This window comes from Leucopleurus acutus (assembly GCF_964270905.1).
Source record: "Leucopleurus acutus genome assembly, chromosome: 3".
Lineage (NCBI taxonomy): Eukaryota > Metazoa > Chordata > Mammalia > Artiodactyla > Delphinidae > Leucopleurus > Leucopleurus acutus.
Window position 1 is genome coordinate 120,598,439 of NC_139145.1, and position 120,147 is coordinate 120,718,585.

General features: G+C 38.3%; 2 protein-coding genes across 7 annotated transcripts; one reads left to right on the forward strand and one right to left on the reverse strand.

The window, feature by feature from the left end:
- Positions 1 to 1,216: 1,216 nt before the first annotated feature.
- Positions 1,217 to 47,099, forward strand: LOC309959107 (survival motor neuron protein-like). 4 transcript variants are annotated; one of them, XM_082835252.1, is made up of 10 exons: positions 1,217 to 1,334; positions 15,483 to 15,554; positions 17,253 to 17,372; positions 18,227 to 18,427; positions 18,577 to 18,732; positions 20,215 to 20,295; positions 21,380 to 21,490; positions 33,276 to 33,326; positions 41,162 to 41,187; positions 46,788 to 47,099. In XM_082835252.1, exons 1-8 carry the CDS (start codon positions 1,248 to 1,250, stop codon positions 33,321 to 33,323), a joined length of 876 nt encoding a protein of 291 aa, XP_082691378.1. In that variant the 5' UTR covers positions 1,217 to 1,247; the 3' UTR covers positions 33,324 to 33,326; positions 41,162 to 41,187; positions 46,788 to 47,099. The 4 variants fall into 4 exon arrangements, with proteins under 4 accessions (XP_082691378.1, XP_082691376.1, XP_082691379.1 ...); XM_082835250.1 differs by lacking the exon at positions 33,276 to 33,326; XM_082835253.1 differs by lacking the exons at positions 41,162 to 41,187; positions 46,788 to 47,099 and adding an exon at positions 35,766 to 35,867.
- A 3,285-nt stretch (positions 47,100 to 50,384) lies between these two features.
- LOC309959103 (general transcription factor IIH subunit 2) lies at positions 50,385 to 116,600 on the reverse strand. 3 transcript variants are annotated; one of them, XM_082835240.1, is made up of 29 exons: positions 116,524 to 116,600; positions 113,811 to 113,898; positions 113,099 to 113,176; positions 112,739 to 112,775; positions 112,427 to 112,513; positions 111,344 to 111,394; positions 110,972 to 111,026; positions 107,266 to 107,371; positions 105,941 to 106,031; positions 105,688 to 105,775; positions 105,076 to 105,183; positions 103,238 to 103,301; positions 101,433 to 101,536; positions 100,762 to 100,864; positions 98,535 to 98,574; positions 83,585 to 84,158; positions 81,752 to 81,851; positions 77,323 to 77,404; positions 76,170 to 76,221; positions 74,278 to 74,397; positions 72,330 to 72,429; positions 66,092 to 66,173; positions 64,835 to 64,889; positions 62,617 to 64,725; positions 58,274 to 58,441; positions 56,975 to 57,127; positions 56,538 to 56,624; positions 54,896 to 55,060; positions 50,385 to 52,925 (listed from the first exon to the last, which is right to left on the reverse strand). In XM_082835240.1, exons 2-29 carry the CDS (start codon positions 113,864 to 113,866, stop codon positions 52,561 to 52,563), a joined length of 5,280 nt encoding a protein of 1,759 aa, XP_082691366.1. In that variant the 5' UTR covers positions 113,867 to 113,898; positions 116,524 to 116,600; the 3' UTR covers positions 50,385 to 52,560. The 3 variants fall into 3 exon arrangements, with proteins under 3 accessions (XP_082691366.1, XP_082691368.1, XP_082691367.1); XM_082835241.1 differs by lacking the exons at positions 50,385 to 52,925; positions 54,896 to 55,060; positions 56,538 to 56,624; ... (10 more) ...; positions 83,585 to 84,158; positions 116,524 to 116,600 and adding an exon at positions 96,024 to 96,737 and having other exon boundaries at positions 113,811 to 114,194; XM_082835242.1 differs by lacking the exons at positions 50,385 to 52,925; positions 54,896 to 55,060; positions 56,538 to 56,624; ... (11 more) ...; positions 98,535 to 98,574; positions 116,524 to 116,600 and adding an exon at positions 96,023 to 96,737 and having other exon boundaries at positions 113,811 to 114,194.
- Positions 116,601 to 120,147: the final 3,547 nt, after the last annotated feature.

Genomic DNA, 120,147 nt, shown 5'->3' on the forward strand with positions numbered 1-120,147 from the left:
TCCTTGAAAACATTATACTAAGTGAAAAAAGACACAAAAGGTCACGTTATATGACTCCATTTCTATGAAATATCCAGAGCAACTAAATCTATAGAGACAGTGGTTGTGAGAGGCTGGAAGGAGGAGAGACTGTGGAGTTACTTCTAATGGATACAAGGTTTCTTTTGGGGGTGATGAAAATGTTTTGGAGTCAGATAGTGGTGGTAGCTGCACAATCTTGTGACCATACCAAAACCCACTAAATTGCATGCTTTAAAATGATGAATTTATGGTATGTAAATTCCATTTAAAAAATAAATAAATAAAAAGAAACCTGGTTCCAAATTGTTTAAATTTCTGCATCATATGCCATTGTGAGAATTATGATTGAAGAAATCTAAGTGAGCTTTTAAAAAATACATCTATTTCTGGTATCTACAGAAGCCAAAGGAAGCCATCAAAGTTCCCCGGGTGACCTTTAAAAAAAAAGAACAAATGACAATAGGTACTTGGAAGCCATTTAGCAATCCTAAATGTTTAATAAAGAATACTGGAAAAATAGAGGGTAAGCTCCTACTAAGAACTAAAAGCCCCCTTGACCCATGTAAAGACAAACATGAAAAAACGAGCAAACAAAAAGCACATTCTTAAACAGAATACAACAATTCATCTCATGTTTTTAAATTCAAAAAGTTACTAGAGAAGATTTGGGAGAAGAGATATTAAACTAAATGCTAAGGCTGGGTAATGTTACAGACATGCTGGATTCCAGGCATTTGTGTAAACGCTCTGTGCCTCAGTTTCCCATCTTTAAATGAGAAAATAGCCCCTAATTCATAGAGTTGTGAAAATAAAATTAAAATAAGTATATAAAACTCTTAAAAGCACTTTTTAAAAATGGTACCTATATTTTTATTGGTTACCAAGGGACTGCTTTTTATTTTACTGCTTGCTTATTTTCTAAGTGACCTGCAACGAACGCTATTTTCCTAAGAGGATTTATTGTTTAAAACAAACAAAAACTCTGGTCGAATCACTCTCGGAACAGACGAAAAAGTGAAATCAAAGAATTGAGAGGATACGGAGAAGAAACACCTATGCGGCCGACAGGGGTAGGCGGCGCCTGAGGGCAGAAAGCGCGGGGCCTCCTCCCCGCCGGCCGGCGGCCCTGAGGCCGCCATGCTCTTCCGCTCCCGGAGGCCGGGCGGCGGAAGTCGTCACTCGCCGAGGGACCTAGTCCACGCCGCGTACCCGGCAGCAGGTTAGCCATGGCGATGGGCGGCGGCGGCGGCGGCAGTAGCAGCGGCGTCCCAGAGCCGGAAGACACGGTGCTGTTCCGGCGCGGCACAGGCCAGGTGAGGTCGCAGCCGGCGCTGTCCCCGACCCTGCGCTCTTTCCCCGGCCAGTCGGCTCAGTGCGAGGTCCGCATGTTTCTACATCCCCACTTGGGAGCCTCAGCCGCAAGCTCGTTCCTCGCCCAGTTTGGGCTCCCGATGACTTTGAGCCTAGGCCCTACTGCTACTCGATTGTGCCTTGGTCGTCCACCTCTCTCTCCGACTGTGAGGTGTGCGGGGTCAGGCCAGGGCGAAGCAGGGAAACCAGTTAGGAGTCTATTGGAATAATCCCGCTGTTAGCAGTGGACAGCCGGTTACTTGGCTTCTGGATATAGTTTGAAATCAGAGGCAACAGGTTGTGCACGGGTATACGATAATAGAGGCTTGAGAGAGGAAAGTCAAGGATAATTCCAAGATTGCTCTGAACAGCTGAAAAGAAGAAGTTGCCTTTTCCTGAGATGGGGAAGACTGCAAGTAAGGCAGGTTTATAAGGGGGTAAGATTAGAACTCATTCTTGGGTGAAATGTGATTGGAGCGAGTTCGAGAGTCGGAGAGGAGAAATTCAAGGCAACATATGTGAGCAAATATTTCAAGTTTTATTGTGGGTACTGGAAGATAGAGAAATTGACCAATGGATGGAGAAGGAAGTGAGATGAAGAGGATTCTTAATTGTGTTTTTGTTTTTAAGATGGGAGAAATGTTTCAGGGCTGATAGGAAAGATCCAGTAAGGACGGTATAATTGACGTTGCAGGAGAGAAGAGAATTGCGCAAGCAACATTCTAGCGTAGTAAGAGGGAATGGATTTGGTCTTTGTTAGAAATATTGACAGTTCATGTGGTGACAGTTATAGGAGTACAGATTTGTGTGGATGGGCAGATATAGTGGCAGGAGATTATGAAAATTCTGTTTTGATTGTTGCTGTTCTCTCAGTAAAAGAAGCAAGGTCATCAGCCTACTGGTGAGGAGGGGTAGGGGGCAGGTGTTGGAGGTTAGAGAAGAGAGAAGGTAGGAAGTAAACGTCTAGGAGAGTGGATGAGTGTTACATTAGGGAAATCTAGGCAACATTAAAGGCCTACTTCAGATTTGTGGTTATGAGTTTAAAGGAGACTAGTTAGGACTTCCCTGGTGGCACAGTGGTTAAGAATCCGCTGCCAATGCAGGGGACACGGGTTCGAGCCCTGGTCCAGGAAGATTCCCACACGCCGCGGAGCAACTAAGCCTGTGCTCCACAACTGCTGAGGCTGCATGCCTAGAGCCTGTGCTCTGCAACAAGAGAAGCCACCACAATGAGAAGCCCTCGCACCACAACGAAGAGTAGTCCCTGCTCGCCACAGCTAGAGAAGACCCGTGCACAGCAACGAAGACCCAATGCAGAAATAAATAAATAAATAAATAAATTTATTTTAAAAAGAAAAGGAGACTAGGCAGCATGATTGTATTTTTTGCTAGCTAAATTCAAATTCAGGTGTGTGAGGGCAGACACAAAGTAAATGAATAGTTGAAATTAATAGGGTTGTAGTTTTACCTAGTATGAAGTGAGAAGGGGGCGGTACAGGGAGTTGTCTTAATGATCGATGGTGCAATTAAAGCTGGCTAAGAAAGGAAGTGAGGACATTACCATGGTGAGAAGCAGTTTAAGAAGTGTGAGGATCATTGTTTTACCAGTCCCAGTGAAGTGGAATGACTGTCATCATCAACCTACTAGAAGGAATAAGTTGCAGAGCCTAGAAGGTGGTAGTTGGAGAGTAGGATTCTTGCAGTTGAGTTTTTGGGGAGGTTATATATAATGGTTATAATAAAGACCATAGAAGTGAGTAGCTGAGCTTGGGTACTATAAAAGGTCATTGGTAGCGAAGCATTTAAAGATGTAGCAGGGCTTCCCTGGTGGCGTAGTGGTTAAGAGTCTGCCTGCCAATGCGGGGGACACGGGTTTGTGCCCCGGTCTGGGAAGATCCCACATGCCGCGGAGCAGCTGGGCCCGTGAGCCATGGCCGCTGAGCCTGCGTGTCCGGAGCCTGTGCTCCGCAACGGGAGAGGCCACAACAGTGAGAGGCCCGCGTACCACACACAAAAAAAAAGATGTAGCAAGGGTAGGGTATTGGAAGGATCACGGACGTGGGTTTTTTTTTTTAATTATTTCTTACTTTATTTGGTTTATTTTTGAGTAACACTTTTTTATCGTTATTTATTTAATTATTTTTTTGCCTGCATTGGGTCTTTGTTGCTGTGCACGGGCTTTCTCTAGTTGCAACGAGTGGGGGCTGCTCTTCGTTGTGGTGCGAGGGCTTCTCATTGCGGTGGCTTGTCTTGTTGCAGAGCACGGGCTGTAGGTGCGCGGGCTTCAGTAGTTGTGGCGCACAGCCTCAGTAGTTGTGGCTCACAGGCTCTAGAACTCAGGCTCAGTAGTGGTGCATGGGCTTAGTTGCTCCACGGCATGTAGGATCTTCTCACACCAGGGCTCGAACCCATGTATCCTGCATTAGCAGGCGGATTCTTCACCACTGCGCCGCCAGGGAAGTCCCTGTACATGGGTTTTTAAATAACCAAAAATAATGACAGGATTAGTGTTGGAAGGAATACTGGGATATAAACCTCAAGGAATGAGGAAGAGTGACCCAGGAAGATATAGATGATTGCAATGAGGAGGGATAGTGGACAGTGGAGTTTGGTGACGGGATTTTCAAACCTGGGAGTTTTTAGGGAGGAAGAATAATCTGGAAGTGGAAGTGAGGAACAAGGAAGATTACTTTCCCACCTCTGGTACAGTAATTTGAGGGATATGGGGAAGAAAACATTTCATTTTTAAATGCCTGCAAGGAAAGAGGTGGGCTTCTCTTGGTGACTGAGAAACAGATATAAAGGCAGTCCTGATGGTCTGTTCTCTTTGCTATTGCTGTGTAACAAATCACCCAAAACTTAGTGGCTTGAAACAATAATCATGTTTTATTCTCTCATAGTTTCTGTGGGTCAGGAATTTGTGAAGGCCTTGGTGGGCAGTTCTCCTTCAGACATTTCGTGTAGTTGCATCCACGTAGTAATCGGAGCTACAATAGCTGGGGACTGAGCTGCTAGGGATTGACAGGCCATCTCTTTTCTTCATGTTGTCTCGGCTTCTCCATGTGGTCCCGGTGTGTGGGATGGTTTGATTTCCTTATACCCCTTTGTAATCCTTCCCTTTCATCCCTCCTCATCTCCTGTCCCCAGACAACTGCTGATCCATTTTCTGTCACCATCGATTAGTCTGCATTTTCTAGAATTTTACAAATACGGAGTCTTTTTTTATCTGGCTTCTTTTACTCAGCATAGTTATTTTGAGTTTCATCCATTTTCTTGTGTATGTCAGTCATTCATTCCTTTTCATTGCTGTAGGATCCTGTTGCATGAATATACTACAATTTGTTTATCCATTCACTTGTTCATGAACATTTGGGTTGCTTTCAGTTTGGGGCTGTTACAAATAGAACCACCATGAGTATTAGTGCAGAAGACTTTGTATGGGCATATGCTTTCATTCCTCTTTGGCAAACACCTAGATCATGGAGTAGATATATTTTAATTTTTTTTCTTTTTTCTTTTTTTCCCATGCCTTGTGGGATCTTAGTTCCCTGACCAGAGAGTGAACCCAGGCCCACAGCAGTGAGAGCACAGAGTCCTAACCACTGGACCACCTGGGAACTCCCTATTTTAATTCTTCTGGTTTTTTTTTTTAAGTTGAATTTTATTGATTTTATTTATTTATTTATTTTTGGCTGTGTTGGGTCTTTGTTGCTGCACATGGGCTTTTTCTAGTTGTGGTGAGTGGGGGCTACTCTTCGTTGCAGTGCGCGGGTTTCTCATTGCGGTAGCTTCCTTTGTTGCGGAGCACAGGCTCTAGGTGCGTCGGCTTCAGCAGTTGCAGCATGCAGGCTCAGTAGTTGTGGCACACGGGCCCTAGAGTGTGCGGGCTTCAGTAGTTGCGGTGGCCTGTGGGGTCAGTAGTTGTGGCTCGTGGGCTCTAGAGGGCAGGCTCAGTAGTTGTGGCGCAGGCTCACGGGCTTAGTTACTCTGAGGCATGTGGGATCTTACTGGACCAGGGATCGAACCCCTGTCCCCTGCATTGGCAGGCACATTCTTAGCCACTGCACCACCAGGGAAGTCCACTATTTTGATTCTTTAAGAAGCTGCCAAACTTTTCTTCAAAGTGATTGCACCATTTTACGTTTCAACCAGCAATGTATGAAAAGTTCCGTTTGTTCCATATCCTTGCTAACACTTGATATGGTCAGTCTTGTTAATTTTAGACATTCTAATGTGTAGTGGTGTCTTGTTGTGGTGGTTTTAATTAGCATTTCCCTAATGACTGATGATGTTGATTGTCATTTCATGTGCTTATTTGCCATCCATGTATCTTCTTAGGCAAAGTGTCTGTTCAAATCTTTTGCCTATTTTTAAATTGACTTATTTTTTGTTGAGATTTGAGAGTTTTTTGTGTATGCTAGATACAAAACCTTTATCAGATAGGTAATTTGCAAATATTTTCTCCCAGTTTGTGAGTTCATTCATTTTTTCATTCTCTTAACAGTATCTTTTTGAGAATTCCCTGGCAGTCCAGTGGGTAAGACTCCACGCTCTCACTGCCAAGGGCCCGGGTTCAATCCCTGGTCAGGCAACTGAGATCCCATAAGCCGTGCAGTGCAGCCAAAAAAAAGAAACACAACAACTAAGTCTTGCTGCTCCTAGAAGGACAGCTAGGGTGTATATAAAATCCTTGGCTCATACTTTTTTCCCATAAATTTCTATGAGGAAGTCTAATACTAACTAGCTTTCTGTATTTTGTAAATGACTTGATCTTTTTTGCTTAGAGGCTCTGAGAATTCCTTTTAGAGACTTTTGTTTATTTGTTTAGCTTTTAGTCTTCAGGGACCCCATTTATACATATGTTAAATATTCTTTGCCAGTCCCCACTTCACTTATTTTCTTTTTCTTTTTTCATGACTTTTCCTTGGTACCCATTAGATTTTCAGTCAACTGTATTCTTCTTTGGATACCTTGCAGTCAGTACTACTTTTTCTTCCATTTCCTTCTTGATTTTGTTTAACTCCTCATTTGACTGTTACCCTTTTGCCTTCTTTTCTCATCTGAATTTTTAGAAATTTTGATTCAAGGTGTTTTTTCCCATATTGCGAATGCTAGTTTAAGACAATTTAATTTCTGATGGTTATTGTATTTTCTTCTGTTTGTGATTGTCAATTGAGAAATTTTATCACCTAAAATGTTTCTTCTCATAATAGCTTTGTATGGATGTCTTTGTTTGCTGTTCATGTAGAAATGTCTTATAACAGTTGTAATGTGATGAGTTTGGGTTCCTATGTATTTGTATCTTACTTTTAAGAGTGCCCATCAGTGATTCTGTTGATACAGTGGAGTACACTTTCCTTTATTAGTAGTAAGAGTACTTTTAAGAGTGCCCAACAGTGATTCTGTTGATACAGTGGAGTACACCTTCCTTTATTAGTAGTACCTTTTCCATTTGCAGAATTGATATATCTTCTGCTTTTAGAAACATCTCCTATTCCAAGGGGCAGCATAACCTTGAACAAGTCAATTACCTGTTTGTGATTACTTTCCTTATCTGCAAAATGACTTAATGATTTTTAAGTACTTTTTATCATATAGCAAGATTAACAGTTTTATATCAGAACATATTTCTCTATGTATAATAGATATTAACAAGAAAATGACAAAAATTCACTTTACAACTAAATGAGTTTTATAGCAAACTTCTTCGGAGCTCATTGATTGACTAATATTGTACAAACTCCAGCATACTAACTGATGGTGTTTTATAACCTGTCTTCCCATCACCAACATTATGTATCCAAACTTACCTTCAACTACTCTATAGAGTGAGAATGAGTCTAGTTGGACTTGTTGCTTCACTGATCTGTCAAATACAAAAAAAAAACCCATGAAATTTATCATCTTAACCACTTTTAAGTGTACACTTCAGTAGTGTTAAGTATATTCACACTGTTGTACAATAGATATCCAGGACTTTTTAACCTTGCAAAACCAAAACTCTACCCATTGAGCAGTTCCCTATTTCCTGCTCTCCCACAGCCCCTGCTAACTGCTGTTCTACTTTGTTGCTGTGAATTTGACTACTTAGGAGCCTCATATGAGTGGAATCATACAGTCAGTGTGTTTATTTTTGCTTACATGCTCTTTTTGGCTCATGGTTGTCCTTGGAGTGCTTTCAATTTTCTTTTCTATCTATCCAGATCCTTTTAGTTTTTATTTCCTAGCCTGTTTCCTCCATGATCATCCACCATACATTCCTTTCCCTTTTTTTTCCTTTTTTTTATTGAGGTATAATTGACATATAACATTACATTAATTTTAGTTGTACGACATAATGATTTGCTATTTATACATATTGCAGAATGATCACAGTAAGTCTAGTTAATATCTGCCACCATACATAGTTATAATATTTTTTTCCTTGTGTTGAGAATTTTATGTCTTTGCAACTTTCAGATATGCAATACAGTGTTACTAACTATAGGCACTGTGTTGCACATTACATTCCCGTGACTTATTTACCTGATAACTGGAAGTTGGTACTTTTTGACCCCCTTTGCCTGTTTCAATCCCCTCCCCCATCCCCTCTACCCCCACTTCTGGAAACCACCAATCTGTTCTTTGTATTTATGAGGTTGGGCTTTTTTTGTTTGTTCTGTTTTTTGTTCTTAAATTCCACAGATAAGTAAGATCACATGGTATTCGTCTCTCTGTCTTCACTTAGTGTGATGACCTCAAGATCCATTCATGTTGTCTCAAATGACAAGATTTCTTTTTTATGGCTGAATAATATTCTATTGTATATGAACAGTTATCCCCTGCTTTTTAAAAGTTTGCTTTATACCACTTCACTTTTATAAAACACCTACATTAGTAACTATTTTCACTAACTGAAGGAAATCCAAAGAGGATTTTTGCTTTTATGAAAAAAAAAAAAAAGGTGAAAAGCAAAAATAACATTCAGTGTTTTGTTTTGCAGCAAGCCATTATAGAGGCAGCAGGCAACCCAAGCAGTGAGAGTGGCACCACCAAGCTCCTTCCCCACTCAACATCTCAGCATCAAGCCACCATAGCTTTGAACTGTGCCTGTGAGCATCTGTACTTTATCCTGATTTATTCTGTTTATCCATTAGCAAGTTGTGTTCTCTTATAATTGAGTCTTTGCTTTACTCCATTTCCATTTACAAAAGCTTTCATAGGAACACTCTACTTTCATATAGTGGGGAAAACCTGTATACATTTTCTTTTTTAAAGATTTATTTATTATTTATTTATTTAATTAATTTATTTTCAGCTGTGTAGGGTCTTAGTTGTGGCACGCAGGATCTTCGTTGAGGCATTGCTGCACACAGGCTTCTCTCTAGTTGTGACGTGCGGGTTTCTCTTCTCTAGTTGTGGCACATGGGCCTAGTTGCCTGGACATGTGGGATCTTAGTTCCCTGACCAGGGATTGAACCCGCGTCCCCTGCATTGTAAGGCGGATTCTTTACCACTGGACGGCCAGGGAAGTCCCTGTATACATTTTCTTTATCCATTCACCCATTGTTGGACACTTAGGTTGTTTCCATATCTTATCTATTGTAAAATTTTTAATTTTTTGAGGAAGCTTCATACTATTTTCCATAGTGGCTGCACCAGTTTACATTCCTACCAATAGCGTACTAGTGTCCCTTTTCTCTACATCCTCATCAACACTTGTTATTGTCTTTTTGATAATAGCCATTTTAACAGGTGTGAGGTGATATATCACTGTGGTTTTAATTTGCATTTCCCTAATGATTGGTGACGTTGAGCATCTTTTCACGTACCTGTTAGCCATCTGTATGTCTTCTTTGGAAAAATGTCTATTCAGATCTTCTGTCCTTTTTCTAAAATAAATTTATTTTATTTTATTTATTTGTGGCTGTGTTGGGTCTTCTTTGCTGCACGTGGGCTTTCTCTAGTTGTGGCGAGTGGGGGCTACTCTTCATTGTGGTGCACGTGCTTCTCATTCTGATGGTTTCTCTTGTAGCAGAGCATGGGCTCTAGGTGCACAGTCTTCAGTATTTGTGGCACGTGGGCTTCAGTAGTTATGGTGCACAGGCTCAGTAGTTGTGGTGCACAGTCTTAGTTGCTCCACAGCATGTGGGATCTTCTGGACCAGGGATTGAACCGTGTCGGCACATTCTTAACCACTGCGCCACCAGGGAAGTCCCTTTTGCCTATTTTTAGCTGAATTGTTTGGGGTTTTGCTCGAGTTGCATGAGTTCTTTACATATCTTAGATATTAACCCCTTATCAGATAAGTGATTTGCAAATATTTTCTCCCATTGAGTTTTTTGCCTTTTCATTTTGTTTATTTATTTATTTATTTATTTATTTATTGCTATGCAGAAGCTTTTAAGTTTGGTGTATTCCCACTTGTTAGTTTTTGCTTCTGTTGCTTTTGCTTTGGTGTCAAATCCAAAAAAATCATTGCCGAGACTGATATCGAGGAGCTTACTGCCTATGTTTTCTTCTAGGAGTTTTATGATTTTAGGCCTTACGTTTAAGTTTTTAATCCATTTTTAGTTAATTCTTTTTTTTATTTATTTTATTGAAATATAATTGGTTTACAATGTTGTATTGATTTATACTGTACAACAAAGTGATTCAGTTATACATATATATATACATTCTTTTTCATATTCTTTTCCATTGTGTTTTATCACAGCATATTGAATAGTTTCCTGTCCTTTACAGTAGCGTTTTGAGTTAATTCTTATATGTGGTATAAGACAATGGCCCAGTTTCATTCTTTTGCATGTGGCTCCAGGTTTTTTTTTTTTTTTTTGCATCATTTATTGAAGAGACTATCTTTTCCCCATTATATATTGGCTCTTTTGTCATATATTAATTGACCATATATGTGTGGCTTTATTTCTGGGCACTCTATTCTGTACCACTGATTTGTCTGTCTTTATACCAGTACCATACTATTTTGATTACTGTGGCTTTGTAATATAGTTTGAAATCAGGGAGCATGGTGCCTCCAGCTTTGTTGTTCTTTCTCAAGATTGCTTTGGCTATTTGGGGTCTTTTGTGGTTCCATACAAATTTTGGGATTTTGCTAGGGGTTGCATTGAATCTGTAGGTTGCTTTAGGTAATATGGACATTTTAACAATATTAATATTTCCAGTCCATGAGTACAGCAAATCCTTCCATTTATTTCTGTTTTCTTCAGTTACTTTAATAATATCTTATAGTTATCAGTGTACAAGTCTTTGTTTTCCTTGATTAGGTTTATTCCTAGGTATTTTATTCTTTTTGATGCAGTTGTAAATGAGACTGTATTAATTTCTCTTTCTGATAGTTTGTTTTTATGGTATAGAAATTCAGCACTTTTTATATATTGATTTTGTGTCCTGCAACTTTACTAAATTTGTTTATTCTAACAGTGTTTTGGTGGGGTCTTTAAGGCTTTCTATGTATAATGTTGCATTATCTGCAAATAGTGACATTTTTATTTCTTCCTTTACAAATTGGATGCCTTTTATTTATTTCTCTTGCCTAATTGCTCTGGCTAGGATTTCTAATGCTTTGTTGAATAAAGGTGGTAAGAGTGGACATCTTGTGCCTGATGTTAGAGGAAAAGCTTTCAGCTTTTCATCATTTAGGATGATGTTAGCTGTTTGTCATGTATAGCCTTTATGATGTTGAGGTATGTTCCCTCTATACCCACTTTGTTGAGAGTTTTTATCATAAATGGATATTGAATTTTGTCAAATGCTTTTTCTGCATCTATTGAGATGATCATATGATTTTCTTCCTTCTTTTTGTTAATGTGATGTATCACGTAGATTAATTTGTGAATGTTGAACCGTCCTTGCATCCCTGTGATAAATCCCACTTGATCATGGTATAAGATTCTTTTAAATATGTTGTTGAATTCGGATTGCTAATATTTTGTTGAGGATTTTTACATCTGTGTTAATCAGGGATGTTGGCCTATAGTTTTCTTTTTTTGTGTTGTCCTTGTTTGGTTTTGATATTAGGGCAATGTTGGCCTCATGAAATGAGTTTGGAAGTGTTCCTTCCTCTTCTATTTTTTTTGGAAAAGTTTGAGAAGGATTAGTATTAATTCTTATTTGAATGTTTGAAAGAATTGACCTGTGAAGCTCTCTGGTCTTGAACTTTTGTTTGAATTAATAGTCAAAAGCCTCTAACAATCTTACTACTAATTGGTCTATTGAGATTTTCTGTTTCTTCATGATTCACTCTTGGTAAGGTGTATGTTTCTTTGAATTTTGTCCATTTCTTCTAGGCTGTCAGATTTGTTGGCATATAATTGTTCATAGTACAGTCAGCCTTTCATATCCTAAGGTTCCACATTTGCACATTAAACCAACTTCAGATCAATCATATTTGGGTAAAAAAAAATATTTCCAGAAGGTTCCAAAAAACAAAACTTGAATTTGCTGCATGCCAGCAACTATTTACATAGCATTTACATTATATTAGGTGTTACTAACAATAAAGTATGCAGGATTGTATGCAAATACTATGCCATTTTATATAAAGGACTTGAGCAAGCGTCAGTTTTGGTATCCGTGGTGGGTCCTGGAACCAGTACCCTGCAGATATTGAGGGATGACTGCAGTTACTTAAGATCCTTTGTATTTTCTGTGGTATCAGTTGTAATGTCTCCACTTCCATTTCCGATTATATTTATTTGAGTCCTATGTTTTTTTCTTTGTGAGTCCATCTAGAGGTTTGTCAGTTTTATCTTTTTAAAGAAACTACTGTTAGTTTCATTGATCTTTTTCACTGTCTTTTAGTTTCTGTTTCATTTCTTTTCACTCTGATCTTTGTTAATTCCTTCCTTTTACCAACTTTGAGTTTCATTGGGTTCCTCTTTTCCTAATACTTAGGTGAAACTTAGGTTGTTTGAGATTTTTTTCTTCTTTCTTTTTGGCTGCGTTGGGTCTTCATTGTTGCACGCAGGCTTTCTCTAGTTGCAACGAGCAGGGGCTGCTCTTTGTTGTGCACAGCCTTCTCATTGCGGTGGCTTCTCTTTGTTGTGCACAGCCTTCTCATTGCAGTGCCTTCTCTTGTTGTGGAGCACAGGCTCTAGGCACACGGGCTTCCCTAGTTGTGGCACATGGGCTCAGTATTTGGTGGCTCGAGGGCTCCAGAGCACAGGCTCAGTAGTTGTGGCGCACGGGCTTAGTTGCTCCGCGGCATGTGGGATCTTCCCGGACCAGAGCTCGAACCTGTTGGCAGGCGGATTCTTAACCACTGTGCCGCCAGGGAAGTCCTCTTGTTTCTTGATATTGGCATTTATCTATGAACTTGCTGCTTAGAACTGCTTTTGCTAAGTTTGGTACATTATATTTCTATTTTCATTTGTATCAGGTATTTTTTATTTCTCTTTTGATTCCTTCTTTAACCCGTTGGTTGTTCAGTAGCATGTTGTTTAATCTCCATGTATTTGTGAATTTTCCAGTTTTTTTCTTATAATTGGTTTCTGCTTTCATACATTGTGGTCAGACAAGATGCTTGATATGATTTCCATTTTCTTAAATTTATTAAGACTTCTGTCCTGACATGTGATCTATCCTGGAGAATGTTCTTTCACACCTGAGAAGACTGTGTATTTCTGTTGCTCTGTATTTTTCCATTAAGTTAATCTGATTTGACATATCTTTCAAGGCAGATGGTTCCTTATTGATTTTTTAATTTTTTTTTGGCGGTACGTGGGCCTCTCACTGTTGTGGCCTCTGGAGAGCCACAGGCTCTTTGCAGAGCACAGGCTCTGGACGCGCAGGCTCAGTGGCCATGGCTCACAGGCCCAGCCGCTCTGCGGCATGTGAGATCTTCCCAAACTGGGGCACGAGCCCGCATCCCCTGCATTGGCAGGCGGACCCTCAACCACTGCACCACCAGGGAAGCCCGTTCCTTATTGATTTTTTTATCTGAATGATATATCTGTTGCTGAGGTGTTAAAGTTCCCTACCGTTATTGTATTGTCTGTCTCTCCCTTTAGGTCTGTTAATATTTGCTTTATATATTTAGGGGCACCTGTGTTGGGTGCATTAGTATGTTTGAATGTTGTATCCTTTTCATGGATTGACACCTTTATTACTATGTAGTGCTCTTCTTTACCTTTTATTACAGTCTTTGTTTTAAAGTCTACTTGTCTTACGAGTATTGCTACCCCAGCCTTCTTTTCATTTCCGTTTGCATGGAACATCTTTTTCCACCTCTTCACTTTGAGTCTATGTGTGTTCTTACATCTGAAGTGAGTCTCCGGTAGGCAGCATATAGGTGAGTTTTAGTTTGTTATCCATTCAACCACTCTGTGTCTTTTGATTGGAGAATTTAAATTTAGTCCATTTATATTTTAAGTAATTATTGATAGGTATGTACTTATTGCCATTTTGTTAAATTTCTTCTGGAGGTTTTGTAGTTCTTCTGTTTCCTTCTTTCCTCTCTCTTCGTTTGTGGTTTGATCATTTTCTCTAATGGTATGCTTAGATACTTTTCTCTTTATCTTTTGTGTATTTCCAATAGATTTTTGCCTTGTGGTTACCATGAGTCTTTTACATATAAAAACTTATATTTATTGCCATCTATTTTAAGTTGATAATAAGTTAAATTTGAACTCATTCTAAAACTCTACATTTTTACTCCCCTCCACATTTTGTCTTTGATGTCACATTTTACATTAAGCGCCTTTCTGGGAGATACAGTGAGCTTGAGCCAGGCAGAGAGAGAGTGCAGATGTTGCATCCAGTAGCCTCTGAGCATCTTTGTAGATCCCTAGCTATGCACCAAACTAGAAGCCTCCTCCTCAAGACTCATTTCCTTTATAAGCAAATAGGCCTTTTTCACAGAAAGAATGGTGTGTGTTTCAGTCTGCTGTCTGTGCAGTTTCCTGGGGGTGGTAGCCTGCCAAGGACTGTCTCTTTGGTTGTTACAGCCCCATGGGACCCAAGGACACAGTAAGCCCCACCCTGGGCTGCAGCTGTAAAAACCAAGCCACCAGACATAAAAACTGGGACTGTGTCTTTGATTGTTAACAGTCCCAGGGGACCCAAGAAAACAGTAAGCCCCACCCTGGGCTGCAGCTGTAAAAACCAGGACACCAGACATAAAAACTGGGACATCAGATGTGCGTAAAAGCTCCCCTCTGGGAGTTACTGCTGCTGTTGAGAGCAGCAGAGGGCAAAGATGGCCCTTGCTGGCTGGAGTGAGGCAGATGGCATAAAGATGGTGCTGCTAGCCTCCGTCCTTAGTGTCCCAGCAGGTCCCTAGATGTATGTTAAATTAAATGCCTACTCTGCAGGTCAGCACTTTACGATAAGTGAGCCTCTTTGACAGAAAGTCTGGGTGCCTCTCAGTCAGCTGCTTCTGCGCTGGGTTGTTGCAGGGGAGGAGTGGTTCCAAGCATGGGAACCCTTTCAGTTCCTGTTCCCTCGTGGGTTTCGCGGACGTGAATCCCCTTGGTTTTTAAAGTTAGATGTTTTGGGGACTCATCTCTCAGGTGCTGCTCTTAAAACCTAGGGTGCCCAATTTGGAGTTCAGACCCGTTGCTCCTCAGGGAAAAGCTCCAGGTTGTGAGTTCACTCCTGACTGTGGGTCTCTACACCGGGAGAGGGGTTTATGGCAAGAGTGTTTCTCAGCCTCTCCTTCCCACTTCTGAATTTGTACTTTTTGTTTGTACTTCATGTTTTAATATTTTATCATATTCATTTTATATTATTCTTTTGTGTGACAGTATGTCTTAAATCCCTGGTGGCTGGTTGTTTTCCCGCTCTGCCAAACTAAACCCTTTATCTGCTCTTAGAAAAAAGTGAAACATGGATTACCCTTGAGCAGATCCACTTATGGTTGGTGGATAGGAATTAAATTGTGGAGCGTTTACTTCATGGCACTCTTAGAACATTTACGTATGTCTAGTTTTGGGGGTAATGTCCCATAATCTCTAAGCAGGTAGGCTTCTTGTGGTTTATTTAGGATTTAAAATACCCATTTTTAATGTAATTTCATTATGTCTGAATTAAGATAGCTCTTATTACTTGTTACTAACACATTTTTGATGAAATCCAACCAAACATGAATTGTTTTTATTCTTTACCCTTCCCAGAGTGACGATTCTGACATTTGGGATGATACAGCATTGATAAAAGCTTATGATAAAGCTGTGGCTTCATTTAAGGTATGAAATGCTTATTTATTCTTTTCCTTATTTCCTCATGTGTAATACTCATTCAGGGAAAAAGATGATAGAATACTTACAGTAAAGTGTTGAAGTACATATTATTCAGTCTAATTTTGAAGATTAAAAGATAACAGGTTAGGGCTTCCCTGGTGGCGCAGTGGTTGAGAGTCCGCCTGCCGATTCAGGGGACACGGGTTCGTGCCCCGGTCCGGGAGGATCCCACATACCGCGGAGCAGCTGGGCCCATGAGCCATGGCCGCTGAGCCTGCACATCCGGAGCCTGTGCTCCACAACGGGAGAGGCCACAACAGTGAGAGGCCCGCGTACCGCAGGGAAAAAAAAAAAAAAGATAACAGGTTAGATAAATTAGTTATCTTCCTTTAGAAGTTAGTAACCAGTCTATATGTCATCCCTTTAACAGAGGCAATTTAAGCAGAGTTTTAAACATTTATAATTTTTAATGTATTTAGACTGTATCAAACTATCAAAGTCTTCTAATTCAGATTAGTGGAAGGACAATCTGAATTATACTTTTGAAACATTTAACAAGCCTTTATTGAAATAATATTGAGGATAAATAGCCTAGTGCAGTAATGAATACTTACAGAGTGTTTACAGTGTTCTAGGCACTGTTCCATGTGCTTTACGTACATTAAATTAATGTAATCCTCCCCAGATCCTATGAGGTATCAAGTCAAGTGTTCCTGATGGTGATGAATGTCAAGGAATATACATTTCTTTTGCAGGGCGAAGTCTATTTTTTTGTGGCTCAAACAAGACATTTACACAGTTGTCCAATATCATCATTTTCCCCACTGTCTAAGGTGCTTAGTCTTATTGAGCATCATACATGGGCCATCAGTAGTCCAGGCACGGAGCATACACTCATACAGAGCACCAAGCATGGAGTCCACTTCCATCCCTAGTCCCTCCTGTAGCATGAGGTAAAGGTCAGATCTGTATGTCATCCTTGAAGCTGAACTCTGAATTTGTCAATAACATGCTTTCCAACATACATTTAGACTAGAAATAACACTAATGCAGAGTTACCAAGAGTTCTATAAAACGCAGATGGGGCTCAGTGTGGGACGGGGTTGGTGATATTGCATGGGGAGGTAGACTGAGCAGAGAAAAAGAACTGATTTGGGCAAGAGATAGTTTACTTTTAATTGTGTTGCATTTGAGGTAAATGTGAAGATATGAAATTGGTAATTGGAAATGTTGAACTAAGGAGAAAATTCAGAGCTGGATAATAGCTTTGGAAGTTTGTTTGCATAGAAAGTATAATTGAAGTAATAGGAATAGGTGATCATAAGCTGGTAAAGAAGGATGGCCAGTTCTTGTTGGGAATGCCCAAGTTTTAGACTTGATCAGAGAAATAATAAAAGAATTAGGGCCCAACATTGCTATGTCATCAAAAATGTTGTGACTATCAAAAAGAAAAATGATTGACAGAGTCTAATGTTATGGAAAGGTTGAGAGTGAGGAGACTTGCTTATAAGGGTCCTTAGAGCTGATTATCAGATATATGATACCTTCAAGAGCAGTTTCTTAGCATGTGGGATGGTGAAGAGAGGAAATAGAAGCTATCTGAGACAGTGGGGCCTGGAGACCAGTTTATAGTGACTGAGTTATATTGTGACTTTCTTAATATATCACCCTGTAACATGTACGTTTCTATTGATGTTTTCATAGCACGCTCTAAAGAACGGTGACATTCCCGAAGTTTCAGAAAAACCAAAAGGCGCACCTAAAAGAAAACCTGCTAAGAAGAACAAAAGCCAAAGAAAGAATACCACAACTCCCTTGAAGCAGGTTATTTTAAAACCTTGAGATTTAACTTCAAAGAATTTCTTGTTACTGTCCTTATTAAATAGTATAAAGTACCTTTAAATTATTAGGACAGTATTTTCTATTGACATAAAATTTCTAAAGCACCTATTAAACTTTCTATTGTTTAGGAACATGCATGTTAATATAAAGAATTAGGAGGAAATGATAAATACTAAATTCAGGACAGTGTTTATGTTGGCGGTAGAGGGGAGGAAGGCAGTGCAACTTGCAAGAAGTACCTGAAGGCTTAAACTGAATTGGCAGTGTTTGACTTTTCTAAATCTGAGAGAGGTATCCTTTTTTTTTCCTTCAAAAATCCTAAAACTGTTAATACCTGGGGACCAGATACTCTGGGTAGAGTCATTTCTGCTATTTAAAACAGTCCACATAGAAGCTAATTATTTTGGTGTCTCATTAGTTGCTTTAGTTTCATCATTACCAAGGGGGAAGAGAGCTGATGTTTGATAAGCACGTGCTATGTGTTGGGCTAGCGTACTGGACACTTTACATGCTTCCCCTCTTTTCTGTTCTTCACAACAAATATGTGAGGCAGATTATACTACACCCACTTAACAGATGAGGAAAATAAGACTCAAGGAGATTAAGAAACTGGTCCATGATTATATAAATGGCAGGACTATGTCATGTTATATTTATATTAGAATTCAGATTTCTGTGGTTTTGGCCCCAAGTTTTTTCACTATAACATTCTGCCTCCCAGAACAGTTAACCAGAGACTGTCCCCTCCACCCCCAACCCCGCTCCACCCAAACAAGATTATAGTTTACCCTCTTTTAAAGAAATGTGCATGTGTCTATCTTTGGTTTCTCTTATAGTGGAAAGTTGGTGACAAATGTGCTGCCATTTGGTCAGAAGATGGCTGTGTTTACCCAGCTACCATTGCTTCGATTGACTTTAAGAGAGAAACCTGTGTTGTCATTTACACTGGATATGGAAATAGAGAGGAGCAAAATCTGTCTGATCTACTTTCCACAACCTCTGAAGTAGCTAATAATATAGAACAGAATGCTCAGGAGGTAAGGATAAAAAAATGGAATTCTTGGAAGCAGAAACTAGATGAGAAATTAAGCAGTATAACTGGTTGTCAGTTTGATCCCCTGAAGCATTATATTTTTCTTAATGATGCCTTTATAACAAAAGTACATGTATTTCTTTCTCTTAAAAGAATGAAAATGAAAGTCAAATTTCAACAGATGAAAGCGAGAACTCCTCCAGGTCTCCTGTAAATAAACCAAATAGCATCAAGTCAAAAGCTGCTCCATGGAACTCTTTTCTCCCTCCACCACCCCATATGCCAGGACCAGGTCTGGGACCAGGAAAGGTAAACTACCCAGAAAAGGTTTTCCAGGAGATAGTTCATATAGTATTGGAACATTCAGCCCCTCCATGAAGTGACTCGTAGCTTTTCTCACGAAACTTTTTTTTTTGGCTGCGCCCTGCGGCTTGCAGGATCTTAGTTCCCGGACCAGGGATTGAACCCGGGCCACCTGGACTGCTAGGGATTTCCCTCATGAAACTTTAGTAGCTTTCCATAGATGTTGTAAATACATACCTGAGAATTCTTTGTAAAGGAAATAAGATAGTAATGCAGAATAGTTTATAATGAAAGCCTTTCCTAACAATTTTTATAGAGTATTAGGTATATTAGAGTAATAGCAAACTTTTGGAGATTGATATATATACTCTACTATGTGTAAAATAGATAACTAATAAGAACCTACTGTATAGCACAGGGAACCCTACTCAATGCTCTGTGGTGACCTAAATGGGAAGGAAATCGAAAAAAGAGGGGATATATGTATATATGTATAACTGATTCACTTTGCTGTACAGCAGAAACTAACACAACATTGTAAAGCAACTATTCTCCAATAAAAATTAATAAAAAAAATAGTTTAGCAAACTTAAGTTTGAAAGTATAATATTTTATCATCAGCTGGATGTTGTGCTGTAGTTCTCTGTGTCACTTGTATAAGGTATGTAAAAATTGGAAGAGAACACAGTATTTACATCTGATACAGGTGAAATCCAAAGAAGCTCCCAGACTGTTTTGTAGAGCGAAATGTAAATGCTGTTTTTATTCATGGTTCTTTTGGTTATCAGTAGCAAATCAACTTAAACAAAAAGTATTTTTACTTTAGGTTATATCATGGAATCAAAGTCCCCGTCCAGTAGTTTTGTATAAAGCATTGATTTCTTCAGGCAGTGATAATAATAAAGATTTTTAAAATCAAGCATGACATTAAAACTTTTCCTTAGGATTCCCTGTTGAAAGCTTCCTTATTGAGGTTTATATTCTATTACATTTTTCAGAATGGTAAGACCTCTTAATTTATATACATAATAAACATGCTTCATTGGTCTCAGGGGGCTGATTTTTCTTGTTAAGTGAGAGACACTAATTTTTATAATATATGCTCTAAATTAGCATATGTAATTGAAAGGACATCCAATAGATTATGCAATTTAATTAATGAAATTGTGGGAGATATGGTCTTTTGGTCTTTTATGATGGAAATGTCTTGCTGAGTATACGGTCTCTGATTTATTAGGTAATTTTAAATTTTTCTTACTTTGGCTTTACTGCCTGAATGTCTACATAGAAAGGAAATGAGAAAAACCTAAATTTATGAGTATATATGACTTCAGCATTTGGTACGTGAAATTCTATTTAACCGTTTTGATATGAATAGTATAGATATTATTCTGGACAATTATTTCGATTCTTTTGACATTGAATTCTTTTTTGCTCTTTACATATTGAAACTGTTAAATTGGTCTTTCTTTGAAATGTTCTTTACAGCCAGGTCTAAAATTCAGTGGCCCGCCACCGCCGCCACCCTTCCCGTCATCCTGGCTGCCTCCATTTCCTTCTGGACCACCAGTAAGTGCAAAAGAATTCAGATTAAACTTTGCTTTCATACACAGTTTGGGATTTAGCAGAACATAGTTAGTTCAGAAATGTCACAGCCAGGTTCTGATGGGTAAAAATTCGGACTAAACTTCAGGGTTTTTTTGCTTTTGTTTTTTATTTTTGGCTGCGTTGGGTCTTCGTTGCTGTGCGCGGCTTTCTCTAGTTGTGGTGAGCGGGGGCTACTCTTCATTGCGGTGCCCAGGTTTCTCACTGCGGTGGCTTCTCTTGTTGCGGAGCACGGGCTCTAGGCGCGCGGGCTCAGTAGTTGTGGCTCGCGGGCTCTAGAGCGCAGGAGCAGTTGTGGCACACGGGCTTAGTTGCTCTGCAGCGTGTGGGATCTTCCCCGACCAGGGCTTCAACCCATGTCCCCTGCATTGGCAGGCAGATTCTTAACTACTGCGCCACCAGGGAAGTCCCAGGGTTTTTGTTTTTAATGACCTTCTGCTACCCAGACTCAGTTCTCTTATAGCCCATATTATTCATGCTTCCTTCCCGGCAGCAGTATCTCATTCTAAGGGAGATAGCGCCTATCCAAAAGGATTTATTTACACCATACCTTAGGATTAATGTTTTACCCTTCCAGGCATGGTCTGATCACGTAGACTGTCCAGGTATCAACAATAGGCAAAATACAAACACACTTTTTGGCAGACTGCATTGGGGTGGGGGCCGTGCAGATGTTCTAGCCAGAACTTTTACTTGAAAACGCTGTGTGGGTGTTTTTTGAGGAAAACCATAGAAGTATTTATCCTTTGTCTTTTACCTATAGCTTCATAATGGAACAGAAAAATAGGTCTAATGAAAGCAAAATGTTTAAATATTTTATGTGACCTGTTGCCTTTTGATTCTTATTCAATTTAATTTTATTGGTCTCTTGTTGTTGTTACTGGTTGGCTTTCTCCAAATCCCAGATTTTTAAAAAAATTTTAACTAGGAGATGACATGGAATGTAGGGAAAGATACAACTAACATCCAGCATTCTGTACGTAAAATAGGTTTCCAGACCTTATGTTTTTGTCTACTGATTTTAAAGTGTATCTTTTTCCATTTCCAGATAATTCCCCCACCACCTCCTATGTGTCCAGATTCTCTGGATGATGCTGATGCTTTGGGAAGTATGTTAATCTCTTGGTACATGAGTGGTTATCATACTGGTTACTATATGGTAAGTGATCACTCAGCATCTTTCCTGACAGTCACTTTGTGGTTTTGTGACTTTGTTTCGTTTGTGACTAAAAAGTGGTTTCTTATGTTAGGTAGATCCTGAGAGTTGAAAACTATAGGCAGGTTCAGTTCCAGACCACTGCAATGAAGTGAGCATCACAATTAAGCGAGTCATGAATTTTTTGGTTTCCTAGTACGTATAAATGTTATATTTACACTATACTGTATTCTAGTACGTATGTAATAGCATTATGTCTTAAAAGCAGTGTACATACCTTAATTTTAAAATATTTTATTGCCGAGAAAAGCTAGCTACTATCTGACAACACAGGGTTGCCCCAGCCTTCAATTTGTGCAGAATACAGTATCTGCAAAGTACAATAAAGCAAGGTATGTCTGTACCTTACAGTTTTAAACAATACAGCTATCTAAGGCTAAAATTACTGTTGTATTGTCCCCACTAAGTATAGTTGTAGTGCATTTAAAAATCTTTCATATCATTAGGTTATTTTTATTACAGTTGGCCCTCTGTATCCATGGGTTCCGCATCCATGCATTCAACCAACTGTGAATGTTCGAAGAAAAAAAATTCCAGAAAGTTCCAAAAAAGCAAAACTTGAATTTACTGCATGCTGACAACTATTTACATAGCATTAGATATTATAAGTAACCTAGAGATGATTTAAAGTATATGAGAGGATGTGCATAGGTTACATGCAAGTACTGTGCCATTTTATATAAGGGACTGGAGCATCCGCAGATTATGGTGTTCAGTGGCAGGGCAGGATGGGGGTGTATCCTGGAACTCATTCCCCCCCCATGGCTATCAAGGGACGAATGTGTACATTTTCTAATTTAGTGAAACTTTTTCTAAATTATTTTCTAATCTCATTAGTCTTTCTATTTTGATTTGAAATAAAATGGGTTGTAGGAGAGGGAAAAAGGAAGGATAATACCCCCAACTCCCCCACCCCCCCTCCAAGTAAAAGGAAAAGAAAGACAAAAAAATAAGTTATTTTTGTGCACAGTGAAAGTCTGGTGTGATAAATGCCAAACTGGACCTTAGGGACTGAGGCTCCAAACTTCTCGTTTTATGCATCTATCTGTTGCAGACATGTTCTATTGTAATTTAGCAGGAAATTTTAAAGTTTTTAAAAAAATGAAACTAATATGGCATGCTAAGATTATGATGTGATACTTGAATTTTTAGTTAACTAATATATAAAAGAAACTAAACAACTGACTTGAAGATGTAATTTTATAAGTATATCATCTGTACATTCCTCCACCAATATTCTTACTTTAAAGCTACTCTTCAGCTGTTGTATAACCCTGATATATTTGTACGGTATGATGAAGTTGCACTTTTAATGACCGAAATGTTAATGGAAACTAAATTAATAGTTTGTAATGTGTTTTGAGACCAGTCATCTGATAACTTTCGAAGCTTCCCCCTTCTGCACTTCAAATTTCTCTGCATGTTTTCTGTAAATTATGAAATATAGTTGTTTCTCGGTATCTGCAGGCGATTGGCTCCAGGATCCCTGCAGGTACCAAAATTCGGGGATGCTCACGTCCCTTATAGAAAATGGCATACTACTTGCATATAACCTACACACATCCTCCTGTGTACTTTGAATCATCTTTAGATTACTTATAATACCTAATACAATGTAAATGATATGTAGGTAGTTGCTGGTATGTAGCAAATTAAAGTTTTGCTTTTTGGAACTTTCTGGAATTCCTTTTTTCTAATACTTTTGATCTGCAGTTGGTTGAATCTGCAGATGTGGAATCTGTGGATACAGAAGGCCAACTGTATTTTGAAAAATAATTATATATAAAGTATTGGCATAAGTTATGTTTATTTATTATTATTATTTTTTTTTGTGGTACGCGGGCCTCTCACTGCTGTGGCCTCTCCCATTGCGGAGCACAGGCTCCAGACGCGCAGGCCCAGCGGCCATGGCTCACGGGCCCAGCCGCTCCGCGGCATGTGGGATCTTCCCGGACCGGGGCACGAACCTGTGTCCCCTACATCGGCAGGCGGAGTCTCAACCACTGCGCCACCAGAGAAGCCCAAGTTATGTTTATTTTAAAATTTTTTAGACAGGAAAGATAGAGGGGGCAAAATTCATCCATAGTTCTAGTACCCAGATGTACCATATTTTGCCTTGTTTTCAGGTTCATATCATGCAAAGGTTCATGGCTTTGTTTGGTGGTTGTTGTTAGTGTAAACTTTTTATTGAAATATGCAGGCAGAAGAGTACACATATTAGAAGTCCACAGATTGATGAATTTTCACAAAGTGATCACATTTGTGTAATCAGCGCTAATATAAAGAAAAAGACCATAATCCTAAAGTTTCCTTTTATCCCCTTCTAGTCATTACCAATCCCTTTCCTAAGGGTAACCCTTTTCCTGACTTATAATGTCATCAAATTTTTTAATTTTGTGAATAGAATCACACATATACTCCTTTATGGCTGGCTTATTTTGCTCAACACTTTGTGAGATTAATCTACATTGTTGTGTGTGGTTGTAGCTGTATTTCATTCCATTGTATACATATACCATAATCTGTTTATTCATTTTAACCGTTGACGGACATTTGGTTTGTTTCCAATTTGGGGCTATTAAATATTTTTAATAATTAAGCTTTATTAAGATACAATTTACATGGTATACAGGTCACCCATTTAAAGTGCACAGGTCAGTGGTTTTAGTTTTTATTATATTCACAATTATGTAGCCATCACTATAATCAATTTTATTTTATTTCATTTCATTTTGTTTCATTTCATTTTATTTGTTTTTGGTCACACTGCACAGCATGTGGGATCTTAGTTCCCTGACCAGGGATTGAACCTGCGCCCCCTGCATTGGAAGTGCAGAGTCTTAACCACTGGACCGCCAGGGAAGTCCCTACAATCAATTTTAGAATAATTTCATTATCTACCCCCCAACCCCAAGAAAATCACATACCCTCATTTTCCCCAACCTCCCAGCAGTAGGCAATGACTAAACTACTTTCTGTCTTCTTTTGGATTTGCCTATTCTGGGCATTTTGAATAAATAGAATCATACTGTATGTGATCTTTTGTGTGTATCCTTTTTCACTCAGCCTAATGTTTTCTAGATCCATCTGTGTTGTAGCATGTATCAGTACTTCATTTTTTATTGCCGAATAATACTCCGTTGTGTATACCACATTTTATCCATTTGGGTTGTTTCCACTTTCTGGCTGTAATGAATAATGCTGCTATGTACATTCATGTACAAGTTTTTGTGAGGATGTACGTTTTCATTTCTCTTGGGTATATACCTAGGAGTGGAATTGCTGGATCACATGGTATGTGAAGGTTCAGCTTTGGTAGGTAACCAAACCAGAATACAAGTGTGGTGTTGTTGTTTTAATAATTTCAGACTTACAGAAAAGTTGCAAAAGTAGTACAAGAATTGCCATGTGTAGGTTCCCCAAATGTCAACTTTTTACCCCTTTAGCTTTCTCATTCATTTCATTTTTCCTTCTCTCTCCTCTCTCTTTCTCTGTATCTATCTATATTTTCCCCCCCGAAGCTATTCAGAATCAGTTGCAGATACAGTGCCCCTAGCATTTAAATACACTATGTATTTCCTGAAAGGAAGAACATTCTTTTGTATAATCACCATATAGTTATCAAATCAGGAACTTAAATCGATTAATACTGATACTATGATCTTATCTACTGGCCTTATTCAAATTTTGCCAGTTGTCTTATGAGTGTCCTTTACAACAAAAGAAAGTTGTTTTTTAATCTAGAATTCAGTCCAGGGCCACGTGTTACCTTTTGTTGTCATATCTCTTTAGTCTTATGTGATTCACTTTTTAAATATAGTTTTGTGTCCTCATACCATTTACATTGTTTTGTATCCTTTAAAAATATATATTTGTTAATTACACGTGATAAATGTAAAACCTTGTAAAATTTTCAAAAATTAAAGATGAGACAAAAATCCTGTTGGTGATCAAAGCCATGCCCGTAAATTGGGAGACTGAGATTGACATATGCACACTACTATATATAAAATAGATAACTAATAAGAACCTACTATACAGCACAGGGAACTCTTATTCAATACTCTGTAATGACCTATATAGGAATAGAATCTTAAAAAGAGTGGATATATGTATAACTGATTCACTTTGCTCTAGAGCAGAAACTAACACAACATTGTAAATCAACTGTACTCCAATAAAAATTAATTAAAAAAAAAAAAAGCCAGGCCCAGTTTCTACCCTTCTCCAGAGGTCACCACTGATATTAGTTTGCCGTATAGCCTATCAAAATCTCTTTCTCTGTGTTCAGGTATATATGAGTGCTCATAAGAAATGTATTGTTTTTATGTTCATCTTTCTATATATAAAGTAAAGACATTCTGTAAGAGTTTAGTTCAGGATTTCCCTGGCAGTCCAGTGGTTAGGACTCCGTGCTTCCATTGCAGGGAGCACAGGTTCGATCCCTGGTTGGGGAACTAAGATCCCGCATGCCACGTTGTGCAGCCAAAAAAAAAAAAAAAGAAGTTGGCTTTTCTTACTCGTCATTCTGTTGGTGACCAATTTCACTAAATTTACTGACCATTTACTTCAAATATATTCTTTCTAACTTCCCTGGTGATCACATCATTTCTCTCCTCCGCTTCATAGATGAACTTCTTCAAAAAATTATCTCTAGGGGCTTCCCTGATAGCACAGTGGTTGGGAGTCTGCCTGCCGATGCAGGGGACACGGGTTTGTGCCCCAGTCCGGGAAGATCCCACATGCCGCGGAGCGGCTAGGCCCATGAGCCATGGCTGCTGAGCCTGTGCGTCCGGAGCCTGTGCTCCGCGACGGGAGAGGCCACAACAGTGAGAGGCCCGCGTACCACCAAAAAAAAAAAATATCTCTAGTTGTCCTCTTTACTTCCTTATCTCACATTCTCTTCAGGCCTGTCAGGTAGACTTCTGTCTTTCCTACTGTATTGAGATTTTTTTGTTTTTAAAGATTGTTTTTAATTAATTAATGAATTTATTTTGGGCTATGTTGGGTCTTCGTTGCTGCGTGTGGGCTTTCTCTAGTTGCAGTGAGCGGGGTCTACTCTTCGTTGTGGTGCGTGGCTTCCCATTGCGGTGGCTTCTCTTGTTGCGGAGCCCAGGCTCTAGGCACGCGGGCTTCAGTAGTTGTGGTGGGCGGGCTTAGTTGCTCCACAACATGTGGGATCTTCCCAGACCAGGGCTCGAACCCATGTCCCCTGCACTGGCAGGTGGATTCTTAACCACTGTGCCACCAGGGAAGCCCTGTATTGAGATTTTACCTCCAGATTGCTGACTCAGCAGTCAGTTCTCTGCTTTATGTCTCTTACCTCTCAGCAACATTTTAATATATTTGACTACACTTCTGAAAGACTTCTTTCTCCTGCCTTTGGTAACACGTTTTAATCTACTAGTCATTACCTTCTTCCTTGGCTGCTCCTTTTAGACTCCTTTAACAGCTTTTCCTCCTCTACCCAATATCTTTGTGGGATTCCTTATGCGTAACCCATAGCCCCCTTCTCTTCTCTGACTATAAACTCTCACTAGGTGACCTCATCTGCTCTAGGACTTAAAATGGCATGTCTGTACTGGAAGTTCTCAGATGTCTAGCTCTGAATTTGAGACTTGTTTATCCAACTGCCTATTTTCCCTAACCACATGGATGTCTGTTAGGTACATCTCAAACCAATATAGCCAAAACTGAACTGTTAGTGTTATTTCATACACCTCTATTCCCACAGCCTTTCCATCTCAGTAAGCAGTAACATTGATGCACTAGCAACACCAGTTTCTCAAGCCACAAATGCGGAGTTAGCGTTGATTGGTTCCTCACTTTCCTTCACTTTTTTTTTTTTTAACATCTTTATTGGGGTATAATTGCTTTACAGTGGTGTGTTAGTTTCTGCTTTATAACAAAGTGAATCAGTTATACATATACATATGTTCCCATATCTCTTCCCTCTTGCGTCTCCCTCCCTCCCACCCTCCCTCTCCCACCCCTCCAGGCGGTCACAAAGCACCGAGCCGATATCCCTGTGCCATGCGGCTGCTTCCCACTAGCTATCTACCTTACGTTTGTTAGTGTGTATAGGTCCATGACTCTCTCTCGCCCTATCACAGCTCACCCTTCCCCCTCCCCATATCCTCAAGTCAGTTCTCCAGTAGGTCTGTGTCTTTATTCCTGTCTTACCCTTAGGTTCTTCATGACATTTTTTTTCTTAAATTCCATATGTATGTGGTAGCATACGGTATTTGTCTTTTTCTTTCTGACTTACTTCACTCTGTATGACAGACTCTAGGTCTATCCACCTCATTACAAATAGCTCAATTTCGTTTCTTTTTATGGCTGAGTAATATTCCATTGTATATATGTGCCACATCTTCTTTATCCATTCATCCGATGATGGGCACTTAGGTTGTTTCCATCTCCAGGCTATTATGAATAGAGCTGCAATGAACATTTTGGTACATGACTCTTTTTGAATTATGGTTTTCTCAGGGTATATGCCCAGTAATGGGATTGCTGGGTCATATGGTAGTTCTATCTGTAGTTTTTTAAGGAACCTCTGTACTGTTCTCCATAGTGGCTGAACCAATTCACATTCCCACCAGCAGTGCAAGAGTGTTCCCTTTTCTCCACACCCTCTCCAGCATTTATTATTTCTAGATTTTTTGATGATGGCCATTCTGACTGGTGTGAGATGATATCTCATTGTAGTTTTGATTTGCATTTCTCTAATGATTAGTGATGTTGAGCATCCTTTTATGTGTTTGTTGGCAGTCTGTATATCTTCTTTGGAGAAATGTCTATTTAGGTCTTCTGCCCATTTTTGGATTGGGTTGTTTGTTTTTTTGTTATTGAGCTGCATGAGCTGCTTGTAAATTTTGGAGATTAATCCTTTGTCAGTTGCTTCATTTGCAAATATTTTCTCCAATTCTGAGGGTTGTCTTTTGGTCTTGTTTATGGTTTCCTTTGCTGTGCAAAAGCTTTGAAGTTTCATTAGGTCCCATTTGTTTATTTTTGTTTTTATTTCCATTTCTCTAGGAGGTGGGTCAGAAAGGATCTTGCTGTGATTTATGTCATAGAGTGTTCTGCCTATGTTTTCCTCTAAGAGTTTGATAGTTTCTGGCCTTACATTTAGGTCTTTAATCCATTTTGAGCTTATTTTTGTGTATGGTGTTAGGGAGTGATCTAATCTCATACTTTTACATGTATCTGTCCAGTTTTCCCAGCACCACTTATTGAAGAGGCTGTCCTTTCTCCACTGTACATTCCTGCCACCTTTATCAAAGATAAGGTGTCCATATGTGCGTGGGTTTATCTCTGGGCTTTCTATCCTGTTTCATTGATCTTTCTGTTTTTGTGCCAGTACCATACTGTCTTGATTACTGTAGCTTTGTAGTATAGTCTGAAGTCAGGGAGCCTGATTCCTCCCACTCCATTTTTCGTTCTCAAGATTGCTTTGGCTATTCGGGGTCTTTTGTGTTTCCATGCAAATTGGGAAATTTTTTGTTCTAGTTCTGTGAAAAATGCCAGTGGTAGTTTGATAGGGATTGCATTGAATCTATTCCTTTACTTTTTATAACCAATTTGTAAGAAAGTTCTGTTGACTGTTTCCATACAGATCCTGAATCAATGCACTTTGATTTCTCTCCACTAATACCCATTCAAGATACTATCATCTCTTGTTTTAACCGAGATATATTAGCTAAAAGTTCGTTCAGGTCCCCATTTCTTTTAATTGCATGGATGTACCACATTGTGCTTATCCATTCATCAGTTGATGGACATTTGGGTTGTCTCATCTTTTTGGCTACAATGAATAATTCTGTTATCACCATTTGTGTATAAAATTTTGTATGGATGTATATTTTCAGTTTTCTTGGATATATATTTAGGTGTAGAATTGCTGGCTCAAAAGATCGCTGTAGCGGAACCATGGTCAGGGAGCTAAGATCCCACATGCCTCTCGGCTAAAAAAACAAAACATAAAACAGAAGCGATATTGTAACAAATTCAATAAAGACTTTAAAAAAATGGTACACATAAAAAAAAAGTCTTTAAAGAAAAAATAAGTAAATAAATAAAGTGACTGCACCATTTTATTATAACCACCAGCAATGTGTGAGGGTTCCTATTTCTCCACATCGTCACCAACACTTACTATTGTCTCCTTGTTTGATTATAGCCATCCTAGTGGGTATGAAGTGATACGTTATAATGGTTTTGGTTTGCATTTCCCTAATGACTAAACGATGTTGAGCATCTTTTCATGTGCTTGTTGGCCATTTATATATCTTTTTTGGAGAACTGTCTATTCACATCCTTTGCCTATTTTTTGAATAGGTTGTTTGTCTTTTTGTTGATGAGTTGTAATAGCTCTTTATATATTCTGGATAAGACATCATTATCTCTTACCTTACTGCAGCAGATCCCAAGTATTCTTTTTCTTACGAAATTTCATGTCCCATCCTGGCAAATCCATTCTGAATACAGCAGCTAGAGTGATATTTTATTTTTTCAAATATTTATTTATTTATTTGCATGGGGTCTTAGTTGCACCATGTGAGATATTTAGTTACACCATGCAGACTTCTTAGTTGTGGCATGTGGACTCTTAATTGCAGCATGCATGCAGGATCTAGTTCCCCAACCAGGGATCGAACCCGGGCATTGGGTGCATAGAGTCTTACACACTGGACCACCAGGGAAGTTCCTCCACACTCTTCTTACTCAGTACACTCCTGCAACACTGGCCTCTTTTCTTGCTCATGTCCAGATTTATACCTTCTTCTGGGCCTTTGCACTCATTATTCTTTAGTCTGGAAAGCTGTTATCCTGTATTTCACTTGTCTGGCTTGTTGCTCAGATCTCAACTGAAATTTCCTCTTCCTGATTGAACTAGAAGTGATCCGCCCTCATTCTCTATTATATCACCCCACTTAGATTCTCTGTGTGGCATTTATCGTTCTTGGTATGATTTTCTTTACCTGTTTATCTGTCTCCTTCCAGTAGAATGTTGAGCTCCACGGGAGCAGGGACCTTGTCTGTCTTATAACCTTGGATCTTTAGCATCTGGAATAGTGCCTGGTTCATAGGAAGTCTGGTTCAGAATAAGTTCATCGTTTGCTAAATGTTGAACATTAGCAAGTTTTTCCTCTGGTAATTAGATAACCATTCTTATATATAAAGCTTCTTGCAGATTATTTCCTTATGACATCTGGAAGTATCATTATTGGGTCAAAAAGTATAAACATTTTATTTTAGTATAGTTTTTAAACATTTTAGTAGCTTTTGATACTATTGACTGCCTTTCCACAATTCTTTCCACGTGTATTGCCACTGGCGCAACTTGAAAATGTTTGTTTTACCACAGCCTTAAATAGTTATACACCTTATTGCTTTCTTCTTTGATAACTCTAGCAGCAGTTTAAAAATATGAATGTTCTAACGTGTCAGAATATATTTGATTTGAAGGATGACCTGGATGAAAATAAAAGTTGGTTAATTGTACTCATAAACATTCATATTTCACATACTTGATTGTACTGTTATTAAAACCTAGCAGATTTTCAACAGACTTTGAACTCTGGTCCTAACCAACAAAATGCAGATGTTTCTGTTTCTTTTGTGAGTTCAAGCACCAGTTCCTAGGAAAGCAGCCTTGTCCAGTATATATGCCACAAATTCAGGGCTAAGCTATGATTAACTTGTTCCAGAGAAATGATCTTTACTTTTTGCAGTATTATTTGTATATCTGCATAAATTAAAATATAAACCTATGTTCATATTCAGAAGTGTAAGCAAATTGCCATTTCCTAGATCTTGCATTTTTGTCTCTTGGAAATTTTTACCATTAAAAAGAAGCAGCTACTGTTCATTGTCATGTTTTCCAATAGCTTATGTGGGTTTTAGAGAGCGTTGCCTTCAGGTAGCGATTCTTAGCCATTGCTCCACAGAAGCATACATGATTGACAACTTTTCCATTACTAACCTGTTCCCATAAGAGCAGCCAGACAGGATTTGGGTCTAGCTCTTAACCTATACATTTTTCTTTTTCTAGAAATCCTAACAGAATGCAGATGAATGAGAGTAATGTTATTGAAATAACATAGCACAGGCTCTAACTTTGGTACTTATTAGTAACAAATCCCCTTTAATATATCTTGTGGCCTCAAAGATATAGATTAATGGTGAAGTCGAAAGCTAGTATATATGTAGGGAAAGATAGAAGGTATTGAGGCCAGAAGGGAGAAGAGAGGAGTAGGACATTTGTGCTAAGTATGACCAGGAAAAACAGTAAATATTTGAGTCTTGATTTTTTTTTTGAACTTCTAAAATATTTTTGTCTAGTGAGTACTGGTTTTTAATGGTTTTATTTTAATAAATGAGTGTGACACATTATATATTTTATTTGACAGAAAATAAGATATAAGTTGGCTCAGGAACATCTTCAGACTTAGTGAAAGAAGAAGACTTTCTTAATTGCAGCCTAATAATTGTTTACTTTGGAGTCACTTTTAAAGTACATTTGAAGGCTGTAAACTTATTTTCTGATGATATTTTGTTAAAGAGAATTAATGAAATGTCTTATGTGAAACAAAATGTTCACTTCTGTATAAAATGTGTGTTCTTTTTTTTTTAACATCTTTATTGGAATATAATTGCTTTACAATGTTGTGTTAGTTTCTGCTGTATAACAAAGTGAATCAGCTATATGTATAATGTATTCCCATATCCCCTCCCTCTTGCGTCTCCCTCCCACCCTCCCTATCCCTTAGGTTGTCACAAAGCACCAAGCTGATCTCCCTGTGCGATGCAGCTGCTTCCCACTAGCTAGCTGTTTTACACTTGGTAGTGTATATATGTCAATGCTACTCTCTCACTTTGTCCCAGCTTACCCTTCCCCCTCCCCGTGTCTTCAAGTCCATTCTCTGTGTCTGCGTCTTTATTCCTGTCCTGCCCTTAAGTTCATCAGAACCACTTTTTCTTTTTTTTTTTAGATTCCTCATATATGTGTTAGCATACGGTATTTGTTTTTCTCTTTCTGACTTACTTCACTCTGTATGACAGACTCTGGGTCCATCCACCTCACTACAAATAACTCAATTTCTTTTTATGGCTGAGTAATATTACACTGTATATATGTGCCACATCTTCTTTATCCATTCATCTGTCGATGGACACTTAGGTTGCTTCCATGTCCTGGCTATTGTAAATAGTGCTGCAATGAACATTGTGGTACATGACTCTTTTTGAATTATGGTTTTCTCAGGGTGGGATTGCTGGGTCATATGGTAATTCTATTTTTAGTTTTTTAAGGAACCTCCATACTGTTCTCCATAGTGGCTGTATCAATTTACATTCCCACCAACACTACAAGAGGGTTCCCTTTTCTCCACACCCTCTCCAGCATTTACTGTTTGTAGATTTTTTGATGATGGACATTATGACCTATGTGAGGTGATACCTCATTGTAGTTTTGATTTGCATTTCTCTAATGATTAGTGATGTTGAACATCCTTTCATGTGTTTATTGGCAATCTATATATCTTCTTTGGAGAAATGTCTATTTAGATCTTCTGCCCATTTTTGGATTGGGTTGTTTGTTTTTTTGATATTGAGCTGCATGAGCTGCTTGTATATTTTGGAGATTAATCCTTTGTCAGTTGCTTCATTTGCAAATATTTTCTCCCGTGTTCTATGCTTCTAAATGCCTTTATTTTCCTTACAGGGTTTCAAACAAAGTCATAAAGAAAGAAGGCACTCACATTTCAATTAAGGAGTAAGTCTACCATCATTATAAAAGAGAATGTTACTTTTTTATAAATTTTGTAGTTTGTAGAAAATATATGTTTAAAAATTAAAATATTGAAAAGTAGAAAAGTTAATGTAAAACAATATTAAAGACATTTTGATGCAAAAACTATTTGATAAAAGATTGATCTAAATCCCCTCTAGAATTCTTATGATGTCAAAGTATCATCTCAGCAAATACTTGTTGGTTGGTTGTATTGAAAGGAAAACATACCTTTATAATAAAGAGATCCTTAGAATCAGAGATGAAATTTTGCGTCACTGTAATCAGACAGTCAGACTTGCTTTTTCATTTGAGATGCAGTATGAAATACACTGTATTACCTATGAAGTGTTATGGTCAAAAAAGTTTAAGTGGAATTTAAACAAACCTTTAGGATCTACTTTCCCATTTATCAGAAATACTGGGGATAGAGCAACAAGTTAAATGACACCACAAAAGAAATGATCAGACAGGTCCAGAACGTGGCATGTTGTAGAAGATAACTGGCCTCCTTTCTTCAAAAATTCAGTGTCATGAAAGAAAAAATGACATGGAGTAGGTAACTATTCCAGATTAAAAGTGACTTGAGATATAACAGCCAAATACAATGTGGCATCCTTTATTATTCATTAGACCCTGGTTTTGAAAAGCTATTTGTAAGAGACTTGGGGGTTGAGGAAATTTGAATATAGACTGGATTTTAAATGAGATTAGATAACTATTGCTAATTTTATGAGCTGTGATAAGGGTGTTGTAGTTTCTGGAAGAAGGTCTTTAAATTTGCATACTGTAGTATTTAGAAGTGAAGTGTTACAGTGTTTGTAATACATTTCTAAATGATTTAGCAAAATGTATATATGTGTGTGCATGAAGCATATATGGCTGTTATTGAATCTAAGTGGTGTTCATATGGATGTTCATTGTACTGTTTTTTTCTATTTTCTGTGTGTTTGAAAAGTACATAAGAAAAGTGTTCAATATTTTTAACTAAATTAGTAAAATCTATGTGTCTATTGTATTCCCTTTTTACATATTATTTTACACTTTTGGTCCATATTCATCCATATTTTGATGTTTGTCATCAGTATTTTGTGCATATGTGTGTGTATATATATCCCCACTTAATATCACATTTTTAATATTTTTACGTATTCTTTCTATCAGCTTGTTTGCCTGTATGTTATGCCACTCTTCCTTTAGTTCAGTAGCTTTTGGCATTCTCAATAACATTAGTAACTACCTTCTTATATGTAGTACTCGGTTCTATTCTGTCACAGCGTTAGGGTAACTTTCTGTGTTGTGACTATTTAATAAAAGGTTGTGGACATTATGATTCTTAGTGGATGTTTCCATGTTGCCTTGAAAAGCAAATTTCGAAAAACATCTTTTCAAAATCTATGCATTCCTGAGAGGGACATTTTTTAAATTATATAAATCCTCACATTTAAAAGTACAGTTACCTGTATTTCATTCTTCGATTAAAGTCAGTTTTATTCAATTGAAGTTCTTCAGCTAGGTTATTCAGCAAAGTCTAAAGAGATGAATAGAAAAACTAGGCAGGGGATGAAGTGGGCTGAAGTATTCCAGGCAGAGAATGCACCAGCTAGAAGCATTAGGGCAGTGTGTTTCAAGGCCTAAGGCTGGCCCAAATGTCATACCACTGTTATCCATTCTCCATCCATGTAAGTTCCCCTCTTTGCATCTGTTCTCTGCTTATTTCTATTACATAGCTTTTCACAGTATAATATCTTTATTGTTTATATATCTGTCTTTCCTCTGTCATTAGAGGCAAGGCACTACATCTCATTCTTCATCATGTCTACAGTATCTGGCATGGTTTTTTGAAGTCTAGAATGGGCTTAGAGCACAGATTGGAGGGAATGTCAAAGAAGAGAGAAAATGAAGTCAAAACAGCTTGTTTTCTGGCTTTCACTATAGTAATTGTCCTTGTGGTTATGAAGAATCCTAGATGGAAAATTCCATGGTCTGTACCTATATTCAGAAGATAGGCAAATAGAAGGTGAGATGCCATAATTGAAGAGTACCTTCATTAAGGGATCAGCCAGAGATTACTTTATCTGAGTCATGTTGTAAGTTTAGCTTTTCTGTATGGTTGCCATTAACAGAAATAAACTACAGGGTTAATGGTTATGAACGTAAGTTATGTGTTGTTTGAAGCTCTTGGTGAATGGAAAACTATGAATTCAATTCAGAAATAAAATTCTGAAAGTTTAACCAGAGCAACTCCTGCTTCTGCAGAAATCCATGTTTATGTACAGCAATCAGTAGAAGACATTCAGTATTCAGGTATTTCACAAAATACTTGGTGTTTTATCATTTTTGTGTATGAATTGTGTCCTTGCAAGAGGATTCAAGAACATTTTTACATCGCTCTCATTTTTTTTTCCAAATACTTTTTTTGAGGTTAATTTATATACAGTAAAATACACAGATGGGGACTTCCCTGGTGGCGCAGTGGTTAAGAATCTGCCAGCCAATGCAGGGGACACGGGTTCAAGCCCTGGTTGGGGAAGATCCCACATACTGCGGAGCAGCTAAGCCCGTGCGCCACAACTACTGAGCCTGCGCTCTAGAGCCTGCATGCCACAACTACTGAAGCCCGCGCTCCTAGAGCCTGTGCTCCACAAGAGAAGACACCGCAATGAGAAGCCCGCGCACCGCAATGAAGAGTAGCCCCAGCTCACCTCAACTAGAGAAAAGCCTGCACGCAGCAATGAAGACCCAATGCAGCCAAAAATTAAATAAATAAATAAACTTTTTAAAAAAATGCACAGAGTTAAAGTGAAGAGTTTGATCAGTTTTGAGAAGGTATACCATTGTTACTACATCAAGATAAAAGAACATTTCCCTCAGTCCAGAAGTTCCTTTGTACCCCTTTCTAGTCATTCACCACACTTACCTATCCTGGCAATCACCATTCTGACCTCTATGAACAAAGATTAGTTTTACTTAGTTTAGAACTGCAATCATACAGTATGTTCTCTTTTGCACAGGATTATTTTAAATTATTATTACTTGTGGGTTCAGCTATTGTCCTGAGATTATATATGTAACATATTTTGAAGACACCAAGTAATATAGTTGGAGAAGCTTTTGGAGAAACTAATTTCTTTTCTTTCTTTTTTTTTTTTAATTTTTTTTAATGGAAGTATAGTTGGATTTACAGTGTTTTAGGTGTACAGCAAAGTGATTTCAGTTATACATATACATGTATATATACCCATTCTTTTTCAGATTCTTTTCCATTATATATTATTATAAGATATTGAATATAGTTCCCAGTGCTATACAGTAGGTCCTTGTTGTTTATCTATTTTATATGTAATAGTGTGTATCTGTTAATCCCAAATTCCAAACTTATCCCTGTTTCCCCTTTCCTTTTTGGTAACCATGTTTGTTTTCTATGTGAGTCTATTTCTATTTTGTAAATAAGTTCATTTTTTTAGATTCCACATCTAAGTGATATCATATGATGTTTGTCTTTCTCTGTCTGACTTACTTCACTCAGTATGATAATCTCTAGGTCCACCCATGTTGCTGCAAATGGCATTACTTCATTCTTTTTAATGCCTGAGTAATATTCCATTGTATATGTATATACCACATCTTCTCTATCCATTCATCTTTCAATAGACATTTAGGTTGCTTCCATGTCTTGGCTATTGTAAATAGTGCTGCTGTGAACATTGGGGTGCATGTATCTTTTCAAATTAGAGTTTTCTCTAGATATATGCCCAGGAGTGGGATTACTGGATCATATGGTAGCTCTATTTTTAGTTTTTTAAGGAACCTTCATACTGTAGGAGAAAGTAATTTTCTGAGCTTCGAAGTTCTGATCCTTTCATTACTAGTTATTGTGACACATAAATTGACCTTTTATATTTTAAAATGGCATATAATTTAGGGTTGAGCTGCATTCTACTTTAAATAAAACTTGGGTTCTAGGCAGAAGAAGAAAGATGTGAAGCAGTGTACCTGAATATTAATGAGTCTTTGTGTTTAGATAAATACTTCTGGTTAATCTTATTTTATATATATATATATATATATATATATATATATATATATATATATATATATAAAAGATAGCATAGCTACCTTGTTTGATACCAGTCAGTTGTTAGTTAGGGGAGCAGGGATTTGATTTGAAATTTGTTTGCTTACAAACTTCATGTTTTTTCCAGTTAAGCTGCTGATCTGGAAAGTTGTACATTGTTTGGTAAAATTTGGACTCTGTAGTTTCCCTACTCTTGCCATTACCTGTAGGTAGAATTTTGACTTCTAGGATATGGTTCATTTTACTTTTACTGTAAAATTTATAATAAATATTTAAATTAAATTTGTAAAAAAAAAGTCTTACTTTATAGAACCTGGTTTCAGTAGACTCTTAGCTCTGTGTTAGTTGGGTTTTTATTGTAAAGGAAACTAGAAACTGTCACATCATATTTTTCTTCCTTTACAAGTAATAATAGCTATATTTTTTGAATGATTACTGTGTGTTGCTAGACATTATTATTTCATTGAATCTTTTTTTTTTTAAATAAATTTATTTATTTATTTATGGCTGTGTTGGGTCTTTGTTGCTGCTCACGGACTTTCTCTAGTTGCAGAGAGCAGGGGCCACTCTTCGTTGCAGTGCGTGGGCTTCTCATTTCAGTGGCTTCTCTTGTTGCAGAGCACGGGCTCTAGGTGTGCAGGCTTCAGTAGTTGTGGCACGTGGACTCAGTCACCCCGCGGCATGTAGGATCTTCCCGGGTCAGGGATCAAGCCCATGTCCCCTGAATTGACAGGCGGATTCTTAACCACTGCACCACCAGGGCAGTCCCTCATTGAATCTTAATAGCACTCTCAAGTTAGTTACTATTATTATTCCCAAATGACTTGCTTTGGACCACATAGTAAGTGGTAGAACTCTGTGTGACTTCAGAACTCTCTCCAGCCCTCAGCCCCCCAGCAACTGCTTCTGCCCGGCTCTGTGGAGTCTTGTCCTACACGTGCATAATTTAGGATTTGGGCAAGGACCTAAGTGGGAATCCTACACAGATTTTTGGGGCTCCTTCTCTTTAAGTCCCTCCTCTCTAGACCTTACCTCCTCAAATTCCATCTGCCTTATTCCAGAGCCTAGACTCCAATCCCTGTTTCTTCCCCCCACCCAGGAAGAACAGTACTCTCTACTCAGGCTCCACCTTTCATGCTGCAGTTTGGAAATTGTGTCCAGCCAAAGAGGGTGAATGCAAAGCTCACCTGTTTCCCTTTCTCAAGAATCTCACCCTGTGCTCTCTGTTGCCCAGTGCCTGGAAACAGTTGCATCATAAATTGTGCCCAGTTTTATAACCTATCACAGGAAAACAAGTACACTACCAACTATTCCTCCTATTTTTAAACAGACATTTTATCATTTTTTTGAATACTTGGTTGGATGGCACAATTCATTGCATCGCCTTTTCATTTTGGAACAATTAATTTTCGGTTGTTGGATGATTTCTGAAAGATTAATCTGTTGTGATGGTAAAAACAAAATGTGCTAAACAATGATATTACACTCTATCTCTCAAGTACATAAGGTTCATATGTCAGATTTGAGGTTATTGGTATGTGTGTGTGTGTGTGTGTGTGTGTGTATATATATATATATATACACTTCTCTATGACAGTAGTAGGTCTGTTTTGGGCTTTTTTTGTTAAACTGTAGTTCCATAGAATTATTTTTGTGAATTGTTGATTAGTTTCATGTATTGGGCCTCAGAATCTAATTAGTGCTGTAGATCATCATGTGTTGTCATATTGCTTCCCCAAAAGAATAAATAGTTACTAAAGCCCTCATCCTTTACACTTATCGTAATTAGAGTATCTACTTGTTATAGTTTATTTAAATTATTTATTTCTCCATTGTTATTCATGTTATAAAATAAAAGTTCTAAAATAGTTTGAATCAGTTTTTGAACATTATTCAGTTTATTCTTTTAATTCTTTTTTTGTGTGTGTTTTTCTTAAACTACATTGTTGTTTGTTATGTATAGCAATCTGATAGGAAAATATATTTAAATGAAAAAGTAAGATGCAGAACTGTGTGTATTTTGCTTCCTGCCATTTGTGTAAATATACATTTACATATATGCATGTGTGTGCATTGATTATCATCTCATGGCAATAGTCTAGTTACTACTGAAGAGGGACTAGAAGACACAGGGATGTGAGGGAAACTTCACAGTATACCTTTTTGTATTTTTTCTTCTTTTGTGCTGTGTACATTTACTGACAGTAAAAAAATAAATATGTAATTAAGTTAAACTTGGTAAGATATTGATATATCATCTTACTCCTTAAAATTTTTTTCTTAATTTTTTTTATTGAAGTATAGTTGATTTGCAGTGTTGTGTTAATTTCTGCTATACAGCAAAGTTATACATATACATACAGTCTTTTTCTTTTATTTTCCATTATGATCTATCATAGGATACTGAATATAGTTCCCTGTGCTATACAGTAGGACCTTGTTGTGTATCCATTCTATATATAAAAGCTTACATCTGTTAACCCCAACCTCCCACTCCATCCCTCCCCCAGCCCCTTCCCCCTTGGCAACCACCAGTCTGTTTCTATATCCGTGATTCTGTTTCTGTTTCATAGATAGGTTCATTTGTGTCATACAGTAAGTCCCCTACATATGAACCTTCAAGTTGCAAACTTTCAAAGATGTGAATGTGCCCCTCTATGCCAGCTGCTGTACTGTACTACTGTGCTTTTCAAGGTACTATACTGTAAGATTAAAAATGTTTTATTTGGGGGGACTTCCCTGGTGGCGCAGTGGTTAAGCATCTGCCTGCCAATGCACGGGACATGGGTTCTAGCCCTGGTCCAGGAAGATCCCACATGCCGCGGAGCAACTAAGCCCATGCGCCACAACTACTGAGCCTGTGCTCTAGAGCCTGCGAGCCACAACTACTAAGCCTGCGCACCACAACTGTTGAGCCCACGTGCCACAACTACTGAAGCCTGTGTGCCTAGAGCCTGTGCTCCACAGCAAGAGAAGCCACCGCAATGAGAAGCCCGCACACCACAATGAAGAGTAGCCCCCGCTTGCTGCAACTAGAGAAAGCCCGCATGCAGCAACGAAGACCCAACACAGCCATACATACATACATACATACATACATACATACATAAAAATATTTTTTTAAGTTTTATTTTTTGTTCCTGTTTGTTTTTTATGTATAATTTGTGTGAAAAGTATTATAAACCTATTACAGTACAGTACTATGTAGCCAATTGTGTTAGTTGGGTACCTAGGCTAACTTTGTTGGACTTACAAACAAATTGGACTTACGAACGCGCTCTTGGAACAGAGCTCATTTGTTATGCAGGGAGGGGGCTTACTGTATTTTAGATTCCACATATAAGTAATATCATATGGTATTTGTCTTTCTCTGTCTGACTTACTTCACTCAGTATGGTACTCTCTAGCTCCTTACATGTTGCTGCAAATGGCATGATTTCATTCTTTTTAATGGCTGAGTAATATTCCATTGTATTTGTGTACCACATCATCTTTATCCATTCATCTGTCGATGGACATTTAGGTTGTTTCCATGTCTTGGCTATTGTGAATAGTGCTGCTGTGAGCATAGGGGTACACGTATCTTTTTGAATTATGAACTTCACGGTATACCCTTTTGTATTCTATTTTTGTGCTGTGTACATTTACTGACGATAAAAAATAAATAATATGTAGTGAAGGTATACTTGGTAAGCTATATCATCTAACTCCTTTAAACTTTTTTATTTTTCCATTTTTATAGGTAATTCGTATAGTGTTTTATAATAGGTAAGTACTCTTTCCTCAGTATTTCTTGGAGAACGCTTCATATCAATATGTAAAACTGTCTTGTTTTAAACATATGCAAGATATTCTTATATACAGATGTGTACCATACTTATTTGATTGAGCTCTTACGGATGGAAGTTTAGGTTGCTTCCAGTTGTTTGCTATTTAATACTATAGTCAGTGTTGTTTTACATAATTCTTTTTGTAGATGTCTGAATACATCCTTAAGATTATCTAAATAGATTGCATTAGAATCAAGAATTAGATTATAGAATTAGAACTCCTGGATTGAAGAAGATACACATTTATAATTTTAAAAGATTTTTGCCAAATTGCTCTCAGTAGAGATTGTATTAATTTCCATTTCCACCAACATTGTATGAGAGTCTCTGTTTCCCACCGTCTAGCCAATAATTTTTTTTTTTTTTTTTTTTTGCGGTACGCGGGCCTCTCACTGTTGTGGCCTCTCCTGTTGCGGAGCACAGGCTCTGGACGCGCAGGCTCAGCAGCCATGGCTCAGGGGCCTAGCCGCTCTGCGGCATGTGGGATCTTCCCGGACCGGGGCACGAACCCATGTCCCCTGCATCGGCAGGCGGACTCTCAACCACTGCGCCACCAGGGAAGCCCTAGCCAATAATTTATCAGACCTTTGGATATTTCTCAGTCTAGTAGTTGGAAATGATTATCTCATTGTATTTATAATTTATTTATCTTATTATTGTGAAGTTCAGCACCTTTTCTTGTGTTTAAGAGAACTGTGTATCTTTTCTTATCTGAAAACTTTAGAAACATCACCGTTGCCTACTTTTCAGCTGGGATGTGTGCTTTTCCTTTTTGATTTGCAAGAATTCTTTGTGCTGTGAGTTACAAATACTTTTTTCCTAGCTTGTCATTTCTTTTGACCTTGCTTATGGTTGTAGTGGTTGTTGTCATTTTGACAGAAATATTTGCTTTTTATGTAGTCATAGTGTTTAATTTTCATATAGTCAGAATCATCCTGCCTTTTCAGGCTTTTCTTCTAATGCTTCTACTGTTTAATTTTTTTCCTGTATCTATATGGTAATTTTTCCATTATCATTTTAGATATTTGTGCTTACTTTCTCTTTTCAACTTTTGCTTATAAAATTTTATCTACAGATGTCCTCATTATTCATAGATTCTATATTTGCAAATTTGCTAGCTTGCTAAAATTTATCTGTAATCCCGAAGTCATTATTTGTGGAGCCTTCACCATCATTCATGGACACATGCAGAGGGTGAAAAATTTGAGTCACCTGACAGACATTTTCAGCTGAGATAAAGCTGAAAATGTAGTGCTCTGTTTTCTTTTTTCAGCTTTCGTACTATAAACAAAGGTCATTTTCACAATCTATTTAGTTCTACATTTTTCTGTCTTTTGTGCCTTTTGACTTCACTCTTTAAAATAGCCCCCAAGTATTGTGCTGTAGTGATATCTAATGTTCCCAAGTGCAAGAAGGCTGTGATGTGCCTTACAAGGAGAATACATGTGTTAGATGTGTTCAGGCATGAGTTGTAGTGCTGTTGGCCATGACTTAAGTGTTGTTGAATCAACAATATATATGAAATAGTATGTCTTGCAACAGAAACACGCATAATGTTATGTACTGATCAGCTGGTAATGTGACCAGAGGTTTGCAGGAACCTAGCCCTGTGTTTCTTCTAGGAGTAATGGCTCAGTATTCACAAATTCATTGTTTGTAGTGACTTTTAAAAACATAACTGCCATGAATAATGAGAATTGACTCTGTGTAATTTCAAGTCATTTTACAGTTTACAGAGTAAAGAGATAGTGAAAATAACTTTGTTAGCAATTTCAATTTAAATACAGCAAACCCCAATTTTTTTTTAACATCTTTATTGGAGAATAATTGCTTTACAATGGTGTGTTAGTTTCTGCTTTATAACAAAGTGAATCAGTTATACATATACATGTGTTCCCCTATCTCTTCCCTCTTGTGTCTCCCTCCCTCCCACCCTCCCTATCCCACCCCTCTAGGTGGTCACAAAGCATCGAACTGATCTCCCTGTGCTATGCGGATGTTTCCCACTAGCTATCTATTTTACATTTGGTAGTGTGTAAATGTCCATACCACTCTCTCACTTTGTCACAGCTTACCTTTCCCCCTCCCCATATCCTCAAGTCCATTCTCTAGTAGGTCTCTAAGGAAAAAAAAAAATGTCATGAAGAACCTAGGGGTAAGATGGGAATAAAGAAACCCCAATTTTTATTATGTATTTTCCTAGTATTGAATGTTTATATATATCTCCAAATCAGATAATATTCTTTGAATGCAACTAACTGTTCATTGGCTGTTATGCATGAACCTGAAATATATTTATCTTATAAATACTGACTCTGATAAATTTTTTTTTTGAAATTTTGAATTTTATTTTATTTATTTTTTATACAGCAGGTTCTTATTAGTCATCCATTTTATACACATCAGTGTATACATGTCCCAATCGCCCAATTCATCACACACACACACCCCCCGTGGCTTTTCCCCCATGGTGTCCATACGTTTGTTCTCTACATCTGTGTCTCTATTTCTGCCCTGCAAACTGGTTCATCTGTACCATTTTTCTAGGTTCCATATATATGCGTTAATATACGGTATTTGTTTTTCTCTTTCTGACTTACTTCATTCTATATGACAGTCTCTACATCCATCCACGACTGACTCTAAATTTTAAATGCACCTCTGCTATGTTCTAGCTTATTACCTTGATTCTTCATGCACTTGGTTCGTCAAAACAGTACTTCTGAAAGCTTCTATTTGTTGGATAGACAGATGATAGCTATCCTCTGTGTTGCCTAATAGCAAAACATTTCTTTTTTTTAATAGATACCAGTTAGAATGATCTTATTGTTTTTCATTTCTACATATTTATTACCTTCCAATTACTTTGTATACACATCTGTCTTCCATATCTGTCCACAAACTGTAAGTAAATTTTAGTGTACAAGCATTATAAAAGTTGAAAGAATATTGTCACATGTCCTTTTAGCAAAATGGGATGGTTCAGGTTTTTAATCATAAAATATTATATAGTGAAGTCCTTCCTGTTGAAGGACTAACTAAATGATACTACCATATTTTCTTTTTTGTCCTGAGAAATATATCAGTTCCTTTATTTACAAAACAGAAGCAGACTCACAGACTTAGAGAATGAACTTATGGTTACCAGGTGGGGAGGGTGGGGGAAACAGATAGTTAGGGAGCTTGGGATTGACATGTACACACTGCTGTATTTAAAATAGATAACCAACAAGGACTTACTGTGTAGCATAGGGAACTCTGCTCAGTATTATGTAACAACCTAGATGGGAAAAGAATTTGAAAAAGAGTAGATACATGTATATGTATAACTGAGTCACTTTGCTGTACACCTGAAACTATCACAACATTATTAATCAACTATACTCCAATATAAAATTAAAAGTTTAAAAAAAAAGTATATCATTTCTTGAGTTTGGGAAAATTCACCTAAGTAGAATATGTCATCTGAAGACTCATCATCTGAGACTTTACTTATATGAACAATTTCACCATTATTAGTCCAGAATAAAGATCAAAATTTTTTTCTTAAAGGGTTAGATAGTAAATATGTTAGGCCATAGTTTTCCAGCCGCTGGCCTAGATGTTACTCTCTATCCCTTTACATTCATCTTCTAATTGCTTTAATAATTTTGAAATGACTTTCTCTGTCAATTTTGTTCTCTTTGCTATTATGGACAGAAAATGAAAAAGTCTGAATTCTCAACTGTGTTCAGGGAAAGCTTTAAAAAAAAAAAAGACTACAAGGATTGTATCTCCATACTTCCATTAAAACTTCTTGAAAGATAATCCAGTACTTTGGACAACAGAATAAGAAAACTGAAGGATGGTGTAATAGTGATGCTTTATTTCACTACTGATGATTTATTTCATCATCATTTTAGGTGATTCCATCCTTTCACGTCCTTATTTTAGTCTTTTTTTTTTCTTATGCATAGCTAGAGGTCGCTGGTGAATGTATTATCTACTGCTACGTAACAATTACCCTAAAATTTAGCACCTTAAAACAGCAAATATTTATTTATCTTTAGTTTCTGTGGGTCAGGAATGCAGGGCAGCTGAGGTGGGTGGTTCTCCTAAGGCTGCAAATCAGGTCATCAGTCTCAAGGCAATAGTCATCTCACAGTTCTACTGGGGCTGGAGGATCTGCTTCAGGCTCACCCAGATGGTTGTTAAGAGGCTCTCTTGCTACCTGGCGTTCTCCATAGGCAGCCTGAGAGTCCTCACAAACTGATAGCTGGCTTCTCCAAAGTGGGCGATCCAGTACAGAATGAGCAACACCACACGTACTTTTATAACTTAGTCTCTGAATCACACACCATCACTTCCACCTTTTTCTATCCTTTTGACGTAAGTGCAACCCACGGCCAACTGGAGGGGATTAGACAAGGGCAGGAATCACTGGGGACCATCTTGAAGACTGGCTACCACAATGAGTTAAAATAAAATATATCCTGGGATGAAGAATAACAAAATGTTTCAAGATAAGTAAAAGTAAAGTGATAGTAAAAGTGATAGTAAAAGTAAGTGATAGTAAAATCACTAAGATTCTGTATTGTAGATTTATAAAAGAGTCCAGTAGAGTTACAGCATAATTGCAAGATAGGAGTTTTGTTTATTTTTTTTAATAAATAAATTTTCTCTTTGTTCTTTGGCAGACCTCTAAGAGTGAGTCGTGAATGTAAGGACAAATAGTTAGAACTGATCGAATAAGAAACTCAAAAATTGGGAATTCCCTGGTGGTCCAGTGGTTAGGACTCGGTGCTTTCACTTCCATGGCCCAGGTTCAATCCCTGGTTGGGGAACTAAGATCCAAAAAAAAAAAAAAACAAACTCAAAAATTAAAATTGGGTTCATTGGGCCCAGATGATATACTCGGGATTAATTTCCACTTTCTGCTTTCCTTAGAAGTTTTTAAAAATTTTCTTCCTATCTGTTGTTTATTAAAATGGATATTTCAGGACCATAAATTTTTCTCTGACAATTTAGTTGTATTCTGTAGAATTCTTATTTTCTAGATATTCCAAATTTCAAAATTTTGTTTTTAACTCTAGAAATGTTTTAATTTCAGGTTAATTTCAATTAATTTCAGTTAATTAATTTTTAGGTTAATTTTACTTTCAGTTAGGTTTAATTTCTAGTTTTATTGTATTGTAGTTATAGAATGTTGTTTTGTATTGTTCTAATTACTATTTTTTAAACACATAATTTTGATCATTGTTTTTAATATGTTTTAAATTCTGTTAGGACAGATCAAATACCAGTGCTCCTTAAGAATTTTTTAAAAAACTACTCTTGCCCATTTATTCCTTCAAATGAATTTCACAATTAATTTGTTTAAATATCTAACTATCCCATAAAGATTGAAATTAGTATTGTTTTTTACACTAGCATATTTTTATTCTAATTTTATTTACCATGATGCATGTGTTGCTTTATGTTTTCTTTTTTATGATTTTATAAGAAAATAGATTTTTAAATTTCATAATTGTATGTAGACTTTTTATCTTTCGGATTCAGGTGCAGCTCTCTCCCAAGGAGGATGGTATATTGATGTGCCCTGGTCGATGTGAACAGAAGTTTCATCATTTTCTTCATGAACACTTGGATGGGTGCATGTCATCATTTCCCCTTGTTGCATGTGACTCATGCTTAAATAACCAGTTAGCTATTTTGAGGCAATAATCAGTTTGAATAACTGAACAATGGAAATATGAGGGATTAAAAGAAATTCAAGGTCACACACAGTGCAGAAAGTCAATCTGTCAAAATCACAACTGAACGCATTTGTATATTGTAACTTTCTTAGTAAGTATGTTAAGATTTTTATCAATGCCTTTAAAAATAAATAACTTCTTTTTTTTTTTAAACCTTGACTATCCGAATATTTTTCTTTGGAATATATATGGTAGGTTGGAGTCTGTCTAAAGATGTAGAGAAAACTACTCAGGCTTATTCGGGTAAAGGGTAATATTGTAAAGATACAACCAATTGTAAAACAATGTTGCTGGTGATCCAAGGTTAGGGAACAAAGGCTAGCTGAAGCTGAATGTCAGAGGACTGGACCTGGCCAGTCAGGGACCAAGGCTGTGTTCTGTTGCTTGGATGTCATATTGTCATTCTCCTCCTGCACCTTTTCTTATCTGTCTGCCTCTCTTCTAGCCTCCTCCACACCCTCCTCGTGCACACTGCCTAACAGGATTGCCCAGGCCATTCTCTCTTCATCATTACCTTGCAGTTCCATCTACCATCCATTTGACTATATCTGTGTCTCTCGGTTCAGATTCTCTGGAGAGGTAGAACATAGTACTGTTTTAGTTTAGTCTAAAGGATTGGTGTTCACATGCCTGAGATTCTCCCTAGTCCATTTAGCTGTGGGAGAAGATGCTAATATGTAAGTGTTATTTCTTTCAGAGGTTTTGCTTGGGTAAACTGCATGTGCCTAGCATATTAGTAGCTGCCCAGTATTTTTTGAGTAAATAAGTGAATATTCAAGTGCCTGGTAAGTAAGCTTCGCAGAATGGAATGTTCTATGGATTAAGCTTTTTTGTACAGGTAAGTAGAGTTTTATCATTTTTCATGACAATTAGCTAATATTTTATATTAATTGCCTAAAATATGCCAGGTTAAATTTAGTTATGAAGGTAGCTTATTTGCTTTCTAAGGTTTTTGGATGTTACCTCCCTTAATATTTTACCTAATACAGTTGGAGAGTAGTTGTAGGTTCAGGAAAGTCATTCATTTCAGCAAATATTTATTCACCTTTGTGTTAGGCACTGTTCTAGGTGCTTGGGAACAAAACAGATGAAAGTTCCTGCCTAGAGTGGTGGGAACTAGCTAGTAAACAAGTGAAATTTATAAGGTGGCATGTAGTGATTCATGTCGCAGAGAAAAGGGAAACAGGAAAGGGAGCTGGCAGAGTGGGATTGGAAGCAGGGATGCTTTTTAAAAAAAGAACAGGGAACTCCTAATTGAGGTGACATTTGAGCAGAGATCTGCAGAAAATGAGAGCCATTCACATAAGTGAAGAACCTCCCAAGCAAAGAAAATGACAGGTGCAAAGGTCCTAAGACAAGAGTGTGTTTAGCATGTTCAGGGAGAAGCAAAGAAACCAGCTTGGCTGGAGTGGAAGTGAGCAAGGAGGAGAGATTAAGGTCATATGTAGGCCATTGCAAGGTCTTCAGCGTTTCTTGGGAATCCATTGGAAGGTTTTGAACCAAAGGTGTTGCATGATCGGATGCATAAAAAGAGGCTTCTGGGGGGAATTCCCTGGGGGTCCAGTGGTTAGGACTCTGGGTTTCCACTGCAGGGAGCACGGGTTTGATCCCTAGTCGGGGAACTAAGATCCCACATGCCGAGCAGCGTGGCCCCCCAAAATAATAATTTAAACAAAAAAGAGGCTTCTGACTGCTTTGTTGAAAATAAACCATAAGTTTCAAGGGAGAGAGAGCAGGCCGAGTAGCGCTTGGATCTGAGTGTATTTTCCAAGTGGAGCTCAGGATTTGCCAGTAGGTTCCATGTGGAGTATGAAAGAAAGGAGTCAAGAATGACCCCCAAGGTTTTTGGCCTGAGCAAGTGGGAGAATAAAGTAATGAGATGGGGCCTTCCCTGGTGGCGCAGTAGTTAAGAATCCACCTGCCAATGCAGGGGACACAGGTTCGAGCCCTGGTCCGGGAAGATCCCACATGCCATGGAGCCACTAAGCCCGTGAGCCACAACTACTAAGCCTGCATGCCTAGAGCCTGTGCTCCGCAACAAGAGAGGCCACCACAATGAGAAGCCCACACACTGCAATGAAGACCCAACACAGCCAAACATAAATATGCTTATATAAAGTAATGAGATGGAGAAGTCTGCATAAAGAGTACTTGTGTAGAAAGGAAGGAGGAGTTGGATTTGGACCTGTGTAGTCTGAGGAGTTGGATATGAGTAAAGTGTTCAAAGGAGAGACCTGGGATAAAGATGAAATTTTAGAAGTTAGCATAGACCTAGAATTTAAAGCCGTTCATCAGGATGAGATAGCCGAGGAAGTGCATATAAATAGAGATGTTAGAGGAGAACTCTGGGGTACTCCCAATGTTTAGAGAGCTGATGCGAGAAGCAGTAAAAGAGACTGAGATGAGCTCTCAATTAGGAGGAAACCCAGAGTGATGCCCTGGAAGCCAAATGGAGAAAGTGTTTCGAGGAGTGATGGGCCATATCAGAGCTACCAATAGGTCAGATGCTGCTAGCAAGTCACATAGGATGAGGACAAAGAAGTATTTGTTGAATTTAGCAGTGACCCTCATAAGGGCTGTTTTGGTGCAATGGAGGAGGTGGTAGAGAATGGAAAAGAACAGATGAAGACAGCACATGTAAACAACTCTTTCAAGAATCTTTGTATTTCTGAATTTTTGTTATATTTGGGTATTAGTGAAATTATATTTGACATAACTTTAGAATTTTTTGTGAATCTTGGTTGTATATATGTGTATGTGTGTAAATTTTTTAATGTAAGATTTCTTACTGTGGGTCATGGTGGAAAAAGGGTTTAAAAAATATGGGATTAGAACAAGAAGGTGAAGAGAATGTTTAGAAAAGAGGTAAAGGATATGGGAGATGTTACTCATGTGAGCACAGGGGAAGGATTTAGGGAGTTGGAGAAGGTTGGGATATATGATCAGAAAGGGAGAAGTTTTGAAACATAAGGATGAGTGTCAGGGCAATGAGGGATGACCTAGGAGTCCTGTGGAAATTGATGTATACTGGAATAAAGGGCATAGTGACCTTATGATCCAGAAATAATCCATTCTCTGTAAAGGGCCAGGGTAAATTAGTTCAGCTTTGTGGGCCTCTAAAAATGTAAAAAAAAACATGCTTAGCTTATAGGCTGTGGTCATACTTTGCTGCCCCCTGCTTTTTTTTGCGGGGGGGGGGGGGGGCATGCCACATGGCTTATGGGATCTTAGTTCCCAGACCAGGGATTGAACCCAGGCCCTCAGCAGTGAAAGTGCAGAGACCTAAACTCTGGACCACCAGGGAATTCCCACTGCCCCCTGCTTTATACTAGAAGCCCTTGGCAGAAGCTCTGGACAAATAATTTGCATGGAGTTCTGTTATTTTTTTAAGTATTTTTAATAGTACATGTATACGGTACAGAATTCAGATGATTATATGCAGGATAAAGTAAACCTCCCTACCGTGTCCACTAGCTATCCTGCTCCCCTCCCTGGAATCTATCATCATTTACAGTTTCTTAGTTAAGAAGTTTTCTATGTATGAACATGCATGTACATATATGCTCTCAGTCAATCTTAAATTTAACTAGATTCATTTTCCTTGAGGTTTGAACTATGAAATGTAATACTTGTACCACTTATGACGTTATTGCCTTCATATCCAAATCCAGCCTTCACTGCCTACTCTGCAGTAATGAATCTGGACCCTGTAACTACCCCTCCCTTGTCAGCAGGTACAGTGTAAAGCTTCGTCAGTAGAGGGCGCTGGTGAGACACAGGAGGGGCAAGGGACTACTTCTCTTGTGTCCAGTGTGCCTCTCTAGCAGACACCTGCAGCACATGGTTTCTGCAGCCTTGTGCAGTGCCTGCCTTCAGCAGTGGCCAGCAGCACTCAGCAGCCCCACGTGGATGGCTTTCCCTGGCACCCCCAAAACACTTTCTAAGCAAAGTGCTCCAAGCTTATACCTTCTTGGGCTGCACCTCTTTAATTAAGCCAACCTCTCTGTTGTCCATGGCTGTGCCTTCTCTGTCAAAGTCTAGATCTCAGCCCTGGGGTACTTTCTTTGGGTGCTGTCTCTCAGCCTAGCATGAAGAGCCATAAGCTCTTTCCTGTACCTGCTTAGAGTTCTCAGTTTCATAATCAATCCTCATTACTCCAGTTTCCTGTTACAGTGAATAACTCTTTATAGTAAACTTTCCCCAAATTACTGTGTGGTTTCTATCTCCTGATTGGACTCTGATACAAAACGTAAAACCTTTCTGATTAGAAAAGCATTAGATACAAAATCAGACAAGACGATAATCCATCTCCTAGATTACCTTCTAGTAATCTCACCCTCCAGAGCAACTATTAATGTTGTAATGCTAAACTAGTTTTATGCTTTATTTTAAATATAAAAATAAAAACAGCTACTTGTAAAACAGAAAGCAGTACAAAAAGGACGAAAGTAAAAAATAATACCTTCCTGTCCCCTTTCTACCCGCTTAAAATAGTTACCACTATTAACATTTCCTTGTGTATTCTTCCAGAAATTCTTAATGCATCTAGAAACATGAGTATAGTTTTTAAACAAATGGAATCATACCATATATACCGTCCCTGTGTTTCATGGTAAAAATGAAAATTAAGGTAAAAGAATGGTTGTTTTCCAACTTATACTAGCATTATGAATTTGGATAGGCCTTCTAACCATTCAGGAAACTCCGTTGATTAACTGGTAGGAATGAAATTTTGGACACAGGCACAGATGTAGACAGTCACATCAAATGTAATACCTTGAACATTATGAAGTCACTGACAAAATATGTTCTCCCTGAGCAAAGTGGATTCATAAGGAAATTTTAAGGCCATTATAAATGCATATGTTGGACTCTTAAACATGTGGTTATCTAAAAAAACACTGATACTCAAGATTCTTGAAAACACAGATTTAGCTAATTTCCAATAATGCTAAATTCTATTCTACACCTTTTCGCTGTTACAATAAGCATTGAATCAAAAGCCTCTAGAATACAAGCATTTTCCCTAAATCCTATTTCTTCATATCCAACACAGTTGGTAAAGGGAAGGTATAAGTAAACCTTACTATACCAAAGTTAATTAAATGTACAAAACAGACCCTACAAGGATTAAGGAATATCTCTTGTTTCACCTATGTGTGAAAGTGATTCAGTCCTTAAGTTAGCCATTTTCTAATAACTTGAATACTCCTTTCATATTGTGGCTTTAAGATAGATTGGTACACCTCTCCCTACCCCCTTCTCTGTGGCTTTGTTACTGTTTACCACAGCTAGCCTGAAAGCCTGACGCTGACCCTGGGTAATGAAGAGTTAGATGCGTAAACTTGATTAAAGGTCTGATCTTCGGTTGGGGAGGATCATTAGGGACATCAAAGTTACTGGTCATAATCTGTTTCTTAAGCTCAGTAATGGGTAAGCAGGTGTTTGGTTTTTTTATTACATGCCATGCATTTTATTCTTTTGTATGCAGTATTTAATAACAAGTTTTTGGATAATTAGGTTTTTTAAATTGTTGACAAAAATTTTCTTGATTTAGCAGTTTTTAGCTAACTCTTCTATTTCTGAATGATTGGAGAGAATGGCAGTACCCATTTCCAGTGAAGGGTGAAGTGTTTAGATAGAGGATGCCTTTCTATCACGGCATTAAGCAGTGTGATGTCTTCTGCATCCAGGAGCCAACTTAACATGTTAAGTCTAGTGAGTCTTGGCAGTCGTAACACACATTGACTCAAAGACTTGACTGTTATGGCCTGAGCTTTGATACATTCTTTGAAATGCCTGGAAATTGTTAACTCTTGCAAGTTGGGCATGTTGTCCAGTGTTTGAAAGAAGTTTCTGTATCCTTCCTCTGTAATCTTGTGGTTGATTGAAAGATTAAGATTCTTGAGTTTCTGGAAACCTCCATTGATTGCTACCTTGGCTATAAATATAAAAGCAAAATATTTATGAAAACAGAATCATAAGGACTTCTATTTCAATACTGGTAGACTAGGTTATTTGAACCAACCTCTTCTACCACCATCACTTAAAGTAGAAAATGCCCAATTTTAATAAAGATATATAAATTTAACAATAAGTATATTAGATAGATTTACTTCTAATTGGAGTATTAAAGATTAATAAATTACATTTAAAAAAACCAAACTGGGGCTTCCCTGGTGGCGCAGTGGTTGAGAGTCCGCCTGCCGATGCAGGGGACACGGGTTCGTGCCCTGGTCCGGGAAGATCCCACGTGCCGCGGAGCGGCTGGGCCCGTGAGCCATGGCCGCTGGGCCTGCGCATCCGGAGCCTGTGCTCCGCAGCAGGAGAAGCCACAACAGTGAGAGGCCCGCATACCACAAAAAAAACAAAAAACAAAAAACTATATTTTTACAACAGACACACTTTAAATATAAGGACATAGAAAGATTAAAAGTAAAAGGGAAAAAAAAGGAGAAAGTAAAAGGGATACATCTCTAAATAACTGGTGTGGCAAAAAAATGACAACTGAAGTTAGAAAATATTTTGAACTGAATGAGAATAAAAATATGACACTAAAACTTGTGAGAGGGAGCTAAAGCCAAAGTTAGTGCTCTAACTATCCATCTCAGAGAATTAGGATATCAAAAAAAAAAAAAGAAAGAAAGAAAGTAGGACAAGAAAAGCAAATTATATCCAAAGAAAGTAGCAGGGGATAATAGAGGTAAAAGCAGAATAAATGAAAAACGTGTAGAGAAAAAAAAATTCAATACAATTGAAAAACCAACCAGGGAAAAAAAAAAAGTATTGAATATATCAGGAATGAAAAGGGGACTATCACCATAGGTCATACAGATATTTTTAAAATTATAAATATTATGAGCAATTTTAGAAAAGTTTTTAAATCCTTAGAAAAATGTAACTTGCCCAAACTGCACCAATGATAACACAAACGTATACCAATAGAAAACCCACAATGAGGTATCGCAACAGATTCATCAGAATGGCTAAAGTTTAAAGGTCTGACAATACCAAGCAGTAGCCAGAATGTGAAACAACTGCTGGTAGGAATGTAAGTTGGTACAACTATGGAAAACAGAATATTTACCAAATGACGCAAAGTCCGCCCTAGAAATACCTCCATATATGCATCGTCATGTACAAAATGTTCATAGCAGCATTATTCATAGTAGCCAACTCATATCCAGTTGAATGGATAAATAAATTGGCGTGTGTATAGTCATACATGGGACAATATACAGCAGTGAAAATCAGTGAACTCTATAGTCACACGCATCAGTATGAATCAGTATCACAAGTATGTTGAGCCCGAAGAGGCAGGCACAATAGTACATGCTGTGGAGGATTCCATGACATATATTTTTAACACAGGTAAAACTATGGTGAAAGAAAGCAGTATGGTGGTCACCTTTGGGAAGGAGGGGAATGCAGTGTCAGAAGGGACACAAAGGAGGCTTCTGGGATGTAATATTCTATATTGTAACCTAATGAGTAATTGTTACACAAGTATGAGTAACAAGATTTAAGTATGTTCACTTGAAAACTCATTGAGCTGTACACTTAACGATTTTGTACTTTTCTTTACGTGTATTAATTTTCTATTTTAAAAAAAGTACTATAAAAAGGAGTACATGGTGGGTATGTGGCCAGGTGTCTGAGACACTAGGTGTTAAGAATGGACTTGAGGGCTTGTGTAGTCTCAAGTGGGAGGCTATCTTTTACTTCTAAATCTGACCAGAATGAACCAAAATCCATAGAACATTAGAGGGAACAGGATGATAGCAAAAATGAGGAAGCGGGATGAACATTTTTAGGGGGACGAATGTTTTTGTAGACATTTTGCAGCAGAAAGCTTGAGTAATACCACTGGCTTTCATGTGAGCTGAAAGAGTTTATCTGAGGGTATCTCACCAATTTCCACCACGCTGTCATCATCCAAAGTCTGGAAAAATGAGAGAATGCGGAGACATTGAAGATGCTGACATTGCTGGATGATCAGTTTGGCCACTTGATGAATCCCATCCCCAGTAGGAAGGATCAATTCTTCCAGGTTCTTTAGAGAACCTAAAGTGTAGGCTATCAGAAGATATTAAAGCTATTCTCTGTACTGTGTTCCCAAACAATTGTAATTGAAAGTCTCAAAATCATGCACATTCTACGAGTCCCCATGTAGCATAGAGGCTATTCCTCTTTCTCTCCAAGAAAGGGGTCAGCCTACACCTTGACCTTCATTGCTACCTCTAGACAACCATTCCTCCACCCTTCCCCAACCAGTCTCTCCTGTACTGAAGTCCAAAAGGCCTATCACATCTCCATTTCCTTTTTTGTTGGCTGCACCACACAGCTTGCAGTTCCCCAACCTGGGATTGAACCTGGGCCTGCGGCTGTGAAAGAGTGGAGTCCTAACCACTGGACCACCAGGGAATTCCCATCCATTTCCTCTTTTATTTAGACTGAAGCTTCTACTGGCTCCAGGAAACTCTTCCTAGCTCCTCAATGCCTTCAGCCCCCTTCCTTTCTGTCCTGGTATCATCCTTAGTGAGTTCTGCCTCTTCCTCCTAGAACTAAATCCTCACAATCCACCACTCTCATAACTTAACTTTTCACTTTGATCCCTCCTTAGCATGGCTTCGCTTGTTGCAGAGCATGGGCTCTTGTAGCACGGGCTTCAGTAGTTGTGGCTCGCGGGCTCTAGAGCACAGGCTCAGTAGTTGTGGTGCACGGGCTTAGTTGCTCCGCGGCATGTGGGATCTTCCCGGACCAGGGCTCGAACCTGTGTCCCCTGAATTGGCAGGCAGATTCTTAAGCACTGCGCCTCCAGGGAAGTCCCCATTTTTGTTGAAATAAATTCTTAATTTTTAATATGCTTCAGTTTATCTTTTAAGACCTGTTAGAATTTTTTTCCAGAGCATACATTGCTTTTGTAATCATAAAAAAATAAGTTGAAAAAGTAATCTCTATAGTTATCATTTTGTTAAATCTAGGTTTTCATATACTGAGTTTTCATAACCTTAAAAGATAGTTTCACCTATATTCTAGAAACCTTTGAAACAACAGGTATTTAACTTGTCTGGAATGGATAGCTGGCAATGAAATTGCATGGTGCTGGGACTTCTCTGGTGACCCAGTGGCTAAGACTCTGTGCTCCCAATGCAGGGCACCCAGGTTCGATCCCTGGTCAGGGAACTAGATCCCAATGCCGCAACTAAAGATCCCACATGCTGCAACTAAAAGATCCAATCCCGCACGTGGCAACGAAGATCCCACATGCCATAACTAAGACCCAGTGCAGACAAATAAATAAATAAGAAATTGCATAGTGCTGTAACAAACAAATCTGTATTCAAAGAAATGAGTCACTCTGATAACATTTCTTTGAAAGACATCAAGTGAGATCAAGGCATTTGGAGGGTAAAAGCTGAGCAGCACTGTCCCTCCTAATGAGCAAGTGCAGCTAATACATGTTGTCATTTGTTATAGCTAATGCAGAATAGGAGGATTTTATGGGGGAAAGAATAAAGAGCAAGCTTTAGGCACTGTTTTATAAACATACCAAATTTTTCAGCTGTTTCCTTATCAGGAATATATTGGTGCTCAAGATTTAATATCTTCAGAGAAATAAAATTTGGTAAAACAATGACTATAAAAGGGAAAAGAAAAATTTAGTTACGTCAGCTACATTTCTTACACCAAAAAATAATGTGTTTAGAGAGTATTTTAAAGTGATAGAAATTAATATAATAATTCAGATTGAATTAATTAGTATGACAAGTAGATAACACAAATCTTTGCTCAGGAAACAATTCTCATAACTAGAAATGTTTAAACATCTAGAAACAAATATACCTTACTTGAAAATTCATTTAAGATCAGATATTTATTGCAATAGTTTTGTTCTTTGACATCAATTGCATTTTTAAAATCTGGCTGTTAAAAAATGACTGTCCACAGAAGCATCTTAAACCAAAATTTTACAATTTTAGCTCTTACCAAATGGGGCGGCTTTAAAAAATGGTCCAGTAAGCTTAATTTCTTCAAGTTTCTTGCAGGAAGCAAGTACAGTCATGAGAGACTCAAGATCCGAAAAGAAATTACATTGCAGATGGAAAACACGAAGGTTTGGAGAATTCTGAATTAATTTGACTGTAAAATATCAAATTTAAGGCATCAGAGATTGGAAATTTCTATCAGAATTAGTCATTTAATTTATTAACTTGTTTCAACAATAGTGAATTAAAATAAAGCATCATGATGTAATGAATTGGGCTTAGGTTCAGGGTCTGTGACTAACTGATGAGCTACGTGAACCGTCGTTACTGACCCTCTCTGGGGAATCAGTTTTCTCCTCTATATAGTAATGGCATTGACTCAGCTAAAACCTTCAGCTTTAACATCCTAATGTCTCTAAGTTTGCACATGATGTTTACACTATAGAAACACTATGCAAAGAAACATAAAGGCAGTGACAACTCTGAAGCAAAACTTAAATTTGAAAAAATTGCTGAACAATATAAGAAAACTACTACTTCCAGCTTCAGCTACAATTTTTTTTGCACGCAGCTCTGCATGTCAGTTCAGTAGAGATTTACCTTTTTTTAGTCTTTAGTCTTTACTAAACTAAGGAATTGATGATACCTAAGTCATTTTGCTAAATGATATATTTAAGAACGATAGCTGTACAGGTTGTTCATCAACCATGAGAATGGTTGATGAAATATATTTATAAAGGCTGATGAGAAACAGGGAAAGGCTTCTGATTACTACCAATCATCAGATTTCCTTCCTTCTTATCTGGCAGATCTCTAAGTTGCAACGTAAGAGCAACTTAAACAAAAACAAAATAAAAGAACTCTACAAACTATTTTTGGAGAGGCAGTACATTCCACTGGTTAAGAGCTCAGACTTAAAAGTCAGAATTCCTGTGTTTAATTGCAAATTTACTATTTCCTTATCTGGGTGACCTTGAGCAAATTATCAATACTTAACCTCTATAACTCCATTTCCCCAACTGTAAAAATTAGAATACAATAGTATTTACCTTGTAGAATGGGTGTGAAGGTTAAATGAGTTAAGATTTATAAAGTGCTTAGAACAATTCCTACCATGTAGTAACAGCTCAATAATTACAAATAGCTGTCATTTTTTAATGACAACAAGTGCTATTCCAACAATTTACCTTGGATACAGGCTACACCCTCAGATCCACAGAAGCTTTAACTTAAATAAATTATTGGCCAAGTAGGTTTTCCAAGTGATACAAAAACAAGTAAATCAAAGTGCCACACTTACCTAGTTTGGAAGGACCGTATTCAGCTAAAATTTGGATCAATAATTTCTCCATATGGTGGAGATTTAGGAATTCTTCAGGAATGACTGAAAAAACATCTCGTTTATCATCCAGATTCACAGACAGTTCTTTCAAGCACAAGAACTTGTCCAAACTAAGAAAGAGTTGATCTAGAAAGTAGCACACAGTTTCCCATTATTAATCTAAAGAGTTCCAAATGCAAAATTTCAAACTGTCATTTGATTCATCAAACTATTTTCATATTTCAAATGAAAACCTTTCACATACCATAAGACTTCCTTTTTTAGAAAGCACATATATGAAGATAATGCTTTCTGCAGCATTTACGGATTATGTCAACTAAAAAAAGTATATGCACAACCTGAAAGTTTTGAGTTATGTTTTATTCAGTGGACATTCTTAGGACTTCAAGTCCGGGAGGCAGCATCTCAAGTAATCCTGAGAAAACTGCTCCAAGGAGGTGAGGCGGGGAGCTAGGATATATAGGAGTTTTGCAACAAAGGCAGGTAGTCAGAACAAAAGATTACTGTTAATAAAAGAAAACTAGATATCTCAGGTTAAGGAATTTAGCACTTTTCTATGTATGGGAAGATGCAAGAGTCTGGGGTCACTAAAATCATTCTTTTGATATGCACCTCAGCTATCTGGGGCCAGTATCCTGTGTTTTCACATCCTGAGTTTCTTCAAGCTGCACCCTTTGGGGTGGCTGCAGTCTGATGACTGCTAGATGGCAGGTATTCTTTGTTTCCTTCCTGAGTTTCCTCCGGGCTCACTATCAGGGGTGGCTGCAATTGCTGATAGCTACAACATCCTTTGTTTACTGATATGGCAGGCAATATTTTACTTCTCATCTACTATATGAGAAGCCCTGTATTACACTCTGGATTCACAAAGACATCTCAGCAAATGGGGCTGGGACAACTGAATTTCTCCATGCAAAGAAGTTGGACCCTTACCTCCCACCACCATATACAGAATTGGCTCAAAATGAATCAACAACCTAAATATAAGAGCTAAAACCATACAACTCTTAGAAGAAAACAGAAATAAATCTTCATAACCTTGGATTTGAGAATAGATTCTTAGATATGCTACCAAGAGCACTAGCACAAAAGAAAAACAGACAAATTGGACTTCACTGAAATTTGAAACTTTACAGATTGAAGTACATTATTGAGACAGTGAAAAGGGCAATCTATCGGAGAAAATATTTTAAAACCAAGTGTCCAATAAAGATTTAATTACACAAAGAACTCCTATAACTCAAAACAAAAAGACAACACAATTTTAAAAATGGACAAAGGAACAAACAACCCAATCACAAAATGGGCAGGAGACCTAAAGGGACATTTCTCCAAAGAAGACATACAGATGGCTAACAAGCACATAAGATGCTCAACATTGCTAATTATTAGAGAAATGCAAATCAAAACTACGAGGTATCACCTGACAATGGTCAAAATGGCTATCATCAAAAAGTCTACAAATAGGGACTTCCCTGGTGGCGCAATGGTTAAGACTCCGCCTGCCAATGCAGGGGACACGGGTTCGAGCCTTGGTCCAGGAAGATCCCACATGCCACAGAGCAACTAAGCCCGTGCACCACAACTACTGAGCCTGTGCTCTAGAGCCCACGAGCCACAACTACTGAACCTGCGAGCCAGAACTACTGAAGCCACTGCAACGAGAAGACCACGCACCGCAATGAAGAGCAGCCTGCGCGCAGCAATGAAGACCCAACGCAGCCAAAAATAAATAAATAAATAAAATTTTTTACAAGTCTCCAAAAATAAATGGTGGAGAGTATGTGGAAAAGGGAAACCCTACTACACTGTTGGTGGGAATGTAAACTGGTGCAGCCACTATGGAAAACGGTAAAGAGGTTCTTTAAAAAAACTAAAAATAGGGACTTCCCTGGTGGCGCAGTGGTTAAGAATCCGCCTGTCAATGCAGGGGGCACGGGTTCAATCCCTGGTCCAGGAAGATCCCACATGCCGTGGAGCAACTAAGCCCATGCACCACAACTACTGAGCCTGCACTCTAGAGCCCGTGAGCCACAACTACTGAGCCCACATGCCACAACTACTGAAGCCCGTGCTCCTAGATTCCATGCTCCACAAGAGAAGCCACCACAATGAGAGGCCCGCATACTGCAACTAGAGAAAGGCTGCACACAACAATGAAGACCCAACGCAGCCAAAAAAGAAAAAAAACTAAACTAAAAATAGAGTTACCATATAATCCAGCGATCCCACTCCTGGGCATGTATCAGGAGAAAACCATGGTTTGAAAGGGTACATGCACCACAGTGTTCACAGCAGTACTATTTACAATAGCCAAGACATGGAAGCAACCTAAATGTCCATCAACAGATGACTAGATAAAGAGGATGTGATGCACACACACAACGGAGTATTAGCCATAAAAAAGAATGAAATAATGCCATTTGCAGCTACATGGATGGACCTAGAGATTATCATACTAAATGAAGTAAGTCAGACAGAAAGACAAATATCATATGATATCACTTCTATGTGGAATCTAAAAAAGTGATACAGATGAACTTATTTACAAAACAGAAATAGACTCACAGACATAGAAAAAAAACTTATGGTTACCAAAGGGGAAAGGGGAGGGAGGGAGGGATAAATTAGAAGTTTGAGATTAACAGATACAGACTACTATGTATAAAATAAACAAGGACCTACAGTATAGCACAGGGAACTATATTCAATATCTCGTAATGATCTATAATGGAAAAGAATCTGAAAAAGTTTATATACACACACACACACACAATCTGAATCACTTTGCTGTATACCAGAAACTAACACAAAATTGTAAATAAACTACACTTCAGTTTTTTTAAATGGGCAAAAGGATTTAATAGACTGTCTCCAAAAAAGACACACTAACAGCCAATAAGCACATGAAAAGATGCTCAACAGCATTAGTCATTATGAAAATGCAAATCAAAACCAACGTGAGATACAATTTCACACCTATTAGGATGTCTCTGATTTAAAAAAAACAAAAAAGCATTGAGGATGTGAAGAAACTGGAGCCCTTGTACATTGCTTGTAGGAATGTAAAATGCTGCAGCCAGCATGGAAAACAGTTTGGAGTTTCCTTGAAAATCAAAATAGAATTACTATCATTAATAGCCAATAATTCCACTTCCGGGTATATATCCAAAAGAATTGAAAATAGGGTCTCCAAGTAATATCTGTGCACCCATGTTCATGGCAACTTTAGCCAGAATAAACAGTGCAAGTGTCCATCAACAGATGAATTGATTAATAAAATGTGATATATACATACAATGAAATATTATTCAGCTATAAAAGTAGTGAAGTTCTGACGCATACCACAACACGGATGAACCTTAAAAACGTGAAAGAAGCCAGACACAAAAGGACAAAATATTGTATGGATTCACTTATGTGAAATAGAATAGACAAATTCATAGAGACATCAGCATCTGGGGAGAAGGAGGTGGTATTGTTTAATAGGTAGAGTTTGGGATGATGGAAAGGTTCTGGAAGTGGATAGTGGTGATGGTTGCACAACACTGTAATTGTACTTAATGCCACTGAATTGTATACTGAAAAATGATTTTAAGGTTTCATGTATGTTTTACCATGATAAATATTTGAAAAAACAAAATTTTTCTAAATTTGATGATAAATATCAACCCACAGATCCAAAAAAATGTTCAGTGACCCTCAAGTAAGATAGATACAAAGCAAAGCACACCTAGGCATTTAACAAACTGCTGAAAATCAAACCCATACTAGCAACAATCCGAAAATGAAAAAATTTAAATACCATTTACAGGAGTATCAAAAATACAAGTACCTAGGAATAAATTTAATGAAAGATGATAAAGTCTATACTGAAAACTCTCAAACACTGCTTAGACAAGTGAAAAGAGACACAAATAACTGGGAGATACTACTTCCCACTTGTTTATTTCCCAGAGTACAAGCCCTTTCTTCCATGAAGCAGGTGGGGTGAGGGTAATTCTCAAGCATCATTTACATATAGATCATTCTTTGACTAATAACAAGTCATTTGTTTATTAAGAGACCTCATTAGTCATTGTATTATTTTTATCAGAGTTTGAAAGCCATTCTGTTATTTGGAAGCCTTTCACTAATTCATATTACTGACAGAAATAAGTTAGTAAAGATTTATTTTATATCTGTTCAATCAGCAAGGATTTATGGTCTCACACTTTCAAAAGTTTTCATCCACCTAAAACTAAGAGTGAGAAGATAAGAGTACACATCCTAACAGTCATCTAAAACAGATGCAGGTTTACCTTGTAGATGGGTTGTCTTTGAGACTTCAAGAGATTCTAGGGAAGGCAGAGTGAGAAGCAATTCCTGTTCTACTGCACTGAGCTCAGATTGGCTTACGGAGCACTTGGTGAACGAGGCCTTATACTGCTCAAGAGCTGGGCTGATGCTTTCAATAAAACCCGTGCTCCTGGTCAAGTGGAGTTCAATGTGCTGTGAAGCTGAGAAAACTTTCGTTAGAAACCTTAGCATCTCCTGATCCACAGCATCAGTACCAGTCACATGAACTTCCAGAAGGGGAATCTTGTACTGCTTTGGAGAAAGGTTCCAATAGCCAGTGCTGATATCTGCTGGTGCCTTGAGTTGCATGTTCAGAAAACTGTTCACGGTTTCCTCTTTTTCAACTAAATTCTGCTTCCATTCACTCTCAAGTTCAAAGGCAGAAGCATAGTCCTGATCTATGGTTGGTGCCTGGGATTTGTCGAAAATTTTTTCCAGTAATGAAAAATCTGTTTTGCGTAACCTATTTCCTCCTATGGAGACCTGGACTCTCCCCAACAATAACAGGCTTTCTGGGTGGTCAAAAAAATACTGTAACTTAAGTACACTCAAAGACAGGGTTCTCCCTTGAAGGAACTGCAAAATGAATGGAGAACAGGCAGCAACACTGTTGCTTCGATAAGCAGTTTTTACAGCCAGAGCCAGTAAATGTCTTGAAACCAGTGAAAGGTAATTTTCTGGAGAGTATTGCCACAACAACCGGAGACACTGCATTTTCTCTGAAATCTCTGGATGACGCTTCAGGTAGTCATCATTTTCAGATATATTCTCCAGTGTCTCTTGATTATCCACCAAAAGAAGCAATTGGGATACAATTGTTGGCCCTGCCTTTGTTGAAGAGTGGCAAGAGACATAGTTCAAAAAATTTGCATAGGGACCTATAGCCATCATGGCTGAGTTAATTTGTTTCAAATAATGAAGTCCCGAATCTTGATCCTCTTGCCTATCTGAATCCAGGAGTTCAGTCAGCCTCATCCCAGCAAGAAATTCTTGGAATGAAGCATTCAAAAACTGATAGACTGGCCTCAGTCTCTGGGCTGTGAATTTGCTCATCAGGTACATGGCTAGATCTTCATCTTCACCAATCCCTACTTCTAGGAGATCATCATCACTAAACTCAAAGCAAGATGAAAAAAAACCTTTCAAGGCCAGCTCACCACAGGAGGATACAGTTGCTTTGAGAAGGTCAGCTGCAGTTTTGTGCCTTAAGAAAAGGCATTCTATATAGGACTTGAAAACAGCCACATCATCAAAGGACTGACAAAAAGGATACCGAAGCCAATTAGCACAGACTGCTGCTACGAAGAAGGGAGTTTTCTGAATTCCCAGCCATGTTTCATTAATTCTAAAGTCAACCATAAACTTTCGCAGACGGGTCAAATCATCTGGAAAGAGCTTCCGTAATATATAGAGGGTATTACAGAAGGGAAACGCTTTGATCTCTAGAATTGTATCTAGGTGTCGGCGGATGTCCTTAGCCCTGTTTGTATGGACAGCAATCAATAAGCAGGTCCTTGACAAATGGTTTCTTTGAATCATCCTCTCTATGCTTTGAGGGATTGAGCACATCTCTTTGTAGTCATCCAAAAGGAATAACACCTGGTTCTTTAACTGCTGGATGATGTTCCACAGGCCCATTTCAGTAACAGATCCTTCTGTCTCTAGGAGTTGGTCACAAATGACATTGGCCAGCCCCTGGTCCAGTCTGGCAGAGCCAAGAGAGACGTAGAAAACCAACTGGAACCTGTGTAACAAGGGACAGCATCCTGATGCCCATAGAAGAGCTACTGTCTTCAGGAGGACCGTCTTTCCACTACCAGCTTCACCCTCCACACACATGACGGAGTTCAAGTTAGCAAAGACCTCAGGCAACACCACAGGCTCCTGCACAGTATTGGTGATGTGTTTTGAAGCAAGGGACAGATCACAATTCAGCAGCTGATCGGTGGCTAAACAGGAAGAGACCTCAAGCAAAGACATGTGGCAGAAAGGGGCACTGGTGTAGGCTTTTCTCAGGCGCTCACTCAGACTTTTTGCCTCCTGAAGCCACTGGGCTTCACCATGGGCCACCTCTGTGGAGAAAAGCAAGGAGGCACAGTTATAAATACTTTTTTAAAATCCCCTATGTAGAAATATATGTACACATTCATCTAATCCCATGTGCTACTTCCAGATCCTTACCTGGCACTGCAGAACTCACTGCTGACTCTTCAAGATTGCTTTCACTTGTAGTTTCCTTTGAAAAGAAAATCCTCTATTAAATCAGCATTTGCATAAGAGGGTGGGGCTTTGAATTACAATTAGGGACCAGACATTTTCTAAACCCAACCCATCCTCAAGTATTTACGCCAGTTGCAGGGAGGAGTGCTACAAATATGAGACAATAAGTGATCTGCAAACACACGCAAGCGTGTGCTCCTGGGTGATATCCAAACAGTGCATTTCATGGGTGACTTGAGCTGTGATTACTGCCCAGATGATTAGAATCACAGTGTCTAGAGCAAGATGGACCCTCCAGAAATCATTAGGTGCAACTTCTGATCTTAGTTATCAACAGTTTTTTAAATATTACATACCTGGGATATAGGAAGGTTATGTTTCTTCCTTTAAAAATAAGCTATTTAAGGGGTTCCCCTGGTGGTCCAGTGGGTAAGACTCCAGCTTCCGGTGCAGGGGGCCCGGGTTCCATCCCTGGTCGGGGAACTAGATCCTGTATGCATGCTGCAACTAAGAGTCCACATGCCACAACTATGAGCCTCCATGCCACAACTAAAAGATCCCACAGGCCACAACTAAGATCCAGCACAGACATAATAAATAAAAAATAAATAAATATTTTTTAAAAATAAGCTAGTTAAGGGAGGTGGGGGGATGAGCAAAGATGAATCAAGTGAACGACAAATTACCTTGTTTTCTTTTTGGGGGATGACAAACATAATACACCTAACATACAGCCTCAAATAAGGGGTGTGTGTGTATTAAATTGGCAGTGGCTAATCTCCTAGAGAACTATGTAGAATTTCTCAGTTTAAAAAGGGGTCAACCTATTAATCTGTATTTTTGATTTGGTTGGTTGGTTGCTGTTGTAAAAGAAACATATCTTCCCAGCTTTGAGAAAAGCCAACTACCAAGTCAGACCTTACTGTCCTCCAAATGATGATCACAGATGGAATCCAGGTAGCCTGGATGCTAATCAACTTTTAGGTCCAAACGAGTCTGGGCCTCACAGTAGAAGGGATTGACTCTACATTTCATGAAACTAGGTATTATGTTTTGTTTATTGTAGCATCCCCATCTGCAACTGGCGCATGATCGGTGCTTAACAGATATTTGTAGAATTCATTTATTTATTTTTTTTATGATGAGCAGTTCCTGTTCAAAAACAGTTTTTAATCACATGATCACACACTCTGAAAATAAACAAGGCGGTGTTCATACCGTTAAGTCAGAAAGTTCACCATGGCTCTGAAGGTCTGGAATCACTTCTGCAGAGCACTTCATATTGTGGAGAAACTGACAACTAAGCACAAAAGTTAAAAGTTATAAAAATAATTGTATGGGACTTCCCTGGTGGCGCAGTGTTTAAGAATCTGCCTGCCGATGCAGGGGACACGGGTTTGAGCCCTGGTCCGGGAAGATCCCACATGCTGAGGAGCAACTAAGCCCATGCCCCACAACTACTGAGCCTGTGAGCCCTAGAGCCCATGAGCCACAACTACTGAGCCCACATGCCACAACTACTGAAACCCGTGCACCTAAAGCCCGTGCTCCGCAACAAGAGAAGCCACCGCAATGAGAAGCCTGCACGCAGCAACGAAGATCCAAAGCAGCCAAAAATAAATAATTAATTAATTTTTAAAAATAGTTGTATGCAATTAAGCATTTGCATTAGGTTTTCAAAAACACTGTGAGAGTTTTACTGGCAAAAATTAAGTATAAAATTAACATTTCCAGTGATTCTGTCAGTGTCTTTATCAAACAAGACATGTAGACTATAAATCTCAGCAGTAGAGATATAAATGGTTCATAAAGTAGTGGTGGGGATAACCAGCCAATTTGGTGGAATGGGAGCATATTTAACACTCATCCATGAGACCAACTAAAATGAACCTAAAGAAAAAAAAAATAGAGAAGACAGCTCTATCTATGGATTCTGGAATAATGACAACAAAAAGGACATTAGTAGAAAAAATGGTGAAATACGTATAACATCTGGAGTTGATAGCAATGTACCAGTGTTGGTTTTTAAATTTTAATAAATGTACCAGGATAATATAAGGTGTTAGTATTAGAGGAAACTGGGTGTGGGAATATAGGAACTCTCTGTATTATCTTTTCACCTTTTCTCTAAGTCGAAAATTTTTTCCAAATAAAAGGTTTATTTTAGAAAAAAAACTCCATCAATATGAAGACTAAAGAATGGCCACAAACATACTCTCTAAAAACAATTTGCCAGACATCATGAAACTGGAACATAAAATACCACCTAAATTCAGGTTATGATGTCTGCCTGAAGAACCAAGGAAGAAAATTCTAAAGAGCTCTACCCACAATCATTAACTTGGATAGATGAGAACTATAAATGTCAGTAGGTAAATGATAAAACTAGAAACAATTATCTTGGTTTATTTTTATGCTGCTGAATTACAGGAAAGCAGGAGATAAAGCAAGAGGACACATCATTTTTATTTTCCTACTTGAAGATGAGCCCAGGAATAGAAGGGTAGCTACAGGAAGATAGCTAGTAGGACTTCAAATGCTTCTGTCCAAGGTCACTATGCAGATAGACCCATCAAGGAAAAGGACTCTGAAGGAAGGTAACATACAAGCATTTTCATACAAGTAAAGGCAAGCAGACCAGCACTACAAGAAAAGTTAAAGGAAGTTCTTCAGTTAAAAGGAAAATGATAACAGATGCAAACTTGGTTCTACCCAAAGGAATGAAGTGTGCCAGGGATGGTAACTCAATGGGTAAACAAGAAATACATTTTTTCTCTTTTTAAAATGTATTTAAAAGATAAATTTTAGAGCAAAGATATAATACTATATTGTGAGATTTAGAATATATGTGATGTAAAAATGTATGAAAACAAAATCGCAAACAATAGGAGGGGGAAAATAGAAGTATACTGTTATATGGTTCATACATTATATGTCAACTGTGATAATATTATTTGAACATGACTGTGATATGTTAAACATGCATTATGTAGATTCTAGAGCAGGTACTAAAAAGATAAAGATGTACATCTAAAAAGCCAACAATAGAGATTAGTATGATTAGATTAGATAAAATGGAACACTAAAAAATACTCAAATGCAAGTCAGGAAAAGAAGAAGAAACAAAGAGCAGATGGGATAAATAGAAACAAATAGCAAAATAGTAGATTTAAATCCAACCATATTAATAATTATATTAAATGTAAATGTTCTAAACACTCCCATTAGAAAGCAGATATTAGGGAATTTGTTGGGGGTCCAGTGGTTAGGACTCTGAGCTCTCACGGCCAGGGGCCCAGGTTAGATCCCTGGTCAGGGAACTAAGATCCCACGAGCTGACAATATGGCCAAAAAAACTCAAACAAACAAACAACAACAACAAAAGAGAAAGCAGATATTGTCAGACTGTTAAAAAAAAGCAAGACCCAACTATGTTGCCTACAAGAAACTCACTTTAAATATAAAGTCATAGATTAAAAGTAAAATGATTTCGGGAATTCCATGGTAGTCCAGTGGTTAGGACTTGATGCTCTCTGGGTTCAATCCCTGGTTGGGGAACTAAGATCCCTCAAGCCACGCAGCGTGGCCAAAAAAAAAAAGTAGAATGATTTCAAAAAAGGTAGTATCATGTAAAAACTATACAAAAGCTGGAGTGGCTACATATATTAATATCAGATAAAGACTTAAGAATAAGGAGTACTATGAGAGATAAAGAGAGACATTTCATATACTCTCTGAATATGAAAGAGGAAAGGGCAAAGAATAGCCAAGATATGGTCCTGAAGAAAAAGAACAAGGAAACTGTATGGGAAAATATGAAAATATGCTCAACATTATTAGTAATTAGATTGACAAAAATTAAAATTTGGGCAATACTAAATTAGTGAGGAAGCAGACAGAATGGAAACATCTATGCTAGTGAGAATATAAATCAGTACAACCACTTCAAAAAAAGTTTTGCATAATCTAATAAAGTTGAGTATGTGCAAACCCTATTACTCTGCAATTCCACGGTTGGTTATGCATCCTGGAGAAACACATGTGAGCACTGGGAATTATGTACAAGAGGGTTCATAGTGGCATTATTTGAATTGCAACACTCTGTAAAACAACCCAGATGTTGAATCTAGAATAGAATGGATAAATTACATATTCATAAAACAATATGCTATATAGCAATGAGAACAAGTGAACTACAACTCTATACATAATTATGAATGAGTCTCAAACTTTGTGTAAAGTTTGAGTAAAATAAGTCAGTCATCACAGAAGAACCATGCAGTATGCTTCCATTGATTTGAACTTCAAGAATAAGCAAAGTTAAATGTGTTTAATAATACACATGTAGTTGGTGAAACCATTAGGAGAAGAAGGAACAATTAACCCAAATTTCAGGATCACGTTTACCTCTGAATTGGAGGGACAAGGATATAATCAGAATTGGGAAGGAGGGCACACAGTAGCATTCTAAGGACTTGATAATATTCAATTTCTTAACTTTAGTGCTGGGTTCATTTGTTTCTTTGTTAATCGTCCTTTAAATCATACATAAACATTTTAGGTACTCCTTTAAATGCATCCTAGTTTGTGATTTTAAAAAAGAGGCAGGGGCTTCCCTGGTGGCGCAGTGGTTGAGAGTCCGCCTGCTGATGCAGGGGACGCGGGTTCGTGCCCCAGTCCGGGAAGATTCCACATGGCGCGGGGCGGCTGGGCCCGTGAGCCATGGCTACTGAGCCTGTGTGTCCGGAGCCTCTGCTCCGCAACGGGAGAGGCCACAACAGTGAGAGGCCTGCATACCGAAAAAAAAAAAAAAAAAAAAAGAGGCAGAAGGGGCTTCCCTGGTGGCACAGTGGTTGGGAGTCCGCCTGCCGATGCAGGGGACATGGGTTCGTGCCCCGGTCCGGGAGGATCCCACATGCCGCGGAGCGGCTGGGACCATGAGCCATGGCCGCTGAGCCTGTGTATCCGGAGCCTGTGGTCCGCAACGGGAGAGGCCACAACAGTGAGAGGCCCGCGTACAGCAAAAAAAAAAAAAAAAAAAAAGAGGCAGAAGATTTGTGCCTCACATGGAGCACCAAAAAACAAAAACAACAACAACAAAAACCACAAAACAAACAAAGCAAACAAACAAAAAAGGCAGAGGAAAAATAAAAATGCCACACAAAAAGGGAGTTGATAGAGTCCAGGAGAGGTTCTAAATAAAATTAGACTGCATCCTAGCTTATTTTTCCAAGAATTAAGAAGAATATCCCCACTGTTTAAAAATTTACAAAATATTAAATCCAAATAAGAAAGAAAAAAACACAACTACTTCTGTCAAAACACCTTCAAAACTGTATCCTCTTTAGAATCTTAGAATTAGATGGAAGTATTTAAGACCTGTTTATATTAATATTTATTTCTGGAAGAGCACTTACTAATTACAAAGTGAAAACAAAAAAATGTTCTCTTACAGTTGAACATTTTTGAAGAGTTTGGTGAGTGAAAAATAAGCCAAAAAAAAAAAAAAGGTTAAAGAGCTACAGAAAATAAATATTAAAAAGTAGCCATTTATTCATGAAATTTTAGAACACTGGAAACAAACAGAAAATCCTAAATGCATCCAGGATGGAAAAAGTAGTTTGCAATGAAAGGATTAAGAATCAGAAAGACATGGAATTTCAACAGCAGTATTGGAAGCTATTAGAAAATATAGCAATGCCTGTTCAACTTAGAATGACTTCCAACCTGGAACTCTACACCTAGCTAAACTACCAAATGAGTGTGAGAAAATATATACAAATATTCAGATATACGCATTAAATGGAAGCTAAAAACACGTATCGCTTCTGCAATCTTTCCCAGGGAACTGTGGAGGAGTGTTCCAAAGTGAATGAATAGAGTGAAGTAAGTCAGAAAGAGAGAAACAAGTATCATGTATTAACACATATATGTGGAATCCAGAAAAATGGTATAGATGATTTTATTTGCAAAGCAGAAAAAGACATAGAGAACAAATGTATGGATACCAAGGGCGAATGGGGGTGGTGGGAGGAATTGGGAGATTGGGATTGACACACATACACTATTGACACTATGTATAAAATAGGTAACTAATGAGAACATACTGTGTAGCACAAGGAACTCTATCTAATGCACTGTGGTGACCTAAATGGGAAGGAAATCCAAAAAAGGGGATATATATATATATATATATATATATATATATATATATATATATATATATATAGCTGATTCATTTTGCTGTACAGCAGAAACTAACACAATATTGTAAAGCAACTATACTCTGATAAAAATTAATTAAAAAAATAAAAAGACATAATCCAATTCCACAATTAAACAAAACAAAACAATAACACAGTGAGTGAATAAACCAAGAAGAGGGTGACAGTAGATCCAGGAAACAGGAGCTACAACACAGGAGAAAGGCAATAGGAATCCCTAGGATGACCGTGAAGAACGATCTCAGGATCCTAGGGTGACTACAGGACAAATAGTTCATATTGAAGCAGGTCAGAGACTTCACAATAGACTCCTTTAAGAAAATGAAAATGGTACGCTATCTTACAAGTTTGAATGACCGGACAGCAAGTTTTAAACATTTGGGAGAATTTGAAGATGAACTGGTACTAAATACATTTTAAAACTAAGAAAATGGGTATATTTTTTAAAAAGGAAAATAACAAGTGTTGGCGAGGAGATGGAGAAACTGAAATACATACATATATATCCATATACACATATATCTCAGCCATAAAAAAGAATGAAGTACTGATACATTCTACAAGATGGATGAACCTCAAAACATGGTGCTAAGTGAAGTCAAATACAAAAGATCATATTACATGCTTCCATTTACATGAAGTACCCAGAACAGTAAGTCTATAGAGACAGAAAGCTGACTGGTAGCTCTAAGGAGCTAGGGTGCACTGGGGAGATAGGGAATGACTGCTTAATGGGTACAGAGTTCTCTTTTGGGATAATGAAAATGTTTTGGAATTAGACAGCAGGGGGTGGTTGCATAACATTGTGCATGTACTAAATGCCACTGGACTGTACACTTTAAAATAGTTTATGTGTGAATTTCACCTCAAAAACCAAAAAACTAAGCAAACATACTAATAAGACAATTGTTACTTACTACAAAAATTGGAAGTGGTACAGGGAGGGAAGGTAAATTATTTATTACTAGGCTCTGCCTTTATGAAGTCATGCTAATGTAAACACGTAATGTGAAAATAATGATTGAACCAAAACTGTGCTGTGACTATAGTGAGAGGAAGGCTAGATGGGAAAGGGGTCATGAAAGCAAGGGCATGAAAGAGAGAAAGACTCATCCTTCATCGTAAGAATCACAGAGGTGGGCAAAGACTTAATCAGAATATAAAATGAGGGGAAAATTGCTAAAGTATCAATACATCCAGATTCCTAGACACTAAACATTCATTCTACTCACTTGGGAAAATATTTGGTATGTTCTTCTAATGGGTCATCACCTTCCTCAAACTTATACAAATATCCTCCACAGGAAAAACACTGGACGAAGTCGCTTTTACCTAGAAGTAAGGAAATTTGATCAGTGCCACTGGCCAGTGTATTTGTTGAGTGACACACATAATAACTACCAGGCCTTTATTAGCAAAACCCTACTTGCACTTTCATTCAGATTTTGTGACAAAGTCACAAATCGGGTCACCAGTGAGGAAATATTCTATTTAGGGCTCTTCTCTCACCAATGGGGTCATGAACAAGTAACATTCAATGTTCCTATGTACCATGCACTGATTAACACCCTCTCCCTGTCCCCTCCTCATTCTATGGAGCAAGAGATTTGCAAATCAGAATGTGGAATTGAAGTTCCATGAAGGAAGAGATTTTTTCCTGTTTTGCTCCCTAATGAATCTCATGGACCTAGAAGAGTGCCTAGGACTTACTAGGCACTCAGTAAGGTATTTATTTAATGAATAAATCAGAAAGAAAATATTTGGAGCTCAGGAAAATATATATGATCAAATATAGCAACTCTCATGTAAGTAAGTTCGTGAAGAAGCAAATGCCTCTTACTACATTATTGCTAGGTTTATTCCACTAGAAGTAGGATCAAGTCTTCATGTGAGACTCTATTTCTTTGGAAGGCAATTAGCATTTGGATCTACCAAAAGATTGAACTAGAAATGGAGCATCCATCATCTTCCTTCTCTTCTTGGACTCCTGTAGGCATCGTAAAGCCAGAGCAGAGGAAAACCTCCTTTTGTGTCTAGATAAAAATAGGAGGTCCTAGAGCTTGCAAGACCCCAAAAGGGTGAGATGCCTAGGATTTGTGGGGAGAGGAGGAGGTTCAAAAGGAAGAGGGTGAGGACACTGGACAGAGGGTCCTAGAGGAAGGCTGGCAAGAGGAAGACAGAATGGAGAGAGCAGGAAGAAAGGGTGGAACACCGCCTTTCCAAATGCTTAAGCCTGTGAGGCATTAAGATTTTTTGTACCAGTGGAACATGTCAGTTCGAGTGAACACTACATTCCTCTACTCTGTACTGCTCTGTGGTATTCTTGACTTGACCCCTCTGTAAAAGGTCCATATGGACCTCCACTGTAACTTAGCATGTGTGTTTGGTCTGAAGAAGGCCAGCAAGGTTCCCAGGAAGGACACAATATCCTTTCACCTTATTGTACCTCAGGCAGAGGTTTAGCTGAGGGGAACCTGCCCGCTCTTTGTGCATTACAGAGTGGAACTCCCTGATGACCAGCAGCTCAAGAGAGAATACTATGAACCGATGGAAGATTCTACATGCTTAGGAATCATTAAAAGCAATTTCCTTACTTTCTCTTCCAAGGAGTGTGTGGCAAAAACTGCTATCCACACTCCTAGTTATCTCTCATTCTTCCATAGTAACAGAAACCCCAATTTTCAGCTGGGCACATTGCTACCCAGAAAAAAATTAAACGTCCCAGCTCCTCTTATAGGTAGGTATGGCCATCTGACACAGAAAGGAAAAGGAATATATAAGGAATAATGAGGGAATTCCCTGGTGGTCCAGTGGGTAAGACTCGGCGCTCCCAATGCAGGGGGCCCGGGTTCAATCCCTGGTACGGGAACTAGATCCCACACGCATGCCACAACTAAGAGTTCACATGCCACAACTAAGAAGTCCACATGCCGCAACTAGGAGCCCACCTGCTGTAACTAAAAAGAAAGATCCCGCACACCACAATGAAGATCCCATGCGCTGCAACTAAGACCCGGCACAGCCTAAATAAATAAATAAATATTTTTTTTAAAAGAAAAAGGAATAATGAAAAGAAGTAGGGATTGTTGAGCTTAGTTAAATACGAGCCCAGGATCATGAAGTGTATGTGGGGTTTAAATGGGCAGCAAGGCAAGAGCCTGGGGCAAACTGCTGACTCACCCATGTAGAAAAAACCTGCTTTGGCCAGAGCTGCAGCTCCCACAGGGGATGCCTGGGGCCAGTTCTTGAAAGAGTCCAGTCGGAGTTCTTCATTAGCAAAGATGCTGCCATTGCAACACACTTGAATAAAAAGCGTATGGTGAGACCAGCAAGCTTTGATATTGCAAGTATCAGTGTTTGAATTATCCTTTCATATTTACAGACAGAATAATATGTTTGGCATTTGCTTCAATATAATTGAAGGAGGGGATTAAAAAAGAAGAAACAGGCAAGGCCAGACTGACCACATGTTGAAGCAGAGTGGTAGATGCATGGTGGGGATTTACTATTGTCTTATTTCTATATAGATTTAAATTTTTTTATAATAAAATATTTTCTAATTATCTTTTCACCATATAGCATCAGGATAAAGCAAGAAAAAGCTAGAGGAGCTTCCCTTCCACCCCAAGTTAGTATCAGATTTGAGAAAGGCAAATTTTCCTTGCAGCTCCCTTAAGAGCAGGCACATTTGTTTCTTGTCCTTTGGGTATCCGCTCTATGCAGTGGTTTCTATTAGACTTTCCACACTGGGCTGGCCCTGGGGTTTGGTTCCTGTCTTCTGCACCCTTTGAAGATCTGAAAACCAACTTATGTTTATTAAATATGTTAATAAAATTAGATACTGCAAAATCCCTTAAGATGAAAGCTTGCTTCATTATTCCACTTAGCCGCAGGATTCCTGCTGTCACTTGAGTTTTAACTGGAATATGACTTAATGTACTGGAAAAACCTCAGTCTTTTCCTCCTGTGTGTCTCCTTTACTCTCACACTACCATCACATTCATGATACTTTTGATACAAGGTGTATGGGGGTTTTCTTCCAGTAAACAATTCTCTGCAACACCAGCCGGGTGTCCTACAATTTAACTCTGTTCCAACACTGTCTACTTAGTAGTGTCAGATCCTACAGGTTAAAGGCTCAATCCCATAACACTGCTCCTACCCCATTTCATTTGTTAGAGTGGATCACAGAACTCAGAGAAACACTTATGTTTGTTTAGTAAAGGATATAATCAAGGGTACAGATAACAGCCAGATGAACTGGCTAGTAGAGTGAGATCTGGGAGCTTCTATCCTCATGGAGTTGGAATGTGTCACATTCCCAGTGTGGATGTGTTCACATACCTGAAGGCTCCTGGAAACCTGTACTACTGGGATTTTTATGGAGGCTTCCTCACACAGGCATGATCGATCATTAACTCCATTTATACCCCTCTTCCTGCTCTGAAGAATAGGGGGTGGGGCTGAAAATTCAAACTTCTAATCATGGCTTGCTCTTTCCAGTGACCAGCTCCCATCCAGAAGCCATCCAGGAGCTCACCCAGAATCACCTCATTGGAAACCAAAGACGCTCCCAGCGTTCTTATCACGTAGGAGTTTACAAGGTTTTAGGAGCCCTGTGTCAGGGACAGCGTCAAAGATCCAATATTAGAACAAGAGATGCACCTCGTGATGTTATCACTTAGGAAATTACATGGATTTTAGGAGCTCTCTGCCAGGAACTAGGGGCAGAGACCAATATTTATTTTCTATTATTTCACATTTAATTTCTTAACAGACACTGATCCATTTAAGAATGTTTTCGAAACCATTTAATCCAGAAACCTTAATTGTTTTAAAGGAAATTCAGTCAAGGACCCAACCCTGACATATTTCCCTATGCTCATTTATGTTAAAAAACTAAGTCAATCCAGGAGACCAGAAACTCTAATGAAATGTTTTAAAAAATTACTATGGCACCATAAAATGAGGAGGAAAATGGAGGGGTTAAAAAAAAAAAATTAGGCTGAAAAAGAAAAAGCAAAAGAAGAAATAAACAAGCAAAGCTTTTTGAAATACGTCTGAATCTTTACCTGAAGCCATAGGTAAATCTCTCCTGACCCACGAATTCACAAAATGTTCTCCCTGGAGAAAATTAAAACTCAAGTTATCCTACAAACGACTATGTATAAAACAAATAAGCTACAAGTATCTAATGTACAGCACAGGGAACATATTCAATATTTTATAGTAATTATAAATGGAGTATAACCTTTAAAAATTGTGAATCATTGTGTTGTACACCTGAAACAAATATCGTGCATCAATACCTCAATTTTAAAAAATTCAAGTTATCGACTTGGAGCATACAACTATCTATGAATAAAAATTAAAAGAACTCCCTCCTCCAACCCTGCCCCCAAATGAAGTTTCATTGGATTGAGTGTCAGTGTTGTTAGAGAATTATTCCTTTAATTAGTATTTCTATTAATGTTGTAATTTTTTATGCAGCGTAAAGGGATGAAAAAAGTACTGTGAATGTTTATTTATACTCAACAGGAAGCCGTCTCCGGGTCGGTTTTTCCAGAGATCCAACTCAAAAGCTAAGTTACAACAAGATATCACAGAGGTCCTTTGACTAATGAGAAGTATGAGATATAGGAAGGAAACTGGATTCAGAAGGGTGGTTAGGTATTGAGTAACTGATTCTTCTCTGAAAACTGCACCCAGATTGCTAACTGAAGAAACTCTCCTCCCCCACTTTCAGGCCATGTTTTCTGCAGGGTTCTCATCTGAGTCGTGTTAGCCAATAAATTCGCTCTTTTTGCATAAGCAATTTAAGCTGGGTTTTCCCATCACCTGTCACTAGGGAAGCCTTCACGATAGAGCATAAAGTAACGAGCTCTGAGGCCCACTGTGGGTAGTGTGCAGTGGTCTGAATGTCTTATGCGGGCACTCAGATGGGGGTGGCCAAGGGAAGCTAGGGGAGGTGACCTCAGTCAAAGAGGGTAAGACTACCAGGAAGGCAGACAGACCAATCAAAAGGTAGCCTTGAAAAAAAATTCTAAGGGCTCTAGTTGACCAAGTGAACATGCTTTTCTTCAATCTGCCCAATGGGAGGTAGGAGAATGAAATAAGGGAAGAAAGAAGGAGAGCCCATGACAAAAGAGTGATGCCGCCCCCTTCTCATTCAGATAATAGGTACTCAAAAGCCAACTTGAGAAAGAATGTGCTGTTGTAAATTACCGTGACGCCAACAAATCCCTTGTAGCTTTGAATGTACCGGGTAATTTCCTCTGAGGATTTCTTACTTTGAAGAAATTCACATCTATAATTAATAAACAGAATTAAAATTTACCCTGATACTGTAATGGAGATGTCCTGTATCTTTATATAACTGCAGTGACACAATGGACATTTGTTAAAACTTACTGCATTGTGTGCTTTAAATTGCTCAATTTTATTTTACTTTGATAAAACTGTCAAAAAATTTACCCCAAAACTTATGACAATTATCATTATTCTCATATAATTATTATTTCCATTAACAACATGTGTAATAATTTAAAACTAAATCTTCAGATTATCTTCTCTCTTGAAACAAAATATAATTCAATCAAAGAGACAGATTTACAGGAATATATAGACTGGAGGGGGTTTTCTTTGTTAAATTAAACTATGGTGACTATATCTAGTTCCTGTGGTTAAATAAAAGTTACTGGCAGCAAGGATAACAATAATAAATTTCATCCACTGAAAAACATATATCACTACTCTGTAAAAAAAAATACAATGGAAATTAATAAATTGAATTTTTTTAAAAGAGTATATGGAATACATTTTGAAAACACATTCCTGGGCTTCCTGGTGGTGCAGTGGTTGAGAATCTGCCTGCTAATGCAGGGGAGCAGGGGACACAGGTTCGAGCCCTGGTCTGGGAGGATCCCACATGCCACGGAGCAACTAGGCCCGTGAGCCACAACTACTGAGCCTGCGTGTCTGGAGCATGTGCTCCGCAACAAGAGAGGCTGCGATAGTGAGAGGCCTGCGCACCGCGATGAAGAGTGGCCCCGGCTTGCCACAACTAGAGAAAGCCCTCGCACAGAAACGAAGACCCAACATGGCAAAAATAAATAAATAAATTTTAAAAAACAAAATAAAACATTCCTTTCCACAAAACAGAAGCAATTTTTTTTTTTTTTTTTTTTTTTTTTTGCGGTACGCGGGCCTCTCACTGTTGTGGCCTCTCCTGTTGCCGAGCACAGGCTCCGGAGGCGCAGGCTCAGTGGCCATGGCTCATGGGCCCAGCCGCTCCACGGCATGTGGGATCTTCCTGGACCAGGACACGAACCCGTGTCCCCTGCATCGGCAGGCAGACTCTCAACCACTGCACCACCAGGGAAGCCCCAGAAGCAATTTTTAAGTTAACTTTAAAAAAATCTCTCTCATTCAAATTTAAGGTTCCTTTCTAGTGATTTTATAGTAACATGAGGGCTGAGAGTCAGGAGGCCAGAATGTTAGTCCCAGTTCTGCCACTAACGGGAAGTGATCAATCTTGCCACTGTTCTCTTACACAGACATGAGAAAGTGAACTCCACTAGGTGAGTCATATATTGTTCTAGGGCCACCACTCTGGGTAGCTAAGGTCCCCAGGTTTTAGATATACAGATCCTTCCGAGGAGTGCCCCAAACCTGTACGCAACCCAAATTCGTACACGATCCGCATAGCACATGATGGACAGGGCCCTCCCCACATGCTTAGTGTGGATTGAGAAGGTGCTCGATAGACACTACTTCTTTAAAAAAAGACAACAAAGGGCTTCCCTGGTGGCGCAGTGGTTAAGAATCCGCCTACCAATGCAGGGGACACGGGTCCGAGCCCTGATCCGCGAAGATCCCACATGCCGTGGAGCAACTAAGCCCGGAAGCCACGACTACTGAGCCCATGTGCCACAACTACTAAAGCCTGTGCTCTAGAGCCCGCGAGCTACAACTAATGAATCTGTGCTCTAGAGCCCGTGCTCCGCAGCAAGAGAAGTCACTGCAATGAGAAGCCCGTGCACCGCAACAAAGACCCAACACAGCCAAAAATAAAATAAATAACAAATAAATTACAAATATATATATAATGTTTAAAAAAATACAATAAAGATCAGCTTATTTTATTGATTTACAATTATTTAGTACACTGAGTACTACGTTTTAATGAGTAGGAGTAGACTCAGACATTGTGTCCATAGTTTATAAAAGCAGCAAACAAAGCCAAAATTGATGCCCAAACTGCTAAGGTTAGAGCACAACCAACAAGAAACTGGGGAATTCTTAGTTCTAATTCCAGCTCTGAAATGTAGTGGTTAAGCATATGCTCATGACGACAAATAGGTGGAAGGTCAAATGGTCATGGAATACACAGGAGTTTTTACAAGGCATTTGCGCCATATACTTTACTCATCACCCTTATAACAACCCTACCAGCTGTGGATTATCATTTTCATTTTTACACACGAGACTCAGAGGGTCAGTAATGGGGGTCACAAGTGGCCGGCTCTGTGTATCTGCGAGCCTCTGCACTCTGCCCTGCCCTTTGTATTGATAGCAGCAGACCTTAGCTCCTTCCACCTCTGGAGCTGAGTGCTGGACTCACATCTTCTCCCTATGCTTCTCACCTTTCCCTCAGTCCTACGTCAGAGAAGGTGGACCAGGGCCACCCAAGACAGGATGTGCAACTCTTGTTGGTGTTAGACCATCACATGATGGTTGATGTGAATGGTGCTGCTGGGAGTTGTCCAGTGTATAACCCAGTGACACTAAGCATTGTGGCCATGAGACTAAGTGAAGCATTGGCTGAGGCTACAGCTACGACAGGTGCCCAAGAGCCAGGGCTGATATTCACTCGGTACACACCCATGTGGTTCACTGCCAACACTCAGTATGATTGGCTGGGTATCTATTCTTGACTGGTCAAGGAACCAGAATGACATTCAAAGTATTTAACCATCTGGCTTCCTGTATCCCTATAACTGTCTCATCTGCTTGTCAGGAAGTGCTCCCCTCCCTTTCCAATCTCCCTCTCCATCTCTCTCTCTTCCCCTCTTTCTTCTCTCCTTTGTTCCCTTCCTCCCTCCCACCCCCTCACTTTCTTTTCAACCATAAAAGAAATACACATTTGTTTCCCAGAATTTAAACAAGATAGAACTGAACAAAGTAAAATATGAAAATCCCTCTCCACCTCATCTCCTGACAAACCCAAACCTCAAGAGTTCGATTGTTTGGTCTGTATATTTTCTTAACTTTTTCTATATATATTTCAAACAAGTCCATATATAGGCTGAATGGTTTTAAAGGCTTATACTACACATTATTTTGCATACTGCTTTTTTCACTTAACATATCAGACATACTTCCATTTTTGTGAGCATGGCTGTCCATGTGAAAGATGACTTATTGTAGGTCTGGTTGGACCTACGATCCAACCAGAAACTTCTCTGCATGTATGTGGTAGATGTATGACAAATATGTTAAAGAAATAAACTATGAGCCGAAGCACACTGCTAGATCCAATTATTAGATTATAGGAAATACAGGAAGTAGAGAAACATGTTAAATGACACCACAGAAACATTCAGCCAAACACAGAGTGTAGGCAATTTTACAGGACAGACTACGTGGCTCCTTTCATGAGTAAGTGACAAGAAAAAGTCAGGGAGGAGGAAATCTGTAAATTAAAAATCTTGAGATATATCAACTAAATGTCATGTATGGACCTTGTTTGGATCCTGATTCAAATCAACCAATGGCAAAGAGAAAGTGAGGTGGGGGGATGTGGACATTTGAACACTGTCTCAGGTATTTGATGTTATTGAGGAATTACTGTTAATCCTCTTTAGAAGACAGAATGATACTGTGGTTATGTTTCTTTAAAATATTTTTATATTTTAGAGTTATATACTAAAATACCAACAAGTGACATTATATGATGTCTGGGATTTGCTTTAAAATAATTTGGTTATTTTTATTTCTGGGGAAGGAGTGGGTGAGAGATGGATAACATATGATTTGGCCATGTGTCGATAAGTGTTCTCTCTACTTGTATATGAAATTTTCCAAAATGAAAGTTTTAAAAATTGTTAAGGGAATGAATCTGTATTTGGTAGATACAGAGCCATGTAGAAAATACTAGTAAACATAACATTAGAAATAATTTTTAAAAGCACTTCATTTTCTAAGCAGAGAACTCAAGACCATTGTAATAATCAAAACTCTTACTGAGTTTTTGAAATACAATGTTTTCATTTGGTATATATTCGGCAGTGCATGAAACCATTTGTAATAATGTTTTAAACATTGTCTTACTTTCCAACTTCCTTTATGTACCATTTTACATCATCCCTATGCAAATTATTCCTGTTTATTAAGGCAGATCCTGAAACTTATACTTGGCAAAACATATCTTAGTATTTTGGATAATAAAACAGTAAGAAACTATTTTGAAATTATATAATTAAAAATTTTCACGATATCATCAGGGCTTTCTTGCTTGAATAAATCCTGGAGTGTTCCAATTTAGGAGAAAGAAAGATCAAAACTGAAGGTTCTACTCTGGGAAGGTGACTCTTGCCTTTAGTTTTGTTTTGTCTTAAAAAAAATTACAAGCAAAAAATATTTATCTACTTACTTGGGGAACCACTTGGCATGTTCCTTCCAGGGGTCATCATCATCTTCCCAATTTCCTAAACAGCCACCACAGGAAAAGCACTGTACAGTGTCACGTTTACCTGCATATGAAGGAAGACACTTAGATTGCCCAGCAACAGCACCATGAAATGGTCCAGAAGGGGTGTCTCCAGAAGTTGACTGCTCTGTGCATGAATGAGACACGCTCCATCCCATCTGCCCACTCACACTCTCATCTGGCTGAATCCTCATCCACAGCCCCACTGCCCTAAGTGACCATTTCCGAAGCCTGGGACCCCACCTCTCAGATGAGGCACACACAGAACTCTAAGCTGTTGGACTCAGTATGCTCACTGAAGTAGTGGGGAAGCAGAGGAATCCCCCGCACTCATGAAGTAAAGCGCGGTTAGAAGACCTAAGCTGTAGCTTTGCTATGAAATTTCAGTGGAAACTTAGGCACATTTCTTTTTTTTTTCTTCACATTTGACATTTGTATTTGACAAGTATATTTTTCTTTTCTGACAACTGTTTTTAGGGGAACTACAAAGGGATCAACACACTAGCTTTCAAAACTAAGAAGAAAACTTACTTGAGGTTTAAGGCATTTTGAGATGTAAATGGTACACAAACTGGTAGGCAAATTACAATCAAACTACAGACTCCAACTTTTTTGAACACGACAGAAAGATCCGTTTTTTCTGCTTTTTACTCTGCTTCAGTCTCTATGTCAATTAGGACATTAACTATAACATCTTGAAGAAATAAGTGATAAGCACACTGTGACATCTGGGGAATTCTATACCAGAAATCTCTTAAATTTTCTTCTTGGGTCCAACTTGGGTAACACCATCAAGGTGAATTTCTTCAGCTTCTGCTATTAATTAATTAACAAGAGTAACAATTAACATTTGATATATCCAACATACACTGTGTGCCAAGCACTATGCAGTGTACCTGAGATGAATTGAAATATTTTGTCTTTTTTTTAACTTTTTATTTTATATTGGAGTACAGCCGATTAACAATGTTTGATAGTTTCAGGTGCACAGTAAAGCTACTCAGCCATACATATGCATGTATCCTTTGTCCCCCAAACTCCCCTCCCATCCAGCCTGCCACATAACATTGAGCAGAGTTCCCTGTGCTATACAGTAGGTCCATGTTCGTTGTCCTTAGGCACATTTCTTAAACTCTTTGAGCCTCAATGAAGTCAACTGTGAAATGGAGGGAAAGGGCAAGTTTGTCAGATTAGTATTAGTGCTTAATCCATGCCTAGCATCAAGTAGGTACTCAGTAAATGATAGCTGTTTTTGTTATCACAATTCTCACTCAGATCCGTCATAACATTTATGGCGTGGCTAGGATAATTCAAACAAAGTATCATTTTCTGAAATGCAACTTGCCCTATATGTTAGAGTTAGCTTTAAGGTTAAAACAAAAACAAAAACAAAAACCCTACAATACTGCTGCAATTAAAAGAATCAAAGAAAGATCATTTCAGAGCAGCAAAAGGAGGATGGGTGAGAAGGAGACTGGGGTCAGGCTGACCTCACAGCTTATTTTCAGGGCCTTAGAAATCCAGTCAAGTATTGTCTAAGGTCCAAAGTTTTAGTAAAAGTCACTATCTTATTTTTTATATATTTTTGGTAAATTGACATGTACTACACATAAAATAAAGCTAAAGTGAAATTACTGAAGTTGAATTTTAATAAAAGAGACCTTATACCTAATATAACACATTGACCAAGTGAGGAAAGATTTACAATATTGCAACTGAAACATGGAACCTAAACTTAATTCCAGCAAAATATTTCAGAAAATGACTTCAAACTACCTGTAAAGACAAAGCCAGCAGCTGAGAGCTCCCTTGGGGCTGTCCCTTGGGCATAAAATGGCCATTTCTGGTAGGACTTGAGTCTGGCCTTCTCTTCTTGGTATCTTGCTTTGTCTTCCCTCCTCAACTTGTTCTCTGGATTCTTTACTCTTATATCATATTTGGCAATGTTACCAACATCTTTGCCCAAAAGGAACTCACAATCTGGATGGAACTTCTTATGGTCTTCCATGGGGAGTCTCTGGAGGCTGGTACCAAAGAGGATTAAGCTACAGCAGAAGCACTGAACCCCAGATTTTATGTCAGTGAAATAAAACCCAGCCGCTGCCATCTCCTGGGGTGTCCATGCACTGTAGTCGTCATAGGTCACAAAAGTCTTTAACCTTTTTGCTTCACTACGCATTTGAGAATTAAAGCCTTTTTGCATTTTTTCTCGTTCTTTCTGCTCCTCTTTTTCTATTTCCTTTACATATTGAAGCATATCTATGCCTAGAAGACCAGACAGCTCCGGGAGCAAAGCATAATCAAACTGGGAAATCCTCTCGTCAGGGGCTTTCTCCTGGGCGGCCATTTTCTGAAAAGGGGAAGAAAATGTTCGTGAACATCGCCACCTGGTTTACTAGTCCTGAGGTTTGTTTCAACCCTTTATTCTTTCTGTTTTTTCTTCTGAATAACACTGATCTTCTGCTCATCATTTAGCCCAATTCAGAGCAAATATGCAAGTAGGTCTGTGACAGCAGACCTTTATCCTGCCCTCAACAGTAAGGTCACCTATGGAGCCCAAACAGTTGGAGGCCCCCTTATCAGAGCCTCAATTGTCACTTAAGTTAAAGGCATAAAATAGGGGATACCCATATCATCATATAACAACTTCAAAGATGTGTGCTTGCATTCTCAACATTTCAAGAATCAACAAGGTATTCCATTTAATACCTACAGGTGGAGTTGAATATTTCCACTCTACCAGCTTTGCTCTATGTGCCCCGCCTTAATCCAGCTCAGCTGATTTAGAATTTGCCCATCTACCCACATTTCTGCAACAGTTGCAGCTAATTGAAGATCTTGATTAAGCCCAAGCATGCCTTTCATTTGGCAGTACCTAATGCAAGGAAAAGAGCTCCTTTGTCACTAATATGTTCAGTACATTTCAGCAATGGTTCCTCAGGAAGCTCTATCGGTGCACAAGGTTACTTGGCTTTTTGACTGAAGAGCTCCTTCATTTCAGTTGTCTCTTCATGCCCTCTCCCATAGAGTCCCTTTAGTGGATATCAGATGAGGGTCACATTCCAAACAAAAGAAATATCTGCCCAATTCTCCCTCTGGTATCATGTTCCTTCCCTTTACAGAAGGAACCGGCCAAAGCTTGGTGGACTTGGCAGCCTAGGGCTCTTTCTTAGTACTTTCATTTTTGCCAAAACAGCCCAAACCATGAAAAGTGGGAAAGAGATTTAGAACCAGGGATGCCAGGCTGGCTGCTGAGGCCTTCCTTATTTGCCTCACTATTCTTGGCTGACTTTCCCTCTGTCCTTATTTCTGTTTTAACCTATTTAGCTGGTTCTTCTGGCTCTGGGTCTATCACCTTTAAATTCCATTGCTGGGGGCGGGGGAGGGATAAATTGGGAATTTGGGATTAACAGATACCCATTACTACATATAAAATAGATAAACAACAAGGATCTACTATATAGCACAGGAAACTATATTCAATATCTTGTAATAACCTATAATGGGAAAGGATCTTAAAAAAAGATATATATATATATAAGTGAATCACTGTGCTGTACACCTGAAACATTGTGAATCAACTATACTTCAATAAAGTTTTAAAAAATAGCAAAAAAAAATATTCCATTGCTGTGCTTTTCTTCCCATGAATAATTATAGTACTGGGGCAAATTCAAACCAGGATGGCCTCAGCAGCCAACCTGGCATCAGTGGTTCTACGTCTTTCTCCCACTTTTCATCTTTTTTTCTCCTAAACAAAGCCGGAGCCAGCATTTAAATTAAGTCAAAAACTGTTCCCAGGACTTCCCTGGTAGTCCAGTGGGTGAGACTCCACGCTCCCAATGCAGGGGGCCCAGGTTCCATCCCTGTTCGGGGAACTAGATCCCTCATGCATGCTCCAACTAAGTCCGCATGCCACAATTAAAAAAAAAAAAAAAAAAAAGGATCCCGCATGCTGCAACTAAGACCCGGTACAGCCAAAATAAGTAAATAAATAATACACAAATTAAAAAAAAATTGTTCCCATTATCCCATTCACACTGCCAACTTCAGCAAGTACACAGGGTCAGATAACTGAAAAAACTCACAAGCCCCTACACAGCATACTTACTTCAGAATTTAATAAAGGTAGAGGATAAGGTACAAAAATACAGGCAAACATCAGAGAGGCCTCAGACTCTAGCCCCAGTTTCTAGGACCCTTTCTCCGTTGTTCAGGACATGCTTCATTTTAGGTAATGAACCACCTAGATATGTGCAAGGTACCTTGGTCTCAGGGAAACCACACTGTCACCTGAGGAGGGGTCTTTTATGCCACTCCAGTCACGTGGCCCGAAGTAGGCTGCCTGACCAGTCTCAAACAAGCTGGTACGGGCTGCCCCCTGGTCTCTCAGATCCTAGCACAGGGCTACATTCATCGCTAGTTAGTATATTTCATTTAGGTTTGGCCAACAGACAACACCATGGCTCCAGGCCTCCCTGGAGGTAAATAAGCACAGGGTGGCAACAAACCAGCTGGAATCAATCCTGCACTTCTACAGCAAAGTTCAGTGGTCAGTTTTGCTGGTATCCAGGCCATTTCCAGGAGGAGAGAAGATCTCCAAGGCCCTCTCCAGGTTTCATGCTCATTAATTACAAGTGCTATGAGTGCCAGTGATGCTGCTGTGTTGTGCAAAGGATTTAAATCCACACCTGTATGACTCCAGTGCCTGTCCTCTTGCCTCCAAAGAGAGAAACAAGAGTAAGAGAAATAAGAGGGTCATAAGTTTAGGTGTGGAAGAAAAGCACTTTTGCCAGAGATGGTAATTTACTTACCTAGAGGTTTATCCAGAGCCCCGGTCAAATGGAAGGAGAATGCATAGTGTAAATACGAAGGCTCTCTGTCTTTTAGTGGGAAGCAGTGAGAACATATTTGAGGAACTGAAACTCAAAACAAGTTGCAGTTTTCTGAGAAATCACCAGTAAATGGTCTAGGGTGGTGAGTCAGCAGGGCTTAGTCAGGAACCAAAAGGTCTCACAAAACCTACCAAGTCCCACAGCGGAAGTGTTTTATTCTAAATAATTTAAGATTGGTTAACGTTTCTGGTGCTAGTATAAGTCTTATTTCTTTGACGGCAGTTTCCATCTTTCTGGTATCTTTTAGGGTTTTCTCTTTTATCTGTGGGTTATAAAATTTCAAAGTTATTGTGCCTCAGTGTGGGTCTTTCTACATTCATTGGACCCAGTGGACTTGTTTCAAGCTGAACGTGTGGGCCTCCCATCAGCCCTGGGAAATTATCTTCTATAATTTCTTTGGTAATTCCCTACTGCCTACTATCCTCTTTTCCCTCTTTCTGGTATTCCCATTATTCAGATGGGAATTTATCACTGAAGTTCGTATCTTTTTTTTTTTTTTGCTCACATATTCTTTCGTGCTTTGCCTTTACTTTCTGGGAGGTTTCCTCTTCATTATCTTCCAACTTTACAATAAAAATTCTTTTTTTAATATTTATTTATTTGGCTGCACCGGGTCTTAGTTGCGGCACGCGGGATCTTTCAGTTGGGGCACGTGGGATCTTAGTTGCGGCATGCAGGATCTAGTTTCCTGACCATGGATGGAACCTGGACACCCTGCATTGGGAGCTCGGAGTCTTAACTACCGGACCACCGGGGAAGTCCCACCAACAGTAATTATTAAGTTCAGCAATTATATTTTCAATTTCCCACAGCTCTTTCTTGTTGTCTCTCTCTTATTTTCACACAATCTGATTTTTTTAGCCAATGCAATCTTTTATGAACCTCTCCTATGCTGTCAAATGACAAAATTAAAACAACTTAATAATGAGTTTGTTGTCCTTCAGTCAAGGGAAAGCAATCCATAGACTGGGGGGAGCACAGTGTCTCACAGCGCTGCTCCAGAGGGATGGGGGGAAAGAGTGGGTTTTATAGAGAAGAGGCATGATTGGCTAAGAGGTCAGGGATTCATTATACGTCTAGCAGGTCAGGCAAACTAGGTAAAGCTGAGTTGGGGGATTGAGATTGGTTTATATTAGGTTTCCTTGACAGGTGTTTCCTCTAAGTGCAGGCTGACTTGGGTTTAGATTTGTGACTTGGGTTGGGCCACTGAGGCAGCCCCCATTTTGTGGGTCCCGATATACAAATTATCTTTATCAGTACTAATACAAATAAAGTTCACCTGCCTCCTGAATGATCTGTTTCCTCCAAGGCTAATTACCATTTACCTTTTTGTTCATTTTTCACATTACCAGCTTTCCTCAAATGTATACTGATCCTTGGTTTTCAATTCATGTTTGAAAATTAGGTGATTTCAAGGCCGACTGATCAAAATTATGGCCAAAAATTCTGATGAAAAGCCACATGAGTGTGACCTGAACCTAAGCCCTTTACTTTATGGAGAACAGATTGGGGAGCCAAGATTTACCCTGGAGAAGCCCTCAATGTCAGAGAAACACCTCAGAAAATGATTTCAAGTTAGCTGTAAAGTCAGAGCTAGTAGCTGAAAGCTCACTTGGTGTGTTCCTTGAGCACAGAATGGCCAGTTCTTGAAGTATTCTTCTTTTTGGGATGCCCAGGGCCCACCCTAGCTCCTCTAAGTCAGCTGAAACAGTTTATTCCATTTTTTTAGAAGAGAAGAGTCCACTAATTTTTTGCCTCAGTGTTAATAACACCTGCATATTAAATAGTCTGATGGTGGGGTGGATGGAGTCAACTGTCTCATGCAGAGACTTTAATTTAGTCTCTTGATTTTCAGCCCTTCCCATCATTCCTGTCCGCCTTCAACCTGGCATTCTGGGCCCCCAGCTGCTCCAGGGTTCTGTACAAGGTACAGAGTCTCCCAGGGGTTACATGTGTATTCAGGCTGTGGGCTCCTTTGGTCTGTTTCACTGGTTACTACCATTCCATTTGAGTTTCCACCTTCCAAAAATTTGTTAAAATATTCTGTATGCTGATGGTCCCCTCCTGCTTTCTTAATTTTTCTGGGTTTATAGTTTTAAAAATCATTTCAATAATATTGTGTAATTATTACCAATAATAACTAAAATTTGCTTAGAGCCTACTACTTGCCAGGCACAGTTCTAAAAACCTTAGATATGTCCATTTAATCCCTTTAACAGTCCAAATGAAGTAGCTATTTTTATTACCTACAATTTACAGATGAGAAAACCCAGGCACAAAGGGGTTCAGATTAACCAGACAGTCTGGCAACAGAGTCTGCACTTTTAACCACTGTGTTTGGCTGCTATAAAGGCTAGATATTAAGGAAAGGCAAACCCAGGTGTCCCAGAAAGCTCATGCTCTCTCCATTTTGGTAGTTTAGCCAATTGCTGAGTTACCAAGTCTTCAAGCTGTTACCAGCCTCATCGGCATGTGAACTCCTCTAGCCAAGCTCTGGTCCAACAGGGCCTTTTACCCAGCCAAGAAGCAACCATTGTTAAATAGCTGACCCTTCCTAACTTTTGTATTAACACATATAACAAGGACAGTGTTTTTTTGAAACACTTTCCCCGGTACATCCAGCTGCTCCTAGACCAGCAATTCTTTTTACAGGAAGTTTAGAGGTCAAGGGAACCTCTCTGCACTGCTGATTGTTCTGCCTGTAAAATTTTGCCCAATCAACCTTACTTTTCATCTATAATGTTATGTACATCTGTGTCCAATGCACATTACAGTTACTGTAGCACCCTGTTGCCGTTGTGAAATTTTTTTTTTTTACTATTCTATTTTCTAAATGTTTATTGATGATGTATAGGACTCTTTCTGATCTACTTTTTAAAATATAAATGTATTTTATTTCTTTATTTTTGGCTGCATTGTGTCTTCGTTGCTGCATACGGGCTTTCTCTAGTTGTGACGAGCAGCTCCTACTCTGTGTTGTGGTGCACGTGCTTCTCATTGCGGTGGCTTCTGTTGTTGCAGAGCACAGGCTCTAGGCACGCCGGCTCAGTAGTTGTGGTGCATGGGCTCAGTTGCTGTGCGGCACGTGGGATCCTCCTGGCAGGGCTCGAACCCGTGTCCCCTACATTGGCAGGGGATTCTCAATCACTGCACCACCAGGGAAGTCCCTGGTCTACTTTTAATATATGATTGTAAATCCTCTTGAATTTTCTAAGTAGATATTTGTATTATCTGAATATTTTGAGGGGCTTCCCTGGTGGCGCAGTGGTTGCGAGTCCGCCTGCCGATGCAGGGAACACGGGTTCGTGCCCCGGTCTGGGAGGATCCCACATGCCGCGGAGCGGCTGGGCCCGTGAGCCATGGCCGCTGAGCCTGCGCGTCCGGAGCCTGTGCTCCGCAACGGCAGAGGCCACAACAGTGAGAGGCCCGCGTACTGAAAAAATAAAAATAAAAAAAAAATTCTAATACAAATAACTTCTTAAGGAGAATCTAAAGAAATGAAAAATCAATTCCAGGTTTGGGATTTGGTTTCTGTAAAGCTACCTGAGTTAATTTTTTTTTTAAGTTCAGAAGAATTCTATGACCAGGAACCTGTTTTTTAAGTTATCTATGTATCTCTGTAATATGATTAGAGGCAGTGCTTCTCCTACTTTAGCATTTATTACAGTCACCTGGAGGACTTGTTAAAACACAGGTTGCTAAGCCTACTCCCAGAGTCTCTGATTCAATAGGCCTGTGATGGGGCCCAAGAATATGCATTTCTAAGAGGTTCCCGATGCTGCTGCTGCTGCTACTGATCCAGACACCACCCTTAGAATCACCGATCAGAGATCCTTAAAAGTTCCCTCTTCCTCTAAAGAATCGATTCTAAATACCTAAAATCCAAATTGAATTATCCCCTAAAACGGGTATATCCCAGAAAAGCCTGACACCTAAAAGTTAAAAGATTCTGCCCTAATAAGGGACAGAGAAGAGACTGGCCAGGCCAAAGTGCGTTAACTGGCGGCCTGCAAGCAAGTTTTATTTAGCCCGTGTGGTTTTAAAAAATTAGACGTCAACATTTAAAACTTAGGAGAATTCACTTAAAAATCCAGTTTTTCAGTTTCTGTTTAAATATCAAAATATACTGCCCGAGGGAAACTACATTCCCAGAAAGAAAAAATAGGCTGTGGCTGAGTAATAGTTACCTCCTTTGAAAAAACGTTTTTCTTTTGGACTAGGTAACAAATGCACATGTGCACATGTACACAAATGCACATGTATAAAATTCAAAAGGTACAAAGAAAGGTGTATGGTGAAATCGACATCTCTCTTCTACCCGAGCCCAGCATCTAGAGGCTGCCTCCTTTACATGGAACCAGTGCTTTCCAGATGCTACCACTTTGCATTTACCTGGCCCCTTTTCAAATATTTGCATTATGTGCCTGGTCCCCTCAGGCACCTGAATTTGCATCTGAGCCCATTTTACAGCCCCTCTTCTGCATTCCCAGGCACTTGGTTTATCATGAGCACTTTCACACTTGTTTAATTAATTAATTAATTTTTTATTTTTATTTTTTAGCTGCGCCACGCGGCATGTGGGATCTTAGTGCCCCAACCAGGAATCGAACCCATGGCCCCTGCAGTGGAAGTGCAGAGTCTTAACCACTGGACTGCCAGGGAAGTCCCCACGCTGACATCTTTAAAGGTCTGCCTCTTAGACTGGGAGGGTCACAGAGCCACAGGTTAGGGTTTGTGTCTTCTTCTTGGTGTCTATATCCTGACGGCTAGGGTCTCATCAGACAGACAGCAGGTGTACAAGGCTTGTTGAGTGAATTAATGAATAAATGAACAAACTGTGCATTACTTCCAGGGCTCTGGCCTGAGGTGTGACTCAAATAACAATTTAGTCACATGAAATCAAGAATTTAAATCCCATAAGAACCCCATCAGTCTCCCAAGAAGAGAATTACAAAATGTGGAAAGAGGGCTTCCCTGGTAGCGCAGTGGTTGAGAGTCCGCCTGCCGATGCAGGGGACACGGGTTCGTGCCCCGGTCCGGGAAGATCCCACATGCCGCAGAGCGGCTGGGCCCATGAGCCATGGCCGCGGAGCCTGCGCGTCCGGAGCCTGTGCTCCGCAGAACTGGACCCAAAAGGGGTATTAGGACACTCCCGAGGCTACTTCCCAGAAACGTGACAATCTCCTGTGCCCTTTTCTTCCTTACTATAGGCCTCAGGGACTCAAACTTCTTGCCCTTTCACCTAAACTCTATCACCTACTAAAGATCATGGGAGTCCACCACCCCACTTCCCAAGGGCTGGTTGTACCCTTTCTTTCTCACCACTCAAGAAATTATTTCATGTTATAAATTTGCCGATCACTACAGAGATACAGACAGCTGAACACAGGACCACAAACATGAGGAATTTCACAAAGTATTGAGAAATCTTACAAAATGTTTACAGTTCTTCCCTACTGCCATTCCGAGCAGCAGAAGCCCTGTTGTTCCCGCACTGTTTCACCATACGTTAGTGTTTGATTACGGCATGTACTCAGATATACAGTGGGTTACCTGTGCTTCTTAAATACAGGACTTACATGCTTTTAATCTACTTATCTCTCTTCTTCAGCCTCCAAATACTACTGCAATCTTCACCTTGCAATTATTCTCAAGGGCAAACAAGGTCACAACAAACAGAAACAGTGCACATATTGCCACATATAGGTGGAAATGTATTGTTTGCACTATGACCCAAATAAATGAAAAAGAAATTGTATTACAGTTCCCCTCCAACCTCCAGTTCCATACCTATTACCTTATTTGATGAACATGATTGCTTTCAGGCCCTCAACTAACAGCTAACATTTAGTTACCTTACTTTCATCTCCCTCACCACAACTTCCCAGGATTCCATAAGTTTTATTATTTTTGAATACTTAATTCATTTACAGGGCTTAAAATTGTTAACTATATAAAAATATTTAAAAATAATTCTTACTCTCCGCTGTGCTACACCACCACCCCAGGCAACCATTTTTATTAGTTCCCTATTTATTCTTCCAGTGTTTCTTTTTATTTAAAAAAAAAATTTTTTTTTTCAGCCACGTGGTGCGGCTTGTGGGATCTTAGTTCCCCGACCAGGGATCGAACCCGTACCCCCTGCAATGGAAGCGCAGAGTTTTAACCACTGGACCGCTAGAGAATTCCCTCATTTTTTTAAAAGACAGCTTTCTTGAGATATACTTCACGTACATGTAACGTAACTTATTCAAAGTGCATAATTCAGTGGTTTTTAGTATGTTCACAGAGTTGAACAGCCATCACCACAATCAATCTTAGAACATTTTCATCACTCGAAGAAGAAACTCTATACCCATTAAAATTCACTCTTTTCCCCAGCTGTTTGTAGTATTCCCCTACAATCTTTATTTTTGTAAGGTCCGTAGTGATGTCTCCTCTTTCACTCGATCTTCGTAATTTGAGTCTTCTTTTTTTTTCTCTTGGTCAACTTAGCAAAATATTTGTCAATTGGTTGAACCAACTTCTGGTTTCACAGACTTTCTCTATTGTTTTCCACTGTTTCTTTTTGCTAAGACAAATATATATTCTTATTTTTCCTTCTTCCTTACATAACAGGTAGCATACTATATATTCTGAACACTAGTATATTCTGAAGAATGTACTTCAGGTTGAAGGAAAATGATCCTCAACAGATCTGAGATGTAAGAATAAATCAAGAGCCATGAAAGTGGTAAATATGTGATTAAATCTTAATAAATACTAACTGATTAAAACAAATATAAATGTCTAGTGAAACACCAAAAGAATTAAATGTACAACAATAATAATAAATAAGTGAGGAAGGAGGAAAGTGAGGTTAAATGTGTTATCCATGGGGAGGGTAAAGGTACAAGTTAACTTTAGGTTTTGATGTTATGAAGGAGTACTGGAAGCAGCGCTTCCTCAGATTCTCTTGGCCACGCCCTTCTTTCCAAGATGCTGCCCGCCTCCTCCTCTGCACTGCTGCTGCCTTTGCCCAGCTTCCTGAGCGGGCTGGAGTCCAAACTGAACTACACCAAGCCTATCTGACCTTCCAGAGTTGGCTGCAACGCCACACCACTGAGCCTGACAGCTGGCTCCCTTAGCAGTTACCAAAGGACCAGATGACACAGCCCTGTGTGGCAAGCCTTGGCTAGTGGGAAATGGAAGAAGTTAGGAAATTGCATTACCCTCCCCTCCTCCCTTCGACAGACTGTGCAGAGGGGCAGCTTCTCTTTATAAACCTTCTGGAGAAGTCCCAAACTCTAAGTGAACACACTTGCTGGGAGACTCCTATGACTCTTCACAGTTTGTTATCAAGCCTGGCCACTGTGATAACATATTGTTTCTCCTTGTCTCACTTTCCCTTTTTTTCCTTAACCATACTTCCCTAGATCTGCATCTCCCAAATAAAGCAACAATACTTTCACCTTTGCCTGAGGCTCTACTTTCTAGAGGACCCAAGTTAAGGAATTACGTGTACTGTAATTTCTAGAATAACCTCTAAAAGAATAAAAATAGAGTATACAATTTCCAAACTAGTTTAGGAAAACAAAGAATGGTGGGAAACAAGCAATCCAAAGAAGGGCAAGAGGGACTTCCCTGGTGGCACAGTGGTTAAGAATCCTCCTGCCAATGCAGGGGACACAGGTTTGATCCATGGTCCAGGAAGATTCCACATGCCACAGAGCAACTAAGCCCATGTGCCACAACTACTAAGCCTGCACTCTAGAGCCCGTGTGCCACAACTACTAAAGTCTATGCGCCTAGAGCCCGTGCTCCACAACGAGAAGCAACCGCAATGAGAAGCCTGTGCACCGCAATAAAGACTAGCCCCCACTTACCGCAACTAGAGAAAGCCCACACGCAGCAACCAAGACCCAACGTAGCCCAAAATAAATAAAATAAATTTAAAAACAAAAACAAAAAAAGGCAAGAAAGAAGAGAAAAATGAAGATGGAGTAGTTGAAACAAATAGCACAAAGTAAGATGGTAGATTTAAACCAAAATGTATCAGTAGGCACATTAAATATAAATGGACTAAATGCTTCAGTTAAAACAAAACGACTTTCAGGAAAATAAAAAAGAATATGAAGTGAAATGTATACATTCAAAAGTATTTAAAATGAATCTAATTTTCATAATGACTTTTAAGCTTTAAGGAGTTTTCTAATCAAACAGAACTCAGAAAGACATACTATTCAGAAATGTTCCTAATGTTAAAAAGTTTCCTTCATTATTGTAGTATACTGTGGAGTTCCATGAGGGAAACTAAGGCCAGAACTTACAGTATTATTAGATCACCATTTTTATTTCTATAATCTAAAACAAACCAGGATTTTCTCTATAATTTTTTTAAATTAATTAATTTATTTTTGGCTTCATTGGGTCTTCGTTGCTGCACGCAGGCTTTCTCTAGTTGTGCTGGCGGTGGGGGGCTACTCTTTGTTGCAGTGTGCTGGCTTCTCATTGTGGTGGCTTCTCTTGTTGCGGAGCACAGGCCCTAGGCATATGGGCTTCAGTAGTTGCGGCACACGGACTCAGCAGTTGTGGCTCGTGGGTTCTAGAGCGCAGGCTCAGTAGCTGTGGTTCACAGGCTTAGTTGCTCCGCGGCATGTGGGATCTTCCCGGACCAGGGCTCAAACCTGTGTCCCCTGCATTGGCAGGCAGATTCTTAACTACTATGCCACCAGAGAAGCCCTCTCTATAATTTTGAGACTAGAAATTCCTCCTTATGTCTAACTAAAATATTCACCTTAACCTTATCAAGTATACAAATAAACCCCAAAATTGTAGAAAGAGATAAAGCAGCCCCCAAAAAGGCACTCAATGTCCCTTTTATATACAGTACTGTGAGTGTGTGTCTAATATATTTCTAAGTAACTCTTCAAGAGGTGCCTACTCATGGCCTTTCTTTTACTTCAAGTAGGGGGAGATAAAATATTCTGACTATGTTAAAGGCATCTCCTTCAAGCCACTGATACCTCTTGTGGACAGAGCAAAAGGAAAGAAGACAGCAGTTAATTTGGTTACCTAGAGCCGAAGTCTGTTTACTTGTAAAGAACCATTTGGGTCTAGGCGCAAAGAGTATGACTCTTGGGAGAAAGATCTGTACTTTGGTCAAATTATGTCTTAGTGTGTGTGTGCACACATGTGTTGCTAAAAATACATAATTCTTTCTAATAACCTATAAGGGAAAATAATCTGAAAAAGAATATGTATGTGTATATATATATATATATATATATATATATATATATATAAAACTGAAAGTAATGCATATTCCTGGGCTTCCTCCAAGATTTATTGAATAGACTCTCCAGGGTGGGATTACATTTTCTTTACTGATAACATTCTTCACTAAGAATTGTTATTTATAAAATCATGAATATCATAGTTAAACTCAATCTAGAGTGACTAAAGTTCATAGATTTAAAATAAACATACCTTTGCTATGGAAACCTGATTCACTCTCAGAAGGGTATATCCTAGAGAGAGTCCTGCCTATAACAGTATATCTTCATTGAACCTGAAACATGGACCTCATCATACATTCTCACCTACATTTTTCTGATGACCCAGGGTAGGAAAGTTGAGGGGGATTAAGTTAAACAGTCCCTGGGTATGAACCCGAGTGAGGCTAACAAGGATAGTTCATTAACCTGAACTATAAAAGGTAAGCCAGTCTCAGATAACAAACCACCAAAATGGTGGTATTAGATATACACCATTAAGTAAATACTTTACCAATCATTACAGAGGAAGCTTTAAAGTAATAGGTTTCTTAGACTTTCCTTTCGAACTGTTCTTCACTGGAGTTTCTTCTAAAGAATCATTTTATTTACAGTCGCAAATGTCTTTTTAACACATTCAATGTGTATTATATGCTGGAATCAAATAGCTGAAGGAGCTGGAATCTTATGAATACAGCCAGGACAACAATGGAGAGAGTCATGAACAAAAATATCACAGTCCACACAAAAAACATTTTGGCACACAGTGCAAACATAGACCTGCAGTGAAAAGAAGAAAACTAAATTTAAAAAGTAGTTTCCAAAAGTTAGGTACAGCATAGTTAGAAGACATTCAAGTTGCTTTGCTCTTTTATATCTCTATCACTTTTTCCCTACTCACCTACCAACTTTATTAGTTCCAATGTACTATATATTCTCAAATAGAAGGCAATTAATTTCTTCCAAAAAAGTACTCCTTAGAAATGAGGGAAGGGGCTTCTCTGGTGGCTCAGTGGTTAAGAATCCGCCTGCCAATGCAGGGGGCATGGGTTCGATCCCTGGTCCATGCAAGATCCCACATGCTGCGAGCAACTAAGCCCGTGTGCCACAGTTACTGAGCCTGCACTCTGGAGCCCACGAGACACAACTACTGAAGCCCATGCGCCTAGAACCCGTGCTCTGCAACAAGAGAAGACACCACAATGAGAAGCCCGTGCACCGCAACGAAGAGTAGCCCCTGCTCGTTGCAACTAGAGAAAGCCTGCGCACAGCAACAAAGACCCAATGCAGCCAAAAATAAATAAATGAGATAAATAAATTTATAAAAGAAAAAAAAAGAAATGAGGGAATAACTTCGTTTTTGAGTCCTTAAAGTCCCCTGGGGACTTCCCTGGTGGCGCAGTGGTTAAGAATCTGCCTGCCAGTGCAGGGGACACTGGTTCAAGCCCTGGTCTGGTAAGATCCCACATGCCGCAGAGCAACTAAGCCCGTGTGCCACAACCACTGAGCCTGCGCTCTAGAGCCCGCGAACCACAACTACTGAGCCCGTGCACCACAACGACTGAAGCCCGCACGCCTAGAGCCCGTGCTCTGCAACAAGAGAAGACACCGCAATGAGAAGCCCTCGCACTGCAACAAAGAACAGCCCCCACTCATCACAACTAGAGAAAGCCCACGCACAGCAGCAAAGACCCAATGCAGCCAAAAATAAATAAAAATAAGATAAATTTATTAAAAAAAAGATGGTGTCTTCTTAAAAACTTTCAAATGAGTCAAATAGTGGTTCTAGTGAGGATGCAGCTACTGATGTCAAAGAGGCATGTAAAACTTAATAAAATTGTTTTTTTAATTGTTTTTTTATATATATATTTGGGTTTTTTGGGGGGTTTTTTTGGCATGCCTCAAGGCTTGTGGGATCTCAGTTCCCCAACCAGGGATTGAACCTGGGCCACGGCAGTGAAAGCACCGAATCCTAATCACTAGACCACCAGGAAACTCCGATACAACTGTTTTATGAAATGTGAGAGTAGAATAAAACAAGCCATCCTTTCAACTAATATTTTATATAGTTTATAAAGTATAGTTTTAAATATGGACATGTAACTAAATTAACAAAAAATTAAAACTAGACAGTGATCTATCTTATTTGCAACTTTATATAAGTTTATATGTTCAAATTGGCCCCATCGAAATTTTAAAAAATATTTTCTCAGTGGCACAATGGGGGAATAAACTTTGGTCTGCGGTCACCTTAAATGGTAACTTCAAAATAAGTTATGAGTGCCTAAAGTACAACATGGAGAAAAAAACTTTTAGTATTTCCAAACTAATATTTCAGTATTTCAGTTTAGCTTACAAACTGAAAAAAAGTACTAAAATATCTTTATAGCAAAATTAGAATGCAGAATTACAAAACAACTGTTTGTAATAGCTCCCATTTTATCTCTACCTACTGTTATACTTCTAAGGAATAACCTGATATGAGCCTGGTCTTTAACAATCTATTGAAAACTTATAATACTATTTCCTCAATATTTATTGTACAATACTTAATATTTACAAAGCACATGAACTTACATGTTGGTCTTTCAATTCCCCCTGACAGGCATAACAAAATCTGAAAAAGAAAGTTTAAGAATCATTTTGTTAAGGACTCACTCATTAAAATAGCTCAGGAAAATTTCAACAAGAATTCTCTTATTAATAAGTACAGTTGACCCCTGAACAACACGCAGGCTAGGGGTACCAATCCCCGAGGTCAAAAATCTGAGTATAACTTTACAGTTGGCCCTCTGGCTCTCTGACCCTCCATATCAGCAGTTCCACATCCGAGGATTCAACCAACTGTGGGTCATGTACTGTAGTATGTATTTATGGAAAAAATCTACAAGTATGTGGACCCTTGCAGTTCAAATCCGTGTTGTTCAAGGGTCAACTGTAATCATCTTTACATATGATTTTTAGGAGAAAGAATTAAGAATACCAGTAATTTAAGAAAATTCCACAGTAAATCCCAAGGTCATCTGACAGCTTAAAATCTTCCTTAAACAAAATTTATTTTATTTTCATCAAGGTTAAATATGAGTATGATTTCTCAGCTTGTATTCTGCAAGGGAATTAAGACCTACAGAAAATGATTTGCATGATTATTTTTCAACTTTCCCAAAGACAGCAGACAGCTGGTACAAGTCTAGATGGATAGAAGTTAATTTATCATAAAAATGGATGCCTAAGGGCTTAATTTTCAAGGAATGGTTTAAAGAATTAAAAGTTCTCAAAATTTATTACAAAAGAGAGCAGTTCTGTCCCTACCCACCCCCACTTCATTTCCAGAGCAAATGCTCATAGTGCTACCTCTTGGTTTTTTTTCATAGGCCATTGGCTATGATCCTGCCACTACAGAAGATGAGATTTTAATTCTCTTTCAACTATCTTGAACCAATAGCAATGGGTACACATAACTACATAGAAAGAATTGAGAATGACATTTGTTAAGTCATTTTGGATAGAACAATATTAAATGTTTAGTTTATTATGACTACATAGACATATTCATCTGAGCCATGTCATACAAATTTTCCTCTCTGTAAAACACTTTCTCCTGGAGTTAATAACTGTATTGTTATTCATAAGCTTAACTTTTCTAATTACCACTAACTCAGCCCCAACCGATCCCTGAGAAGTCTGAATATCCTCTTGTTATGTTCAGCTACATCAGGAATTCTATAGTTTCCATCCTCTGGTGACATCTCTCCTGGAGCATTCTGACCTTCTCCAAACTAGACTGACTGTTCTCCATATCTGACATACAAGTGTCATTCTAGGACGTCATCCTACAGCTTTCTTTAGCCACTTTTGAATTAGGTAAATATTCCTATTCTCTTTCATTCATTCTCTTTCTCAATTCTTTTGAATCATCTCTTCCACAGCTTCCCAAGAAAGTCTCTTGAGACCTTACAAGTCTGAAAATATCTTTATTGTACCTGCATATTTTTTTTTGGCTGCACTGCACGTCATGTAGGAACTTAGTTCCCTGACCAGAGATCAAACCCACACACCCTGCATTGGAAGCACGGAGTCTTAACCACTGGACTGCCAGGGAAGTTCCTATTCTACCTATATTTAAATACCTTGGCTAGGTATATAATTCAGGTTGGTAATAATTCTCATTCCAAATTTTGAAGGAAATTGCTCCCTGTCAGCATCCAGTGTTGCTCACAAGAAGCCAAACAATTTTAATTCCAGGTCATGTGACCCAATTCTCCCTCTCCAGAAATGTTTAGGGTTAGTATTTTGCTGTGTATTCTGAAATTTCACAATGATACACTTTAGTGCAGGTCTGCCTTCAATATGTCAGGCACTTGACAGTCCCTTTCTATCTAGAAATTTTTTTCCTTCGACAGCAGAAATATCCTTGAATATTTCTTTCGTACTCTTCATTTGATCTTTTCTTTATTTTTTATATTATTTTGATATTAGGCCTTCTGGATAAATCTTCCAGTTTTACACCATGGAAATCAGCAAATGCTACAAATCAGGGCTTTTTTTTTTTTCTTTTTGGAGAGCTGATTTACCAACATACCACCACTCTTACTACACATAAATGGGTTTAGGGAAATTAACAGATCTCCGGAGATCCAGATCTGTTTAAAGAATCATTTCAGTCATAAACAAGGCATTCTACATCTCATTTTCTATATTAGCAGTAATCGTGACCAAGTGAATATGACTCTTTTTAATGTAGTAACAATATATTCAAACATTACCACTTGTAACAGATACAAGTTACTCAAAACTCATATACCTTTCTCCATTATGTTCTTCCAGGGGAATATCTTGAAAAGCATCCAAAGGAAATAAGTGATGGTAAGACCGTGCCAAGTGGGGAGCAGACACCAAAGTAAGACCTAACACATAAAGCAGAAAGACATATTTAATAACCCAAACCTCATAAAGATGATGGCTGACATGTCAAATGATATAACTTAGACTAAATATTTTCAAGTTCTTTTGTTTTAGGATTGCAGGCATTCATTTCTTTAGTTTACCTGTGGCCATAAAAGGAGACTCCAGGATGGAGTCTTAGTTCTGTCACTAAGTATGTGACCTCTCTTGGCATATTTCCTTACTTATAAGTTAAATAAAATTCTACAATTCTGTTACTTTAACTTCTCATTCTCCTTATATATATTTATTTTATGAAGAGCTGCAAAAACATCTACTAGATCTACTGCACTGCCTTTAAAGAACATAATTTTTTTCAGAAAGAGAATTAGGAAACTCTTTTAGAATGCCATGTTTATTTTTAAAAATGGAGTACTAAGCACACAATGAAAAAAAGTAATCTATGTCTTTTTTCACAGATTAAATCCAGAAACATAGGCAGAGCTTAATATTTATATTTATTTTAATAGCAATATAGGTAAGAAATTATTCAAGATTAATTTACTGGATCATGAAGAGTTGGTTTCTTACCACAGATTTTACATTCAACAGGAAGCTCACAGTACTTTGCCCGACACTGTGGGCAGAAATAGCCTCCTAATGTAAGTCCTGGCTCAGTGTTGCTATCCAGATGCCTGTAGGGGGAAACATTACTTTTTAAAAAGTGATATACAAAGATGTGAGCAGTTAGAGCAAAAGCCACTCTGATTCTAAAAGCTTCAAGTTGTTTCACTGCTCGCTTACACTCTGTTCATTTTTGTCTTTTTTTTCCTCTCTGCATTTTGTTTTGAATAGTTTCCATTAATGTCTTTGAATTCACTCACCTTCTCTTCTTCAGTGACTAATCTGCTGTTAATCCTAATCCATCTTATTTTTCATCTAAAACACTGTATTCTTCATCTCTAGAAATTTGATTGGGGTCCTTTTTCTATCTTCCATATCTCCTATCATACTCATGTACTCCTCAACTTTCCTGAGCATATGAAGTATATTTACAATAATTATTTTAACACCAAACCTATTACTTCTATCAACTGTGTTATTTCTGGATATGTTTCCATTCTACGATTTTTCTCCTTGTTATGGGTCATACTTTCCTACTTCTTTGCATGACTGGCAATTTTTGATTGGTTGCCAGATATTGTGAATTTTGCTCTGTTTTGGGTGCTGGATTTTTTTTTGCATTGCCTTAAATACACTGTGGCTTTTTCTGGAATATACTTAAGTAACTGTGAAATAGTATGATGCCAAGACTTGCTTTTAAGTTTGTTAGGCTGTCCAGAACAGCTGCTAGTCTAGAGTTAACTTGGTTTCATTACTGTGGACTCTATTCAATGCCTGCGGTGTTAAGAGGCCTTTCCACACTGACTGGTGGTAACATGAACTACTCCCTGCCCCATGTGAGCTCTAGGGATTGTTCTGCTGCTCCTCTCCAGTTCTTTCCCTGGCCTCCAGGAGATTCCCGGCAGGAATGTACAGATCAACACTCATTTAATGACTCACGGGGAGCTTCAGAGGAAGCTCTCCAGAGCTCTCTGTGCAGCTCTTTACTCTCGAGTACTCTGCCCTGCAAAATGGTAGCTGCTTCCACCCCCCACCCCCCAAACTCTGAACTTTGTTTCTGAATGGAGCAAAACCTCCTGGTTCTGTGTGGGTCTTCCCTCCCTGCACAGCAGCCTGGAAATCCTCTCTAGGCAGTAAGCTGCAATCATAGGGCCCACCTCATTTGTTTCTCGTCTTGCAGGGATCATTATCTGCACTGCCTGTTGTCCAATGTACAAAAAACACAGTTTCGTATATTTTGTTTGGTTTTCTGCAAGGAGACAGAAGTGTAAATCTAGTCCCTATTACACTTTTATAGCTAAAGACAGTAGTCTTATTTATGAGTTTTAAGAATTACTTTCTTAAATTTACTTTTATTTTATAATTATGTAAAATGTAAAGCTCCAAAGTTAAAACAAGTTATATGCAGAAAAGTCTAGGATCTATCTCTTTGCCTTTCTCCACACATTGCATTAGTAAACATTTTTTTAGCTTTTACTTTTTGGTTTCATTACTATTTTTATTATTAATATAAATAAGTATGTGTATCTACTCAAACCTCCACCCTCTTCTTAGATGATCGGTAGCACACTATACACTTTTCTCTACCTTACTGTTTTACTTAGTAATATTACAGGAGTATATATAGTTTTCACTCCTTTTTACAGCTACATAGAAAGTAATCTTCTACAAAAGCCATTACATTTCAAGTCCATCTTTTAAATTTATAACTTACAGGAAGGACTTAACAATGTAAAAACATTATCACGGACAATTTCAAGGTTTTTACTTACGCCATACTGAAAGAGGGTTTTGCATCCTGATCAGACAGAGAAGCAATGGTATGCTGAGGAAATCCTTCACAGAAGAAAATGTATTACTTTTTTTTCCTCAAGGAAACAGAAAAATTCTAGTAATAGAAACCTAAAAATGTTCCTACCAGAAAGCCCACTAAGTTGTGCAAAAGTTCTCTTTCCTGCCTTTTAGATATGTTTATTATAGCACGGTCAAACTGACAGTAATTCCAAGTTTAAAAAAGAATTAATAGTAGAGGAAATGGGGGAAAGATCTGTCCATACATATGGCCTCAGATTCTAAAGTTCATATCCATATTTTCTAATTTAACAACGCTTAACACACACTGCTTTTTAAAAAGAAAATGTGTGTAATTTTTAAATACTTTCTGATATAACAGAGGAGTCTATAATATAGTCTACTTTCATTTTATATAAGAACATACTTCTAGTTTAAAATTTTGGAATGTCCAAATCCATGCAGTCTATTTTCCATATATATTTTTAAATTCTGAAAACAAGTCTAAGAAAAGCAGAAACCATAAAAAAAGAGAAATTTCATTCTATATAAAAATTTTAAACCTATCTACATTTCAAAACAAATAAAAGTAAAGGAAAATGACCAACTGAAAAAACATTTGCATCAGGTGACTGAAAATGGGTTGATACTCCTAAATGGTTCTAATAAATCAATTTGGAGAATTATTATAAATTTAAAAATAACTTTAAGATAGGCTAAGGAAATGTATCAGTAAATCGAAAAGATTAGCCAACATAATATCTAAAATGTACTGAGTGTTTATATCAAGCATTACTCTAAATACTTGGTCTGTATTAACTCAATCCTTGCAACACACAATGAAACAGATACTAATATCACGTGAGATGAGGAAACAGGAAAGAGAGGTTGAACAGTACTATAAATAGCCAAAAACAAGGCAGAAAAGCATTCCATCTCACTGACAGTTTAAAAATGCATATTAAACAAGGAGTCTCTTTTTTTTTTTTTTTTTTTTTCTGGTACGCGGGCCTCTCACTGCTGTGGCCTCTCCCGCTGCGGAGCACAGGCTCGGGACGCGCAGGCCCAGCAGCCATGGCTCACGGGCCCAGCCGCTCCGCGGCATGTGAAATCTTCCCGGACCGGGGCACGAACCCGTGTCCCGTGCATCGGCAGGCGGACTCTCAACCACTGCACCACCAAGGAAGCCCCAGGAGTCTCTTTTTGTATTGAAAAAGCTGGGCTTTTTCAATTACAAATTACAAAATAGTTGGGCTTTTTCAATTTCAATTTACAAATAAATGTTTACTATAAAATAATAATTGTATAACACAGCTTTGATAAAACAGTACAGCAGATTTTATAGCTTTTTTGATTTCTTAATACAAGAATTTCTCTATAAACACAGTGTCTTTATACCTTTCTAACCTTAACAATTAAAAAAAAAACCAGTAGTGTTCCTTGAGTGACAGGACTACAAGTGAGTTTAATTTTCTTTTTACTTCTCTGTATTTCCCAAAATTGCTTCAACAGCATAATTTTCTCTAATTATAAAACATTTAAGTTAAATACAAGAAATTCTTAAACGTTAAAATAACTTGTACAAATGAGATAGAAAGTCTAGCTTGAGTCAAAATATAGTTTTTTAAATGTCTATTTTAAAATAACACAAAACAGGGAATTCCCTGGCGGTCCAGTGGTTAGGACTTGGCACTTTCACTGCAGTGGCCCGGGTTCAACCCCAGGTTGGGGAACTATTTAAGATCCTGCAAGTGGTGCGGCCAAAAAGAAAATTAAAAATAAAAATTAATTAATTAAATAACACAAAATAAATACTTACCCATACGAATAAGTGAGCATTCAGAGCTTGAGCTAGCAGGAGGAGGACTAACATGATGTGTCAGCAATTCTTTGTAATGGCTTTCATCTAAAATAACATGGTATGTGCCTAACAAGACGAGAAGTAAAAGAGAAGAAACAACAGCTTTCCAGACATAAGAATGAACTGTAATTTCTATATAATTCTGTAAAAGTTTTACCATCTGAAAATGTTCATTTTCAAAGTAAGTTCTTAAGTTAAATTATCATTTTTCAAAAACTTTATTTAAATAACATCTCTAAATTGACTTCTCTAGGAATAACTGTAATTACAATTTAATTAAAGCCAAGTTACAAGTTCTTCACTAAGTATTAATATAGTAAAATTTCTAGCTTTTCAAGAGTTACAATGCTTCCTCTGAACACTGACATAACTACTGAAAATTCCTCGCATTCTGAGATGATATCTTATAGAATTGGTAATATATTTAATGTAACTACCCATATTTTGGACTTCAGCACATGAACTGATTTAAGTTTAGCAGCTTAAAAAAACATATAAAAACATCCCAATTAATAGATTGTTACTTTACATAGTAATTATGAGTAAATACTGAAGATTCTAGATATATACCACCAGTTTCACGAGCAAGCACAGTGCAAACCCGAACCTCTGCAGACAATCCAATAACAGACACTCTAATTTTAGCTGCCTTTAGGGTCTTCGTAAAATCCAAGTAAATGGTGAGTTTTGAGGGAAGAAAAAAAATTGAATAATTAATGTGTTTGAAAAATAGAATGTTCTGAAAACTAGTAATAAATTCACTATAGAATTCTCTTTAGAGTTGTAACTTTGATTTTGATTATGAAGAAATTATTGGTTCTACCTTGATTAGATCATAGATATTAGATGGATCACAGGTTGTGAGACTGCTAAAGATGATTAGGACTTCTCTACTTGTATGTCCGGGCATGTGTCTAAAGAAAGATAAAAACCACTCCAATTAGGTATAACAAATTACACTAATAAAAAACTTAACTCAGAAACAACAGTACCCATGGTTTACACACTTAGACTGCAGAATAACCCCATTTATTTCAACATTACAAAGGAATGAATTGTGAGTATACTCTAAAAACCTTAATGCCAATTTTTCTAAAATTAGCTACACACTTAAAAAAAATTCATTGATTCACTTATTCATTCAATAAACATTTCTTGAATACTCTTTTAAGTTCTGGGGATAAAGTGATAAACAAGACCAACAAGGTTCCTGACATCATGAAGCTTACATTCTAATAGATTTGTTTCATACAAAGTCTAAAGTGTACATTGGAAAGTGTGACAATACCATAGGAATCAACTTTAAGGTGCATATGTGTGGCTTGAAAATAGTAACATACTTCTTTTTTAAAGACAGTTTAATCTCATGTTGATTCAGTCATAATATTCATAAACAGTAATGTTTGTGTACCATTTAATTCAATGATGGTTTACAGGATTTTAAGATGTGATGAACTGTTCTCCTCTATACCAAATAGATATTTCTATGCTTTTTGGAGCAACTTTATCAATTATTTATAGCTTTCCTGCTTATATTTTCATTGTTAGGCTCAGCTTTCACTTGTGGATGCTGCTGTTGTGCCTACCTTCACTATGTGTGTTACCTCCTTCTCATCTACTTCAAAACTAAAAAAGTATCTTATAAAGGTATAAAAATCTGAGTCAGGACAGACTATCCAGGGATAAAATATATAAGCTTTAAATATATTGAATACTTTCTTTGGGGCTTTAACTATATTCCACATAGTTAAACTTGCTAGAAAAGTGCTATTAATTTATAGATGTATTACAAAATAAGTTAATAAAAACCAATGTACAACAAACTCAGTTATTATACCACATTAAATTCCACATACAATCAATTTTCAATAAAATATTTTTTATATTTCTTTTGTACTACTAATATTACTACAGCTTTAATTATATTTTTCTAAAACCTTTAAGGATATACCTCAGCAACTAAAATGTAAAATAAAAATTACTTACCAACACCATACTAAACATTATAAATGACATTACATATTTCTTTCAATAATGATTTCATTACAGCTGGGTTTATGGAGATGCATATTAACATATTATCATTTCAACTTAACTCATTCAAAAAACTTTGAAATAAATTATAAACAATAAGTGTAAAATACTAACTTTAGAGTCTGCATAGCCATGCTTAAGGAGTTATAAAGAGATGGCTCTCCATGGCAAGTCATATCTACAGCTTTCTTCAAAGATATTATGTGTTTCCTTGAGTTTCCTAAAATAGAAATGGAATAATCTACTTTTAATAAAAATAATCTATATATACATTATATAAATTTACCTTTCTCCCAAATTTACATATCTATGATGTTAAACAACAGAATCCCTTTGATATACATTTTTAGCAAGTTGCAATTTTTTTTGAATTTTATTTTATTTATTTTTTATATAGCAGGTTCTTATCAGCAAGTTGCCTTTCATCAGAAATGTTTTGTTACATAGTCTCACTCGTACTGAAAAAACAGAATACAAATAATCTGTCTATTAGCACACATTTTAATAATATTAACCTAGAGTGCATATATTTTTACTCTTAATATTTCCTATTTCATCATTTTTAATACTAATATATGTTCACATTTTAACATCTCTGAAATCACGATGTGTCTTACAATCACTGGCAGCCAGGCAGCGTTTGTGACACAGCTGTCACTGCCTGCTCACGTGCGAACCTATGAATGCTGTTGATGTGTTGCTGCTTCAACTGTATCATGTGCATTGTTTGTGTTGTTCACGTTGAGTTTAACTGCGATTTAAAGTGTTTTTAGAAAGGCTAATACAGACGGTTATATTTTTATGTAGAAAGGCATGGAACAGAACAGTGAGGTGTAAATTTGTTATTGGTGAAGCAAAAACTCATTGATAGAAGAATGCCTGCAATTCCATTTTTTTCTTCAGGGGTAAAAAACAAGCACTTTATAAGACCCAAGAAAGAGGATTTCCACAAAGAGACAAAACTGTGTTACGTTGTTATTGAAATAACATCTGAAAAGACTGTCTGTCTCATGCTAAGCAATACAAATGAAGGGAAGAAAAACTGCCAAATTCTTTAGAATACTTGACAGGCATGTCAAACCACCAAGAAGCTGGTATGAACAATTCACATATCATTTGACATTGTATCAAAGGTTAATTGCTAGAGTGTTTCCTTCTTGATGGCTCATAAAATAAAGGTATCTTACAAATGACAGAATCTGAGATTCAATAAAATATGGTATTCTTCAGACATTTCCTCCTATTTCAACATTGTTTTCATATTAATTAACAACAATGAAACATCGAGTTTATCATATAGCAAACTACCTTCATACCACTGAACATTTAATTTCCAATTTGTCACTATTACAGTGAGTTGGCCAGAGTTTGTTCAGGTTTTTCTGTAACATCATCGGAAAACCCCGAACGAACTTTCTGGCCAACCCAATACATACCACTGCAGACAGTATGTTTGTAGAGTGAGGCTTTTTCTTCTTTCATAACATTTCCTAAGTATACTCCAAGGAATATTTTTTTTAATAGCTTTTTATTTCCCTCTTGGCCGTGCCACACGGCTTGCGGGATCTTAGTTCCCCGACCAGGGATTGAACCCGTGCCCTCAGCAATGGAAGTGCAGAGTCCTAACCACAGGACCACCAGGGAAGTCCTCCAAGGAACATTTTTATGGCTCTTTTCCAGAAAATGTTAAACAAATTAACCAGACTATCAGCATTATAAGTACCAGTTTCTCCATGGTTCAGCAAGCCATATATTGCTTTTGAAACTTCATTTTGGTCATTTAAAATATGTAAAATGTTGTTGAGTGGGCTTTTTTTTTTTTTAACACTAGTTTGGCTAAACTTTCTTTTTAATAGTTATTTAATTCCTCTTTTTTTCTGGCATGCACTGTTTATCTTCTTTGCCCATCCATCTACTTGGAGCTTCTTGGTGTTATTTATTTGAATAAGCTTTAAAATATTAACCATTTGCCATAGTTAATATACAGTGGACCCTTGAACAGTAAGTGTTTGAATTATGTGGGTCTACTTATATGCAGATTTTTTTTCACTAAGTATGTGCTACAGTACTACATGATCTGCAGTTGGTTGAACTCACGGAGGTGGAACCACTGAAACAGAGCACCGACTGTAAAGTTATATGCAGATTTTCAACTGTGCAGAGGGTCAGCATTCCTAATTCTCAAGTTATTCAAGGGTCAGCTATATACTTCAAGTATTTATTCTTGGAATCATAAAATTTTAGAAATGAAAAGTACCTAAGTCTAATTCCTTCATTTCATAACTGAGAAACAAATCTAATAAGTGATTTGCCCAAAGACATATGCCTACCCAGTGGCAGGACCAACACTCAAAATCTTCTGGCTCTCTATCCACTTTTCTTTCTACCATAACATACAAAAAAATTTTTATCTCCTACTGTGTTATGAGTATAGAAAAAAGCATACTTACGTTACTGTCAGTGTGGTTTATAGCAGTGATTCTGTTCAGAGGAAGAGAGGGTACTTTCAAGAGGCCTATAAGAATCACCAGAGGATTTTTCATCTCTGTGCACCCATAGAATATTACTATTAACTTGGGGTAGGGGGCATGCAAGAGGGTCGGCCCTACATCCTTTTCTTAGGGGAACCATCCTTCCTTCACTGTATAAGAATCCAGTTTAGACTACGTGATTCAAATGGAACTTACCCTGCTTCTAACCTACTCCAGACACAGACATGTAATCCAGGCCTACCAACAAAATACTTCATTCCCTTGGCTACTTTGACGGCTCATGGATGCGCAGATCATAATCAGAGTCAATAAGAGTCCTCTTTGGAACCTGTGCTGAGGCTATGGACTAGGAGTGTCATGTAGACTTGGGCTATTAATAGACATCTTTTCACCTCTCAGAAAACCTATCAGAGAATGAAGCCAGACAGAAACAACTATATGTGAAGTCAGCCCACCTTTCAACATGAGCCAGTAATTTCCCCTCTGCCCTTAAGCTAGTTTGTGATTTTCTGGATTACTTCCAACTGAGTTTCCTGGATGACCCCAGGCTAACATACACTTCACTACTTACTGCCATAATGAAAAATTACTAATGATGGAAGTGTGTCAATTTTATGTGTATTGGTGAGGATGAAAGGTTGAGAACCACATTTAAGGGACAGTGTATTTTACAGAAAATAAAATAGAATTAGTGATGTAAGTTTGCAATGGCACATATACCAAAGCAAATAAAATCTGCCATTATTATCTCTTAAGAGAATAAAATTCAGTTAGGCATGTCATGCAAGCAGAAAATCTAATCACTAACGACTACAATTCAATTTTTATACTCTTTGTTCTTTAGAGGTTTACCTTTAAAAAATTAATTTTAAGATTAATTCTGAATGGTTAAAATAATTTTATCTTAATGCTTTCAGGATAAGAATAAACACATTTACATTCATTATAATACTATTCACGACTGTGCAGAACTCGATTTAAAAAAAAAACAAATGAAAAAACAGAATTGAATTTAAAACAGGTCGTTTTGGGGACTTCCCTGGCAGTCCAGTGGTTAAGACTCTGCGCTTCCATTGCAGGGGACACGGGTTTGATCCCTGGTTGGGGAACTAAGATCCCTCATGCCGCGTGGGCAACAAAACAAAACAAAACAAAACAACAGGTCATTTTAGAGACCAAGAGTTTAATAGAGGGTTTTTTAAGTGTTTTACCTAAACAGCCTGCAGAAAGGTTTCATTTTACTTATTAGGCAACCTTACAAACAGTGTTACAAGGTTGGGTAAATAAAGCCAAGTCCTTGAGTGCTATAAAGGTAATTTTATGCATACCTGAGAGTTCAGTCAGTTTTTCAGCTCTTTTACTCTTTGTTACAATTATTCCAATCTCAAAATAAAAACAAAAATGATTATTAATTTAACAAATTATTTCTTCTTGATAAGAATGTACGTAACTAAAATAAATGACTAATTACAAAAGGAATAAGTAACATGAGAAACTTCTGATATAAACTGAGCTATGTGTTCACTGTACATTAACTTCTAGAGTTATCTTGCTTTTCATTGCTAAGTGTCCCAGAAACTTATACACGATCTGAATCACTTAATCACCAATAGAATATATGTACAATGTTTTAAAAAATAAATTATATTTGGCAATAATATCAGGATGCTAATTCTGAATTATATCACTTATCTACATACCTGACTAATAGGATTTTGATCAAAATATTCCTCTACGAAGTATTCCAACAACTGTTCAAAGAAAACAAAAAGGAAATACTAGATAAGGGCAAAACAACAACCACAGAAAACAGGTTTTGTGCAATCTTTTTTTTTTTAAATTAATTTATTTGTTTTTGGCTGCGTTGGGTCTTCATTGCTGCACGTGGGGTTTCTCTAGTTGCAGCGAGCAGGGGCTACTCTTTGTTGCGGTGCACAGGCTTCTCATTGTGGTGGCTTCTCTTGTTGTGGAGCACAGGCTCTAGGCACGTGGGCTTCAGTAGTTGTGGCACGCGGGCTTCAGTAGTTGTGGCTCGCAGGCTCTAGAGTGCAGGCTTCAGTAGTTGTGGTGCACAAATGTTGTTGCTCCACAGCATGTGGGATCTTCCTGGACCAGGGACTGAACCTGTGTCCCCTGCATTGGCAGGTGGATTCTTAACCACTGCACCACCAGGGAAGTCCCTGTGAAATCTATTTATGAAGCATTGTTTCTAATGATTTTTAAGTTTATAGATTTTCAAAATATGTTCAGAAGTAAAAATATTAAATAAATAAAAAATAATAAATTTTGAAATATTAAATAAATAAAAATTAAAATATTAAATAAACCTGAATTTGAAACGGTAAGTGATGAGATAGGTTTGAGCTAGGCCTTAAAAGATGGAACCATTTGGACATATAAGACAGAAACAATCTAAACAAGGAAAAGATCCAATAAAGACAAACAGGAGAATAAGCAAAATTGAGCATGGGTTTTAATAAATTAGGAATAATCTGAATGTGTTTATAAGCTGAGGAGATTGATTCAAGTAAGTCAAAGGAGAATGAAGATTCAATAAAGAAAGGGATAACTGACAAAGCAAGATCCTAACACGGAGTGGAATTAAGGGCATAAATAATTAGCTATTTTGGTATACCATTTCTGTAAATGATCGGGTAGCACTTCTACTTAGCTATAGTTTGTATTAGCTCAAAAAAAAAAATTGCTTTCTTTAAAACCATTTCTTTTACAGAATTCAGCATCCTTCCTCACATGTAGTATAAATCAGAATAATTTTAGTATACCTTTAAAGTACATGTCAGTCTATTTGGCTTTAAATCCTGGTCTTCCATTGTTCTTGATCCATCTACTACCACATAAAGATGGCGCATCTACCAAAAAAAATCCCCCAAAACAAAACACACAAATAAGAACAATTTTCAAATACATTTTTAATCAAGAACTAAAAATGTCATTTAGTATTCACATATCCTACACATATATTTTTAATATATTCCCTTAAAAAGTTTGTTTTACTGTTGTTTATTCTATTAAGCCAGAATGTTTCTCTAACTCAAACTAGTCCTGTACCAGAAAAGGAAAAAAGAATAACATACCATTCCAAGTCGAACTTGTCCATGGTGCTCAAATACCCTGTTAAAATTATGCAAACATTTTAATGGAATACCATCTACTACCTGAAAAATCATTACAACTTTTCAACTAACCTGCATTTTTTTAGTGAAATAAATTATTAACTTATGGATGCATATAATTATGGGCATTTTGAACAGTCCCTGAAGATCAATTTCCCTGATGAGACTCTAGGTTGCTGGCTCCTTCCCCCTATTTAGAAGGCTACAAGTCAGTTTCCCTGAAACACAGCTCAAATGAAGTACCAAGGAGTGGCCATAAGTGGACAGAAACATCTAAAGGAATATATTTTACCTTTTGTAACACACACAAAGTTTACCTACCTTTTTCTCTTTGCTTTGAAGAGAATGTCTTCTATTGTAGCTTTAAGTGATCCTGATTCATCTTCTTTAAGAATCTCCCTGTAAGCAATAATAACTTGTTTGAAAAGATAAGCTAAAATTTTATCAACCCAAGAGAAATGAAAACATATGTCCACACGAAGATTTGCACCTGAATGTTCACAGCTGCATTATTCATAACAGCCAAAAATTATAAACAATCTAAATGTCCATCAAATGGTGAAAGGATGAATAAAAACATGGCATAAACATATTAACAGAATACTATTCAGCAATAAAAAGGAATGAATTACTGATTCATGCAACAACATGGATGAACTTGAAAACAGTATGTTCAGTTAAAGAAGTCAGACACAACTGACCACATATTATATGATTACATTTACATGAAATGTCCAGAAAGGGCAAATCTAGAGAAACAGAAAGCACACAGTAGTTGCCTAGGACTGGAGGTGGACATGGAATTAATTGTAAATGGACATGAGGGATATTACTGGGGTGGTAAAAATGTTCTAAAACTGATTTATGTTGATGATTGCACAATCCAGTAAATTTTCTAAAAATCATTGAATTATACATAAGAAACAGGTGAATGTTAACATGTGTAAAATATACTTCAAAAACGTTGTAAAAACAAAAACAAAACCCAAAACAACATCTAAAAGGGAAGGGAAAGTAATAATGCCCTACTTACCATGTTCTTTCATAGCCTCCTTCCCATCGCTTAGTTCTTTCAGGCTCTTCATCCATTTTTTTCTTACTGTATTGTATTATTCAATATTCTGTAAAAAAAAAAAAATCATTAGATTGTGAATTGATTAAAGATGTTTGTCACCAAATGCATACAATTAAATCTGAAAAGTAAAGAGCGGGAAGTAAACATACAAAGTAAAAAAAAAAAACTCAGAATGCAAAATCATCTTATTTTTTGCAATTTATTCAATAATTGTAGCTGAATGAAAAATACTTTGAAATCTTCATGGAACTCTTTTCCCATCTCCAAGAAAGAATACGAATAATTATGCACAAATTTGGCACCACCACAAATAAGCATCTCTTTACAATTAAAAAAAAACCAAAAATGTATTAAAGATGTGTCATAGGACAGAACCATAGAATTATGAGAAGTGGGTACAGGTGTAGATGAAACATGAGCCACAACTGCTGCTTATTATAGCTGAGTGCTGAATACATGGCGATTCACTGTACTATCCTTCTACCTTTGGGTTTGTGTGAATTTTCTCATAATCAAGTTTTTAAATGAAATTTATTATTATTCATAAATGATAAATGCTTATGGCTCATAATTTTTTAAAAAAATACAATATTAAACTTACACTATAACCCCAACTATTAAAAGAAAAAGGAAATATTTAGTAATTCAATAAATAGGACAAATGGTTTTGATGGATGTTACGATTAAGGATGATTGGTTTTTTGCTTCTTTATTCTTTTCTGTATTTTCATATTTTCAATATGAACATGTATTTCTTTAATAATCAGGGATACCCCACTTTGATTTTGATCTCAACTAATTTATTTTAAATTTTATTTAATTATTTAATAATTTAATTATTATTTAAATAATTTTAGTAAGCATTTGGAAAGGAACTTTATACATTAGCTCAGGCTGTCTCAAGAGGGAGGCTATATGGAAACTCTGTACTTTTCTGTTTTTGCAACTTTTCTGTAAATCTAAAATTATTTCAAAGTTAAAAATTTAAAACATTTGCATTTTGTTTTGTCTGGATTTCACATGTTATTTTAGAAAAAAAGATCATAGGATTTGAAAAAATAATAATCAGGAATAAAATTGGTGTTGGGAGTACTCTATTAACCATAACCAAGTAATAAACACCCCCGTCACATCCACACCTCCACCCTCCCCAATGGAATCTCCCTCCCCATTCTACATTCTCACTTTCAACTTCCTTCTACCATAGATGAAAGATCAAAGGAATCCTAAGTGCCAAGACATTAAGGACAAAACAAATCCCATCATTGGCAGGGGTAAAGATTAATTTTTGTGATGAGGACAATAACCAAGACCTCAACCTCATTTATTTCATTTTTCCTATAGAAAAATATACTTAAAAATCTAAATATATATCGATTTTTATAAATGGACTTCTGGAATTAAAACCTATTGACAAGTTTAAGACTGCTTTTATGGCATCACCGCTTTCTCTGGCACCTGCTACAATCAGATATTATTTGCTAAAGTTCTGTGTGTCTCTCACTGAATTAACAAGCCACTCCCTGGCGCTGGAAGAGATTCATTTGTTTCAGGATATCAGGTGATCCACTTTAGTATCCTGAAATAACAAGAAGTGCATTAATTCTGACATCAGTGCTATTTCAACACACCATGTTGATGCCTTGTAGGTTTAATGATGAGTGTAGTAACACAGCATACAGTGACTAAATTGAACATTTTGATCTTCCATGGAGGTGTTTTTGTATTTATCATGAATGTCAAAAATCAAAAGCTTAAATTCTTAAAGAGGTGGCTACTGCCATCCATCACATCAATATTTAAACTGTATTTTATTTTTATTTTATTACTTTTAATTCTCTGAAAGTTCAGAAACAAAGTGAGAACTATATGAGCAGAAGCTGCAAGCAGGACCACCTCTGGCTCACTGCATACAAGGACTTCTTAATTCGAACTGTCTGCAATGGGAAATTACAGGGATAGGACAGAGATAATATTAAGATCCCCATAACTGCAGATGTTCAAAGGGAAGCTGGATGTTTACAATGCATGCAGTTAATAGAGAAGGGATTTATGCAACCTGGAGGAAAATGTACTTGGTAACCTCTTAGGTCAGCATCTCCAACTGCCTATGACTGCCCAATATTCCATCTTCTTACAAATATCGCTGGGAATCCAACCCCAGGAAAGCCATTTCCCCCTGGGGAAGCCTGGTGGTATGATTCCTTCACATGAGCTCAGAAAGCTACACGTAAACAAATGAGATCTGCACCACACATCGCAATTTATGAAGCTTTCCCTCACACCTAACCCTGCGAAGCGCTGTGCGACAGGCAAGGGTGATAACTGTCCTGCTTTTCAGGTGTGGAACTCAAGGGTCAGAGGCTGGTAACTCTATTGAGGCCACACAGCTGGAGGCTGGTGACGAGCTAGAACCCAGGACCACAAGTCCCCAAACTCGCGCCCTGCCTTAGGGCAGGAGAGCCACTCTCCACACTGCTGCCCCAGATGCTTCTATGCAGCTCCCTAGACGGAATTTGCCCTCCTCCCCCTCCCACACATCCTCATTCCCTGCGAGGCGGTTCTGGGCCATTCAATCCCCGCTTCCAGCCGCGCAGCCCCTCCCGCTGCCACACTTCCCAGACCTCGGATCCACGCCTCGGCTCCATGCAAACCTTTACCGCGGCCTCACCTGTCCTGCTGAGGGCCGCTCTGCCGGAAGCTCTGCACAATTTGCTCTGAGGGCGCCGCCGAAGTCCTTCCGCCGCGCACGGTGGCGACGCGCAAACGTTCCGGCTGCTGGGAGCGGTGGTGGCCGGAGCGCGGCGCTCGCAGGCCGGAGCAACCTTGTTGACTTCGCGGGGAGGGACGTCCTGCTTCCTTCCAGCTCTTCGCAAGGAGGCGGGAAGAGTGGTGGCCATTCGCTCTTGAGAAGTTGGAGGCCTGGTACCCGTCCATCCGGCATCTGAGAATTGATTTTATTATTTACAAAAGGTTAGCATGAAGGACTCTGACCACATCAGTAGCCTCAGCTGAGCCAGCTTGCTGTGCAGCGGTTTCCCCGGACTGCTCTGCTGCTCCTGCTAAATGACACAAATATTTATTGAGCACCTATTTGGGGCCTGGTACATTTCTAAGCACTGAGGAAATAGAAATGAAAAACTGACAAAAATCCTTGCCCTCATGACAGTTATGAAGAAAAACATACTGTATCAAATGGTGATTGTGCCATAGAGAAAAATTAAGCATGGAAGGGGGAAAGTGTGTGGTTTAAAATAGGTGGTCAAGGGACTTCCCTGGTGGTCCGGTGGTTAAGACTTTCACTGCAGGGTTCACAGGTTCGACCCCTGGTGGGGGAAATAAGATCCCGCATGCCAAGAAGACAGTCGAACCATGACCAGAATGAGGGAGGGAGTTAACCGTGCTGATACTTAGGGAAAGATTTCTCCAGGGAAAGGGAGCTGCAAGTACAAAGGCCCCTGGGGTGGAAGCACATTGGTGTGTTTGAGCGACGGTATGGGCAAGCAGGGGATGAGTGGTGGCAACTGAAATCAGAAGTGCGGGTCTCGAAGCACTGTCAGAACTTTGAAGGGATGATGATGGCTTGGACTAGCATAGTATGGCAGTGCAGCTAGTGAAAAACGGCTGGATTCTCAATCTTGTCAATAGACTGGATGTTTGTTATGAAAAAAAAATCAGTGACTCCAAAGTTTGTTGCTGAGCAGCTGAGAGGCTGGAGTTGCAATTACTGAGAGGGTGGGGGGTTGGTAAGATCAGTTCAATTTTGAACAAGTTGTTTGAGATATCTGCTAATACACACAGAATTACTAGCATTTCCCATACCTGAGAAATGGAGAGGCAAGGCACCGCAGAGCCTCAGAAAAGGATTATGCCCAGGAAAAGGAGAAAGGAACCTCTCTGGTTCCCCATCATCACACGCTTCCCCTCTGTTGCCTATATTGTTTTGTTGGTACTAAAATCTTTCCATGTATTCTTCCCCCTCAAAAACATAAACAGAAGCCATCCTGCACAGTAGTGGAAAGAACAGACCTGAATTAAAAATCAGGCTCTGCCACACTAGCTGGGTGACCTGAAGCAAGTCACAACCCAAGTCTGATCTATAAGATGGGATTATTTCCACCTACCCTACAGGGCTTGCACATCACATCTTCGCCACTCCATAACCAGGTCCTTTTATTTCTCCCCAGAAGACAAGGTCTCACTGTTTAGTTCTGATGTTGTCTTTCCAAGGTGAGGAGGGGAAATTAGCATTGCTGATTCCCAGTGCCAGTTGGCTTCCATCTTTGCCTCCCCTACATCTTTGACTCCTTTACAGGACTCACACACAAACTCCACCCTTTTTCCTTTTACTTCCTTCCTAGTAACCCCTCTTCCTCCCTCCTTTCCTTCCAGAAACCCACTTTTCTTTCCTTCTGTTCTGATTAGCCATTCTGTTCCAAGACAGGACTCACACCTATAGAACAAACAGCTACAACCCCAAGCCCCAAGTTTCTCATTTATGTTTACTATCCACCTGTCTGGGAAGACTTTGTGGAAAAACAGGAAAAGGACAGAGGACTCCCCAATGAATTTAAATTAAAGCGTATCTGTGGACTGGAGGCCGAATCATTCAAGCTTTTCCCAACTGTAAAGTTTACTCTCCTCTGAATATATGTCTCAGATCTTGAGTCAAGTAGGAATGGTACTAAGGCAAAACAAAACAAAAATGCATAAATCCATGGTGATCTTTTGCCATTATTATAACCGACACAATATTTTAATTGCTTACAAAGTGGTAGAATAAAGAAATGATATAACCTAGTCAAACGTTTCAATTTGTAAAACTAAGCAACAACTATAAAGAATGGAACAATCTGTTCTCTGCCCATGGGTGGCTGGACACAATCCAGAGAGTTAGGAAATTCACAAACAGCTCAGCCAGTGGAATCAAGCCGAAATTCAAAGTGTACAACTTCTCAGACTGGGAGAGATGAGCTTGCCTATTGCAATACCTTTAGATGGAACCTCAATCATTCGAGCCTCATTAAAACCCTCCAGAATTGCTTATAAGAGTATCTGATAATCTTTAACTTGATATGTAAACTCCATACTATCTGTTCAAGCATTTGTTCATTATCTATGAGTTATCACAATGCCAAACATAAGGGAATTATCTGCCTAAAACTAAAAAGAATTTACACCATAAAGCTGTACCCAGCACACACCAAACATATGGGATTGGGACGATACATGTACTTTTAAAACCCAGTTTGCTTTTAAAAACTTGTTTTCACCATTTGGCTTTGGAAAGTAGGTATAACTGGCCATATTTATTTTATTTATTTAATTTATTAATTTATTTGGCTGCATTGCGTCTTCGTTGCTGCATGCAGGCTTTCTCTAGTTGCGGCGAGCAGGGGCTACTCTTCTTTGCAGTGCATGGGTTTCTCATTGCAGTGGCTTCTCTTGTCACAGAGCACAGGCTCTAGGTGCATGGGCTTCAGTAGTTGTGGCACTTGGACTCAGTAGTTGTGGCTCATGGACTCTAGAGCGCAGGCTCAGTAGTGGCGCATGGGCTTAGTTGCTCCGCGGCATGTGGGATCTTCCTGGACCAGGGATCAAATCCGTGTCCCCTGCATTAGCAGGTGGATTCTTAACCACTGCACCACCACGGAAATCCCGAACCACATGCTTTTTCAACAAAATCTTTGGAACAATGGTTAATAGCAGAAAGCAGAATGCAAACACAATCACAGGAGGTCAGAGATGGAAGAGACCTCTTAAATCTAATCTAAATCTCTATTTTCCAGACCAGAAAACTGCCTGAGTGGTTTTTCAAAGTTATGTCCCGATGGTTAATGCCAACCCCCCAGGGGAATTCCCTGGCAGTCCAGTGGCTAGGACTCCACGCTTCCACTGCAGGGGGCACGGGTTTGATCCCTGGTCAGGAAACTAAGACCCCATAAGCCGCATGGCACAGACAAAAAAAAAAAAAAAAAGCCACCCCCCCACCACCAAAAGAACCACCCTGATCCTGGCTCAGAGATCAAATGTATGTAAGTACATTTGAAAAATGATTTTTTTAACTTTCAAAGTTCAATTTTATGGCACAATTTTACAGCACAAACTCATGCTATTTGACTTTCTGCATTTAGCTGAATGGTTTTGTTCAGTCACAACACTGGCAAACTTGCCTTCATAAACTAAGTGTGCTGACTTCAGTTTAAATTTTAAGACATATAAAAATCAATTAAGTTGCTCAAGAGAGTCCTTACCACTTGGTATGAACCCAAAAGACATGAAAAACATAAACTAT

What these genes read in the sequence shown, in the direction of transcription:
- LOC309959107 (XM_082835250.1), top strand. Translation starts at nt 1,248, where the DNA reads ATGGCGATGGGCGGCGGCGGCGGCGGCAGTAGCAGCGGCGTCCCAGAG. An exon ending in TCCGGCGCGGCACAGGCCAG is followed by an intron (nt 1,335 to 15,482) that starts GTGAGGTCGCAG and finishes TACCCTTCCCAG; the next exon opens with AGTGACGATTCTGACATTTG. An exon ending in AAGCTGTGGCTTCATTTAAG is followed by an intron (nt 15,555 to 17,252) that starts GTATGAAATGCT and finishes ATGTTTTCATAG; the next exon opens with CACGCTCTAAAGAACGGTGA.
- LOC309959103 (XM_082835240.1), bottom strand. Translation starts at nt 113,866, where the DNA reads ATGGATGAAGAGCCTGAAAGAACTAAGCGATGGGAAGGAGGCTATGAA. An exon ending in GTGAACTTTCTGACTTAACG is followed by an intron (nt 64,890 to 66,091) that starts GTATGAACACCG and finishes TTCTTTTCAAAG; the next exon opens with GAAACTACAAGTGAAAGCAA. An exon ending in AGTGAGTTCTGCAGTGCCAG is followed by an intron (nt 64,726 to 64,834) that starts GTAAGGATCTGG and finishes TTTTCTCCACAG; the next exon opens with AGGTGGCCCATGGTGAAGCC.